Consider the following 140,435-nt stretch of genomic DNA (forward strand, 5'->3'; position numbering starts at 1 on the left):
TTATTCAGTCCATTTTCTCATTATCTCAGAGTAACTTCAACATCAGATAATGCTGCATTCGTTGTACCTGGGAAGTTGAAACCTCTTGCTTTTTGCTTTGCTATTAACATAAAATATAATCATTCGATATATGGGTCACTTCAGTGAGAAGATCATTTAACTAGTAATGCTCTACCAGTACTTTGTTTAATGTTTTATATCCTGATAAGGAAATCTGACCTTTTTTTTTTTTAGCAGTTAGAAATTCAGATTTATTTTTACATTGAATGCACCATCAGTTGAGCTGCACGCTCCATACACGAATAAAGACTGATGAAATACGGTATATGGCATACCAGTAACATAAATTGATGTGAGATACCAAAAACAATAAAACACGCAGGAGTGAATTAACAGAGAAGTTCAGAGTTTGTGGAGCCATTTTGTGATAGAAGAATTATTAGGAATTATGAGCTCTCAGTGGTGTTTTTAACAGACCAGTGAACCTGAATACGTGCTCCGTGGATTATTGAGTACTACTGATTTAAAAAAGAGGCAGCCCATAAGGAAAAGACAGGTAGAGTGGTGTCGAGTGGGTCACTCCACATTCTAAAGTGATCCGCTTGCAAATAGGTGTAAATCAATGGTTTACGTCCTTATTTATTATGGGAAAGAAAAATGATAACATCTTCATAGTGTGTCAGAGTGGGAGGTTGGCAACAGTCACAGGATGTAGACCTGAGTTCAAAAGAGTCTAGGGACTTTTTTTTTGCATCTTTATGCATTTTCATGTCCTTGTTTTCTGTTTTCTTTTAACTCTGGTTGGATTTAGGAACTGAACTAGTTGTTTAGGCTTAAGAAAGTATTGTGACATAATACACCACCTGACAACTTTAATCCTGAGACTTGATGCAGGAGTACTCAGTTTCACTGGATTCACCTAAATTTATTTAGAACGTCCAAACAAACAAGCAGCATGTGACAATGTTAGAGGGGAAACAGGCTGGGTTTTCTGATTAATCATTGAACACTGTCAACTCGGATATATTTGATAGATTGAATCGAGTTCGTAATAACTCGATGCAACCATTTGTGGAACAAAATGATAAGATGCTGCTTTCCAAGTGGTTTTTGTTTGTCTATATTTGTGGAGATAAAGAAATGATGTTGCCTTTTTTACTGCCAGTAATTGCAAAGGGAAAATAATTGGTAAAAATGTGTCACACAATCATTCGGTTTGTGATGTAGAGATTTACAGCCCAGGGACAAAATCTGTTTAACTTTACTGTATTAACTGCACTCTCTTCTGCACTAATGTTATCGCTTCACTCTTGAGCAGCAGCTGTAAGTGACTTCAGTGTTTATCTTCAACTTGAGTCACAAAGCAGAAAAATCATACAAATCGAGTTAGGCTAAGGTGTGGTAAAAGTGATAAAAACCCAAGAATGAGCATTTTCCCAGATGTCAGTATTTAGTGTTTCTTTGCCTGTCCCCTGGTCATTTACTGAAGGACTTAAAGACCCTAGCATCCATTCACAAAATTTAAAGCCTCTTTCACTCCACCTTCACTGTTTTTCACCCATCCTCCGCTCAACTAGACCCCTCCACCACCAGCAAGTATGTGTCTCTGATCTTCTTCCCCTTCCCTGACCTGCGATAATGCTGTCCCCTGAAGTCTTAGGCTGCGGCTACACGGAAACGTTTTTCACTGTAAACGATACTTTTTCTTATCGTTTCACTGTCGCGGCCACACGGAGCCGGCGTTCCCACTACCCCAAAACGATAGTTTTTGAAAACGGGTTCCAGAGTGGGAAAGTTTGAAAACGGCCTCGTTTCGTTTCCATTGTTACAGCTAAAACGTTTTTGCGTCAGTCACACGTTGACGCTGGGAGCCAATTTTAACACCTCTCTATTGTCTCACAGCGTGGCGTGACACAGTGGCGTGTGTACTGTATCGTTTCATCGTTGTCGTCTGGACAGCAGCGCGTTTCCGTGTGGTCGCAAGAATTTTCGAACCCGTTTTCAAAAAAAACCTCGTTTCGTTTTCGTGTAGCCGTAGCCTTAGCCACACACCCCTCAGCCTCCCATCCCCAGGGGCCCCTGAGAGCCTGACTGGGTGGTCCCCCCTCTACCAATCCAACCTCCAACTCCCCCACCCCCCTACCCCCCGTTTGAGGGTCAGAAGTCAGAGGTGAGCCCCAACTGTGTGGGAAACGTGCTGCACTGTGTACTGGGCCAGGCAGTGAAGAGAGGAAGGAGTTCAAGCTACCCCGTTTCCTCCCTGGACCCTGCTATAGCTTGTTAATGGGGTCAGTGGGACAGAGAAACACTGGCATGGTGCTGGTGTCGGTTACAGTTTTGATTTATTGGACCAATTTCTTCCCATACGTGAGATTGTTTGGATTGGGAGGCAGGCAGAGCAGACTGGTTTAGGCTGAGGAGATCAGGAAAGACGCCGTAGAGGATGATGGGGGACGGGCTTGTTCATGTGCTTATATGTATAAATGTGTCTGATGTGTATATATGTGTGTGGCAACTTAGATCCCTTGCTGAGTGTGCGTTAACTTGAAGCATTTATTAGGGACTGTCTAGCCAGTGCAATGTCAAAGGAGCTTAAAGTGATTTATTTGTGGGTCTGGTAGAAGCTGGTTATTTTACTGGCAAATTGCTGTGTATTTTGAAGACGATGGCCTTGATTCTGTCCAGTAGAGGATAACAAGTATGGCTTGCAGGCAACAGTCTTTGAATAAACTTTAAAAGGATAGTGTTTCATTAAGCAACGTGAAATATTACGATGGGTTCATTTTCTGGACTTGAAAGGAAAATTATTAAACGGAAAAATTCTGTAAACACACCAGCAGCAAATTAGATTAATCTCACAGAAATGCATAAAATGAGCTCAACTTTTGGCCATCCCATTACACAGTAGTGGGTTGTTGTCTTAGAAATCCATGCTGGTGTCAGTGCAAGCAACAAGGTTGTCCTCCAGTGACTGAAGCAGGTAAAGCATTTGTGTTCCTGTCAGAGTGATCCACCAGAGCAGCCTGCTTAGTTGACCCTGCTCTAACACTGGGACACATCTGCCTCTTTGAAAGGGTCCAAAGGATTTCTTTTTCAAAGGAGGGCTGAAATGGGTTTGAACTGTGTTATGGAATTTTTGTCTTAACTCCCTATTAAGATTTTGCTTACCTTCCTATTACATCTGATGAGAAGTGAAATATAGAGACTTTCAATGTTTGTGCCGGCCGGCCACGTGTTTATTTTCTTCTGCAAAAGAGGTCAATCCTCACCAGTCAGCGTTCGTGGTGAGAAGAGACCCAGAACAAAGGAAATCAGAAGCATTTATACAGAAAGAGGAGGGTTTGGTTCTTTCAGGTGACACCTGAAAGAACACACCGTGTGTATTCTCCAACTGTCTCCTTGCCACACCCCCTGGGGGAAAGTCTCGCACTTTGGGGAGATGCAGAATCCGGAAACAATGGTCATTTGAATGATTATTGTCAATGTGTTAATCAACAGACACATGGTCTGCAGACATTGGGTCTACAACAAGGTGTCTTTTAAGAGACAAAAGGTTAGCAGACATCGAATTTACCATAACACTTGTCCCTTTTGATTATTAATTAATCACTAATAGGAGAAAACCATAAAAAATAAAAAAAATGAAATAATGTAAAACTAAAGGAAAACAATATTGAAATAGAATTTTAAAAAGATAAAAATTAGAAATCAACCACTTTCTTTCAATTGAGTAGACCTAATCACTAACAGAAAACAAAACAACCTTAAAGAAAAATAAAAAGGAATTAAAAAAAAATGAAAGGGAACAAAATTAAAAATAGTCATAACTATTATCACTAATTCACACAGATTGAAAAATATATCATCCTGGTGGTTGTCTACAAGAGAGAAAATAATGGGAATATAAAAACAAACAAACAAAACCAAACCAAAGCAAAACAAAGAAAATAAAAATAAACATTTACAAAATGTTATCATCACAGTCTGATTTGGTGTCAGGAATGTGAATAGAGGTTGAATTTTGGTCGGCCTTATTGGCATACACATACGTGGAGGAGTAAATCATCTTTGTTATGAGCACATCAAACAGCCATTTTAACACGCATGGAATTAAGATGCAGAGCAAAAAGAAAATTATTATTAAAAACCGTGATGGCCATCCTTGGCTCTAAGATTTTAGCCTAGAAAGTCATTCACTGCTGGTGGGGGTTGAATGGCATCTTGCATATGTTTGATGATGCTGGTAATGTTCTCATATTCATCAGAATGGTTGTCTTCAGTTCCAGAGGTCCGCTTGACCGTCTTAAAATCTACCAGCATGTTAAATTGGGAGCCATGTGGGTCGAGTGACCCATTGACTATAACTGAGTTGTTTGTACATATCCGAGCTTGGATATTTAATTCCACACCAATGCGTGCCATGGTGTAGTTTGTTGAAACACGTCTAGTTGGCGTTTATTGAGTTGATTCCTTGCGTCGTCCTCTCTGGCGTATGTGCGTCCTTGCACCGTTCGTTCCTGATGTCATCCATCTTCCTTGGTGTCTGTGCGTCCTTGCACCATTTGTCCTCGTGTTGTTCATCCTCGGCGTGTGTTCCTCCTTGTCGTTCGTCCTTGTGTCGTCTGCTCCTCCTCGCGTTGTCTGCTCCTCCTCTGTCGTCCCGGTTGGCAGCTTGGCTCCTCCGTTGGCTCGGGGATCTTCCTTCAGTGGTTGGCGTGGACCCGCGTCGTTCTCTGTCATCTTCACAGCGGTATGCGTCATCAGAAGGCCCTGGAATGGATCTCGTTACCATTTGGAATGCTGGTGCTTCCTTCTCAGGCCCTCCACCCCCACTCAGTTGTCAGGCTGGATATCATGGCGTGAAGTGGAAGCTGGTGGTGATTTTACCTGCTGACACAGAGAGACAGAATAAGTTTTGCGATATTGTAACATATTTTCCTTGTGTGAGTGGAATGGAGTGGCCTGGTTACAAACTCCGTGTGTAAAAGAATTGCAAAAGGTCTCATGTGTATGTTAAATGTTTTCCTTATTCTAATATGCATAAGGACAATAGGCTTTTGTCCATGGCAGTCCTGTTTCCTCACAACACTACGCTAATTTGATTTTAGAGTGTCATTTTCTGGCAGGGTGTTATAAACAATGTTGTTTGAGGTTAATAGCAAGAAATGTATTAATTTGGGTTATTGCAGAATTGACAAAGTGAGCTGGGAATAATCTCTGTTAGCAGAGCCTCTTTAGGTATTTTGCTGGGAATACTTCAATTCAGTTCGACCACACCTCGATCTATTACTAAGCAATTATTCAGGTGTTCAAATGGTCTGTCTGTGGTGGGTGAGTGGGTGTGATCGTTTTGTTTACCTGTTATGCGTTGCACAAACCATTCATGATTGATGAAACTTGAAGAAAATCTGAAAATAAACACATCGATCCAAGTAAAAAAAAATTTGGAGGGGCTCACCAACCAAGCTTTTATTTCACTACATCGCTGTAGGTATACGTCCTAATATCAAGCTTCCGAAGCATCTATTTTAAGCAGATGTTTTTATGGGGATAGGTGGGAAAAAGCGGGTTTGTTTTGTTAGTAATAGTGTGTTAGGAATGTGAACATTAACAGCGTACTGATGTTATGCTGACAAACAACAATGGGCAGGTTTTTGTCAACACTTCGGCTATAAAAACGCGATCTGTTGCTGTTGTAAATCTAGGCACACTGGGTTTTTATTTTATGCGAGTGCATTTCAGCCCTGCAGCAATAAGTGAAACACCAGAACAAGTGTGTGTGTGTGCCCGCGCGTGTGCAAACTTTGTCAACAACTCCCACGTACAGGTGAACCTATAAACATACTTCATGCCTGGAAATAAGATTTTTTTTTCATTTTTACGTGTTGATCTGTTTTGGGTTTAGTTCCGCCCATACGTGTGAAAACCGAACAGTTATGGGAGAGAAGTCCCACTGCTTTTCTGCAGGTTATTTCGGGGCAGCGTTGCCCTTCAAGAAAGCTATTCGTGTACAACAGTGGTTGTCAAAGTCAGGACCACAATGAAGGCCGTGAGTCACTGAGCGGTGGGTGTGGAGATGATCTTCAGAAATCAAATAAAACTGAAAACGATTGGCATATTTTTTCTATAGTTGTTACAAGAAATGAAAGCAGGCGTAATAAATGGACAAAATAGTCAAATGGTTGTTCTAGCTGTTTCTGTTGTCATCATGCACTTGTTTTAATCGGCTTATAAGCAATATTTGAATAATTCAGTCAGCCATACTGGGGGTCCCAAATAACTGGCATTGTTACGTTGTCTGTCAAAAGCTTAAAAGTTTAGAAAAACCCCGATTTAGGTAAAGAACTGTGCTGGAAAAAACATCTGTGTAATGTGTCAAAAGGGCAGAAAAGGCTATATTTTTGGTGATATATTGTTGAAAATGTCATTTTTCTATGAAAGTCTACAAATTATTCAAGCTACCAGTAAGGTAGAAGAGATGTCTATTGAGAGCAGAGTTTAATGTAGTTTTACAGAAATTAGTCTTCTGAAGTGAATTTATGCAGCTTTAAGCACATTTTGATTTACAATGTCTTAAAGAGAGGCTTTAGTTATGAGATTACAGTTATGATAAGTGGGAAAAAAAAGAATAAATTCTTTCGGGGCAAGAATGATAAGAATCAATACTTTAAAAAAAAAAAATTAAATGCCACTTCATAGTAAAGATACTAAAATTTGTTGAAATAATGGCGTAAAAATCACTAATTAACTAGTTTTTGCCAGTTCCCAGGAGAAATTAATCTGGGTGTAAACCACTATCTCTGGTATAGATATTGCCACATGTATATCATGTATACCATGTTGAAAGACTTAAATGGCCTTGCCCCAAAATACATCTCAGACCTTTTGACCAGGTATGTTCCCACCCACCCATTGAGATCTGCAGATACTGTCCTGCTAACTATTCCCAAATCAAAGAAAGATTGGGCCTTTTCCATTTGAGGCCCCCCATCTCATGAAACACTTTGCCCACTGAAATCAAGCACACCGAGTCTTGTAGCTACCAATTCTTTCCTTAAAACTTTCCTCTTTGAGAGAGTCTTTGGCAATGTCCGATCATTTCATCATACAATTGTATTACTGTGTTTTTATGAACATCTATCCAATTATGCACTTAGTAACATTATCAAGAAAAGTGCTACACAGTCATGACTTCATTGATATCATTGTTAATTGTTATTGTGGTGCTTAATATATCCTCCAAAGCAGTGTTGTATAGTAACAAAGTAAAAATACGTCACTACTGTACTTAAGTATATTTTGGAATACTTTGTACTTTCCTCGAGTTTAAAATTTTTTGACAACTTTCACTTTTACTTCACTATATTTCCGAACTTAATTGCATACTTTTACTCCAATACATTTTCATTGTTCAGTTTAGTAACTCGTTACAAAAAAAAGAGAGAGAGAGAGAGAAAAAAAAACGCAACAGTGTTTTGACTTCATGCATGTTATGCCTGCCCAAAGACGTGGAAATTCTATCTTACAGAAACTCCCCTTTTTTAGGTTTTAAGGTAGTTTTACAAAAAAGGTCTTCCTCTTCAGATGCCAGATAAGCTGCAGTTCCCTCCCAATTCTTTTTTTCTTTTGTATAATGACCGGTTGTGTGTGCACCTCCTATAGCTTGTGAAGTACAGTAATTGTAACAGCTTTTTTTTTGGTGATGTTGGCCGCATTTTCTGTACTGCGTTATTTTATTTATTTTTTAGAAAGGTTTACAAAAGAGGTTTCAAACTGGACTCCCTCTTCAGATGCCAGATAAGCTTCAGTTTTCTCCTATTTTTTTCTTTAAATTTTGTTTATAATGATGGCAATAACAGTAGCAGCCTCTTTTGTTTCATTTTTCATGTAATGTACGCCTCATTTTCAGCACTGACCTTACTTGAAAAAGAAATTTTAAAGGTTCACAAAGTTTGTATTTTCTGTCTAAACCTGGTCTAAATTTTGCCTGCACTTGGTTGTGTGTAGATTTTAAGTGTATTTGACCTTCAAAGTTTACCAAAATATAAAAAATGTCATTCAAACTGCATTTGCCTTGTTTACTTTTTACTTATACTTTTCATTACATTACTTAAGTACATCTATTTTTACAGTAATTCTCATACTTAAGTACAAGACGTTTCGTATACTTTAAGACTTAAACTCAAGTAACATTTCAGTCAGTGACTTGGACTTTTACCAAAGTCATATTTTGGAGGGGTACCTATACTTTTACTTGAGTGTGAGATTTCAGTACTTTATACAACACTGCTCCAAAGGTCATTCAGCCCACACAACGCAAAGAACCAATTTGGAAAACAGTATTGTTATATATGAACAAATTTTCCAGTTGTCTGGTGACATTTGTCTTATCAGGTTTCGAATACAGAGCTGTTTTATTGTATTTGGTATGAATCCATGTTTTCTGTGTGTGTGAGTGTGTGTTTAAGTTTTTATAAACAATTATCTTGTAGAGCTAGATGACAATTAAACCCTGGAAGCAAATACAATCCATGGAAGCCCAGAGTAAACTTCCTGACTTTCTATTACTGTTCTCTTTGTCTCCTTTGAGGTCCATAAACACTTAAAAATAGAAAGATGTTACGTGAGACTCTTCGCTGCTCTCCTCACCCACGTGCGTTGGTAATGTCTTTGAATGTCAACTTTGATATAATTTTCATACATTCTACATTAATTCTGAGCTTTTTCAAAGGAACAGACCTACAGTCTCACATGATCATTTGTGAGCGTGATATGAGTTATTTTCATGTGTTGCTGGAGTTGGAGGGATTTTGAGGAGAGAAGTGACATCATGGAAAGTGACTGCTGTTCAAACAGAGGCCACAGCCCCCAGGTGGGCTCTGTGATTAAGAGATTACAGAGGAAATGAAAGAGCTTCAAAAAAACATACCCACCCATGCTAACCCCCTGTGCATGAAGGTAGTAGAAGATGTGTATGTGTGTTCATAGAAATCTCTAGAAGTGAACAAAGTCGGGTCATCATGGTTGCTTGTACTGGCCGACAGCCACCTGCAGCTCTGAGTCAAGAATGGAGGGAGCTGATTCAGCACAGCTACGGGCAAACAAACCCCATACAAGTTTCCTCCTACATCTATTTATACACACGAGGAATAAAGCTATCACCACCCAACTTTTTCAAGACTTCTGTTTCCTTTTGGATGCTTATCAGTTGAATTTCACCTGAGAGCACCACCCCGACCTGATATTTTCCATTGGAGCAACATTTCTTTTACACTGGATGAAGTTAAATCATTTTCATGTGCTGTGTACTCCTGCAATTAGTAACATCTGTAGTGATCAAAGAGGAGGCTTACACACTTTCCACTGCAATCACAGCATTGAGGCAAAGTTTTTTTTAGCCCTCTAATCAATACCACATTCTCATGGGTGAGCAACTGCGTTTTCACTGAAAACCTTAGCACGTGAGGTGAGGAAACGGGCATCTTGTGTGGTGCACTTCACACATTGTACATAGGCTCTCAAGTTGTTTTCTTCACAGTAAACTCACACTTTAAGAAGAGAAACACCAAAAGGTTCTCATCCCTTCAGCTGCTGGACACGGGAACATGATCAACAGCTCTGCACTGCTGAGGCGTCCTGCTGAGGAAAGCCCAGCAGAGGTTATTTGTTCATACCCTGAGGGGGGCTAAGGAAAGGGGACTAGGTGTTCTGATGAAGGGGGAAGGGTGTTCCTGTGAAAAAGCTTTTGTAGCCTTAAGGCCTACTTTTGTCTCGAGAGATGAACAGGTTTGGCAGACACTGAAAGTGTGAAACTCCAGGGGAGAAGTAACTGAAAGTAGTTCAAAGTGGTAAAATTATAGCAGGATTGAGGGATTATAACATGATGTATGCTTATACTTATGTGTGTGTGAGGGAGAGAGAGAGAGAGAGACGTTGTTATCATAACCTGAGAGGGGATCAGCCACTTTCCCAGGTGAGGTCAAAAGGAGTCCTGCCCCCTCCCTCCCTTAAAACGTGTCACTTCTACAAAAGATAATCTCTCCGCTGCATTGTGTCCTGGTCAGCCTGTATTCAGGCCCCTGGAGATGTACCAGTCAGCAGCGCAGTCAGCTAACCTAATCTTAGGCCCCTAAAGGACTGCTGTTGGACCAGTGTTTAACTTTATTAACTGAGAGTCATTTAAAGTCAGCACTGGCCCCTCAAGGAAACAAACCTTCATTAAATTACTGTGTAGAACAGCAACAGAGGGGATAAAGACAGAGAGGGAAACAGGGGCGACACAGTTCAGTCAAGTTTACCCTTTTAATTAAATCAGAGTGACAAGTCATTGGCTAACGTTTGCAATGGGGACACGAGGAGACAATGAAAATGTAGTCAAAGCACACACACTACTGCTGGGGCACGCTTCAGCTGGAAATACGAGACAGTTTTGTTTTGCACCAACCCTATGATTTGAGGTGAGGAGGAGTGAGAAGAAGTAAGGACAGAGCTGCTGGACAAACGTATCATCGCCATCTCACCACAATATGGTGGTTTACGTCCTCAGCTGACTTGCGGAAGATGGCCTATGCTATTAAATCATTTTGTTTAGACACTTACAGATAGAACACATCTCATTCACAGATGTTAAAAAACTCAAATCAATTAAAAACTATAGCAACCAAGTAACAAAAAATTTAGCCCTTTTTACTCTTTGTGAGCTGATTGATTCAAATAAGCTTGTTAAAGCTTGTTAAAATAATTACCTTAGAGTTAGAGTTAAAGTAGTTTTAGTCAATACTCATTAGAAAACAGTCAGTTCATTCTTCTCTACAGGCCGCTTGTAGTGCTGAACTCGTAGTGCTGAACTCGTAGACCTTTCACCGAGCAGTGGGGCTTCAGTTGTGTGCAAGTGCAGTATGATGATGTTTTTGTCAATGGTTTGCTTTCTGGCCAAAAAGCATGTACTGTGCACACGTTTAAGTCACTGTTAACGCTGTCTTATTGCTGACTAGCAGGTGAGTTTAATGTTTAGCCACTAAAGAATCATAAACATCCCACTGCTGTTGTCAGAGACCATAAAACATCTGATAGAGGTGTTTTACAAAAGAGTGCTCATGTGTTTGCTAACAAATTTGCGATATATAATTGTAGAAAGATGGTAATGATAATGTGATCTTGTGCAACAGTATAGCAAAAATAGGGGGGGGGGGGGGGGGGGGGAACAGCCGTTGTACTTGTTTTTGTTAAATTTTTAAGGATATCAGATAGATAGAGAGCTCTATTAACTTAAAAGGTCAGTTGTACAGGTAGTAGTAGTAGTAGTAGTAGTAAGTTAGACTAACACAGACCCAGTGCCTCTACATGAAAAAACAAATAGCAGTAGAGGGAAGGAGCTACATGAGGTGTGGTTTGTATTTGGAGCTTTTGGAAGGGATGTGGGCTGAGAGGACAATTAGACGAGCTTAGAGGAAGGCAGCGGAAGGAGCCAAGTGGTTGCAGAGAGGATGAGGGTGAACAACACACTCACCTGCACAAGTGGTCTGACCAAAGCACAGGTGTTGCACACCTGGGCCTTTGGGTGTCCCCACTAGCTATAGATTAACCCACCTACTGGGGTCAATGACCCTCTCTCCTGTTACAAATGTGGAGGGGATTTTGTGAGGGGGAATTAGGCCCCATTAGTGAGTTCATGCTTTTGACAGGACTTCTCCGACATTTCGATACATCTATTACACGTAAAGCAGCCAATACTGGTTTTAAAATCAGCTATTCTCTTTCTTCTGTTTGAGTTACGGTTATTAGAAACATAATGAAATATATGAAAATGTCCAATGTCCTAAAACTGGAAAGGCATGTTTCTCTGAGCAACACTTTGAAATCCAAAAAAGTCAGAAAGAGTCAGAAACTGAATATCAAACGTTTCTCTGGTGAGTGATTCCAATGAGATTATTGCAACTTCTCGAGAAATAAAAAAAGGTTGGAAAAGCTATCCTTTTGATTTGGGAATGTATGGCTGTTGAGGTCAGTGATGTCATCCATCATGGACCTATGACATCATCCGTTTGGGGCGACTGTTATATCTCACTGACACTTGCTACGGCACAGGCCAGTGTGAACTTGCAACAACACACAGATGAGTTGGACACAGGCTCCTGTTCATCGACACTCTTTTTTTTAACTTTATTCCCAATAAGTTCCACTGATTTACGATGAAGCTGCATCACATGGTTTGTAATTTTGTATTTTCATCAACTTTGGTATTTGTTATAGCGACATACTTTCATCTGTGCTTAGTCATTTGAGTATTCCCCTCATAATTATACCTTCAGGCAGGGATTTGTGTGACACCTGTACAGCCAATCGCAGGTTAAAAGCAAAGCGAGATGTCTTTACACAACAAAGTTTAATAGTCTAATAATCACAGGATTATGTTTTTAATGGAAGGCATAAATTCTCAAGCTCTTTGACAGATGTGAGAGGAAGGGGAGTTATAGAGAGGGGCTTGATGTATGTTTGTGCCTGAAGGAGGTATATGAGACCGCTGAGCCTGTGTGAGAACACCACAGATAACCTCTGAGGTAGGAAAGCTGATGGCTAAGAAAGCAAATAAGGAAAGGAAAAGATTACACCAAAGGCACAGACTGGGTAACTAATAATTAGTGTGTTATGTTTTGGAGTTTGTTTTCCCTTTAAAGATAGCATAAATGCAGTTCAGAGTGAGAGATTGTCGGTAATGAGGCTTTGTGGGGAGCAGGGATTTCCTCCCTCCTCTGCAGACACTGAGATACAATGAAAAGCAGCCTTTTCTTCCCAGCAAACATCAACCTTTGTGTACGTGCAGTCTGGCATGTTCAAGAAGGCCCGATGTGTTGTGGGGAAATTGCTTCAGTTAAGTGCATATTGAGCTGGAGATTGACAATCACATTTTGCAGAACACCTGTGAATTAACAAGCACTGACAGTCAAGAAGTGAGGAGATGCCCCACTCCTGACTTCTACTTTTTTTTTTCACCTCTGGGTACCCGCACGGTGATCTCCACAGCAGATCTGTGTGAATTCCACAAACTATGAATGACATCATGCAAAGATTCCTTAACAAGTTACATCCAGCATGCATGCACGCTGACACTGTGATTGATTATCTTAAGCAAGAGGGGCCAAGAGGAAGACGGCGACACATCGGGGCATGTTGCTAATTGAAATATCATGCGGTAATGTTTTTACCCTCAAGATTTCAGCTGAGGGTTCCAAGATTTGACACAGCTACAGTAACTGATGCAACATGAGAAAGTTATAGTTTGTTGCTGGATGAAATGGAAAGGAACGGCAAGGATTTGTGTTTTCAAGAACAAAGAACCTGCGGATACAAAGTGAAACACTGTCACATTGTATTCTCTTAAGATGCATTCGCTTTTCGTCGTTGTTTCCTTTCCCTCCCCCAGAGAATCACAGTCTCACCCCAGCTAAGATCTCCCACAGGGCTCTTTTCTTCTCACATTTTATTTTTACATGAAAAGAGAGAGCTTTCACCAGATCTGCAACAAACATTGTGAACATTTGTGAGCCCTTAAAGGTTAAGAAAACAAATAAAAGATAATCCACATACTGCATTTAAACCGGGCATTACAGGATTGCATCCCAAGATTGGGGATGTTTTCTGGAAATATAGTTGTTGGGTTTTTGTCAAAGTTTGTGTGTGGCTGCAAAAGCACAGGTGTTACTAGTTTATTAATGATGGCTCTGTTCCAGCACACAAAATACGACTCTGAATCTGAAGCACCTGCTTTGCGTACTGTATGACAAGTTAAAACAGAGCGGGGGAAAAGCTCTGTCGCTCTGTAGGACATGAGCAAAACTGGCACATAAATGTTGGTTGGAATATGCCTGTTTTTGTTCGTCTTCCAGGTGAAGAAAACACATAAATAGATTTTTTGAACCTCAAAAAAAAAAAACTTTAAAACCTCCAGCCTGCTCCAAACATCTGACCACAAACAACCTTTGGCTCCCCTCCCTCCCCTCAAGGCTGTGGCTTGACAGTGTGAAACGTGGAAGGAGAGAAAAATTGTGGTGTGGAGGTGAAGGGAGTTGAGTTTATGCAATGCTGGTGGAAGATGTATGTTGGATGCCGTTGGGGTTTAGTCAGTGATCTGTCATTGGACAGCTCAGCAGCTACACTGTAGATCTTAAACTGTGATCTCGCCCGTCCGCATCTGAACATCAACGAGCCTCATGCTGTCTCCAGTCAACAGCTCTCCATCTGCTGTTGACTGCAGGCAGCTCAATAAACTCAGGATTTCTTTGAATTATTTGCCCCACATACTGAGTGTTTTCCAGAATTGGAGCTACGCTTGACTTTCTTTGAGCCTGACTGTTGTGAAGTCATGTAAAAAGCTCTTAATGTTTTAATTTGCTGCAAAGTTTCTTCACTCCGGTTTAAAGGGATCATAAATCCTTAGCTGAGCCAGCCAACTCATGTGGAATGGATTTTGTGTTCTGTGCAATTATTGAACATGTAAAGAGGTCATATCTGGCATATGCTCTTGTCATTTCCCGCAGAAGCACAACAGGCTGAGAGGAAATTTAGAGGATGTTGATCAGTAACAATGCCAAGCACACAAACACCAGCCAATAGATCATCTCACAATATTTACATCAGTCCAAGTAACAGAGTCTGAACTGAATAAATACTTAATCTTTCTGCAGAGTGAAGCCCTGGTGACAGCTGACAACACTGACAGAAAAGGTCAGTTTTCAGCTTAAAAATTGCACATTTCTGAAATTGGAATTAACAACAGTCCGACTGCTCATCACTGATTAAAACACTTGGGCAGGCTTTGAAAAATATTTTGAAAAAATATGCTCCTGCACGTGGAATTGTATATGTAGGGACTGTAGTGTAATTCAGGTAATACACAGATAAATATAGTGTACCACCATATTTTCCAGCCAACACTGAGTACTCCCATTTCTAAATCCCTCAGATGGTATTCAGTGATGTGATACAAATCCATTTTTTTGTTCTTGGCATGAAAAAGGTATAATTCATCCTTTTCTGTCTCTGACAGGCTGGAACATGTTGCCCCCATTGGATGGTTTGATCACAGGCAGAGTACAAAGGGTCATGCCCTACTCAAGAAACCAATTGGTTTTCCCAAATAACACAACAAACTAGTGGGTGGCACTGGGGTGTGGCCGTTAGCACCGTTGCCTCAAACCTTGAGGGCTCCACACCTTGTGTGGAGATTAAATGTTCTTCCTGTGACTGTGTGGGTTTATCTTATGCTTAGTACTCCGGCTTCTCTCTACAGTGCAAAAACGTGTATGCTAACTGGGGATTTAAGGTTGACCATAGGTGTGAGTGGTTGTTTGTGAGCTCTGTGAAGTAGTGGTGACCTGTCCACGATGTACCCTTCCGCTTGTTCTATTATTGCTGTCATAGGCTCAAACATCCCCCTGCAACCCTGAGCAGGATGAAGAGAGTGTAGAAAATGGATGGATGGAATGACACAACCAAATATGAGATGAAGTAATAGACAATGTAAGAGAACATTTTGATGTACAAATTAAAAACAACCTCATAAGGCTACAAATAATCAGCTGTTCCAAGAGCCAGTTTACAAAATAAGCCATTATGATCGCCTGCCAAGTATTGTGCAGCCAAAAAACACCAGAGAGGTATTGGTTCACTCAAAATAGATAAACATGTAGTTGTGTTCCCTAATAGTCTGCAGACCAATTGAATTCCAAAATCTACTTCTCTGTGACTAATGCTTCCTCCCTGAAGCCAATCAGCAGAAGCTAACAGACAACATGCAAAAACTATTAACCCATTTATGAGTAAATTGAGAAGAACAACAGACATGCTTCTCAGAAACATGCTTGCAGATTTTTTTCTATGTCCTGCTGTAAGTATTTCAGACTTATCCTGTGTGTGCTGTTTATATCACTTTCTTATTGACGGCTGTTTAGGCTCTCCAGTGGTGGAGCTGTGACTGTCTGAATTTAAGGATGTTCTTCACATGGCACTTTAAAGAATGAGTCCAGGGCTTCGTTCTTAGCTCTGGGAAGATAGGGAAAATATTAAGCAGTCAGTTGGCAGAAATGTAATATGATATACATACTTATGACTTCATTGTTGTTGAATTGTTTGAAAATAGGAATAATTGTGTTTTCGATGTCATAGAACAAATATTTCACATCCAAAGATACCACAGGACTCACCTTGACTTCTTGCTTCTCCGCCCTTCTTTTTGTGATTCGAAAGTCGTTCACATCCAAATACTGAAGGATATCTCATGTCTTAAAATGTCCCCAGAAGACACAGAAGGCTTTTTGGAGGAGCTGCAAGTGAGTATACACCAGGTGATTTTATTTTAGATGTTTTAGACTTTATGTTCATCAAATAAGGTTGCTGGCTGAAATTGAGAAATAGCTTAGAAAAATACATGGTGCCTGATTCCAGCGCACGCACATTGGACCTTCAAGTGAGCACATCGAACGTTTAGTATGACCTTGGCCACCTGTGAGGTGCTACAAGATCCCAGAGTTGTAGCTGTTTTGGGTTTTTCTGGACCACTGAACTCATTGACATTTGTCTTTTCTTTTGAAACTTTGTCTCACCTCAGTAGGCCCACACATTCACGACCACCTACAGAGTGAACTTACAATAAGAGGATTAAAGATAGACTTACAGGATCAGTTCACATTTTTCAAGGCTGCTTTAATAATGTAATAACCACCATATAGATTAAGCACTGCAAACTGAAATTCTCTATGAAAACGTTTCTACTTGCAAACACATCTTATGTCCCTTAATCCTCATCTCAGTTTTTGTTGTTTTTCACAAAGCAAATATAAACCATGAAGTGAATATCTTGAAAAAATGGGGTACTTCAGGATAAGTGGATGCTTCAAAAATTAAGACTTTTGCATGCAAACTATACGAATGATCATACACAAGGGACATATTGTTCTGCACTGAGCTCTTTCCAGAAATGCAACTGACAGTCATTATCAACTAAACTGATCATCTTCTTCATAAACTAATGAGGTTTGTGTTTTAGAAAATTGTGAAAAATGTTTATCAAAGTTTCCTAAAGTCCACTGTGAGGTCCTCAAATCTCTAGTTTTGCTCGCAAATAAACAGTAAGTCTAATATAGTTTCCAGTTTAGGATCAGAGGAAAATTCAAAGGAATAATCAGAAATGATTTAGAATTCCTGAGCCAGAATGAGATCATTTTAGTTATTCTAATTTTCCTGGAAACTTGATCAGATTGATCATTGGATTATCAGAATAGTTTGCAATTACTGTAATTTTATGATATCACTAAATGCTTGCTGCTGTAGTACTATCACTCCGAACACAATATTTGTGATAATCCATACTTTTACTAAAGTGACATTTAAATTGCAGGACTTTTCCTTGCAAAATTGAAACTGTCGTATTTGTATTTCAACCTAAGGAGAGGATGTACCACTACTTTGATTAAACTTTGGGATTTACTTTGACCTGAAAACGGATTACGTGCTTTGCCTCTATCACACACGATAGTCAGGTTTCCATCAAAATATTTCATTCAAATGTTGAAAATGCAAATACAAAAAGGTGATTAGGAACTTTAAGAGCTATTAAAACTTCTACCAATGCATAAAAAAGTAAAGAACATATAAACGTGCTTGACATTGTTTTTGCCTGTTTAAGAAAGGAGGGGCTTTATGCACATTAAAGAGAAATACCACTTGGCATGGCTGGGCAGGAGGAATAGACTACAAAAACTGAACCTATTCTTTTGATGTTTCTCAGACATTTGTGGCTCAAGAACTGTGATTTATAGTTTTTTTTATTTAAATCTGAGGTACACAATGAATATAACCAAACAGCAGAAATACTTATTAGATGACTGAGTACAAAATGGATGTCTCTCTCTGCCCAATGAAAACCAATATGTCTGTAGGTTTCTGAGTGCGTTGGAATGGCCCTGATCTATTTTAGATTACCTCTCTATAATAACCTGTCTGCTAGGGCCTTAAAGGAAGTTTAGCATGTGACCTTCATGTCAGAATGACTTACTATCAGGGAAACTGACTTCTGTGAACACGTAAAACAGTGACATTCTGAACTGAACAGGTACTGAAAGCCTCAAGAAGGTGTGGCTGATTGAAAAAAAAAAGAAAGAACACCTCAACTCTTGACATATTTGTGCTTTTAAATTTGCGGCTGTATCGAATGTAATTGCATCATTTTCATATCTCTATATCAGTAAAGAAAGAAAGAAAGAATGTTCATTGTTATGAATAACAGGAAAATATTACCAATAGGGCAGAAGCATGTTAAGATAGGATAAGATCAGATATGAGATAAGATAAGATGTCAAGTTATAGGTGGAGAAAGTTTACAGCATCACTTCTTTCTTGAAAATTTGAAGATGGAAAAAACATGAAGAGCTCCCTCAAGCACTCTAAGTATAAATGTAAGAGACCCTGACTTTTTAATTTTTTCCTCCCATCAATTAAAAGAGTGATTCTAAGCATTCCTGCTATCAATCTCTCATGAGCCAACCTGACAGAGCTTTACTTACTTTGGCAGTGCAAAATGAAGCACTGTGAGGTGGGTAGAAACTGAAGTGGTGTGCAAACAAATAGTTGCACAAGCAAGCACTACTGTGCAGAGTTGGTTTGTACATAAATACACCCCCTGAGTTGGAATCAGAAATGTGCTGTTTGTTTTTCACTTCAACAAACATAACTGTCTGTCTGAAAGGTTTTTGCCCATTTAGACATGTGATTTCTCAAAGTTGGAGCTCTGCAGTCTCAGGGCATCTTTTAAAGAAGTCTCTCAGTACAAATAAATTCTGTCTGGTTTCTTGCACGTGTTTCAGCTCATTACTATACCCACACGTTTCATCTGTTCACACCCCGTTGTGTCTTAATAGACCTTACCTCATAGCCATCGTGCCTTTGATTCTGTATATAAAACAGCAGGTTGTCCCTTTGTGTTACAGTATAGACGGTTACTCATTTTGTGACAAACCTCTTTATATTTTCTGCAAAGCCAACCAACCACAGAGTTCACCTTTCGAAGGAAATGATTCACTCAAACAAGGCTCTTGAAAATGACTCAGATGTTTGCTGTAAACATGGTAAATGCTCTACGGTTTATGAGGGGCTTCCCTAACGTACTTAACGTAAACACATCCCTTTAGATCTTGAATAGGAACTGTCAGTGCAAGACATCACATGCTCTGTATTCTGTCCCCATGTCACTCCCTCTGTCGCACTTTTGTTTGACATCTCTCTCTCAAAGCAAATGAACCCAGCAGGCCTTTTTCTTAGTCTCAACTGTTAGGGAGTGAAAAGTCAGCCCCGAAAAATACACACAAATGCCAAATCTCTGCTCTGATGATAACACTAAGTGTGGAGAAGAGGACAAAAAAAGAGAGGACAAAGGAGACAAAGATACAATAAACATCAAGACACTCACAAAGTAAAAAACCTGACGGAAGTAAAAACCCTGCTTTTTTTTTCTTTCAGACTACATGCTGCACACCTTTGCGGTCAGCCTTCCTTGTAGCCCACCTTAGGAAAACATCCGTGCCCCCACACGATGCTGAGCCTTGTGCTTCCTTCTGTCTTTAATCTTAGTGAAAAGAGCTTTTAACAAGACTGGGGAGGATGAGTGGATCTGCCAAAGAAGAACAAAGGTAGGGAGGAACTCTGAAGGATAGTAGCAGAGTGGAAGGCTCTGTAATTTATCACCTGTTACCTCTGGGCGGCCCCGCACCCCATGCACTGGGCTCTTTGTCAGTTTGTGTGTGTATGTATAGATGCAGGCATGGAGAGGTGATGAATGAATAGTGGAGCAACAAGGGCACAGATATTCCTCATTCCTTCAAAAATTTCATAGGATGTTGCGCTGAGCAATTATTTCCGGAGAAAAGTTGGTATTTGTCAGCCAGAGACTCCACACGTGTATGCATGACTCCCTTTACCACAGAATTTGACATATTTATAGACTGATTTTTTTTTTTTTGGCCCAAATTGGGGTTAGTTCAAGCAGAGCAGGCAGTGAGTATCAGTCTCCAGAGCAGACAACTGAGGCACAAGGGTACAACACAGTAAATCTTTAAAGAGAAAGAAATACAAAAATACAAAAAAAGTGCGCAAAAAGTGCGGATGTGTTTGTAGTTTTATCAAACGAAGTAATTTTGCTGTCTCTAGTAGAGTTTATCAAGTTTCATGGTCCTCATCTGCCACCTTGTGGCTTGCTGTTACACTCACACCTCCATTGAATGTAAAACAACCAGCCATTGGGCACTGTTTTGTTGAGTCTCCCTCTCCCAAAGTACGATACCCATAGTGTATGAGGTAGAAAACAACTCCAAGTGAAGCTGATTAAATTTTGTGTTGGTTCGTGCTGTTATTTTGTCTTTGTTTGTTTCTAATTTGTGTGGCCGGTTTGAGTTTTTTGTGGCTGTTTTGCAACTATTTGCAGCTATTTTGCCTGTAGCAATGGTCTTTTTGTGTGTCCTCGCTGTTTCCTTTTAGAATTCTAAAAGCATTTATTTGTTTTCATTTTGCAGCTGGTTCTGTCTCTCTCATTGGTCAGTAGGCCTATGGATCTTTCTCTCTGTGTATGTGTTTATTTGTTTGTGACTTCCAGTCTTCCAATCGTTTACATGTATTTAGGATATCTTTCATTGATTAGCATCTCTTTTTGGTATTTCATATCCTACTATAGTCACACATTGCTATCATGTGACTCTTCGTAATCGTTTCGGGGAATTTTGTGTCTCTTTATTCTATTTTTGCTATTTTTGGTTGTTTAACTTTTCAACCGGAAAAGTTGACCAGGCCCTTGGGCATATTAGGTGATTGTAGTAATTAATTTAAGCTCTTACGGAAATTAAATGTCTATTTGTACTGCATTTCTCTTTTCTACGTAAATTTGGTATCAATTTTCTGCTTTCTCCCTCAAATGTCCAACGTGGCTAATAAAACTTGAACACAACACTACTAATACACTGATGACGTAGCACGCAACTGCCGTGTTTGGTTGTGTACGGGCAAAGTAAGCTAGGAAGGGATCAAGGAAACCGCTAGCATCGTAGATAAACACCCCCTAAGAGGTGTGAACCCAGCGAAACACACAGCTGTCACCATACCAAAAGAATCGTAAAAGAGTCCTTCACACTGCGAGGGTCAACATGTCTGAGACATACGGTATGTTTGTCTGGGACAATCTGCATTTTAATACTTGCTAGCTGCTACATACACTATCCTGTGGTCTGATGTGACAGATTGGCTCTTCGCAACGGTGCTAGTTAGCTTGCTATATCATTAGCCAATAGCTAACGCGCCACCCAATCGTGTCTGTTGGTTTTAATTGGAATAATTCATTCTTGTGGCTGTCATTTAACTCAGGCGAACCGGCTTGCTCAGAGGGTTTGGTGCATTATCTCATTTGTTGTCCTACAATGCCGGATTACATTGCTTCGTTAACCGGTCAGTAACGAAAGCAAACAGATGGTGAGATATTTCAGGTGAAAGTTGGCCAAACTTTGAACAAAATGCAAAAGTCGCATGTCGGCATTCGAAGGTGGTGCTCTGAGATGCTTAGGTAACCTGAACCTGAATTCAGGTGGAGTAGGGTGACGTTACGGGCTGAGATCATTTTGCAGTCATTTAGTTTTAAGCGCTGGCATTTTAATAAGAGGCAGCTTTTAACCACAAGGCCCATAAGAGGAAGTTAAGATTGCTGCGGCTCGTCATGTCCCGTTTACCTGTGGAGCAGCAGCTGCTAGATTGATCTTGGTCTCTACATCCGTTCTCCCCCTGAATCAAAGTCACTTCCCCTTTGTTTAAAAAAACAAAACAGAACACTTTAGAAACCAGATCTGATAGAAGTCATGGTTAAACCCGTTTGTGAGCATTGCCATAATGGTTATAAGTGCTACTTATAGTGCATATCTATCTTTATAAGTTTACTTTTCAGGAGGGATTCATTCATAAGGAATCTGCCCGACAGAAAGTATCTGTAGTCTGACACCACAGAGCCAGATGTTTTGATATGACCCTCTGCCATCCTCTCCTGTTGCACCCTCAGACACACTCACCATCTGTTTCTACTTGTACTCTATCTCTCCCTCAATTCTTGTATGAAACTTTATCCATGTGGGCGGCATATATGGAAAAGTGCCAGTGCTAATGGTAGCTGTAATAGCCTCTTATTGATTTCCATCTCAGTCTCCCAGGCCATCTTCTCTGGAGGAGCAGTTGTGGAATTGACTAAAGCATCATGAACACGCATGTTAAATATTTGCACATGGGATTCTGACATTTTAATTGTTTTTGATATTTGCTTATTACGACCCTTTTAAAATGAGTTTTCTTGTGCAGTCGCAGAATGTGGTTTCTAATTTGTTTTTACTCTCCAGCTTCCATATTTTTCTTTTGTCTTAAGCTGCATTTTTTCCCCCAAAACACCCCAATTGACCTTTGTCTTGTGTGTCAGCACATGTGAAGACCAATCAGACATAAACCTTAGATGGATCTGGGCATGAGTGTGTTAAGTGTTTTCAAGGTGTCGGTGAATGTAGATTACGGTGTTACTTTGTTCCCTGGGGAGGTATTTAATATTGATGCGTAAAGAATACAATAGCCTGAAAGGCTGCTGTTGAAAGGGCAGGGCTGCATTCCACTTTCCTCATTGCTTTGACATATCGACAGCTTGATGGTTGTATGCAGATCTCGCAGGAGAATATTTGATGCCTGGAGAGATTCTTAAAAAGCTGAGGCAAGCTTTTAAAACAGAGCCGTTAGCCTTTGATTCCGCTGTCACAGCCACTGACGATGCGTGCTTGAGATGCAACACTGCCTGTTATTGGAGAGGCAAACTGTAAGTGCCTGCAGCCACGTTTACTTCACTGCAGCCATTCATTTACCATGAATTTGACCTCTATCTTGTGTTGCTTAAGAAAATACCCGCCACAACAAACAATGGTGCACCATTAACTTAGGTGGCATAATGAATTTAAATGTCACATAGTTACAGAACAATCTTGTCCTGTTGTTTCTGTTAACCTGGTGTGCAGCTGAATTTTCCCCGGTTGTCCTCCTGGCTGGTAATATCAACAGTAGTCACGAGGCTAATCATTTGCCGGGCTAGTATTTGTGTAGAGGCTTCACTTAAGCTTAAATCCAAACTGCACTCTGTCTTCAAATTTCAAGCGAAGCCGACTCTAGGAAGGGAGGTCGTAATTTGCAATTGGGATTTGCTCTCCCAGTCCTATGAACACACCGTCACTTCTTTTTTTTTTTTCTTCTTTATCCACTTTAATTTTCTTTTTTCCTTTCCATTGTTTAAGCTTGTAAAACTCTCATGAGATTTAAATGTTCTACATGAGAGACCTGACCAGGAGCCTGTCTCCATTACCCTCACTTTCATATCCTCAGTCACTTATTTCAAATCTCCCGGATCTTGCCAGAACTGCAGCACAGCGTGCATATGAAAATACCCCCTGTGTTATCAGTAACCACAGCTTACAAAGGCTGTCTGTACTGTGGATGGCTTCACACGCCATTGGCCCAAGTCAATCTGGAGCATATGCGTGGCCTGAGTTATACTCTACAGAGCAAGAGCCCTCTCTCAACAACAAAAACAACATCTGTACAACCAGCTGGCTTTGGTCATTCTATCTCTGTGCAACTCTGTTGCTCTTAGCAATGTTTGATAACTAAAGATGCCTCTTTGCTCTAATGATGCGTTATTAACTGCTGCCACATCATTCAAGGCTTAATTTTCCACCTCCGACAAACAAGCATACAATTAGAAGCATAAGTAGCGTGGTGTTACTGATTACATGCTAAACTTTGTGATTAGTAGGCTAATTTGGGTTTGCTGGATACTGCCAAAAGAGTGGCTTAATAGGCTTAAGAGTAAATCTAAGGATTGTCTGTGAGGATGAAAGTGCAAAGAGCAGCAGATCTGTCATTGATGTTGGTGCGTTCATGCACTGAGCTCTACCATCTCTCATCTGCTTGCAGACTTCCTGTTTAAGTTCCTGGTGATTGGCAGTGCTGGGACGGGGAAATCCTGCCTCCTCCACCAGTTCATTGAGAACAAGTGTAAGTCTTAGCGTTGCAAATAAGTGAATTTTTAATTATATAGACGTAAATCATCATGTTGACAGAATTATTGCTGTCTGTCAATTTCATGTGTTTCATGTGTTTAATAAGCCCTTATAAACCCTCAAGTTTCCCTTTACTGTAATTCTGTATTATTAAATTAAGCTTAGACTTTACAGTTTGCAGTTAGGTAAAGTATCCTTGGTGAGTTAGAGCTACACTGAAGATTAATGACTTTCTCAAAATTCAGGGTCTATCTCCAGACTGTGACAGATGATCTAATTAACGTGTAATCGAGTGTTTAGTTTATATTTCATGGCACATTATTTGATCTCGAATGAATATCGAAAACATGCAAGACATTAAGCCCTGATGATGGCTCATAGCTGATACTCTGTCTAAATATCCACAGTTTTGCTTTTGTTAGTTTCATTTCACATTTTTAGTTTCGTCAGTAGCAAACGGGAAAAACACGTTAAAGCTGCACAACATTCCCAGTCACACACGTGCTTGCATTAAATTGATTAAGACTTGTTGGGTCCCTGTATGGTCGGTAAAGAGAGAAAAGGAGGGCAGGTCAGCAGTATTAATTCTATCTGAGCTCCCTGTGGTCTCTTATGTAGATATGAGGTGTTTGAACATGATAGCTTTGGCTCTTTAAATAAGCCCAACACAACATCATATTGTAGATCAGAGGTAAGATTGTGGGAGCAGTTCAAAGTGCTGCCTCCATTATGACAGTGCTTACAGCATAATTATGCAAGGGCTTAACCGTAATAGTTTTACTGTAGGGATGTCTTTGGAAATCTCTTTTCTCTATCCCTGTGCAGTTAAACAGGACTCCAATCACACCATCGGCGTGGAGTTTGGTTCCAGGGTAGTCAACGTTGGTGGGAAGACGGTCAAACTGCAGATCTGGGACACTGCTGGGCAGGAGCGATTCCGGTAACAACCTTTAATGTTTCATGCCAGAGTTTTGGCTGTCTTTTCAGAGCTGCAAGGTCAACGCATTTTATTGAGCCCACGTGGAGAGCCAAGAAGAAGCTCCTCTTGTGTGATGAAGTGCCTGGCTGATGATAATAATTTAAAGCAGTTCTTGTTCTACGCTCCCCTGTCAGATGTTCCCAGTTTATCTTGTGGATGTCTTACTTTAAATAAAATGTCTGTTTTCTCTCCACAGTTCTGTGACACGCAGCTACTACAGAGGAGCAGCTGGAGCCCTTCTGGTCTATGATATTACCAGGTAAAAACATCACTGCACACGCTGGCTTTCTGCCGGTTATTTATTTAATTTTTTTTATGAATTATATCTTTTGTGTAATAGAAAGAACAAATTACAAACCAGATTACAAAAAAAATGTTTAAAAACTATCAGAAAACCACTAATGCAACATCCACATCAGGGATATTTTGAATTGAAATGTACTAATGCATGAAGCTTAGCTGCAAACATTATTGCTCTTTATCATCTTTTTTTTTTTCATGACCCACCTTAATTGCTGTTTTCATTCAGTGTGGAGTAACCCTATAGGGGGTTATATAGCATGTATACCACCTCCATATATTGTGCAATTTACTGACTGAATACTTTAACTGATACCCAGAGATATGAAAACCAGAAGCCATTTAGAGGTTTGTATTTCATCAATTCTGGGTTGTGAAATCAAGATGGAGTGGATGGAGTATTGCAGAGAGACAGGAACTTAACGTTAGTGATTGCAAGAGTGCATGAGCTTTTTTTTTTGGAGGGGGAAGGGCAGAGTAGCAGCCGCTGTAAAAGGATGCCGAATTCTCCGGCATGCGGCAGAGGTCCATCAAAAAAAGTGTCACCGGAGGTGAAAACAAGGGAAATGGAGGGGTACAACTACTGGAGAGGCACGAGACACAAAAAAGAAACCAGGGAGGGAGTGAGGGATTCTTGAAGGAATGGAGGGAGCCTGTGAACCAGGTTGCAGCTGAGTGGCCTCATCCCATCAGAGTGTGGACGAGGAATTACGTCAGTCGTTCCTTGTTAGTGAAAGCAGCTGTTAAACATCACTGTTCAGGCCTACACCCTTCTTCTCACCTCACTGACCTCAAGTTACCATGGACACCAGAGCGCTGTCTCCATGGTAGCAAAAGGCCCACCTTGGAAAAAAAAAAAAGAAGCAAAAGTTCTATCTGTCCAAACAGGCTGCTGCATGCAATGTTTTGCAGAGCAATAACATGTTATTACTTCGCGGGTGATAATGAAGCGTTTGTTTTCTGTTCAGTGTTTCAGTTGGCAGCATTTTTATGATTCAAAGGTGGATGTTATTACATGTGTGCATACAGTAAATACAGACAAGTACAAGTGACAGGATATCTGTCACACTAACCTTTGAAGCCCTGTGAATGTATGATATGTTAAACGGTAACACTGTAGCCTAACACTAAACTGTTCTGTCTTATAGCCGAGAGACGTATAACACCCTGACCAATTGGCTGACAGATGCACGGACACTAGCGAGCCCCAACATTGTAATTATCCTGTGTGGCAACAAGAAAGACCTCGATGCAGACAGAGAGGTGACTTTCCTGGAAGCCTCGCGCTTCGCTCAGGAGAATGGTAAATAATGTTAAGTCTGTTGGCACACATTTCATGTCCGTATTTGCCTATTTCTGTCCATTCGCTCTACATTTAGACTTCCCGTCCTGTCCTTACCCACTTTTGCTTTTGCCCACTCAGAGCTGATGTTTCTAGAGACGAGTGCTCTGACAGGTGAAAATGTCGAGGAAGGTTTCCTGAAATGTGCTCGCACCATCCTCAACAAGATAGAGTCAGGTACACTTTGCTTTTGTCGAAAGTGGGTGTCCAAGTGTCCACATGCCTTCGTGCTCCTTAAAGATTCATTTGTGCTGTATAAGTGTCTGCATTGTTTCTCATTCATGGTTCACTTTAAAGGGGAGCTGGACCCAGAGAGGATGGGCTCCGGTATCCAGTACGGAGACGCATCACTGAGGCAGCTGCGGCAGCCGAGAGGCACAGCAACACAGAGCAAGCAGCAGTGTAATTGCTAGTGATAGGGCCACCCTCACCTGGGCCCACAGGCCCACACAGACCAGGCGCCCCCTACAGGTTAGTGACAAGCCTTCAACTCGGGCCGTAACAGAGCTACATTGAAATTAAATCCTTTCCCTGAACTTGATAAGAGCGTGCCAGTGATTAACTTTTGGTTTCTTCTCTTGTACATCTCAGCTCCAGGTGTTTTTTGGTGTGTGTGAACCTTCTCCCTGCTGTCTCAAAACACCTTAGATCACCACAATGAGTGGCTGTGGAGTATACTGCAACCCCTGACCCCTGATTTCTGGTAAGCATCTTTACCTGAGGGGGGGCAGTTTTGCCCCTGCATCTGGACAGGCCATCCTCTCAGAGTAAACTTGATGGAATCCTAAAGAAGGAACGTCCTCATCAGTTACTTACCAGACAAGGACAAGTCGAGGGTTGTTTGTATGGGCTTACCTACTGTTGTTTTATTTGTGCGCTTTTTCACTCTGGTTTTAGTAATCCCGATATGCTTTTCTGCATTTGCACATCATTGTCTGTAAATTATTATTAAGCTGTTTCAAGCAGTTTCATAAATCAGCGTCTCCTGATACGATTCCTGATGGAAAAAATGAAAGCTTAAATGAAAAAGGATTCAGCCTGCCCTTGAAAGTGAATGCATGATAAAAACCTCTAAGGGTGTACTGTTAAAAGAAGTCAACTTGCACAGATGTTTGGGTTAAAAAATGATATTTAGGTGCAGTGTTGTTAGAAAAAAAGAAAAAGTCCTGTTGTTGTCAATTCTTTTCATTTGATCTGAAATTTGAAGCTGCTAATTAGTGGATTTTGGTCCATTCAGTCTCACAATCCCAAAATGTCTTGTCATTGAGTCTTAAATTGAGAATTTTTGGTTTGCATTACAAATGCACTGTTATAATGTTAACTATTAGAGTTGGTTATATACTTGATATTGTGAATTTATAGTATATTATTCCCTAAATGTATCTTTAAAAAAAGGGGGGGGGGGATGAATGGCTCAATCAATCCACTCCACACCCACATGGGCACGTCGTGTCAAAAGCACAAAGAAGACAAAATCTGTTTGTTTTCCAAAAGTCCCAAAGTCTGTAGGTTGAGCTTTATCAGATCAAAATCTGTGTCTCTGGCCCCTAACACAGTGAAAGATCAGGCTTCTTCTCAAAACAATGTGTTAAACTCCTCCTGCTTGGCTTTTTCTCCATGACATCCCTTTGATCCGTGCTGCTTTACATGCACACGCTGTAGAAAGGACGTCACAGAAAACCAAACCACAGTTGGCTTTGCCTCAGTGTTGCTTTCTGGGCACCCACTCAGTTCCCTCACGAAGGTTTGATCATGAAAGATTGTATATGTTCTATATTAGTCACAATTATGTTTGTGACCTCGCAAGTAGTCACTTCTCATTGGTATGCACAGAAATATCTGTGCTGCAAACTGTCGCAGACCCAGATTTATTATTATTTTTTTACTCCTTCAATCAGACCTTGAAAAGAGAGAAACGGGGAGTTTCCATTGGAACATGGTTTGGTTACCTCTTTCCTTGAAACACTGACGGCATGGTTTGTGGTGCTGATGGAGGAAAATGAGGTTGGAAGTTAGTACCGTCCCAAACTCGGGCCCTTTGGATGAGTCACAGGCGCTGCCTCCGTCTGCATCACTGACAGCAGGTCGTTCTGACCCGAGGGGAGATCAAAACAAACTGCCTGCAAACGTATTTGTCACGTCTCTGTCCTTGAGTGTTAGCATGTGTTTCTCCAGCCAAAACATATGTTGAAACCCAAGCGAGTCAGCACACTGACGGGAGAAAGATGATTTGTACAAACACGAGACGATATAGGATATCAAGAGACAGATGGTCAAAACATGTTGCTTAAAAACAAAAAAAAAAACAACAACACTGCGTTGTGTGATGGTCTCTCTTCTGAAAGTGCACTTTTTCTTTGAAAACTTCATCTTTGTTCTGTTTATATGCTGTAACTATAGAATTGTACATTTTATTTTACTCGAAGAGTATACTGTAATAAAGATTTTAATTGTAGATGTTTATTTCTTACTGAATAACAACCGAGATTCCCTGTTTTTGTTGCGGTGCAAACTGCTGACGTTGACTTTGAGCTGTAGGCGGTTGCCGCCAGGACCTCTGATCACTCATATATACAAGATGCCGTTTATATGCATTTATCAAGCAATGTCAGTGGTTGAATACACTCGAATACAACTCCTCTGTACTCGAGTTGGCCTGCACCCATCTGCAGGTATTGCACAGTTCATAATGAGCAGTAGTCAGAATGGCCATATGAGCTGAATATCTTTTCACTTGTTCCAGTCTGGATTCAGTCCTTTGTTGCTTGGTGAATGATGTGATATAATCAACCTAAATACTACTGTACATCTCCAGTAACCAAGAATGTAAATAAGATTTGTCTATTGAGGGTGAGTGTTGCTCATTGACTGTAATGATTATGCAATTCCCAGTAAAGTGCTTGTTTTTCAGTTAGTACGTTTTTATCATTAAGCTGCTGTTTATTTAGGTGCATCAGTCATTGAAAGTTAGCAAAGCCCACCGGTTCCTCGTGTTCGGCATTAACAAATCAGGTGTGTAGGCAGCCGACTTGACGGATCCTGAAATTTAACAACGGAATGTGAGGAAGTGATTCATGTACCTCCTTCGCGGTTAGTCAATCACGTCATTTCGTTCAAAGGCCATCAGGTCGAGGTTAGGACATCAGACGACTCTTACCATGAGGAGTAAAATCCCCTCCGTGTCCAATTGTCTGAATTTATGCTCTTGGCTCGATGTAGTAACGACTAGAGTGGTTTAATGTAGCTCAAGTCGATATATTGACTGATTTATTGATCCTACTTTGGCTGTCGGGATGACCTCATAACCATATTGTTTGATTTACTGCAGAAAAAGAACTTGCCACCAGATGGTGCTAAAGTACTGAGCAGAAAAATCTTAATTCATTTGGGTGCATCTCATACAAACCAAAATGTGAAAGAAAGAAAGACAAGGTGGGTCACTTGATCAGTTTATTTACACAAAATGGGACGCACTGATGTAGATATTTGAATTGGAGACAGTTACACACATCTTCCATCAACAAACTCACAGACAAGAAGGGGAAGCGGTACATATTTCACTATTGTCTAATAAAGGACAAAAAATACAAAAGTTAAACTTCATATGAAACCACCTGTGTGACTGGATAATGTTAGAATTAAGAATATGACAATTTCATGAATATTTATGTCCAGCAAAGACACCAATAAAAGCCAACTATCAGATTTTCAAGCAAACATCGTTTCTTTTACGGGATGCCGAAGGAATGTGTGGATCTGAAACAAACACTGAGCAAGGGCCACCTTTTGGGTTTAGACTGTTAATTTCACAATATTTCTTCACGAGATACGCTGCACGTACACACCACACAAAGCCAACGGCACTGCTTTATGTAAAATATACTTCAGATTCGTTTTGCTCCGAGTTGATAGTGTTTTAAGCGTGACCGACAAGCCCCATTAGAAGTCATAAAGAAGCGCGGCTGCCCGATCTAACATAACTTACATCGTCGTCATCATCCCCCCCTGAGGATGCCTGACACGGTGCAGGTTGTCATAACACATGGTCAAAATGACACTCACTTTGAGTACACTCCATTCACTAATGAACCTGCTGTACTGGGTCAATTGCTCAAAAGGGCTTTCTGCTCATAGTTTGCTTGGTCTGTAATCCAGATATAAAATGCATACCAGCCATGATGAATCCCATAATACTTCCAAGACCATTTTTGGATGGATTTTTTTTTTTTTTTTTAAATGGCAGCTTCTTTTGAGTAATCAATGAAGGTATGGAGCTTGATAGGTACAGTAGTGCTTTTAAATAAATGTTATGGGTAATGAAAGACAGAAGAGGAGGGCAGGAGCAAGCAGGGCAACACCGGCCTCTACACTTCAGAGATAAATGCAATGACAAACTGGTTACTACATGAAATAACTAATCTCTGCAGCCGCTGGCTTCGGGAAAAGCAAACAGAATATAACGCTAGCTGTAACTTAGTACGTGAAATGTCCACACGTTGAAATGTACTGTGCAAGCTCGATGACATCCGTAGCAGTAATACACGTACAGAGTTCTTTACAACATAAAGAAAACTATGGCCAACAGGTTAGCTGAGCTTGAATATCTATTTGTAAACAATATTCTCTTCTAAAAAGCCTCCCCCGGCTGAAGTTCTGGTAAGTGTCGGCTCTGTAGAGGCAGGGAAATGATGAGGTTCCTTTTCCAGAGTGATAGAAACGAGGAGATGGTTGGTTTGGGTGCCAGGGCAGCAGATAAGTGGGCAGGAAGGAAATATGTTGTTTTTTTTTTTGTTTTTTTACTCAAGAGACTGGAGCATGAGGAGCTGCTTAAGGACCTTGGTCTGACTGGTCTCCCTGATCTCTCCTGCTAGGAACATCTCATCCACCACTGTGTACACCTTGAAACACACACAAACAGTGGATCAGAGGACAGACGTGATGAAAGGAAGCCAAGAGGATTGAAACTGAGCACAAAAAACACAAAACCCTTGTGGATTTACCAAAAGGAATGAAAATGCTTTAAGTGGCCAAGAGTTGACACGTTCTCTAAAGAGGATTCTCGTCAGGCACAATTTCTTATGCGTTTAGCCGTCTTGACGGAAAAGAATCAGAAAAATACAGTATATGAATGAGAGCAGATGTGTTAGGTTTTTGGCTGTATTAACATACATTTATGCTTTATTGGTTTTACAAAAAGATGCAACTTTGGACCATGTGTGGTGCTCAAAGGCACTTTTTGTGTGTGTTTCATGTAAGCACGAGATGGAACTAAAAACAGTACTGCTCTGCCTCTTGCAAACATTACTTAACTTCCTGTCCTTATCATCAAAAAGTAAAACAGGAGTAAAAGCACATAAATTAACATATTACATGTTGAATTCAATCAGAGAATCGATGACCGAATGAGTGAAAAAGCTCATGGAATTGTTTTTCATTGGCAGTTTCTGTTCAGAAGATGTTCGAGGTCAGCGGTGCCTCGTTAGGTTCATGCATGAGGCTGTGTAACAGAACACCACGAGCAGGTGGGGGAAGGAGCTCAGACTTGTTTATTTTGGCATCGTTTTCTCTACGGAGAATACAAAACTGGCCTTCATGAACATTTTGTAGAATAACTTGAAACTCCTAAGAAAAAAAAAAAAAGACGATAAACAAATAAAGAAAAATACAAGAATCTCTACCGTCCTTACCTTGTAGAAGTTGAACACAAGGTCCAGTTCGCACACATTGTGGAAATACTCATTCAGCACCTTCCAGGAAGGAGAGGAAAGTATTCAGGTCAAACTTTTTGATTCACAGGATAATGTACTTCAACAGGACAAAGATACACGATGAAATCCTTTTCAGACATGTGCGTTAGTGGCTTCATCAGACCTCTGTCATTCAGACATTTTTATGTTTATATTCTTCATGGCTTAATTCAGACACCCACATCATGTCTGTGGGCGGAAAGAGCCATTCACATGAGACTGGACAGTTTGGTAATGAGGCTTAATGCAGGAGTTCAGGGCTTTCTTACAACATGTGACGGTACCATGACGATCTATATTAGCCTGATAAGTGAACTGTGGTGATGCAAAACAAATCAAAAATTAAATGTAATTTTATCTGAAAGATATTTTTCTGCAACATACTGCTAAGAGCTCTAATCAACGGGAAAACGATGAATTAGTGGAGTAGGAAGGTTTGGAAAGCATTGTTATTTATAAAGTGAATTACACAGCATGTAGAATTCCTTTGGAAAAGCCGCTCATGGATCAATTCAAAACATTACACCCGTCCATTAATGTGAATGCAGACGGTTCAGACTGGATGATTAAACATTCTAATCCCAGTTTTATGAGAAAAGTGACCAGTTTCTCAATCATTCACAAAGAACACAAATGATGATTGTGATGATGATTATTATGATATACCCTAACTGTGAGCTCAATATAACTTTATGATAACTGAAGCCAGTGTGTTTCGGAACCTGTGCTGAAATGCAGCACCATGCTAAATAGTTATGGACCGACTCATCTGTCGCCCGTACAACAATACAATAATCCCAACCTGTAAATGAAATTTATACATGACGAGATGATTCAGTGGCCCGATCATTCAGTTCGTGTTGATAACACCTTATGTGTCTTTTGTAAGCTCCAAAAAAAAAAAAAAAAAAAAGAAGAAAAACTTGAACATTGAATAACAAACAATTTATTTTATCCACTAAATGCCATTTGGCAGCAAACATTAGTTCCCACAAGAATCCAGCAGGTTTGACATTTAGAAGTTGCAAGTCACAAGAGGACAATAAATTCTGAACAAAAATCATTAAAGACATTCCTGAAAACCACCAGACCGTGACAACTAAATCATCTCACTCCGCTTACTACATCTATATATATTACGTGTGTTTCAGTTACCTCTACAAAGTTGTGGATTCCCTCGAGGTATGCCAGGTTATTATCAGTCACGTCCACACAAATACAGAAGTAGAGGCCAGCGTAACGTCGGTAAATGATCTTGAAGTTTCTGAACTGTAAGACCAAAACAGATAAATCCTTTTAATGACCGAGTTTCTTAGATTGTGACTACAACAGCAGCTCTACAAGGGTTTAAGCTCCCAGGCTTCGAGGTAAAGCATTACTTGTGTAAATACAATAACAGAAGCAAAAGGATATATTAAAAATGATCGGCAGATGACATTCTTCTTATTTTCTAATGGTGTACAGTGGTGTACACAGCAGTGGGTCAAGTCGTGGTTTCCATTAGGCCTGTGTGATTTAAAAAGGCGTTATCAGAGGTTGTAAGCAAGGCTCTGTGTCCATGAACCCGTCGATTTAGTGAGACTTAGCACACTTGACTCGTTAAACAAAAGTGGAATATTCTAAATTCTTTACTTCCTGTCGATGTAGATTAACAGCAAATATACAGAATGGAACGATATGGCCCAGACGATTCCTTCGATCCTATTTACATTACATTACTGTTAAGCTGCAAATTTGGGGGGGGGGGGGAATCACGACATTCAAGTCATGAGCATTAGGTGCTGTTTACACATACCCGGGTATTTTGAAAAACGAAGACCTTTCCCTTCGTTTGTGCCTTTCGTTTATACACAAACGGAGTTTTTTCCTCTGAAAACGAAGCTAAAAAAAAACTCCGGCAAAAGTGGAGATTTTTTAAAAACTCCGTTTAGCGTTTGTGTGTAAACTGGTTGAAAGAGACGAAAACGGAGTTTTCATAATGGAATGCGGCGTTGTCGTCATAGTACAGAGCCCCGCCCCTAACCGCCATATTGGCAGGATGCTACCGTGATAACGCCACAGATTCTATAATAGTACAGATACGCCACTCACGGTGCATTTCCGGTTTCCAACGAGGCGATTTTGGTTGCAGTTCCACCCTTTTTCCACGTGGGGCGCTCAATTTTGGAGACCAGAATGAATGGAGTCCTATGGAGCTAAACGCCCTTTCGTGCCCTTATCTCAAGATATAATTTTTTCTCTAGTAATTCGAATGTTGTTTTCGAAAGAGGATGTTTAGAAAATACCCATGGCTGAGTTTTAGATTTTTAGAGCCACTCATTAGCTTAAAAAAAGGATTTGAAGTGTATATGACGTCATGCATAGCTTACGACCGGAGATGCCGCTTTACGGCAACAATCCTGCTTGTTGTTGGTCTCAAAGGCAGCAGCGTTTTCAAGGAAGAGCTGTAGTAAGCGAATGTGTGGTAACATCACAGATTCTTAGGCTGTGGTAACATAAGCGGAAAAAGTCCATCTTAATTCTGTTGTCGCTTGGTATGGAGCCAGCCGTCAAGCGATGCCTCTGGTCGTAATTCTGGTCGAGCGCTGTCATTAGCACAATGCTAGCGCGTGGTGGACAACAAGAAGCCAACCTGTTAGAAATCAAAGGGATATATGTACTCGTTCAGTAGATTTTTGACTTGAAACCCATGTTGAGCTCTCAGAAACTACATTCAAATCTGAGCGCTCTTGAGGAGACTTAGGTGAAACTGACCATTTGTAGCATCTAGCTCCATAGGGCCCCATTCATTCTGGTCTCCACCGACGCCCCCAGTGGAATTCTGGTGGAACTGCAGCCAAAAAGCCGGTACAATGGGGCTTAATAGAGAGTGGCAAGGCTGTTCGTTATAATGGCTGTGATAACGCCATTCATTGTTTATCTGGCAAGCATGGAGGTACTAGCAGCATTTCTGTTGTTGAGAGCTATACTCGCTTGTGTGATTTTGAAAATTACAGTCATACATTGTATTGAACAATAAAGACATTTTTCACGGCTTTAGCAGTTTTATAGTCCAGCGCAACGTGTAAAAGTAGCTCAGTCTTGCTATCAGTCCACACACATGAGCCTGGCGCCATATTTTCTTCTTGAAAAGGATCCGGAAGTTCTTCCTGTCAGCGGTTCTCTATTAGGCTTCTGATTGGCTTGTGTGGAATTCTCATTGTTCTAACACTGCCACCGTCAGGCTTGGCGTAATTTAACAGCTCTTGATAGCGTATCAATGTAGACGTGGTTTTTTTTTTTTTTTAAACGGGGCAGTGTGCACCAAGTTTTTTTTTTAAAACGGGGCTGTGTGCACCAAGTTTTTTTTTAAAACGGGGCTGTGTGCACCAAGTTTTTTTTTAAAACGAAGGTTAGAAAATATGCGTTTATCAAAATACCCGGGTATGTGTAAACAGAACCTTAGAAATGACAATGGCTTCACGGCAGAAAGACAAGCTCTGTCGATAAAAGAAAACTACACCATCCATTTCCCTGAAATGCTGTTTTATTGATCAATGATAAATGAGTGAATTGTGGCCAATCTCCTATTTCAAATTCTCCTCCAAACAGGTGACAAACTGAATTCATAAAAATAGTCATATCTTCCAGTGTCTAATGTTTTAGTTTTCATGGCTAATGCAGAGTTGGTGCATTGTTAGTGCTTATGGTTCATGCAGACAAATGTTGGCCTTCATGCGGTCAGAGAGATTAGCACCGAACCCTCACAGACCTGGGCCGATGACATCATTTAAATCACAACATACACGTATTAGCCCTCAACATACCATATACCGGCAGCTAAATAAATTGCCAAGATTAATTAAATTAATCTTGATAGTTGAGGTAGCCATAACAGACATATTTCGGGGTGATGGCGCTGAGCCACTGCCTGGCAAACAGGATCGAGCACAGGAAAGAATACAACCAATTATCCACACATATAGCACTGACTAATCCCATACCTCCACAAAGTTAGTGTGCTTGGCATCCCTGACAGTGACCACAGCATGCACTTCCTCTATCAACTTCTGTTTTTCATCATCATCAAACTGCATATACCATTTGGCCAATCGCGTCTTCCCTGCTCGGTTTTGGATGAGGATAAAGCGGATCTTTGGAATAAAGGGAGACAGAAAGACAAACAGTTCAACCACAGCAAATTGCGTCTATTCTATAAGGGGAAAAAACACGTACATACAATGTGACATAAGTGGTCTTTACAGTCTCAGGCCTATAGTATAAGAGTCATAAACGTTTTTGATATCTATCTATAGAGTTATCATAATACTGACCAGTATTTATCTAGAAGTAACTGTAGCTAAGTACTATTAGCGTTAGCCTGGCTAATGTACAATATAGCACAGATAAACCAAAACAAGTTGTTTTGACAACATAATTGTCTAAAACGTGACAGAAACAGAATCATTATCATACAATCTATCTGACAAAGTGGTGGTTTGTCTCTGTGTTAGACATTGTGGCCTCAACTCTTCAGTCCAACTAGCTAACGACTTCTACTGACTAAATGAAGAGGTTATCTGTCGAGGTCTCAAGCGCTAGCAGACTAGTGGCAATACGCTGATGACAAGAAAAGCAAACATAAAAGGGTTCAATAATGACACATTTACCATTTTCGTCTCCTAAATATGGTCGTTGGGGGACTCCAGAAAGCACGTTCCTGAGATAAAATGCACTCGTTTAACATTAATAGACAAGTACTTTCTTCAACCGCTCGTCCGCTATCTTCCCAAGCTAGCAGGAAGTAGAGGGCTACGCCAAGGTGCAATGGATACTGGGAGATGTAGTTTTTATTCTTTCATGAAGAACTCATGAAATGCAATGTTGGAACTACAATAACCGACTTTCCCATATCACGTCTCTACTGAAGTTGCGTAGTAGATCACATGAGAAGCAGAGGGACCGTTCATGTAGCATCTTTTAATGTGGCCAGCGTCCTTTTCGGCTTCTAATAGGATTTTAACCGAACTTAGTACATAGATAATGCAAACAAACATGCAAGAAAATACAGAATATGTCAACAAACATAAAATGAATTTTAATCTGGCACTGACTAGGATCTGCTGTTAGTTTTTAATCGAGTCACACTCGATTGTCCAGATATTAATTTCACATTTGGTTACTGTACCAAATGTTTCTGTCATTTTTGTTCTTCTCTTTCAAAACCTACTGAGTCACAAATGATTTGTTTTATGTGCAATTTATCACACGGTTCAGAATTCCCTTTAAAAGCTTTACCGAATGAAAATTTGTGATATACCTCTGGACTGTTTTCCAGTTACATTAGTTTTGGTTGTTTTCTGCAGAGTCAGGGCACAGCGTTGCTTACTGCTCTGGCTGGGCAGCCACTTCGCCACAGAACACTGCCCAGAGCGTTTGGACAGCTTGCCTTAGAGCATTGTGGGCGTTTAGGGAGTCAGAGAGGGGGGATGGGGGAAACTGTGATTGTCAGGGATTGCACAACTGTGAGTGGAGGAATGCGCTTGCCCTTGGGACCCAGAAATATTTCAGTTGCAAATGCAGAGAGGACTGAGGTGGGATAGGAAAAGAATAAAATGAAAGGGGATACCAGCCAGTGAGTAAACAAAAGGAGGTTTTCTTCCATATAATGCTCACAGCTGTGTTTTGATATTGGCGTGCTTGAAGTTATAAAAGCAGCACTGCTGTGGTAATGTTTGTGTAAGAATGAAATTTCTTTAATTGCACTGTGTGCCATAATTTAATAGCTAAAGGAGCCTTATGCTTTATGGTTACAAGCCCCATTCTAAAAAGCAGAAAGGGATGTAAAACAGGGGCAGATTATTCAACAGAAACTTTGACCTCCGCTAATCTTGCTCTGTGTGATTGGGGTCATGCAAATATTGCTGAAAACACAGTGACTAATATGATTGGACAGAAACGTGTGGACTTATTCAAAGGACAAGCTCTGCACCTTCAACCCTGCTTGTCTCTGTTTAATGGTGAGTCACATTTTAGACCGTCGAAGCACGCACTTTATAAAATGCAATTTGGCATCTCATGTAGAAATAATAAAACTTCCTTATCTGTGCGTTTCTCATGCTTTGGTTTTTGCTGTTCAACACTCCAAGAAGGAGGATAATATTCTAAGAACATTGAAAGGAGAAGTTTCAGACATTTGTTGTTGTTGTGGTTTGCAGGGTGCAGTGTTTCCGTCCTAAAAATCCCCCAAAGCACCAAATTCATTCAAATTCATTTGTTTTCCTATCACACAGAGTTTAGATTAACAGACTGGAATTGCATGTTCCTCTGAGGTTCAAGGAAGTGCTAACAGGGTGAGAGAGAAGAATTTCAGGAGAGGGTCCCACTGCCAGACATTAAACATCTGTTTGAGCTCTTAGCACAGGCCGTTGTCTTGTTTAACACTGCAGATATTTCTCCTTTTTTTTTCGAAGTGCAGCTCCACTGTCTTCCTTAGAAGATTGAATTATTTATCAGTCAGTGGCTGAACTAATCACAGCACAAACCTCTTCACAGTAATTCTTCTACCAAGTGGTGACTTCAGGCTCAACTGAAATAATTAAGACTAACCTTTGAGATGATTGATTTTCTCAGGAAATAAATATTTCCCCTCTCTGCTGCTCAATGAGGTTGTAGGCTGGAGTCCTTGCAAGACTGTTTAACAAATCTATAACAAGTCGTGCAGCCATGGAACTTTCAAATTTGTTAGAGGGTGACGAATCTTTGAATTTGCTCATGGCAGTGGGAATCATTTGTGAAGGAACGGAAGTGGTGTTTGACCCATGGGGCCAAGAAGGCAAACAGACCAAAAATAAAGCCCCATTAAAAGAGAGAACTGAAAAACAGTTTTGAACATCACTCACAATGTGCACTTTGGGGCCTTAAACGTTGTATGTCAAAAAGCCTTCAACATTGTACACTTATTTCTCATTCATGGTTGAAATGGTAATTAGTCAAAGTAAGAAGAATTCTCCAAAACAAGTTAAAGAAGCATTCATACGTTTGCATGAGAAGTTTGCATTAGAGGAAAAATGTGCTCAAAGTATCAGAGTGGAAGTACTACTTACTGAATAAGGCAGAGTCTCGGATATTATCAATGCTGATGTTGGAGCGTGCTGGAGTCACTGTGAAACTTTATACACTTGGCAGTTTAATTTACAACAGTGCATCATGTTAAGATCTTTGAGATGATTGACCTCACAACTTGAAATGAATCACCACAGGATGGACAAAGTGGATAATATACCCCTGAAAGGAAACTACGCTGCTGTTTGCCTCTGCCAGCGTCGCTGTTACATGCTCGTCTTTAACTTTTCCACATTTTAACCCCACCTTTATGGAAATACAGAACATGTGTGTTTCGTGTGTAAATGAATGCATAATTGACCAACTAAGAGTGAAACAGTCCCCTTGACAGAAATGTGTAAAAGTTGAACTGAAGGCAAAGACTGCAAGAAACCACATAGGGATCTCAAACCATGAAGGTATAATTTGGGACATGTTGTGTCCCCGTCTAATGGATAGTTTGCATTATTGTGGGTCAGTTTCACTTTGAGGTAGTGTTGCATCCCACAAGGTTGTTTTTCTTGTTTTGTGTCATATTTTGGTCATTTAATATTATCTTTGTTGGATTTTTGTGGGCCAGTTTGGCCATTTTTTCCCCCCATCTTTGCTCATATCGTGTCACACTTTACCTGTTACACAGCATGCTTGTGTTGCTTTTTTTCCCCTTTTTTTCTTATTGCAGCCATTCTGTTTCTATTTGTGGTCATTTCGCATCTCATTTGTTATCTCATGAGATAAACATTCTGGGACACATGGTCTGTTTCTTGGGTAAGACAGGGACCCCCACGACTTCTTGGCCCCTTGGCGTGTGCAGGGTGGGTGCAAGCCGTATACTTTGAATGCATACCTCGATCGGAGTTACAAGTTGCCAAGTTTGTAATAGACAAAAAAAAAGAAGACAGATTTAACAGCACAAAAAGTGTAACATCTGAATGTAGTGAAAGCACAGAGTAACAGGAATATAGCATGTGTTTGCACAGTGACCAAAGATGAGTATATGTTACTCATTTATCTATCTAAATAATACTCACAGGATTAAAATACTGTTTATCATCTTTGGCACGTTCATGAGAGTTCTCCACCTCAAAATATGTCCTATAAATTATTATTATATCCTGTAAATGATTGTTGTAGGCTTTCCATGTCGCTGCGTGGTGCTGAGCAGTGTATCAGGAACAGTGAGCGTGTGTTGTAATTGTGTCCATGAACCGCTGGGCGAGACTCTCTCCGCTCTCTCCAGATAGGAGGGGAGATGCTAGATTCGGGAGAAGGTCCGCCATTATTGGGAAGCTGAAAAAAAAACAAAACAGACTTATACCCAACGTCACACATTTATCCTGCACGGGGCTTAACATCAGAAAAGGAGACACACAAACGCGTTCGAGCGAGCTGTCGTACTTTGGAAACAGCACTCTGATACATGACGGCAGAGCTCGGGACTGCGTTTCTTTCGGACTCTTTTATTTTTGACACAACAAAGGAAATAATAATTGGTCAAAACAACGTGGTGGTGAACCTAGAAGGGAAAACACACAGAAACAGCGCTTTCGAACGCCTCCCCCTTTTTTTCTTCTGGCAAGACGTATCCAGCCGCTGTGAAAGGACGGGAGTTTGAGCAGCATTTTTACCCCCCCCTCCCCTCTTCTTTTGATCAGAATTAGTCTTTTTCTTTTTCTCTTCGCATAGTGGGAGAGAAACAGCTATGCGTCTCGTGTCTGAAAACTTCGGACTGACGAAAATGAGCACTTAATGTGGGACGCAATAGCCAGACGGCGTGTTTACTAGAAAAGCGGAAAATAATCGATGCGAGTGCTTGTGGAGAGTGTTTTTGTCTGTTTTTTTTTTGAAAGTCTTTCCACGGCTGTGGGTCGCAGAGGCGCAGATACAGGAAGAAAAGAGTGGACAAGAGCTGGAGGCAGACAGGAATGATATGGTACGTAGACTATACTGGATTTTCTTACTTTCCACCCATGAATACATATGAATGGACAATTTGAAGAGCGGAGCGATGTTGGACAGAGATTTTAGGCGTTTACCTCATTTACTTTCTCCCTACATTACAGCTTTGGCTTGTACTGAAGTCCTGCGAATAACAAGAAACTGGGAGTCAACCCCAGTCCCCCTGAGGGCTGGTATGATTTGAAGCCCTCACTCGTAGTAATAATAATGATTATTCTAATGATGATGTATGGGTGTATTAAAAGAAAATGAAATAAAAAATAAATCCGCTCTCAGTTAGGTTAGGCTTCGGCAATGCTCGTTTGGATGTTATGTTGACAAGGGAGAAAGGGAATCATAAAGATGGATCTTGTCCAAGGCTTATAATTGTTTGTACAACAACACCTGGAATGCATTGGTCTTGTCAGGCCTGGAGAAACTCCGCACTATTGCCTTGAATAAAAGGAGCAAAAGGGACTTTAAATGGGTGTAGAGGAAATAGGATGTTGGAGTTCGATTAAAGAAGCAATTGTTTCATTCTCTTTCTGCATTTTTCTGCCAATTGACCACAATGTCCTGGATAAGAAGATTAATTTAAGCGAATTACAAATTAGTTTTTGTTTGTTTGAGTTTTCTATTATAATGGTCTTTGCTTGGGTTTGTCATAAACACTGACCTTGATGAGATTTAGGCAATAAAATAAGCTCGCTCTCTTTCTTTTTCTTTCTGCTAATGACTATCTCTTTCACTTTGCAAAGCTTCATGTAAAAGACTTCCTGGTGACACAGTTACAAAATGCTGGTAGATAGCTCAGAGAGTTCCTTATTTAATTTTACTGTACCTGTCACTTAAATGGCCTCCTTTTTTTTTTTTCTCACATAGCAGGTAAAGTGTGTGTCTTAGTATTTTCCACCAACATATTCTCTGGGGGTATATTTAGCTTGTCTTCCCGAGTGGTCCCTGTGTACCTATGTTTGCTTTATAGTTTCTCATCAGAGTGACCTCATGTTCACAATTAACACTACCATTAATCTATTTCTGTGGCACAACTAGTCACTGATGTGTCACGGCTTAATCTCACTGCCACTGCAAAGTGGTCATTGCTCTGGCAGCCACTCCCTTTCTGTCGGAGTCTTTCCACTGGACTTGAGTGCTTTCCCTTTAGAAGTGATCCTTCAACATGCCCCTGAAATACTACTTTAATATTGACTCTGAAAGATTTCAGAGACTGCACTCACTGGGTAATTGTGTCAGTTTGTGGTATGGACTTAACACACAGGTGCCTTGGAAGGGACTTCGGTCTCTGGCTACTGCTGTGTCACTGCTGAATAAAAGGACCTTTCTGAGAAACAGGAACTTTGTCACTCATAGTCTAACATGCGCATGCCTCGATGTTGTGGATTCTGCATCCTTTGCCAGCAAATAAGATGACTCATAACCTTACATGTTCTGGCTGTGTTTTGTCCGAGTGCTTTTGTTGAGTTTTTCTCATCTTGATCTTAATCAACTTTATTAAGAGGACCATGCTAAGGAGGAAGTAAACATATACAGGTCCTTTCCTCTGGACGACGGTCTCTTTTCTCTCAGGTAAATGCATTAGCAGCTGTCAGCACTTCTGTTCTCTGCTTGATTGGACCCTTTACAATGCAGTCACACCTCTCCAGGAAGCCTCCTCTTCCTCTAATAGTTGTGCCATTTGCCCAGGCAGCAGGCAAGCTACCAGCGTGTCCACACATCCCTGTCGTTTTTTTGCCTCAGGGCTGTGGATCGGGTTGTGAGGCCTTGGGCTTGAGATTAGAGGAGTGTAGGCTTTGCTCATCAGGATGTAGGCCAGAGAAGCGGACACATCCTTTGCTGTGGAGATAGAATGCAAGATTATGCCCCATTTTATGTAAACACATGGAAAAGGAACAAATGGTTTTGGACTTGAAATATCACTCACTTTGGAAACTTGTCTCATATCATATTGTGTCCATATCACCCAAAGCTTGTTTTTCAACACGCCACTGTGCTAGTGATTGAAACATTGGTTGCTCACCTATTCATTTGCAGATTTCACAGCTAGAGCACCTGCCAGTGTTGGGTGATGTAAAATTTCCCCGGTCCTGAAATCATGCCGTTCACTAAATCTCTCCTGTCTCCCTCTTGTATTACAAGAGAGGTTTGCTTGTAAGTCTATGTATGATGGAGAAAGGAGCTAATTATAGCGGGCAGCTTTGGAGTTTGGCGGACCAGATTACAGTCACTCTCCTCTCAATGGCTGCCTTGTTCTAGTGGCCGATTATTAGGCAGAGAGAAGTGCATTCTGGGATGATTGTATCTGAATTTCCATTAGAAAGTGTGCCTGCCTCAGCTGAACTGAGGTCCTCTTCTCTCCCCACTTTTTCTGCTCCCTTGCTCATTACAGATTTGCAGATGGGGGACAGGCGGATATAAAGGCCTCTGTAGTGTGTCCCCTATTGTGGAGCCAGTCTAACTCTGAATCCTGAATGACCGATTTTATGTTTGAGGGAACTGACCCTAAATCAGCAGTGTTGGCTGTGCCTACTGTATGATAGGGAGACACATTCTTAAAAAGTAGCTTCAGTGTTTCTGTGCAGCAGCCCTTTAAAATAAATGCTTCATGTAAGAGCTTTGAAAATAATCTAGAATTTAATTGGTGTGTATCAAAGATTGCATTCACTCTGTAATGCAGACCCATTTTATTATGGTACTGTATTGCTTTTCCAATACTAATGCATTATTAATGGGTAATTCTGCTGAAAAGTGAGGGCTTTGGATTTGATTAATTGTTCAAAAAGTGGCTGTGGGGCTCTGTTGAAATACTTCAAACTAGGCTTCATATTATCTTGCAAAAAAAAAAAGTTGGTGACATTGTTTTGAATTAGAGTGACCATGGAGATGAAGGACCAGGATGTAAGCAACGGAGGAATGGTGACCTCTGGACATGAGCGGTCTTGTTTTGCCATTCCAGCTCAAATTACACAACAGAGGAACAGGGCTAACAGGCTATGGTAATTTCCAAAAGCTGAAGAAAGTAAACACAAAGAGAAATCTGGGTGGAACAATTAAAAGCGAAAAAATGAGACAGCAAAGAACGGTTGTCAGTTGGTGGGGGGTGGGCTGCAGCTACAAGACTGTGAGAGTGAAGTAAAGCGTGAGCAAACCGCTGCCAGTTTCTGCTTCAGGCTGTGTTCCTGGTATGTGCCCTTTCAGCTTTGTGCTCAGGGATCAACCAATCAATGACTGCCATAAGTAACCCTGCTGTTTGGCTATTGGCCACAGCTGAATTCCATGAGTCAGCATGTCCGTAGATAAGATGTTATGATTGAGTCTCTGCCAGTGAAACGAGGCCACTGCCCAGGGTTCAATAGGTTGGACTTCTGCTGTTGTAGTTGCACACTCAAAGTTTGTTTCACCTACATACAGTGTCAACATGGCCCTCACCCTCAAACGTCTGTAAGATTTGTGGATTTTGGAGGGAGCTAGTCTGAAAAGACAGATTTGTCATGCATGAATACATGCTCCATTACATGTTATGAGTATAATATCCTGATTGTTTTTGGATGACTCAGTGTTTCGGCTCAGTCTTCTTAATAATTTGAAAGGCTCCAGAAAACAAAGAGTCTGCCACGAAATCCACCTACACAAGTATTAAAGGATCAATCTGGGAATGTTTGTTGTCTGTGGACTCCTTCCCAACAATAACCTGACGCTCAGTTTTCAGTCTTGTCGTGCCCTGTCGTGCTGACCAGCCCCTCATGCTTCATCGCTTGAATTAGGCCGGAGTGAGTAGGAGAAGTCCCCGTGTGTCTTTGTTTGACTTTCTCACTGGAGATTCTCGCTGGTGGCGCCCCTGGGTTTCCTGTAGGAAGTCCACCTACGATGCCTGGTTGTGTGGGAGGGAAATAGTGGGCCAGAAGAAGTGGAGAGGGTGGGGAAGAGGAGAGCTGAGGGTCAGAGGTGAGGGGAAGAGTTGGAGAGGTGCAACAATGGAGACTATTTTATTATGCCTCCATTCTGGCGACAGTCCTGGCCAGAGGCGTTGTGTTTTGGGGTCATCAGACTGTATGATTCTTGTGAAGACTCTAAATCGTGGAACACCTTCAAGGAATGTAAAAAAAACTGTCACAAGCATTCATTTGAACTCCAGGAAAAACAGGTTAGAATTCTGTGGTTGCTGTCACTTTGCAAAATGTGTATTTTGGCCATAAGTCAAGAATTCTACTTTTAGTTATGGGAATCTTTCACATTAATGTTGAGCAGCCTGTTGAGCATGATGACTTTTCTATTCAAAAGGCCAACTTGAGCTGTTTTAGAAAACCACAAACATTGATCAGCTGCAACAGTAATTGTATTATTATGAGATGATCAATGCTATTCACCTGCCACTGGTTTTAATGCTACAGTTTATCAGCGTACAGCATTGTACCTGAAGACTACAGGAAGATTGCAACCATGGATCATATTTGGTCGGTTAGCGAAACAGTGACTTTAATTTTGAGTGTCCACCTAGAAACTATGGTGACTGTGCTGGGGGGGGGGTTTAAAGATTGGCGTGAAACATCCAAGTGTCTCCTTTGCGGAAACATTGGTATTCGGAGCATGGTCGATGGTCTTGACAGCAACTTTGTCCTCGACCACAATCAGCTTTTATGGGAAAATGTTTTCATCCAAAGTCTCCACCATTATGCGTCTGTATGAACATTAATGTAAAGTTCAACCTGACTTGTCGTTTGAGGCATGCAGCGATGTGACTGTAATACTTTTTTCTACTTGATATTGGGATAATGACCAAAACGGTAAAAAGCTTTCCTGTATTTAACCATCCTTAATGTACTTGCTAGCTCCTTTAAGCAGGTGGTAGACTTTCAGTAAAGGAGTTGCAGACTATTTACTAAATAGGTTCTGCTGTTCTGAGTCATTGCAGGTGGTGATACGCCCTATTTCCATTTAATCAGTAGTTGTGTGTACAGTGATACAACGTCTTAGTGTCGTGGGAAGATCATCAATCTCACAATAATAATTGCTCATACATTTGTCTTTATTTTAAGCAGAGCGACAGAGTTGTGGGTTTACTATTATATGCATATGAGGAAATATCTCCATGATTACCTACTGTGGGAATTGGAAAAAGAGATTTCTGTAGGAGCAGCTTGGGTGTGTCAAACAGACTGACTTTGTGACGGTAGACTGGCTGTAAGCTGTTTGTCCGGTATAATGTTACAACTAAAAACAGGAACTAGAATCCTCACCTTGACTCTGATATTATTAACCATTACAAGATTATGTGTTATGAAATCCGACACAGAAATAATTTTTGTGTTTGTTAGTATACAAACGACAAGAAGAGGCAAAATGTCCCGAAAAAAGTCAAATGGTGGTGATTCTTAAATATAGTCTCTGGCTCACTCCTGTAAGTTATTCATGTCTAGCTTTTTACTTGTGCCTTGCCCTTATTACAGCTGCTTTAGGTACGTGTTTGTTAATACGCATGTTAATGCAAAGTGACACTGCTTGTCTGCGATGTTTAGATGGAGTGTCATCCCAATGTGCTATTTATCGTGATGTCTTTTACATGCTGTTTCTGCCTGGATTTATGACAAATTCATTGGAAGCGTGTTCATGCACCTGCAGCATTCAGACAGAGAGGAGAGAGGTGGAGAGTGGGAGGCAGAGAGGTGTTCTGCTTCAAGCATGTTTTAATTAAAGTCGGCAGCTTTAATCACAGAATGACATGCATCCGAGAAAAGAGGAGAGGGACAGAAGCAGAGCTGGGAGAGAAGGAGAAGCCCCCGAGAGAAGTGTTCTGACTTCTCCTGAACTTCTCTCCAACTGAATCTGTCGCCTGTGGTGCCCCCTTGCTTCTCTTTTTTTGCCATTCATGTCCTTTGATTGTCACATAATATTTTTTCTCTGTTTGTTTTTGCTCTCCTGGCACCCTTCATCATCCTTTTTTTTTTTTTCTGTCCTAGAAGAGCAAAGTTAGTGTTGGGTTGTGGTTGAGGACACAGGAAGGGCGCCACCTTGTCACTATACGTTTGCTTCAGATGCCACTTCAGGGGGATCTGGCCACCACTCTCGCGGCCTTTGGCATCTCCCCAGTGAACGAGTGCTGACACAGTTTCTCTCATATTTGAAAACATGTTTCATATTGCTGTGATTACTTATTCTTAAGGTGTAGCTTGCTGCAGGCATTTTATCATGTGGCAATCATTACCTGTCTGTTAGTGATTAGTATTCATGCTGGATGCAACTTAACTTTGAATATTTTAAAATGGTTATAGGAAATGGTCGTTTTTAGTCATAGGGACACTAAAACTGTATGACTCATTACACACACAGGTAATGTAAGCAACTGGCTGACCCTTTCTCACCCTCAAAACATAACTGTCAGAGTGGTTCTGGCCAGTCGGCTGCTGTCTGACAGTAGACATCATATCCTCTTTAAGGTGAGAAGATAAGGTGGCTGTTCATAGCCATTTGTTATCACAGGCAGTGAGCCCCTGACACCTCCACATCCCTTATCTGGCTTTGTCCCAGTTTCTGGCCCAAGCTTGGACTCCTGCAAGCCCAGGGGCTGATGAGTAAGCACTGCTCCGCCCGCGGTCGGCAGGGCTTGCCGTTATCGATTGCAGTCCCACCGCCTGTCATCCAGCCACCACTTAGCTAATGATGTCCATGCCATTGTCTCACAGCTTGGAAAACAGCCATAAAACGGAACGCGGTGGGATGCTTACAGTGGCGTCAGGCGAAAAGAGGAATTTAAATGATAAAAGAGACGCACCTAAAGGAGCCTGGGCAGAGTGAAACTGGGTTATGCAAGGTTAGGATGGTAACGTCTCATCCTTATCACTATTTTTCTTTTTTCTTGTGCTTTCTGTTTCTACCTCCTCCCCTTTTCTTCTGTCGTTGGCTGTCTTTGTTGTGGTGGTGTTTGGTCCATCTGCAAGAAAGAAAGCCAGATCATGATTTCTGCCAGTCTGCCAATCTCTGTGTTGGCCTGATTCTGACTTTGTTAGTGTTAAATTGTAACACAACATTTGTGCGCGCTAAATAAATATTCTATCTTTAATCATGATCTAATTTTGCGCGGTAGTGGAGGATCTGTCTGCACTATAGAGCTTTACATCATTCAGTGCAATCGGGGCCCCAAATTTATTTTGCAAAACCGTAACCCCAACCATACATCCACAAATAAGCACAAATAACTAGCCTAGTTTTTAAAAGGACAGTATGTAAAAAGTACTGAGTCAAGTTAGAGATTGGCATCCATCTCAAATACTACTCATCTACTATCTAGTAGCAGACTACATCCATAGCTGTTGGCTAAACTGTCTTTGGAGGAGAAGACAAGCAACTTTGACATCACTCCGAACACCTTTGTACTCCATTAGCTACTTCCATCTAGGAAAAGCCACAGCTTTATTTATCCTTGTTTTCTGCATTCGCCAATACTGAATTAGCTTTGCTTCTTCATGTTCCTGCATCACATAGTACGAATGATCATCCATCTCTCAGATATATACCCTCAAACATCTCACAAGGAAGTATTCACAATGGCTGATCTGTCCACTTTCTTCTTCTTTGTTTAACAGTACCCCTGCTTTGCATGCCTTTAATGGCTGTTCTGTGTAGGACCTGCACCGCAAAGAGATTAAGCATAGCAATTAGATATTGATAAAACACATTTTTTAACCATGTTTTCTCAGATGCTTGTTATTTTTATTGGACACTATATATCGAAGTCATAAAATGTACCGAGACATAGCATTGGTGGATTTTGGTACCATGACGTCAGATTGGGATGACATGAAAAGGCATCAAAGACAAACCAATCCAGAGAAGCGCGAACAACAACAACAACCAACTTGCCAAGTATTCTAACAGACTGTAGAAAAATTAAAAGGACTGTGAATATATTGATTTATCCAGTTATTTGCGTTCTGTAGGTCTGCTGCACTTTGAAGTAATTTGATAAATAAAAAAAATTGCCCACGCTGTTGATTTTTGAAAGCAACCTCAAGTGCATAAAACATTTGCACAGCAGTGTAAATGTCCACTGTGCCATTTTAGAGGATTGTAAATGTATTTTTCTGGGTTGGGTTTTTGAGGGGTGACACGGGTCATTTCTCTTCTCAGTGCCATAATTTCCCAGGATGCAGTAGTGGCCCCAAGGTCCATAGCTCTTATGTCAGAGTTCATTTCCTGTTGCACAGTTCCAGCAGCTCCTGGTGATCCACCATTTTGTAACATTCCTCATGAAGACTGAAGAAATGTTTCTCAATTTGCAAGTTTGGATTTAGGGCTCTAAATATATTTTCTAGAAATCAACATTTAGGGGTCAGTGTTTTACAGAATGAGGAAAGTTGCAAAAAAAAATTATTCAGGCTCATGGCGTTCCCGTAACTTTTGCAATGAATAAAACTGTAAGTTTGGTTTTGGTCACACTGTACATGACACAGCTCACGTGTGAATCCAGTTAACCTGTTAGAATTACTGTCTATTAGACAAAAATGAGGCAGTTTTGCAATAGTTTTGCTGAAATATCTCTTTCTAATAATAGTTCTGATACATCAGTGATTCTGAATTACCACAAACCACTGACCTGAGTCTGCACAAGCCTCGCCTCTCCTTTTGTATCTTTGCTGACTTCCTTCTATGTCCTAAATTAACAAGATCAAATTAAGGGAAACATGGGTGAAGAATGTAAACATTTCGTGGTTGTTTTTGGTTGGAAGATTATTCAGAGAGAGGACATCCTCACCACACAAGCGGCTCCTATCAGAATTCGGACTTTTTTTTTTACCCAATGAGGGAAAAGGTCGCTGGGAATGCAGTCTGTCAAGTCAGGATAAGTTGAGTCCACATGATGGCTAGACAGAGAAAGAAATGGTTAAATGTGACACTCAAAAACATTTTTAGCGAAGCAGGAATATCAAGACACTGATACATTTGTGTGTGCAGTTTGTGCAAGAGGAAGAACAAGTTGGGTCTGTTTTTGAAAGGGAGAACCCTCAGCATTTACATTTTGCAATTTCTACCAGAGGATGTGCATGTTAAAAATTAAAGATGAGATATTTAATTTACCTTTCTAAGCATGGATCAAAGGGGAACTCCAGCTGTTTAGAAATAAATATTTATAAATGAGTTGTGAGATACAGACAATAAATGCAGTTCTACTGACTTTTAGTTTAAAGCACAAGTAAACCTGAATCTTGTATTTCCCAATTAAAAAGTCTTCTGGCAAATATGGGTCATTACCCTACTAGACAAAGCTTCACCAAAGGCACAGAAGAGATAATATAGTTTTACAGACTGTCCAGTAGTTTTCCCAATGACCAGTAAAACTGACCATTAAATGAAGTGTATGGAGTTCCTCTTTTTATGAATTAAGTGCAGACACACTGTTGCATGCAAAATTTGAAGCTTTAACGCGTTTCTGAACTTTGTTTAATGTTATTGTCACTTAAAAAAGGATTAAGTGCATTAAATAGAACAGAAATTAGTGATACAAAGTATTCCTTTATGACTACAAAAGTCTGTAGAGGTATGAGTATTCTTTAGCCTCTTTATTCAATTCACCTGTTAATGATTCAGTACATCTCAGTGTCTTGTATCTTCAATCTACTATATAACCGCACAGAGCTAGTTTCTTTAAGGCAACGTCTGTGATGTCTGCTTTTAGCAGCTGGCAAAATCTGGGATTCTCTATGACCGAATAAGGCAGTAGACCCTTCGCAATGAAAACAGTCCCAGATTTGGTGATTGGAGGGCAAAGTTTACAACGCCTCATCAATTCATGGTTGATTAGTTAATCTTCTGTGAGGTTGTAGAAGTTGGATCATGAGGAAAAATGTGGTTCCTTCCTTTAGTTTTTCTGCTTCTTTTTAACTAAAGTAATATCAGGCCTTGATTTTATTTATTTATTTTTTTTGGATAAAGACATTGCTGTTGAGTCGTTCAAATGTGTTGCTTTTTAGTGCTTTTAGCACCACAGGTCTAAGTACCATCCGGTCTCATTATGTTGAAGAGAAGGCTAGCATCTCTGACTGTTTCCAGATTTCCAAAACTTTGCAGCTCACACCAAAACAAACTGAATGAATAATCAGCTCTACAGACCAGAAGAAGAGTATATATGCTTGACCTGGGGATGAACTTTAATCAGAGTGCTACTTCCTCCAAGAATAACCATATGGGGTTTTGATACACTGTGAATGCTAATAAGCACAATCTAAAATTAGTGATTGAAGACATGGAGGAAGCACTACATTGTATGCTACATAACTTTATAGGTACACAGTATGACTGATGAGACAAACCAAGACGGTACAATGGATGCATTTTTTTTCTTTTGCTTTTTACCCCAGCTAGTCCAATTCTGCACTCGCAGCACGACAGTTGTTAAAAATTGTCGCTCCTCCATGTTGGCCCTTAATTCTGAATAAGGCACATCAAATAAATATGAATGAAGGAATGGTAAAAAGCCTCTGTAATAGGATGTGACCCGATGCTGTGCAGTACATAACAGCAGCTCTTTATATAATATTCAAAACGAGGACGGCTTAATTCTGGTCATGTCTTGGACATTTGATTTAAAATGATGTTTTCCAAAGCTGTTGTATTATCTTGGAATTGATCTATTTGAAACACTGATGTGGCAGAAATGGCCAAGTGTCTTAATCTGCCTGAATTGCAACAAAAACACCATTAAAGGGATGTTGATGCTTTTATTACTTCTAAAACCCGCTGTGTCTTCATTGTGAAAATGTGTGAACGAGAGATCAACCGTCGGAATGAAAGGATTTGACTTTGTGAGACAGTGGGGACAGTGTCATAAAGCATCCAAAAATGTGTGCAACCCATCAGTTCGGGTGTTGATGGAGCAATGGCAGATAATTTAAAACTTTCTGTTTTGATTGCACTTCTTGTATGTGTGCTCTTGGGTAAGATGAACTAAATTAGTCCCAGAGACTAGTTTAACCTGGCCCTGAACCAGAATTCGAGGCTTTACACATGAGCAGGCTCATTGTCAGCCCTTACATGACTTTATTTCAGTGTACCCAGAGTTCCATCCACAATATGTCAGTTTTTGCTACACAACTATGTAAATATATCTCCTCCTCTGTCTGTTGTATCCCAGTGTTTGACCATAGTGGATCAAATTCTGGGAAATTGTGCAATTCTGAGAGGGTTCAACTCTTATACCAGAGAACTAGAGCTTCAATCTATGGCCTCACATTTTCCTCTCCTCCCTTCTCCCATCTTGCTCCTCCAGAGGTCATATTTGACAGGAGACATGGGTGGGTGATGTCACTCCTCAGAGGATTCAGGGGTCCTGGGGGATCCTCTGAGGTTGGGCAGCAACTTCACATTGAAGGACGGGAAACAGTGGTGTTGGAGAGAGAGGGAAGGAACAGCCTGCTGTTGTTCAATGTTGTTTGTTTTTTCTTGTCAGCGCTAAAGTGGGAGACACAGGATGTCGATGGTTAAAGTTCTCTTGCCAAGAAGCGCGTGTGTATATACCGCATAAGGCACTGGAACCCTTTGGCACACCACAAGGTTGACGGATATAAATCTAAATTGTGTTTCAGTTGCTTTTTTGTAGTTTGCCTTTGAGAATTTCCCTCTTTGTGCTACATAGTTGTCTATTATGAATCTGAGAAATTGAGACTTCATTTCTTATCGTGGGAGTTTGCCACTTTTCAAACAAAACCTGCTTTAGTGTGGGGTCATTAACTTGTTCAGAGGGTCTCTAATGTTGAACATCCTGTGCCTGACACTCGTGCAACATTTGTGAGAGCTCTGCAAACGTGGGTTGTTGCTCCTGGGGCTCCCCAATGATGTGCCACGGCAAACAGTTCCCGCTGCTTGCACAGCTGGGGCACACTTGATGGGACTCTGCAGTGTATGAAGTGAGGGAGATGGAGTGAGGACTTGGGGAAAAGGCAGATGGAGAAAGTCGGGTTAGGCTTAGAGTCACTGGGAGGATAGAACGAAGGAATACTGCAGGCGTCTTTGGCGCAGGATAAAAACTGAAAAAGCTGGAGAAACATGAGCAGAAAACTGATTTCTAAGTGACAGATCTCCAGCTCTTGCAACCAAACGGCGCGCAATGCTGCATCCTTTGTGTGAGAGAACCTTTGAGCTTGTGGCCTCCCTAAATTCAACAGACACAGACAGATTTTTTTTTTTTCCCCTCCTCTCTTCTGTCCTCCCTTCATCGTCAACCCTGTTCTCGTTGCTTGGCGCTGATTGGCTGGAGGGGAAAGCGAGGGATGAGGTTTTGTCATCTAATCTGCCAGCAGATCGCCACTGATGGTCCTCTGTAGAATGGCTTTAGTAAATTACTGTTCCAGGGAAGGGCAAATGCCCTCTATCAGATAGCAGCTCTCTCTTCATCTCTCACTCCATTTCTAGTCTAACTCTCCTTCTCTTAGCCACATCACTCAGACTCTGACTTTATCTTTTTATCACTCCTTCGCTCTCTGTTTGCCTCTACGTCTGACTTTTTTTTTTTCCATTTGTGCTTTTTCACCATCTTAATACCTCCTGCTGTGCATTTATTTATGTGCCTGCACATTATATCTGATTCTCTCTGCCTATAGGCCTCACACCTGGAGTGAATTAGATGAGCCGGTGTCAGAAAGAGACAGTCTGTGGATTTTGCTCTAAGGCTACTCATTGACATCAGCACATTACAGTCTCTGTGTGAACAGTTTCCCTTATCTCCTGGCGTGTTTATGCGTTTGAACAAGATGGACCAGTTTTGACGGTGGCCATCTTGCCTCGTGCAGTCTGAAATCACATAAGAGATAATGCTCTACATCCTGCCTTAGTACCTTGTACAGCGTGTTTGCGGATTAGAGGGAATTGTTGTGTGCACACAGTTTTAGTTTTGCATACCTGTGTCACAAAAGAGATAACAGGAACGAAGAAGATTGAGGAGGGAGATAGATATTGAAAAATACGGGAGTGTTTTTATCTACCTGTACAGTAACTCACCATGTGGGTGCTTTCTTGCCTGAGGTTGGGGAATGTTGCTTGGCTTGGAAAGCTGAACAGAGCCAAACTCCGACTGACCTCCTGTGTTTTCTTACAGCTCCTTCTGACTCCTCCTCAAACTGCCAGTGTTGTGGCTCGGCGCTGACATATGGTACCCAGGCATGTCTGATGTCACACAATGCAGCTATTGCTGTGATGATGCTCCAGTTAGATAATTAACAGATGGTGTATGAGGAGAGGAAGTGGTGAGGCCACTCATACCTTTCTTACTTAAGACAACCATTTTTTCAATGGTTTGTCCTGTTATGAAGAGGTGTTTAACTAAAATGATAAAAATAAAAAAAATCTAAGATCTGGTAACAGTTGTTGACGTTTGTGAAATGACTGTTTGCACTCAAACTAAATCCAGTTTTGAGTCAGTTGTTGGTTTTGATCTTATGTCAGATAAGACTTCTGCCAAGAACTAGAGAGCAGCTTGGGTTTTATGCTTCCCTATCCCAACCATTCAGTCTTTTTTTCCAGTAGACTTTGAGTCACTGAGGATTAACCCATTTATTTTTCTTGACACTGCCAGATCACATCGCCAAGCAGCAACAAGATATTAGTGCTTGTTGTTTTTCTTTCTTTATCATCCTTATTATCACAAGCATAGATTATAAATGAAAAATGGATGTAGCCTCTGGACTTGAGATGTCCTGGCTACATGATATCTCTGACTCCCATAGATTCGTATTAAAAAAAGTAAATCTTCCCAAAAGATATGATAGTAGCCGGTTTGTGAATATTTTCGTTACTTTGTTTTTTGGGGGGTTATTTGTAATGAAAGCGTTTTCACGAAGACCTTACCTGCCATCAACAGTAGAGCTTTGAGCATCTTCACCACCCCCGGATCACTTCCAGATGTTAAGCTCGGTGCACCTATTTTTGGCTGGATGTCCCACAATCATTGGTTTTAAATGGGTTGCAGCTCATTGGGAAGCTTTTATTGTACATATGTAACATGTTACCATCATCAGGAAATGAATCCAACATTGCTTGCTTCATTACGGACATCTGCTCAGTGCTTCTTGTTATAATCATTGTGCTGGCATTATCCAGTAGGCACAGATTTCCTCTTTTTTTTTTTTTTTTTCATAAACCTTTCTCACAATTCTGTGAATTGACTTGGATCTGAAGTGCTTACTGAACAAAAACATGTTAGATGTTGCAAACAAGCGAAATCTCAACCCTGTTCTCCTCTACTCTCCCACCCATTCTTTATAAAAATCTGATCAGGTCTTTTGATCAGGCTTTATAAACACAGTTGACCAAAGTGTTTAGAGGACCTGTAATAATGATAATGACCCATGCCCCATTGGATAGGAGCACTCTTACCTTTTTAAATCAATCACCTGTAATTCTGTGGTTACCTGGATTACAGTGGTGCAGGTAGTTTGGTCTAATTCTTGCTGCTGTGCTTACATTAACCATGGTTCCATGCAGTTATGGAGCTACAGTTACAGCTAGATACCCGTTCTTATTTCAATGCGAGAAGAATTCAGTAATTAACCTACGTTTGTCCGAGGCAAGACATTCTGCCACTTCTAAGTTTTTCCATGAGAGATCATTGTGCATGAAATTGTCGCCTGAGTATAAACATGGCATTAATGAGCTGATTTTTCAGTCACAATTTCTGATATGTTTAGCTGTCTGAAGAAAGATTTGTGAATGAGAGCAGCTTTATTGGGAATTCAGCTGTAAAATGATGGAACTTTGGAGCATGTGCAGAAGACCTGGTCCCTTTGGGTCGAGTTGAGCATGTACATGCAGAAGGGATTCAACCTCCAACTGCATTGTTTGGGCGTGCTTGTCCATATAAAAAAAAAAAAAGATTTTATACAATTTCAGTCGGACAAACATATTTACATGTATTTCAAAAGTCTTGTCGTTGTAAAACTAAGACAATAATATCTTTTTATTTTCAAGTGTTATGTTAATATGCTTACTGAGTTGAAGGACAGGACCCTGAAGGATTTCTCTTCGTTGAGCCCCACCCTTTTATCAACTCTCTCCCAGCAGTCTGAGAGGAAGCATCTGCCGCCTTTCTGTCTTCCCCACTGCCCGCCATAGATGCTAATGTTGCGGCAGCTAGCTATCCAGCTCACACCAATGTCAAAGCCCCTAATCTCTTCAGCATAAAGGCCGTGCAAGGGAATTTATGTTAGTCAGCCACGGGAATGAAAGGAGAAGCGGAGAATCGTTTGAGCAGGTTGACAGATAAGGCTCTTGTGCTTTCTGTGTGGTGCTTTTTAAGCCATGTTAAGCTGCTTAATTAGACATAATCTACAGACCCCAGACTGAGGCGGAACTAATGAAGTTAAAAGACTCAAATCCCATCCTACCATCACACTCTCCTCTATGCCACACCATCACTCGTGCCTCTCTGTCTCATCACTGCGATGGCGCTTCCTCCTCCCCTTCGCAGCTCACTCTGAACTCTCTTCCCCTTTACAATCCCACGCTTTCCTTTAAACACCAACGTCTTTCATCACACCCAAACAGTCTGCCTGGCCTACATGACAAATTTGAAACCTTAGCTTCAATTATCTCCAACTGTATCATAATTGATATTGATCACTGACAAGAGCAGTTCTTATTCTTTTAGAGCTGTGAACTGTTGTGCATTAACATCATATCACCTGAGCAAGTGAAAGTGTAGCATGCTGAGCCCCAGACAAGGATGTTGAAAAAAACCCCACAAATGATTCTCATTTGTCCAGGTCATGATAATCCTAAGAGCTAAAGGCAACTGGACTTTGTTATTTGGTTCTTGAGGATGTTTCACCTTTCTCTTCCTTTAAAAGTTGGCATCGTCTGGTTTGTCTTTGTCGGTCAGGTTTCTAACTGCAGTGAAAACTAGAGATGAGGAAAGACATAGTTGTGACAGCAGACTGAAACACTAACACAGGGGTTAAGGGGACAAAGTATTGAATATTGGCAGTGCCTGACATGCAGATATATTTCAGCTTATTTTAGCCGAATGTAGAGACTGTACAATTATCAGTACTTCCATACATATTTTTTTTTCCTTCTAATTGCTGTGAAAATCAATTCTACTAATGGGAAGTATCCTTTGGTGATAGATTATCTGTAATTTCCTTGTTCTAATGAAAAAAGGTACTGGTTTCTATTGTCTGTGTTGACCTTTGTGTTCACATTTAATTGAAAAATTTTGACAACTTCACTACTTTTGAAAACTGATATTGGCAGTTTGTTTTGATGCCAGTTGAGTTGCTTGCAGTTTGCTCTGATAAGTCATCAGAGCAAACTGCAAGCAACTGGCAATGACAAACTTCCACACAGACATATCATTAGTATGTGTAAAAGGCTGCAACGTTACAGTTTGCTTTACACATGATGTGTTTCAGTCCGGATCTGTCATGGCGGCTCAAGCTGAAAACCAGCAGAATCCACTCATTAGGCTGTCGATTCACAATAAAAACGGTTTCTTAAAGGCAGTTGTGTAAATTAAGCAAAGCAGGGTCACAAACTTCATATTTCTGTCCATGCAACACGTGCAATGATGCTAGAACAGAACTGGAATCCTAAAGAAATTTAAAAGAAAAAAAAAAAGAAGGAACTTATGGTGATTAGCACCGTCGCCTCACAGCGAGAGGGTTCCAGGTTCAACTCCCGGCTGGGGCCTTTCTGTGTGGAGTTTGCATGTTCTCCCTGTGTATGCGTGGGTTCTCTCCGGGTACTCCGGCTTCCTCCCACTGTCCAAAAACATGCATGTTAGATTAATTGGTGTCTCTAAAATTGCCCTTTAGGAGTGAGTGTGAATATGTGTGTGGTTGTTCGTCTCGTTTGTCTCTGTGTGGCCCTGTGATGGACTGGCGGCCTGTCCAGGGTGTACCCTGCCTCTCACCTGATGACTGCTGGGATAGGCTCCAGCCCCCCCGTGACCCGACCGACGGGGATAGAAAATGGATGGATGGATGGGACTTATGGTGTGGGGGCTGTAATAGTTGCTGTGGTCAAAACTAAAAAGGTTGAAGCTGCAAAGTGAACTTGAAGAATGTGGTGAGTGCTCTGCTGCAGTTCTGCCTCCACAGTCTGTCCCACCCTTATCCTTAAGCGTTCCCTCCTTGTCTTCCAGAAATAAGAGAACATTTTTCATGGCAGTAACAGCAACCTGCTTCCTAAATCCCACCAGGGTGTAAATGTCTGCTCTGACCATGTATGTAGATATTTATCCATAGGTGGATCAGTGATTTCAGCTTTTTCCTTCATTTTGTTCCTACACCAGCTTTTCATCTGCCCCCTGGATGCCACTGTGGCATGTTTATATATCTCTCCCATCTCCTCTCTCAGAACACCAGCTTCTTTTTTGTGTTGTGTTTTAAGTCTTCCCCGACGAACAGCCCTTCCTTTTCTTCAGAGGGGGGCAGCTTGAATGCCTGGTTGTAAACGCTCATCTTCTGTCTCCTCTCAGGAGGAGATTGTGACTGACCACTGCTGACTTTCAGAGTCATCATAAAAGCGAAGAATTTTCTTCACCCCATTATCTCCCTACCTCTCCTCCATGCCCTCCTTTCGTCTTCTGTTCCACCTCACATTAATCTGATGTGCACTGTCAGCTGCATTATCTACACTATGTCTTGGACGTGCTCGAGCATATTTACATTAATTTAGATGAAATGCAAACACTGACTGAACCATCAAAAAAGAAATGACTTTTACGTCTTTTCAGCTGTGAAAATTCGAGGGCTAATATTGTCCTGTGCATATTTATTCTCTCTTCTGACTTGATGAGACAAACTTCTCCTCTTCCTCCCCCTTTCCTGGGTCCCATGCCTGCCTAGTATCATGGTGCTGCTGAGTAGATCTGAGAGCTGCTGCATTCTGGTTTTGCTTGATTAGCCAGTGTGTGTTGCTGTGGGCAGCTTTGTTTTGTTGCTGAATGGGCTGTTCCACTGAGAGCACAGGAGACGATGAGAAGCACAGGAAGGAGGGGATGGAGAGGAGAAGAGTGGAGTAGAAAAGGAAAAAGTAGGAGAATGCTGAAGTGAAAAAAAAATGATAAAAGCTGAGGGGGAAATATTTAAAAAGAGAGGTTGGGAATAGACAAATGAGACAGGAGAGAAGGCTGGAGCAGAGGGGAAATGCAAAAATGGGGAAGGGAAGGTGATGCGGAGGAGAAGAGAAGAAAGAAATGACCTCTCCTCATGTGGAGAGGGAAGATAACAGTGAGTGTTTAGAAATGCTGAGGTGGACAGAAGCCATATCTTTCTCTAACACAGCACCTGCTAGTATGCCTGCCCCCTACTATTCACTGACCGACTTTCTATTGTGGCTGTGTGTGCGCTTATGTGTGTCCGTCCGCCTCTGAAAAAGGTGTGTACCTTTGAATTCGCATTATTATTTATATAGTTGGTGCATCTTTTTTGTCTCAGCTCATAACAGCCTAGAAACATGTTAAAAGTCTAACAAGATGAATTCCTGCACTGCGCCTTTGATACATCCATGGTGGGCATTATTAGCTTTTCTTGTGAAATATGGAAGATGGTTAATGCAGTGGTTTTGCCATCAGGATTTGTTGTTGGAGAAGTTGGATTGAAGGCTCCGGTAGTTGAACTGCTGACCAACTTGGTGTTGGGCGTGGTCGCTGGGATGAGCAGTTTGGTAGCTTTGTATCCAGGATAGCTGATATGGTCATATGCACGTTAAAGTGCATCAGCAGTTGAACGAAACATGTAAAAAAATAAGAGCTACATTTTCTGTCACAAATAACAAGTGTAGTTACAATCTCCAAAAATTCCAATATTCAATTTTCCGAGCAGAGGTGGAGGAAATAAAAAAAAATAAATAAATAGTAGAGAATTACGTCTACTTTTCCACCCAGGTGGAAACGCAGAGGTACCCAAAAGTAAATGGCTAGTGTACACGCAGAGCTTCAGGGCAAAGTTCACTAAACTCAAATTCACCAAGTTATTCTGGTCATCAACATGCCGACATCCTGGCCTGGCAGCTGTCGGTGCACGACAGAAAATGGAGGGAGTTTTATTTTTACACGAATCAGCAGGTAACCAACCTCATAGGTCACATGTTGTTTAGCTTGTCACATTTTCTTTTTCAGTATGATGGGGGCTTTAAGTAGGGGGTACAATTTTGACTGAGGCAGAAAATTACATGATTTATATGTTCAGAAACATCCTTAGAGGATGAGAATTAATGGCTGAAAGTAAGATCAGTCAAACTTGTTCTGGACCTGTGTCTGTTTATGTGCGTTTTTTTTTTCTTCTTCTACCGTTTTAGATTTTCAATATCCCAAGAGGTTTTTAGATTAAACTTTATGTGCGTTGAGGCCAGCTCCTACATTGTAAACATGGGCCCAACCCTTCCTCAGTAACCCCAGGAGTTTTAAAACACAAATCTTCTCTTGCTCTTTTAACCCACCTCATCCCATCCTCTATCTGTTGCCTGTCTGATGACTAGGCCGTGTTTATCCAGGCGTAGACAGATAAATGATGATGAGAAAGCACTTTTTTTTTTTTTTTATTATTTCAGTATGAAAGAGAATCATTTTAATGTTCTCCTCCTCAGTTGTTTTTGTCTGAGTGTATGTGTGTAACACTGTGTGCCTGTGCCAGCGTGTATATTTGGTTTTGTGGCAGGAGATTGCGACGTAGATGAAATAAAGCCCACTGTGAGTGCTGACAATCTTGGCTTGTTGATGCTGATGGGGTGCATGAATACTGAGCTCTGTGGGCTAGAATGTAAAGGCAGATCTTTAGGGTTTTCCTCTTTTGTCTATATTTGAATTCTGCAAATCTCTCAGGATAAATTCAAGGTTTTATACCTTAAGATTAAATTATCACAACGATAAGCTCCCCTGAGCTCCCTCTTTGCCACTGCTGAGCCTCCTTTTTCTCTTTCATTGCCTTTCTTTTCTCATCTTCTTATAAGTGATAAGTGATTCTTTTATTATTGCCTCCCCTTATTTCTCCTTGTCCTCAAACCCTTTCACTTTTCTTCTCAGTATCTGTTTCCTCTGCTGCCTTTTTACAAATGGTCTTTTAATAGATCATTGTAAGAACACACTCATACACACATTCATATCTCTCCTACCAGAAACACTATCATGTGCTCGCAGGCTGATGAATAATATATGTAGATGGAACCATATGAACACGCGTTGACCGGTCATAAAGCTTAAATGGGCCGTTGTGTGCCGTGCATTTGCGCTCTTTGTAGCACGACTGCATGCGTGTGCATGGGCTCTGGTGACTGCTGTTGCTGTGAAGGGATGTAAAGTCTCCAGGGGCATGGTGATGAATGGGAGTGTTGTCACTAGTCAGGTCCAGCTGCCTTTGTGCCATCTTTATGCTGCGTGTTCTCCTATTATACCACAGGCGCTGCATTTTTGGTGCGTCTGCCCAGCGTAAGCGTGGGTGGGTTTTCTGTTAATGTGGCTTGAATGAAACAGTTCCTTTGTAAGAGGGTGGTAAGCCTTTCACGTGCTGCAATTTGTGTGTGAGAACAAGGTGTTAATACACTGGCATTCGAGTGACATTTTTAAGCCATGTGTAGAAAGTGTTGACATGCACCTCTGTGTTCTTCTGACTGCACATGCACATCTCCTACATCAGATGAAATAGCCGGGCTGTCATCATCTGCATGGGTAATTATGTGAGTGTGTGTGTGTGTGTGAGTGTGTGTGTGTGTGTTTGGCTCGCAGCCTGTAAGAGAAGGTGTCTCTTGTGGCAGTATGTAGATGTTTTAGTGTGTGTGAGTAGTGAGCTCAGAGAAAATGCTGTCAGAGCAGAAGCTGAATCATTTGCCTGCAGACACTTTCATGATACAGTGAGGTGTGTGCATACATTTGCTTTCCAGTAGACTAGCTGTAAGGTTTACAGATAGTGTTTGATAACAGAAAACCCATAACTCAGTGTAGAGGTCCTTTATTCCAGCTGGTCTGTCCAGGCATATCTGTCCCACTGGGATATCTTGTTGAAGATGAGGAGAGTGTGAGCACTCTACATGCCAAATCATACACTCGTTCATGAAGAGTTTGAGCCGATTTATTCCCTTTTCAGTCCGGCAGATGAGTCAGATTGTTGTGTTGCGTTCATGTTTTCAGTAGTTGCAGAAGCAGGGTGTTCTTGGGTAAAAAGGTTAACGATAAGACCTGTGCATTATTTATTACCAGAGTTTACATACATTTCCCTCAAAGTCAAGTCGGTTTTATACATTGTAAAGAAAGCAAATTGTTAATCATTTTGTTCTAACTTCAACAAAAGCTTTTTTTTTTTATTATTATTATTATTATCCAGATTTAAAGCTGTTTATTCTGAAAACTGCAGCTGTAATTTAAATGGATGTCTACAGTTTGGAAAAGGGAGGCACATATCGATCACCAGTGACCGATATCAAACAGTTTTCAGTCTGATTGGTCATGATCTGTGCCCAGCTGATCGAGCATAGATTTATCTAATTTTGTGGTAGTTTAGACGTGAGCTTTAGGATGGCTGACTTTATGAAACTGCCACAGTCGTACACAGCCCCGGACCAAATAACTGGGCAGAACCATCTTCCTTTTTTTCTTTAACCAAATTTGCGGTTTTGTTTCAAAAAGCCTTCTAAAACCTTAGGATTTTGTGGAAAACGTCAGTGTCACCTCACTAATTTTTGAAAATAAATTGATGTAATGTGTATCCACTGACTACATGATTAGCACAGATTTCTCTGAAAGTCTGGGAGTATATAAAGTGACTTTGCATTAATAGTTGGGTTTACCATCTGTGAGGCCTCACTCTGTGGCTCGAGTGGTTGGTACAGCTGTTGGCTTACTGTCCCATCCACTTCAGAGCAACTCCTTATCACTTTAGATTAATTCCTTAGAGGTTGACTTTTTTACATTTAATTGCTATTGCTCTGGTCTGTTTCTGCTGTGATTGAGATGCGGCGAACAGTCTCATCTATTCCTTGAGTGATATGACAGAGTTTTCTGTTCTGAACAGAAAACACTTTTCATTTTGCTTATTTTTAAGCCACAGGTTAATTTATTATCTCGTTTTATTTCCAGTGACAATATTGTGGCACAGAAGACTCCTGCTAAACTGTATCATTTTGTTATTTATTGTGAAAAGCCTTTAGCGGTACAGGTGATGGTAACAAAAATTACAGCAAGCCTGCTATTGTTTCACACACGTACACACTCTTGCCTCCCTCTGCTCTTTCAAGGATCTAAATGGGAATCTGACTGGAGGTAAATATGTCATTTCGTTGAGCAGCCCAGCAAACAGTCAGCCTGACAGCCCAGTTAATGGGCAGATGAAGGGATAGAGTTTAATAAGCAGCAGAGAAGGAACAGTAGAATTGATTTACACAAGGCAATATTTACCCATCTGAACAGTGTCAAATTGTGTTTAAATTGGTTGAGCTCTTCCTTACAGCATCATTTTTGTCTTTCAATTCTTCTTATTTAATTTAGTTCATTCATTATCGTACTCCACTGATTGTGCCAGGATTCTGATTTAGTTTTTAGCGTTTTCTGAGACAAGAGCCTCACTTCAAAAGCTGAATATCAGAGTGGATCGTGGGGTTGGGGCCAGGAGTGCCACAGCCACAGAAGGAATCTAAAGGTTATTGGATATTAGAAATGGTAGTACTTACAGAAATCCCTGTTGTGTATTTTTTGTGAGGATGCTTTAAAGACTAATCTTAGATGAGGCTTTTTCTGTGATAAAGTTGTGTAGTGGCTATAGTCAGAGTATTCAGTGTTTGACTCGGCCCTCTGAAGCTTCCTCTTCTTCACTCCCCTTTCTTCTACCATGGTCTCCAGAGTGCAATAGAAACGAGGCTTTATCAGGCTTAATTAGTTTATTCCTTTCTTTCTGGCCCATTTTTCTTCCCCTCTCCCAGTAGATTTTATCACTTTTTGGATGTTTGGTTGTGTCCCTCTGCAATGTTGGCTGACTTTACGAATGAGCCCAGAGGGTCACTTGGTCACTGTGTCTATCAAGGTTTTGCACACACTGCTCACACATATTTTTTTTAATCCCATGAATTGAAAGAAAATGAAAAAAACAAAACATATCAACTAGCTCACACCTTATCCGTTCCTTCCCCTCCTCTTTCTCTGCTCAAATCCCCATGGAGATGAGAACAAGAAGCAAAGTGAACTGGAGAGACAGTAAGAGAAAGGGAGAGATAAAGATATGAGGGAGAACCTCAAGTCCCCTGGTGTCTGTTGAGTGGACTGTGGCAAAATAATCCCTCCTTAGCTTTCACGACAATCACATTAATGACCTTAGCCTGTGCTCATCAATATATTTGAATCTTTAGTTGAGTGGGGGACAGATGGAGAGAGTGTGTGTTTTTTGCTCCCTCATTTCTCAGAGAGGAGGGGTGCCCTCGCACATCCAGGATTACAGAAGCTTAAACATGCATCACCTTGGCAGGTGTGCACATTTGTGCCTTTGTGAGATGAGTGCTATCAAAGATGACGTCGGGAATGAAAAGAGATTTGGATTTGAAGCACTGTCTTGTGTAATACAAGGCCAGTGCTGTGAATGGGGAATCTTAGAAACGGGCGTCTATACTTTGGGTCCATTTTTACAAGCCATAGAAGTCTTGCTTGGTCATTACAATTTTCACTGTGGGATTAGTTTTGGAATAAAAAATTGTGAAGCATAACATGCTCTCAGCCACTTCTCCAACGGTAAATTTCCTTTTTATTTTACCGTATTACCAGTGGAAGACGATGAATGGAAGATCCATCATTAATGAAGCTAATCATTAGCTGTACCCTTTCTTACGAGTTATTTTAATGATTTACAAAATATTTTATACCTTCCACTCTTGGTGTGTTATAAACCTTTAATTCATTGTTGAAATAGTGCACCCAAAAAGTTAACGTTGAGTTTTAACCATTGTATTTCTCAGAAGAGAAGGGATTTCAGAATAACACAAAACATGAGGGGCTGCAGACTTTTCATCCTTGGCAGGGATCCAAAGAGAATTTTGGAAGCATATCGGCTAACGTGATTGGCTGCAGGGTTCATACGAGAACCCTGGGATATGAGGTAGTGCAGAGCAGTAGTGCCAATCAGAAGGGAAAGACAGGATGGGTGGAGAGAGGAGGGGATAGTGAAAGGGAGTCTTGGCATCATTGCTAAGTGCAGGAATTTAATGGTGTGTGTGTGTGTGTGTGTGTGTGTGTGTGTGTGTGTGTGTGTTCATGAAGTGGGAGGTGGGGGGTTAACACTTGGATTACAGCCAGTACAACTGCTGTAAAATCCAACCTGCTTCTTTTCCTGTTTCAGAAGAGATTGGTCTAATTCTCAACCCCCAGAAATGTTTTCTTCCTTTAGGCCTGGAAAGTGAACAACATTCTCTGCACAGTAACTAGTCTGAATCGAGGATGAATAATATAATGCCATGTAACTTTTTAAAAATGGGAGGAGATTGCCAGGCAAGGTCATGATTGATTATTTCTGGCTGTGTCTGTAGTTAGCCATTATATTTATCATGCATAATAGCATGTAGCTTCATGCTTCCCTTCTCGTCTGTGGTGTTTCAGGCTGTAATCTGCTGGAACGCCTGTTTCAACAGATCCAAACATCTATTTTAGATTACTGCTGTGACCACTGGTGACTTCTAGCTGCTACTCTCAACACAGACAAAGGATTATGGGAGGGGCAAGCATAAATCAATTATGAATGCCAATAAACAGTTAACAAGATACTCTGCATTTACTGGATGTGCTGCAGTATTGTAGTACAGCAGTAACACTTGCTTTTCTTGTTCAAAACCTTTGTTGTGACATCACTTAGCTAGACAAACCAGCCTAGTCTCACCAGAAAATATATAAAAAAGACATGTATCCACATGTCTACAATGTAGTAGTCTCATTATCCTTGGCAGTGAATTGTGAGTTGGCGACATATCTCTTGGCTGTTTTCGCTGCAGAAGCTTTCATGTGACATGACAGGAATGATGACCCGTGAAAAATGTGCAAACCATTACCACGCAGATTTATATAACCGTCTAACGGGGTATTTTGTTACATTTTACCTAATTATGCACTTTCAGCCTCTAACCTTAACCACTCACGGGTGAGAGCACAGTAAAGAGGTTAGGAATTGAAAGGAAAGAAGAATTGCCAGTTGAAAACATTGTGCATTGTCTTCAACAAGTGATCTCTTTTGTGTAGGCATGTGGCCCAAAGTGTTGTTGGCTAAATAAACACTAGCAGGACGCGGAAAGTGGATGTTATCCCGGGTATGGAGACATTGAAAATTTGCATTATGACTAATTGAGACTTAACCTGAGGAAAACGTTCTAGTTTTACACATTTTTAGCCATTTTGTTGTGAAATCCCAACATCTCCCAGTGTGAACAAATTTCTGTTCAGTCATTAGATCAGGTGCAACAAATGCATGAGCTACTTTTGGTTTAGAGAATCAGAAGAGGTCTGCTCAGGAAACTGAGGAAGATTGCAGCTTTTCTTTGTTTTTAAGGTCTATCTCAGCTCTTCCACCTTAAAGGGCCGAAGTTGATGAAGTTTACAGTAATTGGTCGACATCTAGATGTCAGTGAATTTAAATGCAACAGAGAAAAAGACAACAGGATTTTGACTTGCGTATGAACAATGATTCTGTTTTATGTTACTTCCTGATTGTGGTCTGAATGCAAAAAGGGAGAAAAGGCCCAGATGCCATATAGGTCTCACCAGAAAAAAACATTTTCTGTGCAGTGACCAAAGAAAAAATACAGCCATCGTAATCCACTGATAATACTCAAATGTTAGAGCATAAATCCATGAATGGTGTTATCTGAGAATTGCTGCACTTGTTTGAGAGTTTTTAAAACCACCTTTTATGTTTTTGTATTTGCACAAAAAGCTGACCTCTACTCTGACCTCAATCACTGACTGTGATGCAGATGGAACCATCATGGCAGTGGACACAACTAAAAGTGAGCGTCGCTACGCAGAACTTGTCCTTGGGCTTTAATACTGCTGCAGCTCAAGGCAGACATAGTAACAAAGTCTTCAGCTGTAATGGCGACTCGTATCTGTCTGTTGACTGATTTAAAATGGATGACCGAGCACAAACGCCATAACCTCTGGACTAGCTGCCCCAGAGCCTGTCAGCTTCCCCCACTCAGACTGCAGATGGAGCTCAGAGGTGGCACTCCCACGTGTGTGCATACAAATACTGCTAAAAGAGTTCTAAGAAGTGACGCATTTACTTTTTTAGTGCCAGAGGCGTAGTGCATATTTAAAATTCTTACAGTAGTATTTATGATTATACTATATTTGTACTGTAGTTGGTCCTCAAAACTGCCATCAATTCATAGCCGCAACTACATCTGGTTAATTTTCTTTCACAGGTGAGACAAAATGAAGGGCATTTTAGTTGTCTTTGTAAAAGCATTTATATGGTTTATTTGTCTGGCTTCCTGTTGCTAATGCATGAATTGCACTCTGGTGGAGCTGGCGGGAGGGCAGAAGCGGAGAGTGAAGCTCTTTGAAACGAGAGCGATGGACGAAGATGGATAGAGGATGTTTGCAAGAAAGAAACAAAAAAGCTCAGCAACCATTTGCCTCTGAGCCAACAGTTGGTTGCTATAACAACCTATAAAAAGTGATTATATTTAATTGACACTGTGGCAGGTTCAGGTGTTTTCAATTGCGTAATTAGCTTTCTTTTCTTTCTTTTTTTTCTGTCCTCAGTGACTCACCCATCTTTGGCAGTGGACCTCCACTTCATTCTGGGGCTCTTCTTTTTTTCCCTTGTCATACTTTCTCTCAGCCCGCTGTGTACCTTTCCTTTGGCTGCCTCGCTGGGCGATTTAAGGCGTGCGAGTATTTCGAGCAATTGTCTCCCTTAGTAAGGTTGTCCAGTTCCTAGGGCATGCGGCGTAGTGCAACTGTGCTTTTAGATAGCAAGGACTATTGATGGATGACTCAATGTCAGACGGAGCAAAAAATGATGAGAACAATTTAAAGGAGAAAATAACCGGGACAGAAAATGAAATGGCAGCCGAGACAGCTTTGGGGTAGGTGCTGGGTCACTGAAGTATGGGGAAAGTGGTCGCCTCTGCTTTTCAGCACGGCTTATGTCTTCAGGGTTGAGTCTTGTTGCAGGAACTGCAAAGAAGTACAGATGAGCGACTGTAGAGTTGTCTTTTCTGTGTACCATTAGCAAACCACAGGCGCTAAGCACTTACCAGAATCTCCTTGTGTTAACTTCCTCCATCCACCCACAAGACTAACCCTCATTCTCCCGTTCTTTTCTCATTCTTTCTGGAAACTCTTCTTGCTGTACCTTAGTATTGTGTTGCCTCATTTATGATTTTACACGCTCCTAACCCCCTTACAGTACATCCACTTTGGGCAAACGTTCTGTTTCTTTCGTTGGCTCATTTTGTCTCTCCTCTCCATAGTGTGACAAGTTCTTGAGAGGTTGCATTTACTGCTGAAAAGTATTTATTTATTTTTTTTTTTTTTGAAACACTCAAAATGAAAAGCACAATTTAGCTCTGCAGTCAATGCAAGCTTTCACAAATCGTTTGTAGTTTTCAAATTTATTATTATTTTTTTTACAATGAGCTGTTTCTCCGCATCAATAGCTCAGTCAATCAGTTTCTACGTACAGAGAGGTTCCAATTCAATAGAAAAAAATAATTACACATACAACGCCAGTATTGTCTACAGCAATTGTTTGAGTCAGAGTTGTACCTTTAATTATGGAGAGCCTGTCAAAAGCAGCTTGCAGTGCATTGTCCAGGCATAGCTTTTTATTACTGCTGGCTGCTTCATTAGCCTTTCACAGAGCAGCCACGGACTGAGTGAATTGACTGGAGATGTGACTGGAGGTGACACCTATTGACTAGTTTCTTATTTTGTTGCCTGCAAGTTGTGATGATGCTATACGGATCACACTATCCAGGCCAACCCATTTGCACCTCAACTCCATGCATGGGAACATGACAAGAACAGACCACATACTGTGTGGCAGTGTCTCGCAGTGATCGTACCGTCACTGCTGGCATGTACGCAGTCTTTACAGCAAACACTTTGTTTCTGAGCCATACAGTATTCTGCAGAAATCGCTTGATATCATCTTCCTCTTCCCTCTCAGCCCATTTTGTCTGTGTTTCTGTCGTTTTCAGTTTTAATTGGTCTCACGATGCAGCAGTGCTTGAACATTTCTCATGGCAGAGAGGAGGAAAAAACAGTTTATTTAAACTTCTACCATTTAAGCAGAGAGCAGAAGAGTAAGGGGGCATGTGTATATTGCAAGAAGCGAACGTGCCGTCTCTATGTTGGAGCATATGGTGTAGGTGTTAGGTGCCTGTTTTGTGTGTGTGAACGCCATCTGTCACCTAGTAACGGTTTGGATGATCTCTGGTTGTTGTAGGATCTCCTTGTAGGGATCATAGCACATAATTATATACAAAGCCTGCAGGTTAGAAGTCCAGATGGAAAGAGTTTAGCAGCATTATCCTGATACTCTTAGTGCTGCTTGGAATGAACATTATTGTGTTGCTTTAACATTTGCTGTAATGTATCTGGGATGATAAGTTTAAGTTTTAAGTTTATTAAACTTGCTGTGTGCCGTGCATACAGGCTAATGGTGTTTAATTCTACTTGTATTTATTTGGGGTGTAGTTAAAATGTCAAATAGAGAGCTGCTCTACCTCTTGAGTACCATCACATTATTCGGCAGCTGGTTTTTAAAGTGTATTCTCTTAGCAACAGCCATTTTACTTTGTCCATTCTCCCCCTTGTTTCTTCTTGCAGGAAGCAGGTAGGTTTGCACAGCCTATATGCTGCACAATTCCATAGCAAGAAGAAACAGTGCCTTACTCTGCAAAACGTGTTGCTGCAATTAAGTAACCGTTCCAATCAAGAGTTTAATCTGGCTGTCACAATCTTCGCAAACACCAAATAAAGTGATGGAAATTAAACCTGGTGGGAGCGGCACCACTCTGAGTTTGCACAGCTTTCCTCTCCTGTTCCCCATCTGGGAAAACACTCCTAACACATTTACTAGTCATTCACTATAGATATGCATTAGGCTCCACTGGAAACTGTTTAATGATGACAGTTAAATTGAACGTTATGCCAGCAGTTGATCTGCTGCTCACAAATGATTGCGTTTTACGTGGATGCCTTCACTGCGCTTGAGTGAAATGTTTGGTTTTCAACATGTGTGAGTCACTGAGTCGAGTTATTGAAAATCTATGAAATGTGTACCATTTGTTTCATCAGATATTCTTTTACTACATGAGGACTTTCCTCCCAAAGGTCAGAGTACGAGTTATTCAGGAAATGAAGGGGAGGAAGTTGTGTTCAGCAACTGTTCAGCTATACTTCTCTCAGCAGCATGAGAACACAACTTGTTTTATAGTTTAAGTGCTTTCTCTTATTGGGAAAATCTATAATGCCGTCTGATATTATTTCAGAGGACGCAGTGAAAGCAGTTCTCACATTATGCCAATGCTACAAGTCATAACCGTGTATATTTAAAAAAAAAAACCCACAATGATATTACAGATCCATGATTCAGCCAACTCATCGTATTGAATGATGGAGGGCGTCCTGCTGAAATGAGCCACATACACACTCCGTTGCTGTCAAACCAATTACACTAGCAATTAGAATGACAGGCTCATTCAAGTGGAAGATTACAAGTTGAGTTTAGAGACCCACCTGTCAAACTCCCTTAGCAGGAATTCAATCATATTTAACTACATATGCATGAGAGTTTGAGTGTACAAGCTTGCCCCTTGTCTACCTTTAATGCTCTCTCCTGTTGAGTGTATTTGACATATTTGCATGTATCTGCCTGTGTTCTAGCTGTTTGTTTGTGCTGTTGCATCAAGTTTAGCTGGGATGACAGGACAGCTGTACTGGATGTCTGAATGTCTGTATACAGTTGTGCTGATGTCGAGCAAGCCTTCTAGCATGGGCGCAGAGATCAGATGTATGCTAATATCACCAGCAGACAGTCGGCTAGTCTGACAGCGCCCAGGCTGCAAGGTTAGGGACTAATGCAGCGGCAGCAGGAGGAGCGGGATGGAGCTCAGCAGAGACATGCTAAGACACAGAGAGGGAACTAGGGGGTTGAATTACACAAAGGCCAGTGGCATTGAAAGAAATAAGGAGTAAGCCAGTTCATGCCTGGCAGAAGGAATTAAGAAGCAACGAGAGAGAAGGTCCACAGATGAGCTTTTGTGTCAGAGGAGAACACAGGCTCGTCTGTCTCTCTTACCATGCATGCAAAGCAACAGTTGTTGTTGTTTATGTTTCAGAGCCTGTTGAACAGGGAATTTCTGGAGCAAATGTTTCCATGTATCACAGTGCGTGTTGGATGTGCACAGCTTTCTTTGTTTGCCCTTAAAATCCCATTCTGTTCAGTTGTTTTCTGTTGTTCTGTTGTCCGTAGCTAGTAACCGTTTTCCTTTTACATTCTTACTCTTTGACAAATCTGTCATTTGCTTTAAATGTAAAGTTTCAAGTCAAACTATTTGTCCATGAAATGACACACAATGATGAGTGATTACAAAAAAAAGTTGCCCAAATCTAGTGTGAATGTGAATAGTCAATAGTCATGCAAAGTCAAAACCTCTTTTTTTTTTTTGTACTGAAGAAAAACAGCAAATCCTTATAATTATTAAGAGCAGTTTGATGTTGATGACTTCATGTAACTAGTCCTTTAATTCACAAACAGAGAGCTGGTATCATATATTGTAGCTGCAGAAACAATGTGACCTCTCACTTGGTTTGCTGTCAGCTTAAAAAGAGTTGACCTTATCAGAAGAAAGTACCAACCTGTGAGTTCTTGTTTATCTCAGTATGTGTGCGTTTGTGTCACCGGGAGTGGATTTATGCGGTAGTAGTTTGAATTCATATCTGTCATTGTCCGCGTTTCCAGCACATTATATTTAGCTTTGCTATCAGTAAGGCCTCCTTGTGCAGCTGAAGAGGTTAAACCACAGTGACAAGCTACATCTTTGCCCTTCTCACTTTTTCATTCTGCTCTCCAAATAAGCTGCCCATTCTTCCAGGATCCTTATGTTATCTAACTTAAACCTTGTTCTTTCCTCAGTTTTGGCTCCTTCATTTTTTATGTTATAGTCTTGAATTACAGATAAGATTGTGAATGCAGTCCTCTCTTTCTGATACCTTGCAGACTCAGTTTCTGAGTTTTCATTCGCCGTCTTTGTCCCTCCTGCCTTTTTTTTTCTGCTGTTATGCAGCATTCTTTCTTGCTCTATCTGTCTGTCTACTAATCTCATCGGGGGGTCTATCAGTAGCAGACCCTTTAAATCTGCAGTCCCAGGCAAAGGAAACTGAACATGTAGCTGAGAGCTTGATGCACTGTTACTTGACAGTGGCTTACTAAAAGCTATAATGCTCAACAATAGTCTTTCTGCATATTGTAGCAGCAATTAAAAACCGTGTTTTTTATGCAAAACTGTGAAGAAGTAGAATTATGTAGTAGATTTTTTTTTTTTTTATTATGCTCCGTGTTCCTTTACATTTTTGTCAATATGCAGATTTACAGCACGACGGCGCAGCCGCAGGGGGCATTTGTTGTTTTTCTGTCTCTTGTTTCATGTGGTTATATCACCGTGTCATCGGATCATGCTACTGCACAAACAGCCCCACTGGTGAATCTGCAAATGGAAAAATGCAAATAGCCATCGCTAATCCGCAGACGGTCCACAATCCCAGTCACAACTGACCATCTCCTCTAGATTTGTGATGGCTGTTCGGTTGCAGCAAGTGTAACTGTGCAGATTATTCAAATATTAATTTGGTGGTTATATAGATGTGATTTTGCACTTTGAACTCGGCACATGAGAAATGAGCTTAATGATTCAGGCTCTGCTGAGGTTTTTTCTTTTTTGATTATACTTGAGTGTATTTTCCTTGTGGGAATAATTTATCACAGCTGAATATGCTGGTGAGGTTTGGTTGTATATTAATTGCCTGGCTGCTTGTGAAATGTATTAGCAGCTATATGGTTGTAGTGCAATTTTTATTTTTTTTCTCTTGAAGCATGCACACTGTAGACAGAAAGATTTAGGAAATTTGTATGTCCTATTTGGTGAGTGATCGATGGACATGGCGTGTTTGTGGTGAAAACAAATTGCTTTTGTTTTAGTGGATACACTGAACACTCTGCACCAAATAGTACTTGTGGAGGTGCCCACATGTAGATACATGTTTATTATAGTTAGAGAATACACCTCTGTGTGTACTTTGCTGGTTGAGCGCAATATATTTGCATTATGTTGATTTGGTTGCTTCACCAGCAATCCTGTTGCATTTTTCATAATCTCCCATTATTCTGTTCATCTGGCTGTCCAGTGGGAGTGAACAGCCTGAGCAGGAAGTGGTATCAGTGTGAGGACTGGCCCCACCCACCAGCAGCCCCAATGCCTTGGCCAGTACCCTAGTGTCTTACTAATGGACTACAGGTCTCCAGAGAGGGGGAAGAAAAAGAGCAGGGGGTGTTGGAGATGGATGGAAAAAAACAATCTTGACACACAGGGATGGGAAATCTATACGATGATGGTAATGTTTGTAAGGTAATAAGGGAGAGGAGCATTGGCATACAACCAGCTAAAGACTTGCATCATGCAGAAGTAGTGAAAAAAAAGAAGGACAGCCTTTTTAGGACCAAAACAAAGGGAGGGCTAGCCACTCTTGTATCTTAGAGAATAAGGGAGAGGAAGATTTTTCCCTGCTGCCTCTTTGTCATCATCACTGCCATCACACTCTTTCATGATTATTTCATGACCTTTGTTTCTGTCCACTCCCATCCATCCTGACTGTATAACACCGTTCAACCTGAAGTTTTACTGGGGAAACTGGCTTTGTTCTTTTTTTTTTTCTTTTTTTTTTTTTTTTTATCCCCGTTCAACTGTTTTTTTTTCTACTTCAGTAAAAAAACATGTACCTCATAGTGTTGCTACTGAATTAAGAAAACCACCAAATTGTTCTAAAGCTCTCCTTCTGGTATCAGTTATATTTGCTCTTTTATTTGCATTACAGTAAACCCCCTTTATTGTCTGCACACAATATTCATATATTCTCATGCAAGTGTTCCACTTAATATTCATTAGAACGCTTACAACCACTTTTCTTGGCTTAGATTTCTTAATACTCTGTCATAATTGAACAAGCATTCAAGTTACTGTCAAAGAAGTGCATTAAAAGTTATTCTTATATCAAACTAGGCTTGACAGACAAGTATTCTAAACGTCTGGGCAGCGCTCCCTAACTAACTCTTGTAACTCTGGAATGCAGCTACCCCACGAAGGCTACATGTTGTCTCCTTTCAGGCAGTGAAAACAGCCTCTCCCCTGCTGCCCTTTGTAACACGTGTAATGATGAACTTCACGCCCTGCCGCCCAAGCATTAGCTTCAGGCTGCACTCAAACACCCTGCAGATGCATCCTATCTTCCATGGGTTCTCTTGTCCTTGAGACAGGCAGTGACCTAGAAAGGGCTTTTACAGTTAAGACTATACTGTTTTTTAACAGTTTTAAACCAACAGACTGCTGCTTGTGAGAGAAAAGAGGGGGGGAAATCAACAGTGAAGTGAAAAGGAGATGTCGCTTTTGGGTAGTCTGTGGTGGTAAATGCTTTTTGCAGTTAAACAGGGGCTGAGTGATGTGACGGGTCAGACCCCAGACCCTTAACTTATCCAGGCCTCTCTGAGCCCTGCCTGGCGTCCCTCAGGGAATTCCAATGTGCAACTTGCATGACCCAGGCCACTGACCTCCCTCTCTTTCCTCAGTATCCATTCTTCTCTATACCCCCATCCACTTTGTGTGCCCTAACTTCCCACCCACTGTTGCCTCTCCCTGTCCTTTTGTGCTTACCATCATGCCGTTGGGTCGACGTTGATGCAGATGCAAAGCCCTATCCTATCTCTGCTGCAGCTATAGACATCCCAGGGCCTAAAGACACTGGTATGTGACTGCACATGCGTACCAGACACCGGGCCTCAGGGTGAACTGGGAGACGACTTGCCTGACTACTCTGGAGCAGGACTGCTGCACTGAGACAAGTTGAGCACAGACCATGTTGTCTTTATCTTAGAGAGGAAACAATTCCCCAAATGACTAGATCTATTGTGTATGAAATGCTTCATGTAGACTTCCAGTGGCCAAGCTATTGAAAGAAGAGGAATTGTGCTATTGTGGTGTCATATACAGTATATATTCTGTACTTCTGTCAGTTTGGCTTGGGTGCTTCAGCCAGTGAGGCATTTTATTCCCCTCCATTATTTGGTGCTGCTGTGTTCTAAACCATTAAGTCCTCCCATTTCTTATGATTGAATTCTGTTTTATAAACTGCCTGTTTGGATCATGCGTTGACAATGCCGCTCGGACAGACTAGGGGGGAAAAAAAGGAGAAGAAATTGACGTTTGGTCTCTTTTTGTTTCCTTTTGAGTTCTTCGTCACACATCGAATTTGATCTGTGCAGTGGGTATGTTGGCAGACTGCCACAAAATGTATATTAACTTGTAGGTTCACTGTCACAGTGTGCAAACAGAACAGACAAATATTGGTAAGGTCAGAAAAGCAGATGTTAGCTATGCATCTGTGAGGCTGTTGAGCCTGGCCAAATGTTGGAGTGCTTGTCTGTGTTTAATCCAGACACTCATCGCTGGTCACCTGTATGACCTAATTTACACATAACATCATCAATCGGATAGTAATTACATAGAACTAAATTTGGATAGTCTGTTTATGTGGACATCTTATATGTGTAAAATCATATGGGACATTTTTAGTAATGTTGTTGCCTTATATAAATATTTATCAGCCCAGTAGATGTTTCTTTTAAGTACGCCACAGCAGCTTGGACAACACAGACACAGCTCACAGCATTGTTTTCACAAAGAACACACAAGAAATGCTTGGCGGTTGATGTCAAAAAGATGACATGATATAGAATAGTAAATAACAGATGCTCAGATAAACTGTCATATCACCAGATTCAAATGACAGTATACAAAACATATCATTTCCCCGTGTTAAAGCTCGTCAGTGGATAGCACACGAAGTAATCATTTAGACATAGCATACTGACACAGTACACTAAAAATGATTATTAATAGGCTGAACGCATGTTCTGTTAAAAGTGTGTACCATACGCAGTGGCTAAAGGTCATGTCTTTTGTGGGTGAGATTGTCTGCTTTGTAATGTTAACATGATTAGGTCAGGACATGGGTGCATTTTAAAACCACTGATGCCAGCTCTATAAAAGCTCCTCTGCAGATCTCATTTAGCTAAGGCTGTAGTGCTTTATTTTCTAACTGGATATGTTCAGTGATCACAGACTTGACACAGATGTGGATGCACACTATGAAATGTGTAAAAACGTGCACATGCAAGTAGACAAACAAATACACTCAGGTATGCACTGATCATACAAGAGTTCCCGGAAAGAGAAGTTCATAAAATGATAATCATTCCCAGCTCACATACATTAATCTATCATCCATTCAGTCTCGTTGTGGGTGAGGCACAGGATCTGGGCTACCTCTGGACGCATTGATGCATTTTTCATGCATTTTTCCTCTACAAATATCAAAACATGGGACAATCTTTTTGATGTTGATTCCTTTTTCTGCCTAGATTGTTACACATTCTCAAGCATTTTGATGGTGTATGTGTGTGTGTCCTGCTTCTGTAATGGTAATTCACAGTCTGATTGTAAATTGCATCGATGAAATCTATGATATCAATGCTTTGCTAGAACTGCCAGCTTTTGGCTTTGATTTGCAGCTTTTTAACTCAGAAAGAAAGTATGCGGAACGTGAAGCATTCAACACATAGCAGGTGTGAGGTTTTTTTTTTTTGTTTTGTTTTGTTTTTTTTTTTTTATATCCAGCAAGTTCTACTGTTGTGTTTCTTACTCCTCCTACCATTTCTTTTTCATTGTCTTCCCCTCTGGTGTTGCTGTGTTGGTCTTTGAAGTTCATCTTTGCAAATCCACAGTTCTCAATTGTTTGACTAACTCAATTCCACAGCAACGACTGCTTTGTCTGCTTTTGTGCTCGCTGTCAGAAGAGCTGTTCATGATAAATGGTGGTTTTAATGTCTGTTTAACTACAATAATGTCTTAGATTTGACATAAAAGAGCTGGACTCATGCTCCAACCTGATTGTGCAGCCTGTCCTACAGCTTAGGAAGATTTTTATTTCTCACAAATAGTGCTGTCAAAAAAAGCCATTCATTAAGAGCATCCCCCATCCCTAATCCTCCCTTTCTTGCCGCTTTATTGTAAGATCTGATCTACCAATAGAGTACATTATATTCAGATCGGCCCCTTGACTAAGCCCCTATACGTATATACTCTTAGGTGATTGAACCTTTCTCTTGCTTCACCGCACCAATTTATTTTGTCAAGTTAATATGTCGTGTTGTGATGCTGATGATGGTACATTAGTCAACTCTGATCTGTTGGACAAGAAACAAAGAAAAATGTGTTTTTGATGAAGACAAGTCAGCCAACAGGCAATACAGCCTTTTAAAATGCAGATGGCTTTCCCTGGTTGGCCAATTAGTAACTTTAGCTCTGGAACGCTTATCTACTTTCATCTTCTTGTGTGTGTGTGTCTTTCATTCGGGTTTCAGGGAGCTTACAGAGCCTGTTTCCACAAGTGTGCGGTGGTGTCTTTGTGCACATTAATGTCTGTTTGCTGCAATAATCAAAACCACACTGAACTTTATTCTAATTTTGCTGGCAGCAAAGACGACCAACCATACTGTTGGATGTCAGATAATAAGCCAAAACACACAGGGAGACTCAATGAACATAAGAATGAAATATGGAAGGCAGCACTCGTAGCACTACAGTCCTGGCAGAATTAGAATTAGATTAGTTAAACTGGGGAAAAATGCCTCTAACTGAACTACAGCTGGGTTAGGTAATGTGCAACATTCCAGCAGCTTTGCCACTGACCTCAATCTTTTCAGGAAACATTTAGTTGAGAAATTGGATCACAGATTAGACATTATCAACAGAACATAGGAACAAAGTAGAAATTTAACTGAGAAACTTAACAGCTCTCCAATAATAAAGCCTTTTCTTGAAATATTTTTCTCTTTATTTTTGTAGACTAATTCTCTCCTCTCTCCCTCCTTCTCTCTGTCATGCAGGGCCAGACCCCAGCCCAGTGAGCTCCTCTTGCATGGAAACCCTGCTTCCTTGGCAGCTTTCTCCTCTCCCTAGAGCTAGCAGCCAGCATGGCAGGATGAGCCTCTGCCAGCGATGATGATGGCCAAAAAACAAGATCCCCGGGTACCCACCTACAACCTAGTCGTGGTTGGGCTGTCTGGCACGGAGAAGGAGAAAGGCCAGTGTGGCGTGGGCAAATCCTGCCTCTGCAACCGCTTTGTTCGGCCAAGTGCAGATGACTTCGACCTGGACCACACCTCCGTTCTAAGCACCAGTGACTTTGGAGGCCGCGTGGTTAACAATGACCACTTCCTGTTCTGGGGAGAGGCTGGGAGGACCATGGAGGAGGGGCCAGAATGCCGTATGAATGTGGTGGAGCAGACAGAGTTTATTGATGATCAGACATTCCAGCCACACCGTAGCACGGCACTCCAGCCTTATATCAAGAGGGCAGCTTCCACCAAGCTTGCTTCAGCTGAAAAGTTGATGTATTTCTGCACAGATCAGCTTGGACTGGAGCAGGACTTTGAGCAAAAGCAGATGCCTGAAGGCAAGCTTATGGTGGATGGCTTCTTACTCTGTGTGGATGTTAGCAGAGGTATGAATCGTAGCTTTGAGGACCAGATGAAGTTTGTTGGCAATCTCTATAACCAGCTAGCCAAAACAAAGAAGCCTGTGGTAATGATCCTCACTAAATGTGATGAAGGAGTTGAGCGCTATATTAAAGACTCTCACACTTTTGCCCTTGCTAAGAAGAACCTACAGGTAGTAGAAACATCAGCACGCTCTAATGTTAATGTTGACCTAGCCTTCCTTACACTAGTTCAGCTAATAGACAAGAGCAGGGGAAAGCCCAAGATTATACCTTACTTTGAGGCACTAAAACAGCAGAGTCAACAGATTGCCTCAGCCAAAGACCGCTATGAGTGGCTGGTCAACCGAATTGTGAAGAACCACAATGATACTTGGCCTGCTGTCAGCCGCCGCATGCAGACGGCCCCCGAGTACAGGGACTATGTTTTTCTTGAGGGGACAGCTAAAGCCAAGAAGCTATTCCAGCAACATGTGCATAGACTTAAACTAGAGCACATAGAGAAACGCCGGAAGGCCTATCTAAGTACTCTCCCACAGGCCCTCTCTATACTCTTACCAGAGTTGGATGAGATAGACCACTTGAGCTGGTCTGGAGTTCAGAAAGTCCTGGAGACAAAAAGAGATTTCTCCCTGTGGTTTGTAGTGCTAGATGATACCCCTTGGGAGACCACACCACACATTGATAACCTAGAGGATGACCGAATCCCCCAGGACCTCCTGGAGACCCCAACATCAGAAAGTATCTATGATACCCACCTGGAGCACCTAAGGAACGAGCGCAAACGGGCTGAGATGAGATGGGAATTCAAGGAAAGGCTAAGTGTTTCTCCTTTCATCACACCAGGGAAACCGTGGGAGGAGGCCCGTAGTTTCATCATGAATGAGGATTTCTATCAATGGCTGGATGAGGCTGAATATTTAGATATCTACAACAAACACCAGAAGGAAATCATTGACCGGGCCAAAGAGGACTTTCAGGAACTACTTCTTGAGTACTCTGAGCTCTTTTATGAGCTAGAAGTGGATGCAAAACCAAGCAAAGAAAAAATGGGAGCCATTCAGGAGGTTTTGGGTGAAGAGCAAAGATTTAAAGCCCTACAGAAGCTGCAGGCAGAAAGGGATGCCCTTGTATTGAAACATATCCACTTTGTCTACCATCCAACAAAGGATACTTGTCCCAACAGCCCCCACTGCGTGGACAGTAAGTTAGAGCAGATACTAGCCTCCAGGTTCCCCACCCGTTATCCATCATCAGATAGTGCAAGACTGGATGGAGGCAGGGCTGAGCGGATAAATCTCGTCATCTTAGGGAAAGATGGGCTAGCCAGAGAGATGGCAAATGAGATAAGGGCATTGTGCACCAGTGATGATCGGTACGTGTTAGATGGCAAGATGTACGAGTTAGCCCTTCGGCCCATAGAAGGCAATGTACGTCTCCCGGTCAATTCCTTCCATACGCCAACCTTTACACCCCATGGTTGCTTATGTTTGTACAATTCAAAGGAATCCCTTTCCTATGTTGTTGAGAGTTTAGATAAGCTTAGAGAGTCAACTATAAGCAGAAGAGAAAGGGAAAACAGCTTAGCTCAACTTCCTCTGTCCCTCCTTCTGGTCACTAAGCGAGGGGTGGGATCGATAGGGGATATTGGAGGGGAGACAGCACAAACTCTTATACAACAAGGGCAGCAGGTGGCTACAAAGCTGCAGTGTGCATACCTAGAGCCTGCATCTCCAGGCATGGGTTATGGCCGCAATGTCAGCGAGAAGCAGATTAGCCAGATGTTGAGGAGCCTCTTAGACACAAGGAGAAACGTCAGGAGCAGCTCCCCTCCATTACCTCATCCATCTTCTGCTTTCAGAGACTCTCAGTCCCAGCAAACACCGGAGGCAGATCTAAGGATAGTCATGTGTCTAATGTGTGGAGACACATATGATCTAGACCAACTCCTTGCTCCCTTCCTTTTGCCTCAGCTTTGTCGCCCTGCTTCCAGTCTAAGCAGTGGCACATCAGTTCTTCTGGATCTCGGTATCGGTGGCCAGAGGCAGAACATGGAGCTGTCTCTGCTCTCCTTCCATTCTTCATTCTCTCTCCGCAAAACGGGGCTGGTCCATGGCTTCATTGCAGTTTACTCAGCTCGCCGCAAGGCCTCCATGGAGACATTGTGTGCTTTCCTCTGTGAGGTCCAAGACATCATTCCTGTCCAGTTGTTGGCCGTAGGGGAAAGTCAGATGGAGCTGTCAGACTCAGAATCAGCTAAGGAGCAAGTCAGTCAAGGAGAAGAGCTGGCCCAAGAAATAGATGCCAGGTTTAACACTATAATATGTGGACATGGTGGGGTAGTGGGGGGACTTCATAAGATAGATCTTTTTCAAACCTTTTTCAAAGAGGTGATGGAGAAGCGCACTATTGTTGAGGCCACACACATGTATGATAATGTCGCTGAGGCATGCACCAATGAGAGCATTAGCCCTCGCCGTGGCTCCCCTAGTCCAGTCAACATTCAAATCGACTCAGAGGATGATATTAATCCGTCACCACCCTACCCCACTCCTAGGGAGGATAGTAGTCTTGGCTCCCACCTGGGAAGCTTTAAGCTGCCCGATCTGGATTCAAGTGATCCATTCTCTGTCATTTCTGAGCTCAGCACTTTTGAGAGCAAGCTGAACAACAAAATTCCTCCACAAGTGAAGCCCAAGCCTGTCCGTAAGGTTAACCTCAGTCCCTTCGTGGACCAGCAGGGTGGCACCAACCGACGATCCTTGCCCCAAACTGTCACCTGGGCTCCATGTAGCGATGGTGGCTATGACCCTTCAGACTACGCAGAGCCTATGGATGCTGTGAGCAAACCTCGACCAACAGAGGAGGAGAATATTTACTCTGTCCCCCATGACAGCACACAGGGCAAGATTATCACCATCCGCAATGCTAATAAAGGTCACGCCAATGGAAGTGCTGGGGGAAATGGGTCAGACAGTGAGGCTGATAGCAGTTCATTGGAGCGCAGAAGAAAATTGTCTGCCATTGGGGTAAAGCCAAAACTTTATAGAGACAGATCTAAAAGGCTTGGAAAGTTCAGCAGCTTTAGGACAAGCTTCTCTATTGGTAGTGACGATGAGATGGGGGGTCCACCCAAAACTAGCCAGGATGAAGGACCCCAGAAGGACAACTCAATTGAGGAGATTGAGGACCCTAAAAGAAGAAATATCCTCAAGAGCCTGCGTCGAAATACAAAGGTTAGTGTTCGTGCATATGACCTATGTGATCCAGCTATCTCAATTAACCAAAGAAATGTAAACTTATTTTAATTTGTATGATTAGATTTAAGTATGTCCAAACATAGTCATTAGTAAGTGTTACTCTAAAAATACACATACATCGCTCCAGTACCTTTTTAAGATATTGAGTTTTAAATTAACCTCAAAGGTACCATTTTCTTGTTACGTTTTTGCCTCTGAGGCAATTGGTAGGAATCTAATTTTCAAGCAAAACACTCACTGTAAATGTTATCCAACGGGTAACTAGGCAGTACAAGATTTGGTGCACTTAAACCTCTTGGTCTGCATGTATGCACATGTACAGACAGAACACCATGAATATAATTAGTTTTTGGCTGAGATTCAGCTTCTCTTTGCTTCGGTGGATATCAGTGTTTATTACTGAAGTCGAGGAAAAACTGAGTTCAGCATCATCTCAACTCTCTGAAGCTGAGCCCAGTGAAAACATGTCGTACTGTAGGGGTTCATCCGAAAGCAAGCCTGCCATATTTTTCGCTGACCGCTCAGTAGGAGCCCTCTAAACAAGCCAGATCATCAGAGGGAAAAGAGTCTGTCAGAATACTGGTGTACAAGAAAACAGCAACTCCTAATGAATAGGGACAGAATAGCAGTATACTTTTATCTGTTTGTGCTCAAGAGTTTATGGTTGCATCTGGTCTCCCATGATAAAAGAGCTGGCATAACAATGCAGGATATTTATGTTTTACAAGATTCAAAAAATATTAACCTTTATCTGACCAGTCTTTATGTTGGAAGAAATTTGAATTTCTTATCACAACAAATTAGCTGTTAACACCCCTCCTTTCAGGGAATACTCGCACTGGCAAAAAAAAGAGTAAAAATCTCAGCTTTTGTCTATAATTAAAACCTTCCCGTAATTATAATTTAGAAAATCTCATTGCGCAGTCACCTTTTTTGCAGGCTTGCGTGTAATAATGCTGCCTTTTGTTCACAACATAATTGCCAAAAACAAAATGTGATGGACACTGGTGGCATCCTTCAGTTAATGCAGCATTGTTTACGCTTTACTTTTTCTGGAACTCCAGTGAAATATGTGCCAAAGCTTGTCAGCTTGCTCCTGAGACTCCCAATTCATCCTTGTCAGTTTGGCTTTCCTTGCTTGCTTCCTTCCTTTCATTCTCTCCTGTTCTTTGTGTTTGTCCACTTGTCTTGCTGATTCATACTTTTTGTCTCTCGCATTCCTGTCACATTCTTTTTATCTTCTCATCGTGCCTCTCTCTTTCCTTTTGCAATTCTTTCCTGAGGTTTTTCTTTATTTCTTTTTTGGACACAGGTATCCCCCCCCCTCCCTTATCTTCTGTTTCCCTGTGTCCTGTTCCTTGCTGTGCTTTTTTCTCACCTATGATCTGGTGATACTTTTAACCTTCCGCTGTTGGCTTATCAGCTTGGTATGCTGTTTACTCACACACATATGATATGGTGCAGAAGTGCCAGCTGAACAGGAGCTACAGCTGTGTATGTTGTGTTTGTGTGTCGGTGATAATTGCCATGACTGTCAGAGGGTGGAACAGGTGGATGATAAATGTTTTCACACTCTCAGCTGTGATGTCCAAGTACCTGTATGGTTCAACTGCCTAGACTACATTCTCTTGTACTTAACACCATTTCTTTGCCTGAAAGAGTAAAGGCAACTCAATCACAAGGCAGCTGCGCAGTTTGCTGGTTAGACAGACATACACTACATGAAGCGTACAGCCCACCCCAAGCCTCCTCTTAGCAAGCACATAAATCCCAGTAACTCTGATTATTATCAGAAAGGAGTGTATTGGGTGTGTTGAAAGGAGGATCAATAAAGAATCACATTGGACATCATAAAATTACAGACCATGTTTGTGGTTTGTCAGGGTTCAGACAGAGTTAGATTTAGGTTGATGCAGTGTAAATATTTCCTTCGATCAAGCCGAAGATTACTGTCCGCAACTCTGAGTAACAAAGTGTTGGAAGAAACATTCGAAAGTAGACTCCAAGGTCATTTTAAACGGCCCTTTTACCTCGGGTATGTACCAACTGTGTCTGTCCTGCTCACCCTTTTCTCAGTGAGAGGCCGGAAACATTTCCTCTCCGTCTTCCTCAGCTTTTTTTAAACTTCTTCAGGAATCAAGTAGAATGTTTCTAATTCCTCAGTCACCTAGTTCGTCCCGTGTCCTTGTGCAAGTATTAAGAGGGAGGGAGACAAAGAAAAGACCAAACACAGTCCTGAATTGAAAATAAAGTGGAAATGAGAATAAAGGTTATGGTAGAACTCTTGAAGGGGCTTGTGTTTCAGCTTCCTAGAGTGTGCAGTGTATGTAAGCGCTCACCATGGTATCTGTATGTTATTATTAAGGACGTGTTTTGTTTCTTTTTTGTGGAAGAGGTCTGTTTTGTCTTCATAGTGCTGGCAACATATCCTGTCTCAGTCAGCAACTGAAAGGAGTGGCCAGAAGGCAAAACTACAGGGGTAGAAGACATAAAGCGAGAGAAGTGTGCGGCTACAAAGACAGTCTGCTTAAACGATCTGCAATAGAATCACTGTGAAAGGACTCAGTTTAATTATGAGCTGCCACATCAAACTGGCATGGAAAACAGCATAGCTCTATACTATTGTTGTCAAGTGTTAAGACCATTTTCATTCATATAAAGCTTTATACGGGTGTTGTTTACTTGTGACCACATGAATACACATGTAAAATATGTGCACAGACTTGCATCTTCTGGCTACAGGTGCAACTATGTGTGTATGTAGAGATCAGGAGTGTCCAAGACAGATTAGGCTCGGTAGGAGGTAGCTTGGGAGTAATAAGTAAAGGAATGTATTGAATGTATTGTGTAGGGTCCTACAGGTTGAAGCAAGTGAAAGGCAACATGCAGAAAAAACGGTATCTTTGCTTTTTTTGCTTGCTAATGCTAGTGTGCTATCCAAAATGTTTGGAGTGCAGTGAAGCTGTTACTGCATGAGGAGCAGAGGGCGCGCCGGTGCTTCTTCTCTCTAATGAGCTTTCCTCTGCTCCTTTCCTGTGTCTGTCTGTCAGGTCTGAACTGCAGCCACAGTCTATGTGTCCAGCCAACCATGCATCCCTGCCTCTCCAGCCTGCCTGTCAGGGCAGCGCCTCAGGGGGGGCTGACAGACTTACTAGAGAGCCAGGCCTCAGGGGCCTTCAAAAAATTTACCACTGAACGCCATTAAAGTGGAGTACAATTGCTGCTGATGTTTCAGCCATACAGGGAGACAGGCAAACAGTGTTGCAGGAGTGTATACGAGGTCTCTTAACAGGAAAATAAAAGGACTTGGACAGTAATTAAACAGTGAATAAGAGGGTTTGATGATGTGAGAGCTTTTGGGCAATGAAGAGAAAAAGAAACGTAGAATGCCAAAGGAAGGAGGGTGAGGATAAAGAGATGTGAGTGATGAGGGAGCTGATGTATATCTTACTGATGCACAGAGCAGCGTTGAAGGCAGGAATGTACGATAAGTTATCGGTTCAACATTTAAAAGAATGTGTGGGATGGGTGTGTGCTTGCATGTTTGCCTTTTTGCTCAAGAAACGTGAAACACAGTAACTTCTAAATGAGGTCACGGTCTTGTACAGCTAAATCAAACCCTTTTCATGAACAGAGCCCCCAGGCTCAGTGTCATTTTGGAAATGTGCACCTATGTCAGCAGTGTCAATGCACATCAGTCTCAAATAATGTTTTTTTTTTTTTCCTTCCATTCATTTTCAGAAACAACCACGACCCAAACCTAGGAATTCCATCTCGAAACCTATTGAAAGCAACTACTTTGGCATGCCCCTGGTCACTGTTGTCACCCTTGACAGACCGATCCCAGTCTTCATTGAGAAGTGCATCCGTTTCATTGAGACAACAGGTAAGAGTCTGCTTTGATCGTCTCTGAGCTCAGATGTTTAATTTGCTTCAAGTGTGATGCATTACATGCTGTTGTTTATGTCAGTTACGTATTAAATTTGATATAATTTCAAAGGAACTTTTCTGCCTCTGCGTGTGCTACAGATGCCTCATGGCTACTTTTTTGTTGTGCTGCATTTTTGTCCTTATCTTAATCCTCCTCTCTGGGATTGTTGCCTACTGTCATCCGCCCTAAATCACATGCAGCCTTATGTGCACTCCCTTTCTCTATGTTTCTGTTTAGGCTTGATAAATGGTTGTTGCCTGAGCTGCAGGTTTTACACATGGACACCGACAGGGATGGGAACCAACGATGGGAGCTTACTTTTTTGACAATTTAAGTAGTGACAAAAGCAAACTAAAGAACATCAATATAGATAAATAAAGCAGGGTTCTTATTGTGCATTCCCATAGTATGTAAAATATGGTTACAAAGGCTTTGTGTTTTATTTCTTGACTTGTTCGAGTAAAAGCACGAACATTCGCTTCATTCACATCCATGTGATGCTGACTAAATCAAAAGGGGATAAGTTGATCACAGATTGTAATGTAAGTGCGATTATATAATTGAAAAACTCTCATGCTTAGATTAATGTTGTGTGTCAGTTCTGTGCTTAACTGTGTTTTAGCCAACAGGCCATTAGTGTGTTATGAGCAACCATCCATACCTCTTATTCTTTCTGGGAGCACAGATGTGCTTAGATAACCTCTTCTAACCTTGCTGTCTTTTTTACCAACATGCCAGCCCCCTCCCCTGCCAGGCTGTTCTGGTGCCCCACTGCCCTAGGACTGCATGGTTGTTTCTCTCTCCACCACCAGCTGTTACACTAAACCAGAGGCTTGATGCTTGTGTTAAGACTTGGCACACATCACACTATTCTTAGCTGGGCTAGGATTTTAAATATTGAACTACATCCCTTCCTCCATTAATAGTAGTTGCTTTCCTGACAATTGCACATCCTAAGAAACTTTATTACAAATGCAATGCACATACTAGTGGCTAAAATTCTTCTTTCATTTCCTTTCATAACATGAGTTGCTTACGGGCATGCCAATGCATTCCACTGTAATCTCTGTACTGATTAAAGACTCTGCATTTGTGGATTACTGTGGCCTTACAAAACATCCACCTCCTTTCTCCATGTGGGAGCATTGGGGTAAAGCTCTAGATAACAAGGCATCACTTTAGATTTCACCTCACCCTGCTCACATGTTAACTGGAGCAGTCACAGCAGTTACTGCTGTATGAAGGAGAAAAACGGTTTGAATCTGCGTTTACATACACTGTTGTGCGCTCACTAGTTTGAATTTGCAGGAGCGATTTTCTACCTTTCATCCTCACTCACTTTTAGTATTTCTCCTAATCCTCTTTCCTGTTTTCTCTTCTCTTTCTGTCTCCTTCTTTCTCTCCCTTTTTCCCAGTCCAGTAATCTTCTCCCCCCTTCGGCTCTGAGTACCTGCACTTGTCACATTTTATTTCTTTCATTTTCGTTCCTTGCACATTTTTATTTGTTTCCCTGTCCCATTGTCACCTCCCTCAAGCCACAGTATTTATTTTACTCCAGCTATTTCTTCCATATCCCAACTTCGCTTTTATTGCTTTTTCTCTTTCCACTCACCAGCGTGCTGAGTGTGCATGTGTCAAAATGTGTTTTAGCCAGGGGACTGCCAGGTAATGTGCTGCCCTACAGCTCCCTTTGTCCGATCAATATCACAAGTTAGAAAACTGGAGGGATGTTTGATCTCAGCTGTTTTCCATGTGCGTCTAGCTTGTTTCAGGGTTATTTTGAAGTTTATTCATGTATTAGGAGTGCTGCCCCACACGTATAGGATATATGTAAAGTTTAGTTTGTTTATATACCGTGTTAACATGTGACACACAATGGCGCACCCACAAAAATAATTTCTTGGAATGGAAGGGGAAATGAGACACAATGTGCTATTTAGTTGTGATTGTAGTTGCTGTAAGTCAGACTTGACTTATCCCATAGCTGTGTCTATAATCTCTAAGTATAATGGCACATTGCAGGAAATTACCATACAGCGCTGACACTATGTTTGTCACTATAATGAGTGACGTTGTCAAGCTGACCTTGGGTCTGCTACTTTGACCTACACCCCCCCCCACCCCCCCCCTTTTTTTTTTTTTTTTTTTTACTTCCAGCTAAGTTGAACCCAAACCCAGCATGTCTGCCTTAAGTCCCATCTGTTGAAATGTCAAATCACTCTCAAATTGCTGATATTTTAATACATTCTTTTTGTTCACATTTTTTGGTGGCTTATTTTTGCCTAAATATAATGCCTTTCTGTACCTTCTTTTTTTAAAGCAGTCTTTCTCGGTTTCCTTCCTTACTCGTGCTTCACAGCCTCCTCCCTTTGTCCTTGAGAATAATAGGAGTGGATGTGGTATTTTGTGTTATTTTCATGCATTCTGAGCTTGTATAAAAGCAACCGTATAAAATCAATCCGTAGTGACTGTTGTTATCTCCTCTCAGCTCAGGCTTTCTTTCGGCGCGGTTGTCGCAGGCTGCTCTGCTCATGGGTACAGAGGTGATGAATGTGTGTTATCGTGCGCAGGCATATCTGCTGGCCGTAGGAGCCTCCATAGCGACGAAAAGGGCAGCACCCAGCGACTGCCTGTCTCCATGGTGAACTATGAAATCAGCCTCTGGGCCGCTGAACCCGGAGAGAGGCAGGGATCTGAACTGATGTGGGATCAGCTGGTGTTGAGTCAAGCAGTAACATGCTGCAGAAACACAGCCGCTAACCACAGGAGAATTTATCGCTTTCTCTGAGTCTGCAGGTCCACGGGCGGGTTTTTTGGCCACTTGAGTGCTGTTGGAAACTGTGAAGTCACCACAGATGGGTGTATTTTCAGATTTTTATTGTATTTATGTCAGTGTACAATGGATAAAGATATAAAGTCCTGAAGCTGGTAAAAGTAAGGATTTATTTGTCCTAGCAGGCTTAAAGAATGGGAAAATTACGAGAACTGCAAAGACTTAGTTGGGAATGCAGATAAACCACAGGAAGTGTTTTTATTTTAGTTAACTTCAGGAAGTGCTTGTGCTTTGTTTTACCATGGAGGAAGAGGACGCTGTTGTCAGTATTAGAGAGCTCACTTTTCCGAGCTTTCACTGTAAATTCTTATCAACACTGAAAGTTTGGTCGGAGACTTTTCTCCCTATCTCACTGCTTTTCAGCTCCCGTTCTTTTATTTTCATTTTCCTCTCTTTCACATGTTTTGTCGTGTCCCATACCTCTGTATATCTCTCCTTATCTTAATCCCTTTATTTTTTTCTCGCTGTCTCTTTCATCAGTTGGACTCTCATTCCTCTACGACGTCCCGTTCCGTCACTATCTCTCATCCTTGGGTCCTATTTGGCCCTACTTTTGTCTCTCCCACCCAACCACTGCAAAACTACTCTCTCCCACTATCTATTCTCCCATCCCTGTTTTCCTGGTGTCTGGCTGGCAAAGCTTTTGTGGATAATTGATTGGTAGAGGGAGAAGATCAATTTTGTATGCCTTGACTGAGAGCTCTCTCATTTCCTCCTTGCCTCTCCCTCACTCGCCTTCTCTCTCTGCATCTCCCCATCGCCCTCACTTCCTCTGGATTGCTCTTTGACTCTATGAGTTGCTCCCAAAGTGGGAGCAAAAAGACAGATTTGAGGGTGTGAGGTGGAACACTATCTGTCTTTGAACTGGAAGAAAAAAAATTATGAACCAAAATGAAGTGAGCCATTTGAGCCTTCACTGAGAGTTTGTTCAAGTTCCTTTTCTTAGGAGTACTAAACCTGCTGCAAATTGATATTGATGGTAACAAAAATCTAGAAGGACCCTATTTTCTTAGTTTGAAGTATGTTCATTAGGATTACAGATTCAAAGGAGCTCAAATGCGGCAGGCAATGCTGGGCTGTCGGCATGTTTTGTCCCTTTTTGGGAGTAATTTCTTGTCATTGAACTTGACATATTTTAGAGAAAAAACCTCAAATTTCTTTCTCTCTTTTTTTTTTTTTAGCCACAAAATGAAATGGAAAAACCTGAGGAATTATAAGGGTGGTTTACGATTACCAATTTAACAAAATAAGTTTTTGGATTTAAAAAGTTCTGAAAAATCAATGCAGTTGTAAAAATGTTCACTTTTCTTATTGATTATTGCTGTAAATGCACCATAAAAAACCAACAGGCCTCCTCAATGAGTATTTAATTGGCTGTCTGATTCATATTGTACTAGACTACACCTGCTGTGAGTATTTGAAGTCTTCCTTGAAACAAGTTTTGTATGTAAAATTACACTGCTTTAAGTAATATTTCATTTTACAAAGCTTTCTCACATGAAAAAAATAAAAACAGGACTGAAAGAATATATATTATTTCACTGTCGGTAGGATATTCTGGATCTAAATCGCACTCCATCATCCAGGGAATTCAGCTTTAGAGAAACATCAGAGAAAAACATCAGAGAAATTCAGTACACACAGTCTTATTTATAGACAAATATCACATTTAATTTGCAAGTGCTCTTTCTTTGCAGGCGCTCAACACATATTTAAATGTGCCAACTTTAACTTTTCCCATAAACATTAGAATCTCTGCTTTTTTTTTTTTTTTCAAAGTGCATACACCTCCAACTTTAGAAGAAACAGTGAAAACAGTTCTCTAGTGACAAACTTTGCACACATACAAGTTAACTTAGTCAAGATCAGACATTTAAGGGAGTATAAACATGAGGAAAATACATTTTTTTGTGGAGATGTTTATAAGGGATATCCTTGCTCTTTTTTGCCTTTATTCAGGTGCTGCCGTGATTAATTAATCAAACGCTTTAAAGTCAACCTCTATAGCTTGTTTTTTGTTGTCTAGTCTGAACAAAGTTTTAACAAAGATTTCTCACCTTCTCAACATCATCACATTTATCTTGTGTGTGTTCATTAAAACGTTGCCAGATTTTACAACCACTTTCTCTTGAATATGTGCAAAGTTCTTGCTCTTCTATATCCTGAAAATACATAAAAGATGCAAACATCTTTTTGCAGCCCTTTAAGTAAATATGAATTCTGCTGGTCTTTTCTGTTTTTAAAAGAAAATGCAGCAAATCTGTGAAAATCCTCCTGAGAATGAAGCGTGAAAGGGAAAGCATCCACATTTCCCTGAGTCATTTAATGGTGTTGTGGCACTAAGGCAGCCTCATCTCATCACAGTGCACCTTTTCGCTCTTAGCAAGCCTGCAGGAGTTCTTTATAGGTTTAATAAATAGTGGTAATGGTGGGATAGGGTGAAAGAGCCCATTCCTGTAAACGAAACCTGAAGGAGCTCTGCCTTTCTTCCTTTATGCAGTACTGAAACATTATGCTGTGTGTAGACGGCTTTTTGGAGGTGACTTACCAGCTTCCATGATTAGTTTTGCTGACAGCTTTTCTCTTTCTCTGTTTCCACCAGGGCTGAGCACGGAGGGCATCTACAGGGTCAGCGGGAACAAGGCAGAAATGGAGAGCTTGCAGCGGCAGTTTGACCAAGGTTGGTTATTTCCTTCTCACAGCACTCGCACATAAATGTGTACATATCCTTCTCCATTACATTTACAATCGTAGTGTGTGAAGAAAATGCCATAAAGATAGGTATGTGTTTTTTGTCTGTTTCTATCTATAACAATCTTGACACTCCTTAATTAACCAGGGAGCATTAATCCTACAGAGGGAATTGGCCTTCATTTCCTTTTAGACTGGAGAGCTGCCCCCTCAATCGTCTGTGCGCATCATCACATGTGTACAAGTGCTTTCAGTGCATGTGTCTGTCTGGTGTGGGCAATTAATTGCCTCCAGATTGGTTTGGTTAATGAAGCATGTTGCCGCTGTGATGGATAGCAGAGCAAGATGGCCTACGTGTGTGTGTGTGTGTGTGTGTATGTCCACGCCTGGCTGATGTTAAATCCAACTCAGGTAATCGGAGTTGAAACCTTCCATTGAATCATCCTGAGCCGATGTGTCCAATGGGACAAGACAATTACAGGTGAAACTACAGTACGGGATTCTGAAATGGTACATCAAGAAGAGGGTAACATCTGAAGCACCTTGCTTGAAAACTCTCACAGTAGGAGCTCTTCTCAGACTTTCCAAGAAATTCCAAACTATAGCTCTTCTTTCAACATTTTCCACTCCTGTAAAGTAAATTTTAAAAAAAAATTTTGTCTCTGCTCTCATGTGTGGAGCTCTTGTGGTTTTACCCTCTGGGCTTTATTGTCAATCAAATTTACCTTCTAATTGTCTATCAACAATTTAACATTTATTTAAACAATTAACCAAAAAGATTTAGAGGTATATCAGCAGATATGTTTAAAAAAAAAAAAAAAAAAAAAAGATTGTCAAAGCTTGTCAGCTGCTTCTTTCTGCAACTGAAAACAACAAGAGAAGAGTGTTTATACATTTATGTATATTTGAACACATTCAGTTCAATCTCGGATTATTAATTCAAGGTAAACACAAGAAACTTGTGCTAAAACCTTGAATTGATAATCCGATTAATAATTCTTCAAGGAAAGTTCTCACCCAGCAAATATATATTCCATGCAGTCATTTTGAAATCTGTAGTTTTTTAAAGATAATCCTGTTATAAAACACAAGAAATATTAAAGGGATAGCTGCAGACACATGTGGGTTCTTCCATTTCTAACAGACAGTCAAGCCACCATGCTGTCTTGTTGAAAATGCATAGCTTTAATTCATGTAAGTAGATGGGCTGTTATTGATAACATAAATAATGATATTAACAGTGCTTTAAGTTTTCTTTATCACATTAACCAAATATAGTAGAACACTCACACAATATAAGTTTTAAAGCGAGAAGAGCAACTGAGTTCTGAGACATGTTTTCCACGTTTTTGGTAAACCTCATTTATAGAGACACCGTTTTGATGACATTGTTTCAGACTGCTGCCCTTATCTTTGATAACTAAGCCCGCTCATTTTTATTGCAAAGTCCATGGATGATCCAAAATAAGTTTAGCTGCAATAGCATTTTTGCATGGCTTATATTTCTCCTAAATGAGTGAGATTGTCGTAATTGCCTAATTTTGGCCACCTCTCTTATGATACTGTATCTATATGCAGTTATGATGTGCATCAACAAGTCATGGCATTAAAACTTCCTGCCTAGTTTTTTTGTACTTCCGTCCATGGCATGACATGGACACAGGAGGGCTGGAGGTGTCCTGTGGTGTCTGGCAGTGGCATCTTTTGCTGCTGTAGGTTGGACTCTTCTTACATCGGCTTCTCACAGATGTTCTGTCGGATTGGGATCTGGAGAGTTTGGAGGGCAGGTCAACACCTTGGGCTCTTTCTCTCTTCCTCAAGGCTTTCTTTACCAAGTTTTGGGGTCTGGTGTGGCACATTGTCCAGTATGGAGAGGTTGCTGCCAGCAGTGGTTTATGCCGTAGTTATGGGGGATTTGCTCTGCAGTAACATTTAGGCAGGTGCTACCAGTTAGGTACCAAGGTTTTCCAACAGAGCGTTGTGCTGTAAAGTAATGTTGTTTATTTCACCTGCCAGTGGTTATAATGTTGTCAGATTTATATATGCCATATCATATGTGTGTTTTGTACTTACCTTCTTTCCATATCATTTATTTTCCCAGACCACCACCTGGACCTGGTGGAGAAAGACTTCACCATGAACACCGTAGCAGGAGCGATGAAGGCGTTCTTTTCTGAGCTCCCTGAGCCTCTGGTGCCCTACAGCATGCAGACAGAGCTGGTGGAGGCCTTCAGTAAGTCCTGGGGCTCTGGTATGAAGGGACACGGAGGAGGTAAAGGGATGTGGGGAGAACTTCTCACTAAAACCCTAGTTGTATTGGATTTTGTCCCAAATCCTTCTCCCTTCATTGTAACTTTTATTCAACCTAACAAGCACAGCTCCTGCAATCCAAATCCACCCATGGGGAGAATTGGATTTGCCACTTGGTATGAAGCTGGGCAGGAGAGGAGAAAGGGGTGGAAGAGAGAATATTTAAGGCGTAGGGAAGAAGGATGTGGGGATGATTGCACATAGTGATGGAGGGATGGTGGAGCACTGGGGTCTGAATGAAGTCATGAGAAAATAGTCATATAGTAGATAAACGAGGGTGCTCCTGCTCTATCCACCGCCTCTCCTTTTCTCTTTGTGTCCTGTAATCTGTCAGAATGGAGATTTAAATGCGTAGCTTAGTCTTGCATAGCGCCAGAGAGATTTACCCCCGGGCCGCGAGGCTGCTGTCACTCACCGAGCTCTGGATGCGCGTGTGCGAGTGTGTGTTTTTCAACGGCCCCAGCGAGACCCTTCAGCCGTGACAGAGACCTGATAAAGCTCCTGCAGTTGGTTCCACAATAGAGAGGAAAATAGAAAAAAGAGGTGGAACTGAAGCCTTCATTTTGTAGAAAAATTGCAAACGAGGTTTGGCAATCTCAGAATTAGAGTTTAGTTGATGTTACTCGACCGAGAGTTTGAGAAGAGGAGAGATCCAGTAAAAGCTATAGTAAGGGGGGAGAGGGAGGAGGGGTATTGTCACAGTGACGTTACTTTAAATAAGCTGTAGGAAGTTAAGTTTTGATCACTCATGATGGATGTGCAGCGGGAGGAACTTAGGCTGTGTAAAGTTATCCTGCCTCAAATCTGTTTTTGATCCACACTGACCTCATTGTGGGAATACAAACTCTGATTCTCTGCTTGTAAATCATGTTTGTGATGTGGAGGAGAACATCTGCTGTTCTCACTGCTGCACTCTGCCTCGCTTACATACACACAGGATGGACTGTGTTAGCTGGTGACGTCAGTTTCTCTGACTCATTCCTCGTTGCCATCAGGCTTAACACACCCTATGTGTGTGCGTTTCTGTGTGATTTAGTTTAATCTGTGGGAGACTGCAATGGGTGTATGCACGCTGTGTTTCTCCTCTGGAATGTGTGTGGTCTTTGTGTGGTGTTTTTCTTATAGCATTATTTTTTTACAATTACAGTTTGCTCTCCTTTTGAATTGTATGTGTGCTTTGTGTGACACTTGTTCTGTTGTAGGATGAAATCAGTGTGACCTGTACAGATTATTTGAGAGCTGAAGCCAATTGCCTCTCCTGTGCTCCTCAAACTCTCCACTTTTCAATTGTACTCTCCCCCTCCCTTCTCATCCTCCTGTATTCTCCTCTCTCACACCCCAGACATCTATTTCAGAGATTCCTCTGATCTTTTCCTTCTGCCACTTTTCCTCCCTCCTCTAACATCTTGTCTCTTTACCACCATCCAGAGATGAGCGATAGGGAGCAGCGCTTCCAGACGATGAGGGACATTCTGCGTCGCTTTCCCAGGGAGAATTACGAGGTCTTCAAATATGTCATCACCCACTTGAACAAGTGAGTGAGGGACAGTCGGAGATGACTGTAAGGACTGCACCACTGGTCACCCAGTCAAGTGACCTGCGGGTGATGTCACCGAAACAAACATCCGATAGAAATAAAAGTTTTACTCAGGCTGTAATCAGAGTAATAATGCGGTGGGGTTTAAATATCTGTTTGTAAACAGATACTAGTGGGTTTCAGTTTATTAATTTAATTATAGTCCTGTCTGTTTTGGTTTGACTTATTGACTACCGGGCCCTAGAAATTCTAAATGTTGTAATGAAAAGACTTATAGAGTAAGAGAGTCTTACTGTCTTCAAAATATTTGGGTCCTTTTAATCCTATCCTCATGGAAAAATCTAGGAAGTTAAAAAGAATGACATTTGATTGACCCATGCAAAGGTTGGGTCCAGTAGGTCCAGATGATCTTAATGATCTGTGAACATTACAGCTTTACCTCTACCTCCTTTTTGCTAATTCATGCAACACCCAGCACTGGTCTGTTTAGGATGTTGTTAGAAAACTAATTCTCTACTTGTATTTACACACCTTCTGTTTACAGCAACATGATGTTCTCTCAAAAAAACATCAAAACAGAAGCTCATTTACATGTCTAACATCGTAAAGGCTCAGCTGCCTTAGCATTAACTTGCTGCAATAATGATGCAGTGATTTGATTAACCTCTTTGCAGCCATCCTGTCACATATTCCTCAATCTGTGTTTCAGTTGAGTTACCGCTACTGTATTTCACATCTTCCCTATTTTAAAATGTCCAATTGGTACCTCTATTAATAGAGTAAAAAAAAAAAAAAAAAAAAAAAAGCAGTGGCAATGGTGGAGAAGAGGTGGCGTTTCCGGGGCTGCTTTTAAACACCAAGGTTCTCACAGCTTCAAAGTATTTGCACCATATTTCAGCCTGTATTTGAATATTCTACCTTTCTATTGTTCATTTGTCAGATGCGCAATGGGTTTTTGATTTTTAGATTTGGCTATTTTTTTTTTTGTTTTATGCAATTTCCTGCCTCAGTTCACCTCAACCAATGAATTTGACTTCAGATTTTCAGACGTTTCTGACCCCTTTACTGGCGTTTGCTTGGTGCTCTTGGTGACAAATTTCGCAAGAGTTGACAGTATTGCACTGCAAAAGCAGACCATTTCTTCCCCCCAGGAGGGACACATCTCTCTGCCTTTGCCTTATGCAGGAACATGGCAGCAAACAGCAGTACTTTTGATTGAGCGGTCTGTACTTGCCCAGTGTGGTTACTCAAAAGAGGCTAGGCGGTGAAGGAGAGAAAAAAGCAGTAAGACATTATTGTTCGTGTAAAAATAACTAAAATAATGTCATGATTAACAGTTACCCACTTCAAAGACAAATTTTTGATTTTGTGTGAATCACAACAGAATAATTGGAGACTGAAAAGTAGTATTTGGGACAGCCTTTAGAATATAAGGCTGACTATAATATATATGAAGATATATCTTTACATGCATACAGTTTTTTAACTTGCAACAAAAGAATAACACTATTGATCATTTTCTCTAGCATTGTGTTTTTTTGTCAGAAAAGCGTCTATATGTACACATGGTTGAAAGGGATGCACTCTGGCAATGGGGATTTAGGGGATGCCATTAAGGTTTGACCTCAAATCGATTGAATTTTTTTTGCTGTCTCTGTTTCCCAGGGTGAGCCAGAACAATAAGTTGAACCTGATGACCAGTGAGAACCTTTCGATTTGTTTCTGGCCCACGCTCATGAGACCAGACTTTACCACCATGGACGCTTTGACTGCTACCCGGACCTACCAGACAATCATCGAGAGCTTCATCCACCAGTGCATGTACTTCTTCTACAATCAGCCCCTTGCCGACGGCCTCCCAGGTTCCCCCACCTCCACGCTCTCCGGGGGAGGAACTTCAGCCTACTCTTGCATGGCTGGAGGCTATTCATCTCCACCGACTCCGTCCCCAGCTCCCTACGTCCTCCCCGCCACCCCTCCTGTCATTCCCCACTACGGTCCTCCTATCCACCATCACCACCATCAGCATCAGTCCCCATCCCATTCCCCACCTGCTACTCCTCAGTCCCCGATCCCAGCGCTGCTGCCACCTTCCCTGCACCCCCATCACACCCCAACGGAACAACACACGCTGTGAACAAGGGATCAAGGGAACTAGGGAAGGAATAAAAACAAACAAATGGAGGGATTATGAAAATCAAAGTGATTTGCAAGAACAGGATAAGACATTTTCAAGTTTGGGAAGGAATTGAGGAAGAATTAAGAGAAACAGAAGATAGGAAGTGAAGCTGGGAGAGATTGACTGAGATGCAGTATGTACAGGGATAAACCTTTATGTTTGGGAGAAGACAGGGCCATTTGAGCTTCTGTTGCTTTTAGGTAAAATAGACACACACTCAGACCAGAAAGGGGAATGATGAAGAGCCTCTGCACTGGCAGTATGATCTTTCTCCCACCCTGCCACTTTACCCCTTTGTCTCAGTCTCACTTGATTTAGACCTCTCCTCCTTGCCTTATAGTGACAAACACTAATGAGTAGTAAAATGTTGCCAGTAGTTGTTAAAGGGACTCAGGGAGGGATTAAGAAGTAAACTATGATGGGGGATGTGAACTCTGTTAATTTGGGATTGCTACAGCTTATACAACCGCACATGCACGCAACAGGGCACAAACACGCAATGGCCAGTGTGGCCTCTGGCCGGCATTCTCCTCATTCCCTCAGCTTCAAACTGTGCTGGGAAATTAGGTGACCAGCGTGCGTGTTTTACAAACCAGCCCACCTGCTGCATCTACCTGGAGGCTGTGGCTGTGACAAAGTGGGGCAGAGGGGGCACGTTTGTGGACACATGTTTGTTTATTTCACCACTGTACAGAGGACTTGCGCAAGAAACACGTGTTACTACTCTACTCACCCAACAGGATGTTCTGTCCCAGGCGACTCACAAATTCCTATCTGTCAACTGCTTGCACACCCACACACACACACAAAATCAGTTTTAGTTGTGGCAGTTTGCCAAGCACAGATAAGAAAAAAAAAAAAAAAATCTCAACTGACTGGATCTGCTGGACGGCAAATTGGAACAAAGGATTATGGGTGCTGTGACACCCCTTGGCATTCTGGGAAGGCTCCTCCCAGTCTCCTGAACTGCAGCCTCATGCTCTGTCCATATACACACATGAAACTCAGCTTCCTTAGTGAATTTTTAAACAAGTCTAAATCCCAATTCTACATTCACGTTCCCACTGTGTTTTTATTCAGTCGTTCATTTTGAGAATATTTTGGGCCTTTCTGTCAACAAGCGTGGAAGTGTGATGCTGGCTGTCTGTGTGCACCTGTATCCATGCCTTCTTGTTTAACCTGAATTTACCCTACGTTTCACAGATGGTGGGGATAATTCCAGTGTTGGACCTTTACATGTCGTGTTGCTTCTTTCACGCTGTGGTGGTTTTATAAGTGAGTTGGTGCTGCAGTTTTCATAGTAAGGACCTTGTTCAAAAAGCACTTTTCTGAGCACTTTGAAGGCACATTTTAAATTAGAGCTGCCACAAAGTGACAGCCACTTTACTGTCAGTCCACCCTGCTTTCTCTCTCTGGGAGCACACCACTGACATCTAGAGGAAGAATTGGGTAACACCTCCACTACTGCATGGGCGTAGCACCACTCCCCTACTGTGGTTTTTGCAGTGTCAGATTTTGTAGGTGCAATTGTCAAGATTAATCTTCACTGTAGATCAGGTGGAATTAAGTTAAGTGTACTAGTATAGATAAAAGAACAAGAGCAGTTTTAACTCGAGTACAAATCAATTGAGATTAAATGGTTTGTGTAGCCGCAAAGCACGTGGCCACATTGCAGTTGGTTGAATTAAGTTACCTCTCTCTCTTTTGTTGTTAGCTTCCACTTCCCTGTGGGCACCAAATCAGCTCTCAGACCTTATAAGAGTTTATTCCACTTCCCAGACACTATATTTCAGAAGAAAAACTTAAGAGACTGAGGTACAGTGTAGAATTAGAGGCCAGAAATAAGAGATGAAGGCAAGGCTTCAGCCTTAACAAGAGGGAGGCATTTTATCCTTGGAAATGATTGGTAACAATTTCCTGCAGGCGTCAACAGTGGACACAGTGTTGGGTTTTCGGAATGAAGCGTCAAACCTGATTTTGGTGGATTTGCAGGAGTGTAACCACTACAGCAGACTCCCCCCACTGTCACTGTCATGCCACCGGATCCCCAAGTCATTCCCTGTCCAAAAGAGACAGTTGGGTCTGGGAGGGACAGCAGAGAGAACAGACAGTCCATTCATCCTTCTGCATGACTGGAGTGGAGCTTCACAAAATTCCTCGGCTCAGACTGCTGTTACCATAGAAACCGCCAAGATGCGGATGGAGGAGAATTGCTGTGCCCCGACTGAAGCAAGTTTGTGTGTTCTCGCACATGCCTCTTGCTTTTGTGAGCTGGACAGAAAGTGTGTTCATGTAAATTTGTGGCTGTCAATGTTAAGCAGGTGTGCTCCAGACTGAATTACATCTCTGTGTGCGTCTCCAGACTCGCTGCTTAGTTGTCAAAAGAAAAAGAAACTTTCAGCCAACCACTGAACACTGAAGGAGGTTTAATCAGTCCACGCGTTCCGTTTACCTTGTGTGTCAGAGTATGTATGTGTATGTGTGTGTGTGTGTGACTGAGGAATTAAACCTGTGTGTTTAGGAGGGTCTGTGCTAACCTGCTAGCAGCCTGTACTTGGCGGACGGCCAGACACCAGCGTGATCCAAACAAACGTAGAGCGAAGGAATGCAGCTCTCCTCGCGGTCATTACCCCACTGTGTGACCCTGTTAGCTCGTTCAGATCACACATACACTGATCCTCAGAGGAAGTGCGGGAGAGATGTGGGAGAGTGAGAGGGAGGGAAGACGGACAGCAAACGGGTGAACAGGATCGTTATTTGGGAGACGGAGGGAGGAAGGAGGGGTGACCACTGGTACTTGTGTGTGAACGCCAGCCAGTGGCGTTCCCTGTGTATATCAATGTGTTAATACTGAAGTGACTGTGAGGCAGCCAAAGACTGTGGAAAAAAAGGGTTGAGGGAGAGATGGGAGGCAAAGTGACAATTTAGAAGAACATTTGAATTTAAAAATGTGACTTTTGATTCAGCGATTAAAATATGGCTGCATTGCTTTTTCTTTTTTTTTTTCGCAACGATGATGACAGATGTCTGTTAAGTTAAATTGAGAAACAAGCAAAACTATATTCAAATGGTTGTTTATTGGTATGTTAGGGGGTCTAACACTTTGCCCTTTAGTCAGTGGTGATAGAAAAATGTTTCTTTTTATGTTTTAAGAATTAAAGAAAGTACAAAGCATTTTTTTTTTTAACAATTTCTTTGTGAACAATTGAGAGACCAGCCCAGTATAATGCATGATTTCTTCCTAACCGAGGAAGAGGGCTACAACACTCTCACTATTTAAGAGATGATAAAAAAAAAAACTAAGAAATGATGGGGGGGTGAAAATGCAAGAAAAAAAATTAATAAAAAGAATAAATGAAGAACTGTAAAGTGAAAAGATAACCTCAAACAAAAAATGTCATTATTTGCTGAGTATGGTAATTTGTCTCAATGGGAATGGTGTATACAGCAAGGCCTTATGTGATCTGTATCATAGTTAATAAATCAAATCTTGTAAAACTTGTGGTTATTGTCCTCTTTGTAACAGTTGACATGTGAAACATCCTGATAAAGCAGAGTTTTAAGTTATGGAAATAATTAATCTACACAAAATGTTTAGGAATTGATTGATTTGTTTTTTAATTTTTTTTAGTAGAATTTGAGTTAATTTACAATTCGTTTCATTGCTGGCAAACTGTGTTTCATCTCCACAGCAGCAACGAAGAGCTTAAAATTGCTGTTTGTCGGCAGTATTTAAGAACCAGAATGACGTTACCCATGCAGCAGCATAAGTATCCAGAACAACATTTAAAAAAGCAGGTTCCTCAAAAGTGTCACCAAGCATTTTGGCTTAGATATAAAAATGATTAAGATTTGTGGTTCTATTAATTCTTCTTGTTGGGACCAGTTGAATTATATATTTTTTTAATCGAATAATTCACTTTAATGTAAGAAAAGACTAAACAAGATTCTGATCATATAAAATGTCCAATCATATATGTTTATTCCTAATTTTTATCCTGTTTAAGCAATATCTTAGGTGATTCAGTTTGATATTTTAATCTATATTTAGTTCATATATAAACACCAGTCCACTCCAAAGTAACCTTACAGTGACAAGCATCATTCAAACACCCTAAGAAACCCTTGCATGAGCATTAAGTACTAAATCTGTAGAAAAAAATGGAGTAAAAGTAGAAGTGAGTGTGAGTTAGGGCTATAGAGGTGTTTTAGGAAGTAATGAGGATTAAAGAAATTCTTGAAGGTTAAGCAGGACACACCTGGTCTGCTTGCAGCTGGTAGTTACTCAAACCATCATTGAACCACAGATGTGAACCAACTGGGCTGAGACTGCTTTCTTTTACAGGGACAGTAGTGCTCGCTGATGGTCCTCAGAGGAACACAAGAAAAAAATGTAGCGATTCCAGGAATCTTTTCAGAATCTTTTTACCTGACGGTTTCTGTTACATGGTTGTCAATGTGGGAGCCATCGGCTCCATGTTCCTCTTCTGTTGTATCTAAAATATACTGTCTGAAATGAGCAAGACATTTTCCTTACACTGTAGTCCAAAAAAGTTTTATGACACAAACAATCATATGTGTACTGCAGTTTGTTGTTCTGCTGCACGCTGCTGAGGGACACTAAAGACAAGGTCACAGCAGCCTCTCGGGTGCTGGGAGAGACAACCGAGAGGGGCTCAGTCTGTGCCATTTCAGGGTGATGTAAGGAGTCTGGTTCCTAAGAGGGCGGTGTGAAGGCCTCACTGCCATTTCATGGTGCCCTCATCTGACCTTTTTATAGAGTCAAACCAAAGGAAATCCATGTCCATGACCTTTGTGGCGCATCTCTCCATTCTGGCACAGAAAGAAAAAAAAAGAGCAGCTGATTGGGGATGAAAAGGGCAGGCCTGTGTGCACACAGGAACACGACCCTTGAACTCTAACCTTTAAGAAGCATCATGAGGGAGAGAGCAGCCTGGGGTTTGATTGGAAAGCAGATATAGGAATCGTCAACACTGTTTGACAGGCCAACGTGGGAATGCAAGTGCTCATTGTTGTCAAGAATGCCAGGATTAGTCCAGTATTAGTGGCATTTGCATAATTTAGCAGTATGACACTAAGCCTAATATAGCCAATAGAGCTTCACGGTCCTCATAAAGCTGTTAAACTAAAACAACAGCGATCTAACACCCCTTTTTTTTTTTTTTTTTTTTTTTTATGAAAACCTTTACCTTCTGTAAATTCCATGCCTTTCCTTGTGTATACGCGGACACACCACTAGGAGGCTGACTTGTCTCACACTACCCACGCAGCCCTGCTGTACCTTTGAACAGGAGGCCAACACAGAGCATGGACCTAATTGATTGGGTCAATGCTTGGTTGTCAGGGGTGAAACGACGCTTTAATCCTGCGCTCACAGTGAGATGAATGCGAGAGGCGAGCACCTTAAGACTTTTCTCACTGATGTTGAGCTCCTCTTCCACTCTCACAGTTTGAAGTTGGAGAGGGAAATAGGTTTGACTAAACTCCAGAGATAATGTGGGTTGGGTGGTGGGGTGGGGGCTCAGCCGAGTAAGCCGCAGAATAAAGACAAAGAAGTAAATTTCAAGTCACTGTTACGCTGTATTAGAGGATTGATGCTCCTTTAGAGCAGGCGTGCCATTAAAGTTCTGAGGGAGACAGAAAAGAGAAGGAGGAGGAAGTGGAAGGAGACGTATATGAAGAAAAGAGGACTGGTCTGATGATGAGTCGAGGCACGTATCTCCGCTCAACCGTGTCTTTCTGGGCTTGGAGCGCGCAGCTGCGGCGGCGGGTATTGAATTCAGATGCGACCTGTCTCTCCGCTCCGGCCGCTACAGGTGGAAATGCTCTTATCAATAACAACTGTCCGAGCCTGACTCCGGGCCGATCCGTCTCATTGATGATTTTAGGCGCTCCTGCCCTCCCTCTCCTCCCTGAGGAGCCCAATTGATTAATGTCTGGGTCACAGTGGTATTTCCATATTGATACCTGGATTGATGACGGCGCTTCAGCACAAGTCATATTGACCAGCTGGAAAGTGATATGTTTCAAACTATTTGGCGGATGTATTTCAGCAAAATGAGGGTTAGATGTCGGCGTTACCATCAGGACGTCCATGTTCGCAGATATAGCCTACTGCACTCTCCTGAAAAATAAAGCTATACTTCAAGAATAACAGCAACCTGTTGTAGGCTATTTTTTTTACTGCCATATGTTCCAGATAGCCTTTTTACTTAATTACTGCCGAAAATAGAAAAACAGTGTGACTAAACAAATGTAAAATAGTCAAGTTATTGCACTTTGTGGCCTCCTTATCTTTCCTGGTTGTAGATACAGGTTTATAGATCCGTTATACAATAGCCAGAATGCTCTGAATAATTTGATTTGGTTTCTATGTAAAGGATTTTGAATGTTAAAAATAAATAAAATAAATAAACTAAAACAAATGGGTATGATCAGAATTTTCTGAACAATAATAGCAAGAAAAAAAGGCACAAGACCCAGGGCACAGAGACACAAAGAGTAGAGAAACACACTTATTGTCATTCTTCTGATTAATCTCAATGAATTCCTCAAACAAGATTGAAAATGAATAAACAATAGTCTTCAAGGTTAACGTGACCTTGATTACCCAGTAAATGATGGTTTTATAGCATAAAAGGAGCTATAGTTTGCTTCTGACTAACGACGAGGACAAAAAGACCCTCTGAGGGGATAAGAAAAGCCACTATCAAAAATCAAAACAATTCTTAAGATTACAAAGCAATCACCAAAGGTCATACAAGTTCATTATGTAATCAGGAACTTTCACAGTCAAACAACTGTGAATATGCTCCCAGGATATGGTGCTAAGAAGAAACCCAGTGTTTGAAAACTTTGTTTTAGGGTTTTTTGTTTGCCTGTCATTAGGGCAATGACCTACAGCACACATCCAATAGCAAGAAAAAGTGGATAAAAGGAAAAAGATGGACTGTTTTTAACTGTCTTGCAATGAGTCCTGACCTCAATGCCACAAAAATCTTTGCTGAGAGCTGAAATCCGCCCTTGCAAAAAGGAGCACTGCAAACTTAAAATACATTGATAGCATAGCAGTGGAGGAGTGGCTGAAACTACAACCAGGCAACAGCAAGAAGCTTCTGAATGGCTGCAAGAAATGTTTAGAGGATATCATTCTTCTATCATTTTTCAAACAGATCCCGGCTTTCCATAATGTATCTGAAAATGCTTTTATGTACCTACTCCTTCGCAATTTCACATGAATTATTATTAATTTAGTTTTAAACAGCTTGGTTCAACCTGCCAATCAACAACGTTTCCCAGCAACCAAATAAAACAAACACTGCAATCAATAGTTTGATAGATTCATTTCTAAAGCAAGATGAGACAGCTAACAGAGCCTCAGAACCAAGTAATCTGTTCCCATCTTGGAGGTTGATCTTTAACAGAGAGATGAAAATGACATAATTCAGAGGGAGCTAGAAAACACAGAAAGACACAAACTAATACAACGTTGCTTAGCTTGAACATAAAGGACATTCCAAAAATGATATCATTAAATTTCCAGCTGATTTCATTTTGAGCCTCCACCACCAGGGCCCTTGTGTGTGCCTCGATCAGGTAAAAACCCTCATCAAGTGGTGTGACATTAAACATCTCATTCTAAATGTCGACCATGAAATAATATGAGCCCGTGCAGGGCCTGCGTGAGCAAGCACTGAAGACTCTCATCGCCCTTTTTTCCTCTGGACACAAACCTCCTCCATTAGAAGGAAAGACGCAGGGTGTTTCGTGCTGCATGCTGCCTGAACCAAAATTTATATGCAGGATAATAAGATGTGTTTAACTGTGCTTACTTTTGCTAATGGAGAATTAATAAGTGCTCTTAATCGGCATGAACCCTAATGGGGTTTTGTGTTTTCATTGTTCGCATGTCGTCAGTGGTGATTTTGATAATAAAGCTGTGCGATCTAATACTTCTGTGATATTTCCACAGAATTCCTTTAAAAGAGGCTAGGTTTTTCTTCGCTGGGTGAAGTGCACACACTGCATAATGCAGAACAACTCCGCAGAGAGCTCAGAGTTGTGAACCCAATTTTGCAGACACCCTAAATGAAAGGATGGGGAGACAACAATGTGTTTCTGTGGACTTGTTCTGCTTGTTGTGGAGATTACTTTGGAGGCAGGGGGCATTGTGTTGAGATGATAGTCAGAGAGGAAAAATGTAGCGCAGTGCAGAGCTGGTGCTGCTTTACAGGTGAGGGATCAATGGTTAAAATGGGCACTCGGCCTTCAGGTCCTTGTGACCTGAAGAATCAAGGTCCTGAATGTATATCCTCTGATTACATCTCCTGTTGTGGAAAAAAAAAATGCAAATAATAAATGTATGAGCAACGTGCTTGTTTTTTTGCTTGATTAATTATGCCGTTTAATTCCAGAACCACCACGCCGCTCCACCGTATAATTTCCCAGTGGTCTTGGCTGTTTCTTCTCTCATATGCGCTCTCTCTTTTTTTTTTTTTTTTTCCTCATTGCAAAATGAATCATGGATCCAACCGTCTGTACCCGGGGGAAAGCGGCGAGCTGGCGAACGGGCTGACCAATCATGAGCATCAGAGGCAGACACAGACGGAGGCAGCCTTTTGTTGTGCGCTGCACTCATCAAGTTAGAGGACAACTAGCGATTTGGCCTGAAGAAAATTAAAAGATTGAGTGTAAGGAAAGAAAATAACCAACTCCATCCGTGTTTGTCGAATCGTTTTTTTTTTTTTTTTCTTGTTCTTATGTTGAATCTGGTCCTCCCTCCTCTGTGATCTCCAGCTTTCCCAATCAGGCTGGCCAGTGTGTGTTTATCTGAGTGGGTGGCAGAGTTTTAGTGCCATTCATTATGTCGACTGGGACCCTGACTGCTCTTCTATTCCCAGCCTGGCCAACCCTCTCTCAGCCTCTTGACAGTTCCAGGTTAGCCCTCTTTCCCAGCTCCCCTGGCACTTCTCTTCTCTTCCCTCCAGTTTTCCCCTCCAACTCTCATAGGGGCCCCACTGAGAATACTGCTCAGATCCAGGCCTCTGAGCCCCAAAGCCGGTCCTAATCCTCTTCATCGATCGTCCTGAGAATTTCCTCCCCAGCACAGCAGGCCCGGCTCCCCAACACTCACACTCCTCAACTCTGAACAGCCAGCACTTTTCAGTTTGAGAGACAGAGAAAATGGGACCAGACACATTGCCTGTGTCTCCTCAACGCATGGGTCTTGATGTGTTGGTGATGTGTGTTATTAGGGAGTTATGGCAGGCTGTATGTTGCTCCTGAGAGCACTGGTGCTACCTCTCCAAAATCAGTCAGATTATGCTGTGATCGGCTCCATAAACTCTATATTTCCAAAGTAACTTATAAGACTGTCTTTTCCTAATGCAAGATGAAGTCAGAATAAATCTTTGTTACTGTTTTTCTACTACAGTTATTTCCGATTAGGCATACACTATGAGGTACTTCAGCACTTTTAAATTGGCAGTTGGAGACATTGCAAAGTAGTTTAACTGATTAAAATAAATAGGAATCAACAAGGGAGTGCTGAAGTTGATACTTTTAGAATAGGTGGTTGAAAGCTTAAGGATATATATATATATATATATATATATATATATATATATATATATATATATATTTTAGCAAAGAGTCATGGGTAAATGGTTACAAGTAGAACCTGCACTCTATTTTCACAGCTTTTATGGTCCAAAAGAGTTATAGGAACAAAAGTTTTTGGAATAAGTTCAATATCAGGAGACATGGCTATGACTGGCAACAAAAATGGCCACAGTGTAATCTAAGCGACAATTGTCCTCATCACGGTAAAAGTGCTTTTGTTGATACACAGCCCCCTTTTTGTGTGTACTGATGGCAGGCCAAGAAAATAACTTGAGTTACAATTACCTCCACACAGTCTTGAACAGCATTTTACTTCAGGGAAAGGCTCTTTGGTGTATCATTTCTTCTCCTACTTGATGGCAGTAGTCATAACAGGCAAAATGCTCACTGCGAACCAGCCCTGCCTCGTGGTAAATTGTGAAATTGTCAGTGTGTCTGTGAAGATGGATTGAATGAATTGTGGCTGAATTGGATGAATTGTACGTTTTTATGAAATCCAGGATGACTCGCGGAGTAACACGTTTCTTAACTACATTTTGTGCTGTTTTCAGATTTGGCTGGATTTGTCACCTGGTGAGCTAGAAAAAGGAGATTTTTAACATGTGGTAGTGAGCTGTGGGAAAGATTTATTAGTGACAATGTTTTCTGGACCCTGGCAAAAATAATGAATGCCTAAACCTGACAGGAAAACATTACTGTGTTGCAGACATGCACTTGGACAATTTCTACGCTTTCCCACATATACATATTCTTTGTATTAAAGTCTCCGCATAGAGCATTGCTTTCCAGTAGACTGGTATACTAAAAGGGGCATATGGCTCATGTGCACAAGGAAGTATGGTTACAAGAGATGTCAGTGCATTAAGCTCATCTGCAGAGAGCAGCAATAAAAATTATAATGATGATAAAAAAAGAGCTAAATATAGTGGGTTGGAGGGTAGATGACAACAACTTGTGTAACTTATTTATAGGGTTAAAACAGTTATTCATAGGGTTATTTATACCGTTATTTATACAGTTATTCATAGTATGTTATTTTCCATGTAGATGGAGAAACTTAAGTCACACTATCAGTAGATCACAAATCAATAGATCACAATTTGTGAAAATTAAATCAGCCGCTGTGATACTGTGCTGTACAAAAATTACTGTCTGCAAGGCGCAATGTGTTTGCATCTGTTTGTGGCCAAAGTTACGAAAAATAAACAAGTTTGGAAATGTGCAAACATCATCCAAACAAAAAGTCCTAAATTTGAGACAAAGAATTTGAGCCTGCCAGTGGAAATAAGAGGCACCTGGACAGCGGGCTTTTGGAATACATTGCAGCCATTTTGGCAGTTTCTGGTTTAATCTAGTTCAGTCTTGGACTGAATCTAAATATTTTAACTATCCATCCATCCATCCATTATCTTCCGCTGCTCCGGGATCGGGTCGCGGGGGCAGCAGCTTGAGCAAAGAGACCCAGACGTCCCTGTCCCCGGCCACTTCCTCCAGCTCTTCTGGGGGACCCCGAGGCGTTCCCAGGCCAGCCGAGAAACATAGTCTCTCAAACGTGTCCTGGGTCTTCCCCAGGGCCTCTTCCCAGTGGGACGGGCCCGGAACACCTCACCGGGGAGGTGTCCAGGAGGCATCCTAACCAGATGCCCGAGCCACCTCATCTGACTCCTCTCGATGCGGAGGAGCAGCGGTTCTGCTCCGAGCCCCTCCCGGATGACCGAGCTTCTCACCCTATCTCTAAGGGAGAGCCCAGACACCCTGCGGAGGAAACTCATTTCGGCCGCTTGTATTCACGATCTCGTTCTTTCGGTCACAACCCACAGCTCGTGACCATAGGTGAGGATAGGAACATAGATTGACCGGTGAATCGAAAGCTTCACCTTCTGGCTCAGCTCCTTCTTCAACACGACGGGCCGGTGCAGAGCCCGCATCACTGCAGATGCCGCACCGATCCGCCTGTCAATCTCCTGCTCCATTCGTCCCTCACTCGTGAACAAGACCCCGAGATACTTGAACTCCTCCACTTGGGGAAGGATCTCATTCCCGACCCGGAAAGAGCATTCCACCCTTTTCCGGCCGAAGACCATGGTCTCAGATTTGGAGGTGCTGATTCTTATCCCAGCCGCTTCACACTCGGCTGCGAACCGCTCCAGTGAGAGCTGAAGGTCACGGCCCGACGACGCCAACAGAACCACATCGTCTGCAAAAAGCAGAGACCCGATTCTGAGGTCGCCAAACCGGACCCCCTCAACGCCCTGGCTGCGCCTAGAAATTCTGTCCATAAAAATTATGAACAGAATCGGTGACAAAGGGCAGCCCTGACGGAGTCCAACCCTCACAGGAAACATGTCCGACTTACTGCCGGCAATGCGGACCAAACTCTGACACCGGTCATACAGAGACCGAACAGCCCATATCAAGGAGTCCGGCACTCCATACTCCCGGAGCACCCCCCACAAGAGTCCCCGAGGGACACGGTCGAACGCCTTCTCCAAGTCCACAAAACACATGTAGACCGGTTGGGCGAACTCCCATGCTCCCTCCAGGATCCTGCGGAGGGTATAGAGCTGGTCCACTGTTCCACGGCCAGGACGAAAACCACACTGCACCTCCTGAATCCGATATTCGACTATCCGGCGAATCCTCCTCTCCAGTACCCCCGAATGGACCTTACCAGGGAGGCTGAGGAGTGTGATCCCCCTATAGTTGGAACACACCCTCCGGTCCCCCTTTTTAAAGAGGGGGTCCACCACCACGATCTGTCAGTCCAGAGGCACTGCCCCCGATGTCCACGCGATGCTGCAGAGGCGTGTCAACCAAGACAGCCCCACAACATCCAGAGTTTTGAGGAACTCAGGACGGACCTCATCCACCCCCGGGGCCTTGCCACCGAGGAGTTTTTTGACCACCTCGGCAACCTCAGCCCCAGAAATGGGAGGCCCCACGTCCGAGCTCCCCAACTCTGCTTCCTCATCGGAAGGCGTGTCGGTAGGATTGAGGAGGCCCTCAAAGTATTCCACCAACCGACTCACGACGTCCCTAGTTGAAGTCAGCAGAGCCCCGCCCTCACCATACACGGTGTTGACGGTGCACCGCTTTCCCCCCCTGAGCCGCCGGATGGTGGACCAGAAACTCCTCGAGGCCGTCCGGAAATCATTCTCCATGGCCTCCCCAAACTCCTCCCAAGCCCGAGTTTTTGCCTCAGCAACCGCCGAGGCTGCGTTCCGCTTGGCCTGTCGGTACCCATCAGCTGCTTCCAGAGTCCCACTGGCCAAAAAGGCCCGATAGGACTCCTTCTTCAGCTTGACGGCTTCCCTCACCACTGGGGTCCACCAGCGGGTTCGGGGATTGCCGCCACGACAGGCACCGACCACCTTACGGCCACAGCTCCGGTCGGCCGCCTCAACAATGGAGGCACGGAACATGGCCCATTCGGGCTCAATGTCCCCCACCTCCCCCGGGACATGGTTGAAGCTCTGCCGGAGGTGGGAGTTGAAACCTCCTTACAGGGGATTCCGCCAGCCGTTCCCAACAGACCCTCACAATACGTTTGGGCCTGCCAGGTCTGACCGGCTTCCTCCCCCACCAGCGGAGCCAACTCACCACCAGGTGGTGATCAGTTGACAGCTCCGCCCCTCTCTTCACCCAAGTGTCCAGGACATACGGCCGCAAGTCCGACGATACAACCACAAAGGTGATCATCGAGCTGCGGCCTAGGGTGTCCTGGTGCCAAGTGCAAATTTGGACGCCCTTATGCCTGAACATGGTGTTCGTTATGGACAGTCCGTGACGAGCACAGAAGTCCAATAACAAAACACCACTCTGATTCATATCGGGGGGCTGAGGTGAGTCCCACTATATCTAGCCGGAACCGCTCAGCCTCGCGCACCAGCTCAGGCTCCTTCCCCAGCAGAGAGGTGACGTTCCACGTCCCAAGAGCCAGCTTCAGTAGCCGAGGATCAGACCGCCAAGGTCTCTGCCTTCGGCTGCCACCCAGCTCACACTGCACCCGACCCCCATGGCCCCTCCCACGGGTGGTGAGCCTGTCGGAAGGGGGACCCGTGTAATTTCTTCGGGCTGTGCCCGACCGAGCCCCACGGGCACAGACCCGGCCACCAGGCGCTCGCCGGCGGGCCCCACCCCTGGAGGAGGCCCCGGTGACCAGCGTCCGGGCAAGGGAACATGGTGTCCATTTTTCTTCATCATCATAGGGGTTTTATGAGCTGTTCTTTGTCTGGTCCCTCATCTAGGATCTGTTTGCCATGGGTGACCCTACCAGGGGCTTAAAGCCCCAGACAACATAGCTCCCAGACTCATTGGGGCACGCAAACCCCCCCACCACGGTAAGGTGACAGCTCATGGGGAGGATATTTTAACTAATTTAAAAGTAATAGGTTATAGCAGAAATCCCAGGGGGTGATTCTTAAATGCCCTATCCCACCCCTGTTCATCACATGGTGAGATTTTAAATTTGACAAGAAATACCTAAACGGATTGTAAATTATATATATAAAAAAAGATTATTATTATAGAAATATCATTTCATAGATATCCAAAGTGACTGGTGGTGTTAGACCTGATCTGTAAGGACGAAGTGGTTACATCATTCATAAACTGAGTTAAGGGAATCACTGCACTAATGTGTACAGCACCAGATGAGTTTGAAAAAGGAATTAACTGCTGGAAACATGAAGCTCCTGGCACCAGGATGGGCCATATTTCCATCCATAATGCTGATGAAGATGAGCAATGGAACATGATGTATTCTATAGTGCTCTGCTGAAAGATGAGAAAGCATCATTACCACAGTGCTCTTGGGAAAGCTCCCAACCAACACCCTATCCTGCACAACATGCTTGTTCATTATTTATTTACACAGCAAGCTTTCCCTGAACTCTGCTGTGTGTCTTTTACTGCAAGTGTAGAGGTTTTTGAGGTATTTTTCTCTGTTTCTGTCTACTTGTGAACAAGATCAGCATGGGTATGTATCTAGTGAAACAGCAGGTGATTAAACCTCATACTTGATTAACAAGGTTTCTGTTTGGTTGCTTTGCCAACTTCATCCCAATTACGAATAAGAGAGGGACAATCAGAACATTTGGATTTGTCAAAATGTGTCTCCACAGCACCCTTAGAGAATCTGCCTCTTTACTGACATTTAACATCCAGTGCTGATATTGTATCAGTACTCTTTTATTAATGCTTTTAGCAACACTTCTAAATCAGCCATAGAGATGTGTTTAGCAGTATCTGTTTGGTTACATTTATTTGATGGAATTGGGATTTGGTGCATTGTCACAATATTGTTGCAATTTTGATCTGCACAAGGATTTTATTGATATGGAAAAACACTTACCTTTACCTTCTCTTCTCCTCTTCTCAAGGTTTTCATTGCCTTTTCATTCATTAGCTTTTTTCTGCCTGAGCTGACCACACACTCTTTATCCTTCACACATATCAATTTTTGCAGCATTTCCCTACATTTTCTCAGTCCCTGCCCTCCATACTTCAGTGCACCACTCGTTTCTCTCATACCCTTCTCTTTTTCTGCTCTTTCCTCTCTCCTGTTTCCTTCCCTCTCTCATTCTTTCACCCCATTTTACCCTTGCTCTCCTCCTGTCCGCTCCCTCCCTCCTATCCTTCTCTCCGCTCTCCCTCTTTCTCTTTATTAATTTATTGGGTTGTTATTCTCCTTGCCTGGCTCGGCTAATGAAGGCAGGATGCAGATGAGGGCGGAGGTCATCTCCGTAGCGATCGACCCCACCGCCCTGCAGCATGGCACTCTGACTGGCACAGGTCAGTGGCAGCTGTCAATCAAAACACACACACGCACTCATAAATTCACACGCACACATGCACGCTCACATACCATAAAATAAAGACACACAAAAAAGTTGCATTAAATTAACAGTTTATAATTAGTCCTACAAATGAAATGCTATGAGACAATGATTTGAGCTTTCTTGACGCAGAGGTTCCCCTAACTTTTTGGCTCGTGACACACAGAAATGAAGCCATATTCTCATCTTGGTTGTAGGTTTACTGTCCTTTAAAAACAGGTATACAAAACTCTACAGAAATTGAAAATGATGTGCTGAAACAAATAATCTAGTATCATTGGAGCCTTTTTTTTCAACAGACAAAACTAGACTATAAAACACCATAAAACACATTGAAAACAACTCTTCACATCACTGCGAAAACATTCGTTGGCTTCCAAAATGAAAATGAAATTTGATTATCTTTAAAAAGTTAGATATTTTACCAGAAGAAGGGTTTATTAAGCTAAAGGTGGGGTGAGTGAAAGTCTAAAACAGTAATGAAAAATAATGGCTTCATCAATCTTTGGAAGTGACAACATCCCTTTCACCCTGAATGTTCCTCTCTGTTTCATTAAGACCCACATACGTAATGGGGAGAGCTACAGCACTCCTGAACATTTGCAGATTGATCAGACAATGCAGATATAATACAGGAGGTCAGAGTTTTCATGGCAAGCCACTGGGGTCGAGCATGGTGTCAGCCCTCCACAGCTGTCTCTCTTTGCTTTGCTGCGTTGTGTTGGGCTCAGAGGAAAGTCCACAAACATGAGAGAAAATGCTCTACAGATATTTCTCTTATTCATTTGCCTCTGAAAAGACTACTTAGTGTGTATCAACTGCAATAAAGTATTTTTGTGGACAACATTGATAACTTTCCTTTAATGATGCAATTTAAAGGATTTCTCGACATGAAGATAATAAGCCCAATTAAGACCCAACCCCAGTTGTGCGGGGCCAACCCATCACTGTGACTGCAGTCATCTCAGACTTTCTATGTGCTAGCTGAAATGTTTCTGTCACAACATTACAGAAGATACACGTCAGTTCCTGAAAGACAAGCTTGCCATGGATTTTGATAAACAATGATTTTGATATTTGGCAAGAGTATTGACATCAATATTACAAATGATTTGAGTTTAAAAGTATGCAAAAGTGGAAATGACAGTGAAAAAACACAGACACCCTGAAAATAAGGCACTTTCAACTTATGCAAAAGCTTAATTGGGTTGGTCCTCATCTTTGGTTCAAATTGAAATATTTACACAAGCTACTGGATGGATTGTTATCATGTTATAAACATGAATTCATAGAGGCCGTAGAATAAATATTAATTACACTGAAGCTATCCTGAGTTTTCCTCTAGTGCAAACACAAGGCTAATGTTTATGACTCTAAATGGAATATGTCAACAGCTTTCTGATGGGTTGTCAGTACATTTGCCACCCATGTGTCCCTGAGGATAAAATGTAATCACTTTAACCTCCTGACTTTAATCAAGTAAAAATTTCAGTTTGTCTAATAATTTGGTTTGTGACTGAATGCCAGCAAAACTAGTTCAATTCCCTTCTGCCTCAGCTGTATTCGGATCCTAAATAGCAAACACTGGGATGTAAACAGGCTAAGTTAATGCCTAGAATGCCTGGAATGAAGTATATAGCTGTGAGTAATGAATGGTGCTCCAGCTGTGTTTGAGGCTCTACAATTCTGCTTCTGCAGTCACTGTACATTCTTGTGTCATATTCTTTTGCATTTCCCCATTGATGCTCAGTGCAAAGCTGTCTTTGTGATGAGCTCCTCTCGCTGATGCCCTATCTGATGATGTGGCCACATGTGAGGAGTGTCCACTCTCACTTATCTACAGCAGGTTGGGAGCTTGTTGTCAGAGCTATGATGCCCCCGGTCTCTCCTGAGGCATTTGGAGTAAAAGGTTGTCAGTTTGTTAAGGTCAGTAGAACACTGCACTGGTGTAGCCTCACTTTGCTGTAGGTGCTGTTCTGTGATGACACCAAAGCATTGCTCATGCTGCGGAGGACAATCTGTGTTTTGTTGAGATTGAGTTTGAGGCCACTGCCTTCACTTTCATGTTGTCTGACCACACTGGCTGGATACATTCTGTGAAAATGTCCTGATCTGGTAAATCCTCACCCTCCAGTGTGAGTGTTGCAAGGGACATTAAGGGTCATAACCTCAGTTCTGGTCCAGTTGATACTTGCTCACATCTTGTGAATTCCTAAGCCTATCTGCTTTCTCTTGCATGTACCAGCGGATGTGTGACAACCAAGCAAGTCATGAGAAAAATTCAATCTTCTTGGGCTGTGAAGAAAGGCCATCTGATGCCCCTTGATTTGTTACAGCACAACCCGTTTGATGACAAGGTTAAAAAGTACAGCGGACATCATACAGCTCTGCCGCAACCATGTGCTCTTGGCACACAGAATGTCGCTGTTCCCCAGGCGGCACATGAAGTTGGCAAAAAAATCTCTTGATGATCAAAGTATTTTCTGTCAGTATTCCGTACCCTCTCAGAATGCACCAAAAGGCTATCCCTGTGGATGCTGTCAAATGTCGTTTGAAGAACACCTGCCTCTGCTTCTTTGTCCTCTGCTTGATGATGTTGCACAGAGTAAGGATGTGGTTTGTACATCTTCATCTTCATGCAGAAAAAAAGCCTGCGCCTTTCTCAGCCATGCATCTACTGTTACAAACATCAATCTACCCGCTGTCCCAGGCATTGGGTGAGCACCATGGGGTCTTACTGTGTGAAGCTGCCAATGATGCCACATCTGTGTCTTTCATGTTTTTGTTTTTTCAAACTCTTATACTTTAATTTCTCCAATTACAGTCAGCAGCTCCTAATATGATTTTGCACTTGTGTCAGCTTTAAGACGGTCGCAAAACACGTCAGTAATTTTGTTATTCTAATTTGTTGGTGCATAACACTAAATTACTGTCAGATTAATGCTGTTGAAAGGTCCCCAGCTTCTCTGTCCCCATTTTAGTCATAATAAATTCTTCAGTCCACTCTAGTCCATTCCTCTTAAGTCTAGAACAGCAGTAGCAGCAGCCTCTTGTTGCAGCTCTGGTCATATTGTGTCTCTTTTTTTTATCTTTATGAGAGTTTCTAATCAGCTTTTTTTCTGTGAAAACGCATTTTTTGGGGATGTGCTGCTGGAATGATTTCTGCTGGTACTTCTAGCACTTTTTAACATCTGTTAGGATTAGTTACCATGCCAACAGGAAATTTGTTTTAATCTGGAAGCGATGTGATGACAAGAACATGACCCTAATTCAAGACAAATTGACGAGGAAATATCTAGGATGTATGGCAAGCGTAATGGAGAGAAAAAAAGAGGAGTTTAAAGCATCTCTTCCCTTGATGTTCATGGGGAACTTGAAATCACTGGCAAATAAAAAGGATGAGCTGGGAGTGCTGATAAAAACACAGTGGTAATATCGGGAATACACTATCACTGTATGTGTTTCATCGATACATTCTTGAAGAAACATATTGAGGACTCCAACACTTCTCTATCCAACCTTCAGACTATATGAGCAAACAGAGACTTCAAACAGAGAGGTAACAGTAAGGGAGGAGGTATTGTACCTGTTATTCAAACAGAGAACAGTAAGGGAGGAGGTATTGTACCTGTTAACAACAGATGGTTGGATCCTGGACATTCACTGAGAGGGAGTGTCTCTACATCCTGGATATTGAAATGTTAGCTGTGAGTTTCTGTCCATTTTGGAGGTCACCTGTGTTACTTGCCAGTGTTGCATTTGATGTCATCAGCTCAGTTGTTGCCAAGTTATAAATATAACATCCCAATGCACTTGTGATGATTTTTGAAGATTTCAACCACCTCTCTCTCTACTACACTTGCAACTTTCCAACAGTTTGTCAACAGTTTTTTAGTTTGAGTTTGTTTTGGGAACTAATGAAGCATTACTCCATCAATTCAATCTTCCCTCAGAGAATCCTACAGTATAAAGTGTGAAGGTTGTACAGGCTTGCCCTGTCTGTAACTTAAGCTTATATAAAATCTCATACAATGTCTGTGTATTCCAAAATCCCTTTTCGGATCTTGAACTTTGTACTTTCTCACTTTGAACCTGCAAATAGTCCTTGAAGGTTTAGCTCAAAGTGTTACTGTGCTGTCACACAAAATCTTTAGTTTTTTTTGTCTCCTCTGTGGAATCCTGGCTTTTAGAATAGCAACTAGTGCCTTAGAGGACATCACATTTGTCCCCACGTACAGTTTATATCTGCAAATATAGCCTTTATTTGTTACTTTAGCGCATACATTTGCACTTCCACAGCTATGAAGTCTTATTCTTGTGTTGGTGTGTTATCTTTACCTTGTCGCTCAGTGGCCTTGACATGGTGAAGACCTTTAAACAGCTTCGCTCTGAATCCTGAATCTTAGCATTTAGCCTTAACAACCCCTGCTCTTCATCACAGCATGTCAAGGAATTGTCTGTGTGTGTGTGTTTGTAGGTGCACTTTGTGTTTAGACATCTTGCATGCATGTCGATTTTGCTCATTGTTATCGTTGTGGGTTTATTTGTCTGCTCAGCCATGTTCTTAAAGGTGTTCACCTGCAACTAGGTGTCTACGAATGTCCCGGAGCACACAGCAGTCACACACACTTACAAACACACACACACACACACACACACACACACATCTCTATTAGCAGTATAGTAGTGTTAACAGTGTTATGCCATGCGTGAACTTCTCCACCTTTCCCTCATATCTATGCAAAGCTGGGGTCCTGTCAATCAGTCACCTTGGTGACATAGAGCCCCACCTCCCCAATTAGAGCTGACAGGGCAGGATTAGGAGGGGGGCGGGCCCCCTCCGACCTGCCTACGTGTCAATCACGAGCCGGGCATCCACACGCCTGTTTACTGTCAGATCCCATCTCCGTCTGTCAGACTGCACGGCAACCGTCGCCCAGGGAGGGGAGGAGGAGGATGGTGGGAGACAGAGAGGGGGGAGGAGAAGATCTGATCGGAATTAACGATGCTTCTCCCCACAGACCGGCCGTGCTTTTAATTCATGAAAGGGATGAGAGGAAAGTGGGAAGAGAGAGGGAGTGATAGAGGGAGGAGAGCATTTAAAACCCAGAGCAAGGCCATCTTTAGAAGTTTTTCGAGTGATGCTTCTTCTCTCCCTGACAATCACTTTTCTTCTCCCGCAAACTTTCTCTTCTGTCTTTCTCTAAAACTTAGACTTCTTTCGAAGGTGTGCTTTGTGTTGCGTTATCATGGGCCTTCTTCTCCCCTGACACAGTTTATTGACCCTGTTTCTTTTTTTTTTTAAGTTGCTCAAATATGCATTTGTATATTTTGAGTTAGAGTGTTAAGGTCAATTTATTTAGTTCTGCTCATGCTCATGCAAATTTGTGTCTCTGTTTCAGTAGGTGTCTGGGGGTTAGGGTCCTGTCTACACACCTACAGTTTGTGAATACATAATGCTGTTCTGCTGCTTAGATTGCACACACCAAAGCACTATCATACGTTCACACAATGCTAATGGGTGTGTGTTTGTGTGAATCCTTGGCTCTGTGGCTTTTGGATTGTGTGCATTTCTTCTTTTTCAGGGTCCCTGGTGATGGCCAAACTTTGACCTTGGTGCCCTCACTCTAATCCTTTAGCAAATGAGGGCTGTGTGGGACTGAAGGGGGTGCTTGGAGGTCTGTGCCAAGCCACAGTTTTAGGATTAGAGGACCAGAGTGAAGGTCTAGGGGTTATGAGGGATGAAGAGGAGGCAAACAAAAGATTGTAGGGGAGGAAAAGGAGGGATATTGTCAGCATTGTGTCGGTCACCAGTGGTCTCATTACCTCAGCAAAAGAGGTTGTCTTTTTTGTTGCTTTGTCTTTGTTTGATTTTTAGTCTGCAGGATCAAAATGTGTGTATACACCATGGTCCAAGGAAGGTTTACATTTTTTGTGTGTGTGGATGGTGCCAGAATGTAGCTACATCAGTTTTCACTCACATAGTGGAAGCAAACATTCTAGATTCCTTGCTTCAGTAAAACATGTCTATATTTGTGTCTTTGCTTATTTTCATCTGAGCGCAACTTTTGCTACACATTCGATGATGCTTTTCTTTGTCACATTTCAGCAAATTTTTCCCAATTTTATGTAGTCACGATCTACGTGATCTATGCGAACTGTGTGAATATGCTCAATGCATTTGCAACTGCATTTGTACAAAATATACATTGAATATGCATTATGTTACATTTTTTCTAATGCAGATACGCTTTTACATTTTTTAAAAACTAAATATTAAGAGCATCGATTATGCAGAGGAGACCGAGGTATGAGCTGCTTGCTTTTTCAAGCTTCTGCACTGTTTCTTGAATATATCATATGCATTGTGTCTATATGACTGTCAGGGTGAATTAATAAATGTCAGTTTATTCTGAACAAACAGTCTGGCAGCTATCATGCAATGTGCCGTTGACAGGCATACGTGTACCATGTCATTTCTGCTGATACCTGTATGTTCTCTTTATTTGTCGGTACCAGACATATGTGGACATGTTTGTGTTTGTGTGTGTTTGCATTAGTGATGCGTTGCAGGACTGTGTCAGAGACGCAGCTCAGGTGTCTGTTGGTGTCTGCTGAACGACCTCGCTGCAGGGAACAGGCTATCAGGCTGAGAGGGAGGCTATCATGTTAATTACTTTACACACACCCTGCCAGCCAAGCGTGTAACACAACTGCTGAGCTCACACACACACACACTTGCACATGCAACTTCGCACGCGCACTGTTAAACGCACACACTTATGCACACCACATCATCCGTCTTTCTTTCATTTTGTCGTTTCTCTGTCTTCCCACTCTCACTGTTTGAAGGCCTTGGACATCAATTCCCCTTTGCTTTCAAGAAAGATTGTTTTATATTCTAATCAATTCAACTCCGTCCTGTGAAATTAATTGACATTCATTCAATGATTTTAAATTCCTCTGAGGCTGTTCTTTTGTTTCAGGCTGTCAGTGAGCTGCAAGTGAGATCGGACTAAATGTTTTGTCATCTCACACTCCAGGGTAAGCTGCTCCAAAGCGTGAGCGCCTGAGGTCAACTTAACCTCCTCGCAGTCTCGTCTCTCGTTGTGAAGGAGAGCAGAGGGGCAATACAGACTCATGATCAGAAACCTGGGAGAAGCACATTCTTCTGTGGCGGCCTTCATATATCTCCCTGGGACCATTTTTATCAGAGTCGCGTCAGGGGTTTTGAAAGGAGGAGTCCAGCACTCTCAGGCCGGGGAAACAGAGGAGTGGTATTGGCTGGGGCAGGTTGATGCCTTTAGTTAAATGATGCTGGCACGCAGAGGGATTGCTTTGGGAAGTTGTCATCCATCATGATTTTTAGAATGACTCTAAGCAGCGCTCTGCTTTTGGGGTTGTGGTCTGGGATCCAAGATTGATGTGAGGTGGATGTGTGTGTTGGGGGGAGGAGTGAAAAGAGACTGCGTGTGCCTGTTTGTTGAAAATAAGTAATGATTGGTCTGCAGTGAAGAATCTTCCTCTGGTGAAGTTTGTTAAATTTTCCCTCTGATCTTTGTTATGGAAGCTAATGAGAGACCTGCTGATTAAAGTTCAGATGATACTAATGATTAGTGTTACATTTAATGAATCCTACCATTAGGCAAAATGTCTATATCTGTTTATATTTAAAAGGGCTTTGATTTCTTGCATGTCTTCACCTAATTTTGTAAGTGAATGCTTCTGCAAGCGCCTGGATGCACTCCTGGGTATGTTATTGTATTTCTTTAAGCTTAAGTTATTCGTCTGTCTTTGCTTCTCTTTTACTTCCCTTTTCCAGGGCCAGTCAATTCTTTGGCAAGGTTGTACCCTCCCGATATTCAGGAGGGATTATGAAGATGGCAATGCCCATTGATGTCAGAAGACGTGCCATATAGTCTTTTTAGAAAACAGAAGGCTGATATGGAGGTAGAGGTTTGGAGGAGAGGTTGGAAAAAGGAAGGAAGGGATGAAGCCCGAAATGGAGATAAAAAGATGGTGAAAACAAAGCATTTAATGCATGTAAGTGGGTGGAGGTGAACTGGGAGCATTGGGGGTCTGAGGAGGTGGGGTGTAGATGTTAGATGCTCAATCAAGCTGTGTGAGGACAGTGTAATTAATCCATTGAAGATGTCTGATTGCAGATGACTTTGGGAATACCAGAGTGGTGGCTGGGCCTAAGGGAAGGGGGAGGGCAGCAACAAGATGGATGCAGGGATGCGGAGAGAGGAAAAGTGGAAGGGCAAACAGAGGGAGAGAGTGAGATTAATTGAGACAAGGGAGATACAGTACCTTTTAAATGAGAAGGATGAGTTTGGTGACAAGGTAGAAAAAGGAAAAGAAGGGGGAAAAAGGAAGAATTGATCATGTCCAGGTTAGGTCGAACCATCATTCACAGCACTGTAGGGATAAAGACCTCCACCAGAAGTCACACGTATGTAGAGAAACACCAGGCTGCCAAGTCATCCTTGAGTTTCTCACTACTAAAACACTTTCCTACGAGACAAATGAAAGTCTATCCTGTTCTAATGCTAATATGCTTTTAAGGCACTATTAGCTAGCAGAGGTTTGCTCTTATATAACGGACTATTAATTTGTTGGAATGCATCTCTCTGTGGCTACAGTGGAGTGTTGCCTTGGCTTAAGCTCAGCTTCTGGACCACACGTGATTTACAGCTATTTCAAGGCTAAGCCTTTACAGTCTAATTAAATTTGATAAAGCTGAGTAATCATTAGAAAATTACGGCAAGTTCTTGTCATACTGATATGGCGATTTTGTTTAGTTGTGATTGAATGCCATCATTCTGGGTTTTTGCATTCATGTCGGAGCATCTTTTAAGCTGCATTCACCTTGTTGCAGTATGTTGGTGATAGCAAAACAAATGTTTATTCTTCTAAGGAAGAAAGTAAACTTTGTTGGATTTTCACAGGGCGTCGAATCTCTCGTACGCTGGTAGAAAATGCTGACAGTCGTTGGATTCTTTAAATGTCAGACTTCTTTCATGGCAGAAAAAAACAAACTGGATGAAGTGAAAAAGGAATTTTTACATACACCTGTTCAGACAGTGCGGTTTTTTTCAGTAGTTAGACAATACCATACTTCTCTTCTTTTGATGTGGTGCAGTTTTTATGTCTGGGTTTATCTCTGTTGCATTTATTGTCTGCTTTTAATGTAAATCACCTAGTGACGTCTGGTTTTGCAAAGTGCTGGATTAAACTCACTTAATTTAGCAAAGTGGATTTTAAATGAAACAATTACTTTCTGATTAAAGCAGCTTTCAGCTTTAATTTCAGTGTTTACGTTCACATTAAATTAAAAGTGTAACAACTGCAACATTTTTGTGTATTAATTGCAAGTTAAAGACCCCCTTTTTTTTTAAACAAAAAGTTGGATAAACTGTTACTCTAATCTTACAAGATGTCTCTCACAATGTGCACAATTTCAAACATCACATTTGCGCAATGCGCATTTGAGACAACTGATTCCCAATCAGCTGTGATGTCAGAAAATGGTCTTTTTAGCCCAGAATTCTACACAATGTCAGTTCTATGCAAATGTTTAAGGCTCTGTTGCTACAGAAAAGCAGAAAAGCATTGCAATTTCACCTTTCTGGAAACAAGGGATGGGCGTCATCTCAGTGTCTCAGTGTCAGCGGAGCCCAATGTCTGTCCCACCTTTTCAGTCACACTTTGCAAGGAACAGAAAAAAATATCATAAACAGTGAGTATAACTGTTATGTACAAAATTGCATTTTGACCTCAAGAACTTTTTCCAGGAACTAAGGCCTACTGGGGGGTCTTTTCCTCAGCTCTCTCTGTTTCCTCTACAGGAGCCAGGGGCTAGAAAAAATTGTGTTTTTCTATTACATGACACTGTGCAAAATGCAGTGCGGCCCAACTCTGCGCAGCCCTTCCATCCTTTTTTTTTTCTACTACAGACAGAATCTCCTCTATGTGGGCAGGATCAGCTGTTTATCATCGCAGTGTCTGTGAAGCTGTGATGACACAGAGACGAGACACACAAGGGCCCTGTGTGTGTTTTTTTTACATTACATTGATTTAGCAGACTTCCCTCTTCAAAGCCTCTCACACAAGCAAGGAGTATAGAGTAGTTATGGCACTGAATCCATTTGTGACAGGCTTTTAGTTCAGTAGGGTGTGAACATCATTTGAGAGTAAACGTAATGTAAACATAACATAATAGTGTTGTAAAACTCAACTCTCTCCGACCAGTCAGTGATGTATAATGTTTCCACATCACCATATAGTATCGGCTTGGTTTCTTAGGTTTTTCAAGACATACAAAAAAGACAAAGACAAGGACAAAGTCAAGTCAGTTAAACCTCTCTTTTGTTTGATCATAGGCTGAGAAATAAAAGTTTTTAATGAAGAAAAATCAAGTAGTTTTGGAAAGCTGTTTTTTAACAAAGCCTTAGATCACAATGAGCTGTCTCATGCTGCTATCAAATTTGGGTCTCCTGAACAATAAATCAACCCTGGAGTCAACTTCTCTTGGACGAGGGTTTACTGACTTGTACCGTGGCCACCTCTGCCAATATCCATATGCATCTTTGCTGGTTTGGAAGCCTTTTGCACACTGCTGGAGCAGTTTCAAGGAATGTGAAATGCCAACTTGAGAAACACAGTGATTTAGCATACAAGTTATTTCAAGAAAATTACTTGAAAAGAAGGGATGCTTTCAAAGGTACTTTCATAGGAAAAAATAGATTTTGTTTATCTATCAGCATTATGTTTCTGCAACGCTTAACACAGCCAAGTGAACTGTGAGAGAAACACATTTTTGAGAGGGAAACCTTAAAATGAATAAGAAATTAAATTTGCAAATGTTCACAGGCATTGTGAGACTGTGTGTTAAGTCAAAAACTGTGAGCCCTGTGAAGAAATTTGCTCTAACTCCAAGTGCATCTCTGCACTATAACCACTTTTATTTTGTGCCTCCTCCAGGGGATTTTTGTCTTCAGTTTGATCTCCAGCAAATTAAATTCATGATAAGCTGGAGAAACTGACTTGGCCTGTCAAGATTCAGCTGTTTGTCTTAAGATATCAGTTGGTCTTGCTGTATTGTTTGTAAAAAAGGCTGCAAATCCTGGATTGCTCATCTGGTACATTTACAGCCTCAAACACCCTTGAAATATCAGAGCTGAAGGTCAGCACTTGAACCTCATTTAAAATCCAATTTAGAGTACAAAACCAAAACAATGTAATCACTGTCCTACTACTTATGGACTACACAGTACATTTGTCCACTTGCTGTCATCTTCCAGTAAAGATAAGGCAGAGAATGAACATAATTTTTTCTCTCAGCTGTAGTACAGTAAGATACAAGATACAATTTAATGTTTTGGTCTGACTGTGGTCTTCCATTTTTCTTCATGTATTAATTTACAGCAGGAATCATGTTTAATAATTAATGCAAAAATGCAACCTCTAGTATATTCAATGAATAATTGAAAATGAATATGTTACAATTTAGTGGATTGCCTGTTATGTATCAGCATGCATGGAATGGTCAAGGTTTATTAAAATCACTATGGCGACAAAGAGGCAGAGCTTAACAGTGACTCTGACCTGTGTGACAGAATTTACACTTGCGTGACTACTCACCAATGTCATAACATTTCATTTTAAATGCAAGTCAGGATCGGCCCTCTCGTTTTTTTCGAGAAAACATTTACCATTTTAATAGAATGATCTAATGATTGATGGTGTGAGTTGGGAGAGCAGAATATATGTGGGCGTGTTTCAGAACTTTTGTGTTTGACTGCAGCAAAGAAGCTGAACAAAAAAGGAAAAGAATGCTTGTTTGTGAGTGTATGAATGTGAATTCACAGGATCTCTGTGTCATACCACTGACAGATGAATCTATTATATCATTTACAGTTTTAAGTCCACATACATTCCAAACATCATCATACAGTAAGTACAGTCTTTGTTGCCCTGAGTTTTAAATCCAGAATTAGATAGAATATAGTTAGAAAGTTAAGGAAAATAATAATAATAATATTAGAATGACAGAAGAGATTATATATAGATTTCCAAATATCTTAACAAGATGTAAATATCATAAAATCAGAAATATCTTGGAATCCTTTTGACTGCGTGTAATGTTATCAAGATGTTTCCAAGTCATACGAACTGTAAAGATGCTACCAGAATGTGATGCCAAGAAGAAACTCGTTGCCAGTTGTGGAAAAACACCAGGCAAGACATCTAAAGAGCTTCAGGCTGACCTAAAGCAATATGGACTTTTTACTTCAGCTTGTATCATATGCTGCATACCAAACCAAGGGGGGGCCACATGGGTGAAAACCAAGGAGGACACTGTTATCGAAAGAAAGGCAAAAAAAAAAAATATATCTCTCTGGAATAACATGCTATAGACAGAGGAAACCAAGCTGAACTCTGTTTACATGCATCACAATAAAGACTTTATGTGAAGCAACACCCTCTCTACTGTAAAGCACATTGGATGCTCTATCATGCTGTGGGGCTGTTTTATTGCCTCCAATAAACACTTTATCTGAATAAGATGTTTAATCTGTGTTTGAGGGGAAAATGTCAGGTCTTTCAGCAGGACAGGTTGTTGAACATAAAACTATTGTTGAAATGTAAAAGACGGACAGTTCTAAACTAGACAATAATGTGTCCTGGTCTAGATCTGAATGAAAACCTTTGGTCTAAATTGTACTATTAGAAAGGAGTGAATGCATAGCAATAGTACAGTGACGGAAATTACGCCTTGTGCAAAAAACTGCTTGATTGGTACAAAAAAACCCATTTTATTTCATTGTAGCCATTATCCCACCAGTAATCAGTGAAAAGGAGTGGTGGTTAACACTGTCACCGCACAGCAGGAAGGTTCATGGTTCAGATCTTGGCCTGCACAGGTTTTCTCTTGGTACCCTTGCTCCCTCCTACAATAATTGATGATTCTAAATTGACTGTAGGTGAGTGTCCATGGTGGTTTGTCTCTGTGATGAACTGGCAATCTGTCCAGGATGTGCCTGCCTTTCACCCTGTGACAGCTGGGATATGCTCCAGCTCCCAAATGACCCTGAACAAGATGAAGTGGTTATAGCAAAAGGATGGACAGATATCGGCGAAGGTTGCCAGTAATTGTGTCAAGAGAACATTTTAAATAATTTTGTTATTGATCAAAAACTTGTAATGTTTTATCGAAAAATATTCTTGATGACACAGAATTTGTTCACTTCTTAAGATATCTTAAATTTTGCACTCACAGTTTTGTACTCACAATTTAGTGTTTCTGGCCAGGACTGTAGCTTCATGACTCACTTCCTCTCCTTAGCTTAAGCAGTTGGGCTCTCTTGGCAGTGAGTAGCCTAATTTGTATGGAGAGAACTGGGGACATATGAATCTTGAGTGGAAAAAGGTGAATGGAAAGGGAGCAAAACAGAAATTAGTAGGGAAAAACATAAACAGAATGATGACTGCTAGAAACAAAGTAATAGGGAAATACAATAAGACTCCAAAGGAGACTGTTCAGAGTGGAGAAAAACAGTGACAGGCGGGAGCAGAGTGGAGGGAGAAATGTAACAGACAGACTCAGAGAGAGCGTGGGAGAGACAGACAGGCAGAGACAGACAGAGGGAGAGATAGACAGTGACAGAGCGAGAGATAGACGAGCTGTGTGAGGATGCAGAGAGTGTCCCCCTCTCTCGGCTGCTGCCAGAGGCAAACAGACAGCCTCTCTGCTGGTGGAATGCTAATGCAACAAGCTGCTCCTCTCTTGTCTTCCCGCCCTTCTTTACCTTTCTTCTTCTTAAATCTCCTCTGTGCAGAAAGTTTCGAGACTATACACAAAAGCATGGACTTTGATAATGGAGACCCTGAGTCTTTCATGGTATTTGCACTTCGCACATGCTGGCTGTACAAATCAGGTGCAGTGAGCATATTCGTACTGGAAGTGAATGATTTCAGGGGGCAGTTAGTTGTATGTGAATGTGAGTGTGTGTTGAGGAGAATCTAAGATGAGTTATTATTTGACCTCTTACACTGACATCATGTTTGTCTATAGCTCAGTAGTCATAGCTACCATGGTGTCAGTGGGGGGGGTCGCCATGTCAGGGGCCAATTGCAGGTCAGTCTGTTGACCTTTCTCTGTCTGTGTTAGTCGGCCAACCTCTGACCTCCAGCTCTAAGCCTCGGTCCAACTGAGAGACACAAAGCAGTTGTTCGGGGGCGATTAATGTCTCTTAGCTTTATCGTGCAGGCAGGTTGTTCTTCCATCATTTAAGTCATTCACATTGCACAGAGAAATGCCTGCGAGCAACAGCGATGGTTATTTTTCCTCCTGGGCCCTGACACATTTTCCTGCTGTGGTGACACTCATCACTCCTCAACTTCAGGTAGGACGTAACCTTGAATGGAGCAAGCCGGCTGAACACCCCAAACAAACGATCACACACACATACCCTCAGAGTGTGCCTGGGTGTCTGTCTGTGTGAAGATGGCAGCTTCTGAGAAATGGTGGCACATTCCTGAAGAGCGATCCATTTAGATACCGGTGAGGTTGACTTCCTGCAGATGTGCACGCACACTGAACTGAACACACAACAAACAGACACAGATGTGAGCTTGAGTGCACCTGTAAACACACAAAACTGTGTGCACGTGGGCATTAAGAGACAGAAACAGATCTCTCTTCTCTCTCCACACACACACACAGAGCAATGTCTCCTGACATGCACTTTCTTGGTTGACAAGTCATCTCAGATAAAGTTGAGTGGCAGGTAGGGAGTGTTGACTACTAGTGTGTGTAGAACATTCTGTTTGATATCACCACCTTGTGTTTATTGTGTCGTATTTATTTAATCCGATTGGTCTTATTTACTTCTAGAATAACCAGAATCTATTTCCTAACAGATATGGAGCAGATTCATTGTTTCCATTTTGCTCCTTCTGTTGAGTTCATTTCGTATCGGGTCTATTTTTTAGCCTCCCTCTGTTTCACTTTGCTTCTTAATTTCCCTGTCACCTTTTTCTATCTCTGTTCAAACATATTGCACTGCCTCTGTCATCTAGGGAGAATCTCGTCAGTTGTTTGGCAGCAGATGTATGTTGAAGCTATATTTTGAGGATTCAGGCCTTGTATATACTCTCGCTTACACTCCCCCCTCGCCTCTGCCTCTATCCCCAGGCCTCCCTTGCTTCATTCTTCTATTTTCTTATCTACTTTCTTCTCCTGCTTGCTCCTCTATGTCATTGCCAAATCTCTCCAGTCTCCTCGTCTCTGTCTTCTCTTACCTCTCCCCATTTCTTTCACACACCCTCTTCTCTCTCTATCAGCCTCTCTATTCTGTGACTGCTCTGCCTGGTCCCCCTGTGGCACACCGTGTCGTGTCCCTAATTTATTTATAATTAGTGCTCTTTGTCAGGATGCGCGGGGAATGTTAAAGTACACGCCACTTCGTTCTGGGTACAAATGGGCTGGTGTTCTTCCATCCTTTCTGCGTGCCCCAACTGCCCAGCCTACAAGGCCACTGGGATGGACAGACCTTACATCTCAAACTTAGACGTAGACTTTTGAAATAAACTGACTCCACTGAGGAGTGAAAAAAAATATATATATATCTTTTCTAAAACATTATCAGATTGTTTTTGGAGTGTATCTTAAAACACTTGTTTGAAGGAAGTAAGACCAAAATGACTTAATAAGAGGGAAGTTTACACCCTGACTGACATCTGCTGAGATACAGATACTATCAGTGCACTCACCTGTGCATTGCTGGAATGCAAAACAGAATAACTAGATGGGACAACATGTAATCTAAAAGGGTAATTTATTAAACATCCTGTTGAATTTTCATGCCCATCACTTGTAAAGTTTAGTTGTTTTGGGGATTTAAGCTTTTTTTCAACATGTTATATTAATGTCAGCGCTGTTGTCATACATATCGTACATGACCAGAAATGACGGCGCTGACAGGGCTCACAGCGTGTGTGTGTGTGTGTGTGAGAGAGAGATCAGCCAGGAAGAGCTTTTGTCCTTGGGCTGAGAGGGCACCTGGCTCCTCTTCCTGTCTTTGTGATCTCTCTGTTGCCTCTCTCTCGTGCTGCTCTATCCTTTCTCTATCCGTCTCTTCCTCTCTTCTCCCAGCTCAGATCCCTTCATCCCCCCATCTCCCGCTCTCACTCTCCTCTGCCCAAGGCGATGCCGTCCTGCAGGCTTTGATCAGGGGGCCAGGGAGGAGAGAGGAAGTGGGTCAGAAAGTTGTGCTGGAGACTGCAGGAGAACAAGGCTGGAATATCGAGTAGGTGAGGTTGGGAGAGGGGGAGCAGGAGAGATGGGGTAATCTAAAGTGATAGACTGAGGAAGGGTGAGATAGTGGGGAGGAAAAACGAGGGAGGGGTGGGTAAAGTGGAAAGAAGGAGGGGTGAAACGGGGCAATGGTGAGATGTAGAGGGAGAGAGACGGGGTGGGGGTGGGGGGCTGCCCGAACTAAACGAGTAGGAGATAAAAAGAAAATGAAGAAAGCAACAGGAGGAGATAGAGGAGAAGGACGTGGGAAAGAAGAGGTGTCTTCATTTACTGAGAGGAAAAAACAGACAACACATTTGTCTTGAACGTGACTCTCAGCATTTAAACAGCAGGTTGGAGGATAAGGCCCTGTTTTAACTAATCTACAAAGTGCAGGACAGATAGTTCAGCTCCGTATGTGTGTGCATTTACTGCACAGGCCTGTGTGTGTATTTGTGTGGATCCTGGCAGTACAACCTGACCGTGGCTCTTTGTTGGTTTTTTTTTTCCTTTTCTTTTTTCCTTTTTTTTTTTTGATAGATCATTAAGATGCATGGTTTATTAATATTCAGATAAAACCATTAATATTCGCAGAGTGTTTCTGCTCTCCTTGTGTCGTCAGCTCACCTGGGACTGGGGAGGGCAAAGGGGGAAGAATGGAGGCAATAAGATGAAGGGGCAGATGTGAGAGGCAGGGAGGCAAAACGGATGTGTGGGGTAAAATGAAAAAGAAAAAAGACAAGATGACGGCAGAGGGTTGCAAAGCTGAAGTAAAGCTGGTGACTAAGTGCGACTTACAGGGCAGCGGAATGTACAGTGGAGGTGGTGGAGGTCCTAGGAGGGATAGAGGGTATTGTGATGGAGAATCTGGCAATGAACGGCTGAGGGGTGGAGGGCGGGAGGTTGATTTGTTTGGAGGGTCCACCACAGGGACTGTGAGGTGAAAAGGGTGAGGGATTTTAGCAAGGAGATTGGAAGCTGTGGGGTTTTGGTTCTGGAGTAATTGGGCCAATGGGAGACAAACCATAAACACACACACTTTTTTTAATCAAAAACTTAAAACACCCATATCCATTTGTACTTTGCTGCATTTGTACTGTACACTACAAACGTTCAAGTCCCCATTCACATATACAGATGCACAAAAAAGTTTGTATGAATGTAAACGTTAATGGGCCCATACAGAAACACTAAATGCACACTACTTTACAAGCCCGGAGCCGCAATTGATGATCAGTATAATTACTGTGTTCATGATCAAATTAATGATTTATAGTTTCAGGAAAATGATGTGATGTCTACTATTTTCTGGCTTTATAGTCTTATAGTCCCAGTATAGTATAGTCTACAAAGAATACAGCAGAGCAAATAATCACATCTGAAATGCAACAATCAGAGACTGTATGTTTATTTATAGTTGATAAATGAACTATTAATTATCAAGTGTCGGGGGTTCATTTAAAAAACTACTGGCTAATTCTTTCTATTCACATTTATGTGAATGCACGCACCTTATTATCTCTTTTTATGCATACATGTACACACACACAGCCAGTACTCCAGTCAGATAGACTGAGGCGCGCACAAAAGCGGACAGCAAATTAAAGTGGTAATTACTTTTAAGCCCAGAAAGGTGAAGGATTGTATGGCAGGGAGCAGTAGGTCACTGTTGAATAGAGAATAGCAGCGCAGACAGACAGTGCGAGAGGCAGATATGCATCTCAATGAAATATGGAGGAGCATACTCAACAAAAGACAAAATGGCTCCTTAATGGCCATATGCCCTCAAAGAATTATTGTCTGATAGATTTGGAATATTATCTACCCTACAGCAGTTATCTTTGAACACCCTTTTATGCTTATCATCATGTGGGCTGTGGTAGGGGACATTGAAGAAAATGCAGCTTGGATAGTGTCTTCCTGGTCTAACAAAAGCTACTCAACAGTGGTGCGAGTGACTTTGTAAGTAAACTAGGAGTTCCACAATAAGTTAAATCTATGATCCGCTCCAATAAGTATTTAAGTATTGACATACCAAACAAGGAACTTGTGATCAAATTCAGCTTTGAAACTATTGTACTTCTTTCTACAGGTAATGAAAGCTTCAGGATAAGCAACTACATTTAATTGCTAAAAGCTTCACCAATATTCTTCATGTTGCCGTGGTGATGCATCACGTTGCCAACTCAGTATACCCATTGCATCCAAAAGTGACACTTTGAGGCTACTCCTTGCATTCCGAACTGACTCAGCAGGCTCCTGACAAAGCGTCAGCATGTGATGAGATGAGAGTGAGAACTTGTTGTCTTGCTGAAATAAGCAAAGCCCCTCTTGAAAGCATATGTTATGTAGCTTAATGTTGCTCCAAAAGCTGCATTGGTCAGCATTAATGCTGATTTCAAAGGTGTGCCAATTTCTAGTTCAACTTAGTCCACTGCAAATGAGCACAGACCCAGCAAAGGCAGCTGTGTACAGAGTGTCTTTTCTTTGCATAGTGGAATTTTAATATGCATTTGTGGATGCAGCAACAAACTAAGTTCACTTCCAATGGCTTTAGCGTTGATCCTGAGCTCACAGAGTTTTCCATTACAGAATCATGTTTTGTTTTTTTTCAAAACTTTTTTAATGTAGTGCTGCCTGAAGCCCTGAGGATCCCAACTATTCAGTACTGTTTCTCAGCTCTGTCCCCTGCGTGCAGAGCTTACTCTGGATTCTTTGAACTGTTTAATTATATGCATTTTGGATGATGAAATTCTTGTACTCTCTCCACATCCAGAAACATTATTTTTAAATTGCTGAACTATTTGCACATGCTGTCTTTCACAGTGGTGAGCCGCTCCCTAACTTTATTTCTGAAGAACTCAGCCTCTCTTCTTATTTTTTGTAATTGAATTTTTTTTTTTCATATATTGTAATCTGATCTCCAAAGATATGATATTACACATTTATCTTTAATTTTTTTGTTGTGTGTTCCATACATTAAGACACTATGTTAAAATGAAATTTCAAAATTTATATTTAGAATGTCATCTGCTTTATTTTTCGGAAGCATTTAATTTCCATTCTCTGCACGGACACTCTGTTTGTGCCATAAAAAGCCTGGCAGTTTCACTGTGTTTACTTCCTACAGAAACAAAATAAGGAGTACCAGGTCAGAGGACACATTATAAATCTCTTTAGTCTTAAACTTAAAACTGCCACATTTTTTTTCTCAATGTTCAGTGACCTCAACTCAAATAGCCTCCATAAATTCTCTGTTTTTTGTCTTTGAGTAAATAGAAGTCACCTATGATCCCTAAATTGTTTTCCCCCCAGAACTTTCAAATGCATCTTGTCTTACGACAAGGATTTTGAAGATAAAATCTGAAGTCGATTCTCTGGTCCAGCATGGACATTTAGGCTCATCCATTCATCCATTCATTTTCATTCTTTCACACTAAAGCAATACTATGTAACATTTCTACCTTAAAATAACAGCTTGAAAAAAATTGTGCGGCTAGAATGACTTTCAATATTACGATTGGCCTGTCTCCTATGCCCTTCGGGGGTCTGATTTGGAAAAACTGCGCTATGTAACTTTGCTGGAGCGGCCCGGTAGCGGCCCGGGAGCTGAGCGGAAGTACTTCGACTTGCTTTCTGGCACACCTACCGCAAAAACAAATAGACCCCTCTCACGCTCCCAGGTACATTTGATTACTCTTACCTTCTCGGGTCGACATAGCTTGCACCTTCGGACTCCTCGCCGGTTCGTCAACAAACGTGAAACGTGAAAGCGAAAGGGTGTTGTATTTACGACAGTGTAACCGTACACTACCTCCAAGCCTGTAGGGGGAGCTCCATAATGGGCTTTTTGAGAAGTTACATTGTATTGCTTTAAGTGAATTCAGTGTTGTTGTATCATTGATTGAACATAACTTAGAGATGTTGATAAACTTGTATAGTATCCAAGATTATTAGTTATTATTATTATTATTATTATTATTATTATTATTATTATTATTATTATTATTATTATTATTTTTCGCTTTGATTTCTATTTATTCACATTTGATTAACAGCTAAAGTTACTTTACTTGATCAGTTTTTTATTATAAGAGCAATGTGGTATGTTATGGTATTTACATAATGTAGAATAAGCTCATCTTTGGTGTGCTATTGCAGTAAAATTAAGTCTCTTGCACATTAATAATACCAATCAAATCTTTCCTTTAGAACCTGATCTTGTAAGAGCGTGTTTGTATCTGTCAATGCTGATTTAGATATGATGGTAGTACTATTCCCTTTGGCTTGTTTGCACTGCTTTTCAGAAAGGGCAGCATCCTGTCACTACATTGAACTGACCACAGCCGATAGCATGTGTAGACAGGCGGTGAAACAAGGTCAGACATGGGTGTGACTGTCTCGCTGACTGCTACAGAGTTCTACATGCTATTCTAGATTAATGGATGTACACACATACACACACAGAAACAAAGTGACTCAGGGTTTCTTTTGCTTTTATTCGCCCGTTTGATTTAATTAAATTTCTTATTCATCAGGTTGGGTTAATTTCCCAGCTGAAGGTTGTGGTTTCTGTTCCTTGAGAAACGCCCTGATTTGTGAAGGGAACACCTGTAATACAGCTCTGCGAGGCAAGCCTCAGGTACTAAACTCAGTCTGTGAGGGCTCAAACACTGTCTCACACTCACACACACACACAGAGTCAGATATTCCCCGCAAGTCTCCTTCAAGGACGCCTGGGGAAGACTTGGAGGACAAAATCACACACTCTCTCTCCCAGTGTCTCAGACGTGGCGCACTTCTAATGCAGACAGAAAACCTGCTCCAAAGAGACTAGACACACACTTACCCACACTTAAATACACAAATACCCTGAAAGAACCTGCCACCTTCCCATCCATGTGAGAAAAGCTAGACATTTTTGCTTTTTTTGTTTCTCTTATTTTCACTCTCTCCTGCTCTCAGCTGTTTGGAGATGTTTGCTGTGTGTGTGAAGCAGAGGGGGTTCACTGGGATTCTTTGACGACCTCATTCACTCCTCTCTTCTCCCCCTCGTCTGCACCATAGTCGACATGCCCAACAATGAGGCGGGAGGGTGGGAGCCGGACAAAAAAACACTGAATGCATCTTCATTTGCCTGAACTTTTCACACGTCTTTTCCCTTTTGTTGCCAGCCGCCAGTTCACTACAGTCCTGCGAGCTGCTCGACCAGTTTCCGCTAGCAAGACAGCCACCAACGGAACACTTTTCCTCCTCCTTCCTCTGTAACACCCCCCCACCCTTCCTTCTTTTCCACAATGTTAAGCCCATTTTTGGCTTGACATAATCTGAAATGGTACTTAAGTGAATTTATGTCTACCTCAGTGCATTAACTTCTGCTATTTCCTCCTTTATGTTGCTGTTTTTTGTAGCGAATGCAGTGAAAGAGGGAGCGAGAGGGAGGTAGAGATTTGAAACTCAGACCACGGAGTAGACAGCCTATCAGTATTCAGTAGAGAAAGTGAGTGATGGAGCGAGAGAGAGACGGAGAGAGAAGAGAGAAAAGGAGGAGGGGGTGATGTATCAATATTCTGAGTAGTGTTTGAGGGCAAGGGGAACGAATAGAGGAGAGGGGGAAGGGGGGCGGTGGGAAGGAGACTGGTGGGAGAGAGAGTACTTGAGTGAGTCTGAGTGTGATTATTTGTTCACGTATACTGGTATGTGTACATCCTTGATCCTATCGTTGGTTGCATTACAGTTCATACATTCAGCAGTGGAATGTAACTGAGTACATTTACTCAAGTACTGTTCAAGTTTGAGGCACCTGTAGTTTGTTCGAGTACATTCTATGCCTCTTTGTAGACTAATTTAAAGCATTCAAGGCAGCAGATCCTGACAGACTCATTAAAGAATTCAAAATATTTATTAACAGAGTCTCTGTTTAATATGCTGAACCATTAATCTAATCAACCCGGACGCGGAGTATAGCACTTCCATTTAATGTTTCAGGAGACAGTGGATACATACCCTCAACAATGCTCAGACAAAAGAGAGCGGTGTCTCTCCCACCCAGTCACATTGTGATGCACTATGAGAAACGTGTTCAGTTTTCAAAAGCCAAACCCTTCCATGATATGAAAAGGGTGGACGCAGTCTCTGTGACATCACCCACTGGTTTGTTGACTGCTTTTCTGATGCCTAAAATTCAGCATCAAGGTCATGGAACCAGATGTTACAAGCACGCTGTGGATCTGAGAGAGAACCATGCTTGCCACTTTCGTAGTGTTTAGTCAGTTCCAACGTAGCCTCCCTTTTTGAGCAAAATGAGCACCGTGTAGTTTTAAAGAGGAGGTCAAATCAGCATCTACAACCGTAAACTCCACGAATAAAATGTCTACTGATGTCACAAGTCAAGTGAGAAGTAGTCATGGCAATGCATTTCAATGCAGAAATGCAGGCCGCAAGGGTTGCCCGATTTCGGTCATTATATAGGCAACATTTTTAAAAATGCAAGTGCTGAACATTGTGCTCTTTAAACTTAACATTGGTGCCTCACAAACACAAGTCAATAGCCCCTTTCACACTGAGGAATAACCCGCGTTTAATCCGCGAATTTAGCGTGTCCGCTGTTGCGTTCACAATGACGACCCGGGCTGCCGCGTCAACTCGACTTGCCTTTCGACCCGCGTCGGACCCTAGTCTTTTTGCCGAGCCGAGTTTGGTGTGAACGCAATTGACGCGGGTCGGACGTGGGCGTGGCGTGAGGAGTTTAAAAGACAGAATGGACAGCTGATTCAGAACAACAGCGACAGGTGAGGACAAGTTTCATTCTGTTTTACATTAAGTTCGAGACATTTTTGAAGATGGCCAACTGAGGAGACAAGGAGGTCCGCGAGCTCCTCAGCCTCTGAGCAGAGGATGTTATTTACATGTCGGGGACTATTGTGCTCTTGTATTCTCCGCATATGTTCTTCGGCGGCATCCCACGTTGTGACCATCCACACCCCGTAAAATAACATCTCCATGAACTGCATATACAATTGCAAAAACGAGTTCTCAAGGTGTCCCGCCATCGTTTGTTTGAAAAATTTGATGCAGACAGGTGTATTTAACCCTACCTCCGACACATGGCTTGTGCCTACGTCATTGTACACGCCCAGCATTTTATGTGTTTCGTGTGACGCTCTGCCACTAGGCAACGCCCCTGAACTCGGCTTCAGGCGACACGGGTCACCTAACACGCCAAGCGTTCACATTGCTCGACGCGGGTCGAAGGTGCAATTTGGACCCGCTAAGGTAGCGGGTCGCAGTGTGAAAGGGGCTTATGGTTATAGTGTTTAACTGCTACATAGGGCGGTCTCATAAATATGTGGAACAATCTCAGTTGTGGGCTGCTCTTGGTCATGTTAGTGCTGTTGTTGGTCCTTTATTTTGCTCTGCTGTTGAGAAGACAAAAGTCATTGTGGACAAAGACCTGCTTTGTAATGGGGGAAACTAAGGATTAAGATGATAAAGTGGTGAGTGCAGCTGTTGTCTATTTTTTCCACTTGTGCTTCTTTGTTATTTCTGGTTTGTGGCACTATGACCATTAGGAAATTGGATTGTCAGACCCTCTGGGCTCCAGCCATTTTTATCTAACTTTCAACCAGTCAACATTCAATCAATGTGTAGCATCATTTCCAGAGCCTATGCATTGTCTGCTTTTTGGATGACCACATGTCTGTCCCTCTATGTTTTATGAGAGTATGGAATAGCATTCATGCACTTACTATGACTTTATTTTCCCAAAACCTAACCAAGTGGTAAATATAAGTGAAAAAACAAACAAAAAAACAAGAAAATAAAACTCATATTGATCTCAAAGGAGAAAATGAAAATGGTGGTAATGAATGAATTAATTCAATATTGGTCTATCACTTGTTTTCATAGAAAAATTTGAGTTACTGTTGGTTGAGGGAAAGAGATTAATGACGCTAAACCTTTTCCATCGCTTGCCTACTGTGTCATTGTGTAGAGGCTTAAATACCATTTTAATGAATGCATATGAATGCATATGTACCAGAAGTAGAACACCGCATGAGCCAAAAATAATAATGTAAAAACTATGGGCATTACATTGTAAAATTAGTCTTTCAGCAGCAACTCAGATGACACAATCCCAAAACACAAAGTCCACAAATAGCTATCCATACATACATGAAACTGATTATCCCAGTCGACACCATGAATGTTACATTTTCATTCAGAGAGTTATTGAGCAAAACACTCACTTATTGAGCCTTCCATTAGCCTGCTTTGAGTTAATATCTGTTTTACGACATTTGAGGAAGCTTGTACGACTCACAGTGAGTAGTTGAGTAGTGAAAATGTATCAAAAGTTTAGTTTGGCAAGGCTGAAGAAGAAAGACTGCAGCTCATTGGAAGTGTTTAAATATCCCTAACGATCCAAAACTAATGTAATACATGAGGTTCGATATGATTCGGGGACGATACATTTTTAAACAGAAATATTCTGTGCAATTTTACTAATTTCATGCAGTCTGATATAGTCCTCAAAATGTGTTTAATGTAGATACTAATTTGCCATAATAAATTAAAATAATTTTTTTTTTGGTACCTAATAGCATGGGAGAAATTCATGGTTCTTACTGGACTTCAGTCTTAATTTGATGAACAGCTCAAACACCTGTCAGTGAATTATTGCCTTGTTGGTATCCTTTACCACAGTTCTAATGGATGTACAGTACAGTATCATGTCACAAAAGCCGTCACTCTTAGACTCACTGAACACCTGATTTATTGACGAGGATTCATGACTCTCCTGTGACTGACCAGTTAAGATGATAAAAAGCCTTCAATATGTTTGTCTTTATCTTGCGTGTTGTTGTAATGCGAGCTGTATTAGCATCCAGGGATTCACTATAATCTCTTACAAGGTTAGTGTTCTTTGTTGTGCTTCAGCCGCTGACTTTTTTTCCAAAATAGTATAAAATTTGCCTTTGGGATGACTAAATGATTATTCTTTATTTAATAAAATAATGCTAATAATAAATGCTAAGAAAAATATAATATGTCCAAATATAAAATCCAAATCACATTATGGTGCTTTGTAAGCAGTGTCAACGTTGCTCGTCGCTCACATTGTATTTGTCCGGTGTGGTAATGGTGCAGATCCACTCTTCCCTTTTACATACAATACATAATGCAGAAATCTCCCATTGACTCTCTAGGATATGCAGAAAAATCTCCGTAGACTGACTTTAAACTGTATACTTTATTCAGCCCAGAGGTCCATGTACCAATAATTCAATCTTTAAAGTTAAAATCTGGCTCCAATTTGTAACAGTTATTTTTTACATCTCTACAGCTCATACATTTTTATGAAAAAGCAAAACAAAACAAACATAAGTTGCCACAGTTTGCAGAGACAATGAAGTGTTATGCTACTTCCATTCCACGGGTAAATATGTTTAGTTTTTAGACAACAGCAACAGTTATTTGGCAGTTTTGGTTTAAACGTGTTTACAATATGATTTCCTGGCATACAGAATTTATGAGCATGTGAAATATTGTTGACTTGGCAAACAATGATTTGCTCCTTTGACACTTGCAAAAATGCTAATGCTAACTCTTACTTTATATCTCCATCTACATGGATTCTCAACAACTGCAAAGTATTTGTTACAAAAGTCCCAGTTTAAGTTTTCTATCATGATTACATGGCACAAACTGCTTGTGGTCATGGGAATTAAGCATTTTATGAATTAAAAGGCACAAGCAACATGATATTGTTTCAGAGAATGGATGGCTGGGTAAAGGACAGTGTTTAACTGTCACTCTGAGGATGGTTGTTTGTTTCATATTTCCATTAAGAAAAAAAGAAAGAAAGAAAGAAAGAAAAATGACCTTCCCCAACTCCGATTTGCCTTAAACCTTTAACAATCATTGTAGCCAGCACTTATTTGACTCTCCTTGTTTGCCATTCGGCCTTATTTTCCCCACATTTTTTTCTGTGAAGGTATCTTTGGAAATGTTCACAGCAGCTTTATGGGCTACTTAGTGTTAATACTTTAATAACAAGCACAAAAGAAGGATCATGTTTGGGTCCTTTATATTAGGATAGAAATGTGTGTTGCTATGCAAGCTTTCACTTCATGCTAATAGAAAATATCTAGTTGTGCAGGAATTACTTCCTAAAGTCTGTAATTAAGTATTTCAGTGCATTGCTCTTTTGAGTTACTTTTTAAATGAAATATGCTATGGATTATCTTTTAATTTAAACTACTTTATCTGAGTAATTTACCTTATCACTTTTGATTACTTTTTCATTACTTCTGTGATGTTGTAAGCTTGTTCTTTAAGCTGAAAATACTCACTGTAGAATGCAGATATTTCCTCTGATTTGACATTTTTTGGTTTGACAGAATTTTCACTGCTAGTATACAAGCTTTACACTGTGCAGAGTTAGAGCCCTGATTTTAGGAGCTCTGAATTGCCAGCACTGCAAAGTGTTGTTACCCAACCACGTGGATATCCATCTTGGCCACAGTTTATGGTCCTGGCAGGATCCACTGGTCACTGGCATGGCAGACCAAGGTTGCTTAGAGCAATGGACTTTAATTTAATTGGC

The 140,435-nt window shown here is 41.6% G+C and overlaps 3 protein-coding genes across 4 annotated transcripts; 2 read left to right on the plus strand and 1 right to left on the minus strand.

The window, feature by feature from the left end:
• Positions 1–21,032: 21,032 nt before the first annotated feature.
• Positions 21,033–29,186, plus strand: rab4b (RAB4B, member RAS oncogene family). 2 transcript variants are annotated; one of them, XM_075473416.1, is made up of 8 exons: positions 21,033–21,201; positions 24,025–24,105; positions 24,936–25,050; positions 25,286–25,348; positions 26,538–26,692; positions 26,813–26,908; positions 27,029–27,202; positions 27,323–29,186. In XM_075473416.1, the coding sequence occupies exons 1-7, from the start codon at positions 21,186–21,188 to the stop codon at positions 27,142–27,144; spliced, it is 642 nt and encodes a 213-aa protein (XP_075329531.1). In that variant the 5' UTR covers positions 21,033–21,185; the 3' UTR covers positions 27,145–27,202; positions 27,323–29,186. The 2 variants fall into 2 exon arrangements, with proteins under 2 accessions (XP_075329531.1, XP_075329532.1); XM_075473417.1 differs by having other exon boundaries at positions 27,380–29,186.
• Positions 29,187–30,168: 982 nt separating this feature from the next.
• Positions 30,169–37,277, minus strand: ap2s1 (adaptor related protein complex 2 subunit sigma 1). Its single transcript, XM_075473418.1, has 5 exons — positions 37,128–37,277; positions 36,462–36,611; positions 33,634–33,747; positions 32,419–32,478; positions 30,169–31,629 (listed from the first exon to the last, which is right to left on the minus strand). Exons 1-5 carry the CDS (start codon positions 37,128–37,130, stop codon positions 31,528–31,530), a joined length of 429 nt encoding a protein of 142 aa, XP_075329533.1. The 5' UTR covers positions 37,131–37,277; the 3' UTR covers positions 30,169–31,527.
• A 3,496-nt stretch (positions 37,278–40,773) lies between these two features.
• Positions 40,774–101,542, plus strand: arhgap35a (Rho GTPase activating protein 35a). Its single transcript, XM_075473419.1, has 7 exons — positions 40,774–41,494; positions 78,693–82,539; positions 86,305–86,449; positions 91,930–92,007; positions 94,120–94,251; positions 95,757–95,862; positions 97,531–101,542. The coding sequence occupies exons 2-7, from the start codon at positions 78,805–78,807 to the stop codon at positions 98,000–98,002; spliced, it is 4,668 nt and encodes a 1,555-aa protein (XP_075329534.1). The 5' UTR covers positions 40,774–41,494; positions 78,693–78,804; the 3' UTR covers positions 98,003–101,542.
• Positions 101,543–140,435: the final 38,893 nt, after the last annotated feature.

The sequence above is a fragment of the Odontesthes bonariensis genome, chromosome 9, assembly GCF_027942865.1.
Source record: "Odontesthes bonariensis isolate fOdoBon6 chromosome 9, fOdoBon6.hap1, whole genome shotgun sequence".
NCBI lineage: Eukaryota > Metazoa > Chordata > Actinopteri > Atheriniformes > Atherinopsidae > Odontesthes > Odontesthes bonariensis.

Excerpts from the sequence above, each read along its gene's own strand:
- rab4b (XM_075473416.1), top strand. Across the intron at positions 25,349-26,537 it reads CTGGTCTATGATATTACCAG|CCGAGAGACGTATAACACCC; the intron begins GTAAAAACATCA and ends TCTGTCTTATAG. Across the intron at positions 26,909-27,028 it reads CCTCAACAAGATAGAGTCAG|GGGAGCTGGACCCAGAGAGG; the intron begins GTACACTTTGCT and ends TTCACTTTAAAG.
- ap2s1 (XM_075473418.1), bottom strand. Across the intron at positions 32,479-33,633 it reads GAATCCACAACTTTGTAGAG|GTGCTGAATGAGTATTTCCA; the intron begins GTAACTGAAACA and ends CCTTCCTGGAAG. Across the intron at positions 31,630-32,418 it reads TTGTGTTCAACTTCTACAAG|GTGTACACAGTGGTGGATGA; the intron begins GTAAGGACGGTA and ends GTGTGTTTCAAG.
- arhgap35a (XM_075473419.1), top strand. The coding sequence starts at position 78,805 with ATGATGATGGCCAAAAAACAAGATCCCCGGGTACCCACCTACAACCTA. Across the intron at positions 92,008-94,119 it reads GCAGCGGCAGTTTGACCAAG|ACCACCACCTGGACCTGGTG; the intron begins GTTGGTTATTTC and ends TTATTTTCCCAG. Across the intron at positions 94,252-95,756 it reads AGAGCTGGTGGAGGCCTTCA|AGATGAGCGATAGGGAGCAG; the intron begins GTAAGTCCTGGG and ends ACCACCATCCAG.